Source organism: Notothenia rossii (assembly GCF_949606895.1).
Source record: "Notothenia rossii genome assembly, chromosome: 4".
NCBI classification, from domain to species: domain Eukaryota; kingdom Metazoa; phylum Chordata; class Actinopteri; order Perciformes; family Nototheniidae; genus Notothenia; species Notothenia rossii.
Window position 1 is genome coordinate 81,120,020 of NC_136902.1, and position 108,563 is coordinate 81,228,582.

A 108,563-nucleotide genomic window follows, 5' to 3' on the forward strand; every position below is an offset into this window, starting at 1 on the left:
GCCTTTCCAGTTGGACATTCGACATCTCAAAGGTTCCCAACATGTGATGGCTGATGCTTTGTCGAGAGCAGTACCTTAAGGGTGTTTTGTTCCTGGTTTCACTTCTTTTTTCCAGTGTATTCCTGCTCTTGTTGCTTCCAGGGTGCCAGGGTTGCTGAGTTGGTGAATGTGGAATGTAGGCAGTGGTAAAATAGGGTATCATCTATGTTTCATGTATAAGCTCTGTTATTGGGTTGGATGTTTCAGTGTCTTGGGGACACTTCTTTTATGGGGGGGTGTGACCTGTGACCTGTAACCTGTGTGTTTCTTGTAATCAGCAGTGATGGGACTCACCTGTGGCCCTTGATTCCAGGATATAAGAGGGCTGCAGAACAGGCTCTCGCTCTCTCTCAGCTGCCCTGCTCGTTGCAGCAGGACACCACTCTTCTGTTTGTTTTTGTTGTTGGTTGTAGACACTGTTAGTTAAAAATAAATGATTGTTTTGGGCAACTCCTGTGTGGAACTGTTGTCCTTATGTTACAAGCAGAGCCAGCTTGATGATTATTAGCAGAGCGGAAACAGCTGTAAAGAATATACTTTAATGTCCACAGACTAAGATGTGCTCAGGTCCAAAAGGTGGCAATGATGGCAAACAATGCCTCCCTATTGCAAGGGATCTGACTCTTGGTAAAAGGCCTCTGTCTCTGGTCTAAAGCCACATTTGGGCCTAATACCTTAAAAGCATGTCTGACATTCACCTGGGTGTTTGAGGATTTTAAAAACAGTGTATGGACCTCAGAGTTGATCTTAGGTCTTTGTGAGCAGAATTGCCCTTTCTACCAGTGGAGAAAAATGAGAGAAATACAGATGCCTCGTATGTATTTTGCAAAAACTAAAATACTGGACGTGTGACATGGTTAACATGGACGCGTGCTTGTGGTGTTGAACATCACCAATCCAAGTAGTGATAATATATTGATGATGCTTAGATCAGTGAGTGGCACTTAAACATACAGTAGCTCTGTTATGACTGAAAGTACACACAGTTGTCTCCTATTCTCGGTAGGCTACATGTAGTATAATATATTGTCCTTTTGTTGATTAAAACTTGTACCACATTGTTACTCGAGTCTAGTGGTTAATGTAAAATAAAAAACGTTTTGAAATATACTAGGTGATCTGATACATAGTAGTATACCTTTTTATAAGAGTACATTTTTCGTTATCTAAATGTTGTTCATGTCAACGATTTTTAAGTTGTTTTTGTTTTAAATTTTCAACCGCCATATGTGCTATGGGAAATTTGTAGGAAAATGATACTATGTCATTGTCCATACATTTTAGATAGATGATTGGATCATCTCAAATCAATTTTATGGTAATCTTACTATCATGCTTTTTTTTTTTTGTCTGAGGGCAATTTATTTTTCTCCCTTTTCCTTGCAAGTCTTCCAGGTAAACCCTGAATAGCTTGGGGCTAGAATATAACTTGTCCATACAGTATGTGATAGCCTGTGCCAAGGTAACGTGGTTGCAAAAGGGACATCACAACATCAGGCCATGCTGAGAGGGGATGTTGCATTTGCTTGTGTAAACTGAAAAGTCCACTGTGTATATTAATTCTTTAAACCATCCATGGCAAACAGCTTGATTCCTCAGCTGTAATATACTGGGTCGCCCCAGTTTTAGCCTTGGAGGCGACCAGTATTTCATCTACAGCCAGGTTTCTGTGAGAGGATGATAAAACAACTTGCATGCCTTTATTGATGGTGTCGATTATGGCTTTCAGTCAGATGGTTTGTCATGGTGGGCTGCGCCATTTTTTTGAGTGCGACCAGCAGCTCTATTGGTTGCGCTGTTGGTCTTTCAATGGATTAGGGCTAGGAGGTATGAAGTATTGAGGTCAATAGTTACCCTACGCTCAAGTCAGCCGTTTGGACTTCCTTCCATGTGATATCTGCTTAGCTGCCTGCAGGGGCAGATGGTAATGGAAGCAAGGGAGGACTAAGCTTTCACTAAGTTATTGGGCCTTATATTAAAGGGTTGCTATGTGATTATTCACACTCAGATGCAAATTGACCCGTCACACGTTTAAATTGTTTTAAAAATGTTAATCAAACATATGAGGTCCACTTTGTACACCAGTTCCAGGTCAGTCACATTGGGCCATATCTGGGCAGGATATGTCTTTCAACAAATTGTTTTTATAACGCAGTGTTCTTGGACAATAGACTGCGTGAGAAAAAGGGGCCCAGGTCTTTGAAAGATTCAGCAGACTCATAACATTTAGGGGAGAACATTATACTGTTGTTGTGGCCATTGGGGATTGGTTTAAAGAGACTGTCAGGAGTTTCAAAAGCACTTTGGGGATTTGCTGCATTTTGCGCCCAGCTTCAAAGTCTTGATGTGGCATTCCTTTCCAAAGCATTTCATTTTCTTTCACACATGAACAGAAGGCGACTCACACTACAAATCCAAGTCTACATTTTAATTTCTAATATAATTATTTAAGGAGGAGAGAATACTTTGTAGCCAAGCAGCACATATTTAATTTTCACTGACTGAAAATATCTATGATAATCATCTTGAAACAAATCCTTACTTTTCTTCTTCTAATTTTATTTGTAATCAGTTCCATTTCAATCACTCTTTAACTTATTTTCTTCAGTCTTTTCTCATGGCATTTAAAATGAACATGTGTTTCATCCAGACAATCATAGTCTTATTGAGCCTACCAGATAGAATCACAGCTTTCTGTGTTTATTTGTTGTCATCCTATGTCTTGTCTGAATAGGTAAGTGTGCAATATATCTGCAGTAAACATGCATTTCATCAGTCCATCAACAAAAGCAAGGACAAGACATGGGGAATAGCTGCTTGTGTGTGCTGATGGAATTCAATTTTCTATCCAATCATGAGACACCTCAAATAGAAAGTCAGAGCAGTGGAGCTGGTCATGATGGGAGAGAGCCATGGATGGGAAATGAGGGTTTCAGATGGATTCCACCCGAGAGAGGGATGCAACAAAATGGAATAATTAAGTATGACAGGGGGGTGGGGGATAAGGAGAATAGGAGTAGAGTGAAAACAGGAGAGATGAGCAGGAGCTGAACAGGATGAGGGATAATGCAGAACTGAGAGAGGGGAAAGACTGCGACTGAGAAGCTGAGATGAAATGAGCCAATCAAAATGAAAAAGGTGAAAAGCTACTGTCGCTCGACAGTGACAATAAAGGGGCATTGATTGAAGGTGTGCATGTGCATTTGCACGTGAAGGTGCAAGGTTAAAAGGGTCGTGGAACCACTTCAAAATGGTTATTTTGCTTCATATTGGGGTAAATGGGAAATACTTGTCAGTAATAACCCAGTGTGTGTGTGTGTGTAATAATGGGAAATGCCTGTCAGCGATGGCTCTGCATTAGGAGTGTAAGGTCCCCATGGATTGAAAGAAAATGGAGCCTCAATGACAACATTGCAGTATGGAATTTAACCCCATAACATCTGGTCTAAATCATCCCAAACTGCGCCATGTGAGGCTTCACATACCCAACAGAAACACATACAAACTCTGGTTATTATTAAAGTTCCAGCTGTTCTTTAAACATTTAAAGCCACTGACTAATTGAGTTCTAGCTATTATTTGAAGGTTACATCGTCCACTAGGGCTTCGTTTGATTAAGACCATGATTGGCACATATTCATAAAAACTTTTTTAAGTGTACCACTTTAGTCCAGGTGGAAATAATTCAAATGCTATTAAATGGATTGGCACAACATTTATCCCCAGATCCAAAATACTGACACTGACTTGGTGATCCCCTGACATTTTATGGTTTTACTTTTATGATTTTTAATGAAATGTCTCAACAACAATTGGATGGATTACAATGAAATGTGGTACACACATGAATATCTGTACATCTCTTTTGGTGGACCTCGTAGCTTTGTCAAGCATTTCAACACTTAAAAAAAAAGGTAAAACAAATACTCGACCAAACAAATCATGTTTTTGTTCACATTTGACTATTATTGATTAATCTTGATATCTGCTAATCCTGTTTTAGTGCCAGTTATGAGTTCAATGTCTAATTTTAGTATGTTGAATACAATCACTTCTACAGTATGATTTGGGTGTAAAACAAGGCCCACAGGCCGGTGACGGTATATTGTACAGGGACAGGATCAGTGGATAAATAACCACGCAGAGAAAGCAGGTTTAGCATTGATGTTTTACTAGAAAAGAACCCAAATGGAAGGACAAGAAACAAATGAAGAAAGAAACAGTGTTAAAGCCAGAGTGTGGACAGACTAGCAGTCTGCTTTTGCTGTCGACGCATGAAATCTTATGTGCTGGAGGTGGCAAAGAAATAAACACAACAGTATGTACAGTCTGCTTGGTGCGGTGATAACTCCTTGTTAAATGTCTCTTCACAAATGTATCCTCTGGATAACTATTTCCTTTTTCCTCTCAAGTTTGATTGCTGCAGTGCTGCTGTACTGATCCCCGGGCAGAGTAGAGGTTATTAGAAACTGTCTAACTATCTTTTCTGCCAGAAGCTTGTGGTTTTAAGATAGTATTTTCAACGTTTTATTTTGTGTTTTACATTGGATATAGGATTCATGTCCAGTGTAAGTAAAACAAAACATGTGTGAGTTAAACAAATAAGTGACTTTTTTGTGTAAAATGTTAGAGGTTATGACTTTAGAGGTATACCAGGTTCAACTCAGATTTTCCATGATGTCTCAAGTTCTCTATCCCATTATTTTTGCAGTGTGTCAAAGCAGAAAATAAAGTCATTTTTCATTTCTGAGATGTTCCTTGTAGAGAGAGTTGTGTCACACTGTAGGACAGGAGTGGGAGACCAAAGCAGAAAGAGAGGAAGGGAGAGACTAAACAAGAGGGAGGTATGATTTGAGGGATGGGCGGTAGGGCACAGGATAAATGGGAGAAAAAACCCAAAGAGGTCAAGGGAGAAAAGGAAAAAGCAGCAGGGCAGAAAACACAATTTCATTCCCACATACAGTACTGTTGTATTATGACACTATCTCGCACTTCCACCATACCGAGTAGTAGTAGTAGTAACAAAAAGTAGAACTGCACTGACAATCCTTTAAAAATAATTTATCCTAATTGAGCCTCAGATATTAATTTTTTTTTAAATATTTTCCTCTCACCAAGGCTTGAATTAAGTGGATGTCCCAAAGCAGACTGCCAGTGCCATATGGTATATAGCAGATTTGTTATGTTGATTGATTGCTCTTACCAAGTATGATAGACCAAAACATGTCCCCAGAAATAACAAACCCTGCTCAGCTTGAACTCAATTTCAATCTGAAGCTGAACTCACATTTGGTGAGAAGACAAATAACAAAAAGCACTGAGGCATTATGAAATACAACACAAATGCTACACCCTCCAGAAGTCAGACAGCATTGTTTCCCTACAGTACAGTGATCGCAGTGGCCCATCCTCTCCAGCAACCTGCCTAAATGAGCGTTCTCGTTGTATCGGCTCCAGTGCTGAATACTGGCATCTCCATGCTGTTTCAGGGGCCTTTGCAGCTCGCTATCAGAAGGTTTAGTGATAACAAAACAAACATCGTTAGACAATGAAGAACAGTGATAAACTACTGGTCAAATAGACAGACAGGCAAAAATAAAGGGGTGATCACTCTGAGCTGACCCTGTGTATGGAACAATGTATGTGCGTGCGATTCCATGTGTGTGTCCGTATGAGTGTCAGATGGACATTCAGTGTTGAGCAGGACACACAAAGACTGTGGCATAATAATATTCTCAAGTTATCAAAAAAACAGCCATGTAACAGAATGTATGCCATGGCCTCTGACAATCTGTGATCAATGTTTTCTATAGCTCTCTATAGACGTATAGATATATATTTATTTGTATTATATATATATGTAGATTTATAAAAAAGATTTGATTTTAATTACAAGTATTGGCATTTTCTTTTATATTCATTATTGCAATGAATTGTTATCTAAGATGATTAAAAAAGACAGGTGAGTTCTGTTTTGCTACGCAGTTATTTACAACAGTTTTAAAACGCAAGCTTTCTGATATGGTACCTTTACCCGGCCAGTGGAAAAGACTGAAAATCTCAAATGACAACCTAACTGCCAATTACAGTCATTTACCTTTAGAGACAATTGAAAATGATACCTATACTGTAGGTCAAGTTAAATGAAGTGCCCACATTATAGAATCGTGGTTCTCAACCTTATTATAGCACTTGAAACAAATGGTTTACTACTCTAGCCGTGAGTAGGAAACATGCAAAGAATGATGAACTTTTATTTGCCTTATCCATTGCCTGGATTAATTATTCAAGAAGACATGGAGGCAGAATTGGTTTCCATAATTAAACACAATATTCATTCCCATTTATTCTGTACATTTGTAATAAGGTCCCTGCATTCAGGTTGAGAAGCACTTTGTTAGGTAGCCATTTGAGATCTGCCCATGTGTTTTATTTTTTCTTTCCATCACTGAATATACAGTTTAAACCTCACCTTTTGCCCCTAGGCAAAAAGTAATGGACAATTTGCTATTTAGCAATTCTACTGTCATGACGATGCTATTGATGAAGGACTTCATTAATTACTACTGTTTTTTTTCTTTACAAACCCCTGTGAATAATGTGGTTGAGATTAGCCACATGTGTGTGTTTCGAGGTTACTTCTGTTTTGTATTGGCTGATTATCTCGCTGGTTTTGGGGGCGAGAAACTATTCTATATGCGTAGTAAGAAAGCATTTTCATTCAGTTTGAACAGTCAATGGCAAAGAAGGGGGGTTTGTACAGTCCAAACGTTCAAGCTTACAGTTTTCTGGTCTTCTAAGGGTGATAATACCTGGCACTCTTTGCAGGCAAGTTAAGAGGACGTTGACCATGATGATGATGATGATGAAAACAATGTTTGTAGTCTTAGTAAGGCGTTGTCAAGGTGTGGGGCTCATTGGCCAACACTGTCCAACGAAGAAAGACCAGGAACAGAGTTGTTTGGTAGTCTTTTTTTCTTTTTTTACAGTCAGCTGCGATCACCATATTTGTCTCATCATCATCATGATCAGTTTTGCGGTCAGGTTCGAAGCTCATAGTTCATTTCACAAAAGTCTTCGCTGGCTTTCCTGTCATGTGTCCTCCCAAAAAACAATAGAATGAATGCTGCAGGCAAGTGTGAACGTCATTGTTGTCCTTTGCTTTTTTCTCCGCTGCTCACTCCATAGTTGAATTTCACTTATCTCTTGTAAAATAAGTCAATGGCAGCAGGAAAGTGAGATGATGATGCGCAGTCTGTGATTCTGTTTTCAAGTGTGTATAAATGTGAGCTTTGAGTATCTGTTATTAAATGCATGTATTTGTGTGTGTGTGTGTGTGTGTGTGTGTGTTATGCAGGATATTGGTAAGTGTGTGATTGCATGTGGTTGTGTGTATATCCTTGTCCAAGTCTCTATGTTTGTGTGTCGTTAAGGCACGGCAGGTGTTTTTGGTTTTCAGGGCAGTCCGGAGGAGATCACTGCAAGGCCGGGGTGTCGGAGGGAGGCGTGGCCAGCATGCACAGCTTTGGGGCAGTCTGGCGTCAGGACGCGGCCATTCTCCCCCACACTTCCTGTGATGGACAGACGGGCCTTATTCCGCATAGCTTCAGAAAAAGAAAGCTACATGAAGATAGGTGAAGGAAAGAGAAGAGGTTGGAGATAGCAGAGTAGAGATTTAGTTTGAAAAAAATCACGTCATTAGCACAAAAGACTGCAATTACAAACTTGCGTAAAGACAGATAAATACAGGAACACATGCACACAGAACACTTATTCATGCATGTGCACACACTGAACACACAAGTATGCTAACAGTTAGAAAGGTCTGAGGGTGCAATCACACAGATAGTCAAAACAAGTTTTGACTATATGCATTCCAGTCGCTTTTTGGGTTGAGCCCCAGAAAAAAGAAAGCACATATGTTCAATCTGACTCAATCTGAAGCAAAAAAAGGCCATGTAATGTCTGAAAACTTTCTGAAAATTGTGTTGAGTCAGCTCTCCTTAAAGCCATGGTAGACACTTTTTTTTATCTGGGACCATAGAGAGCCCAGGGAGGTGAGTACTACATGAAATGTATATTGTTTCGGGGTGAACAGTCTCTTTATGCCTTGTGTTATTAAAGACATTTCCCCCAAAACAGCCTGAAAAAGTATTTTCAGATATTTTGCACTACTTTGTTGCACTCTTCAAACTAAAATAATTACTGGGAGAAATGCATGTGACTTCTTGAGTGAATGCACCCCAAACCACACATTCAAATCTCACTAAAACACAGTGCAAGTGCTGTGGTAAATAACTTTCACTTAAGGCAAAATGAAAAGTAAAAGCAGGCAACAATCGACAAACATGTTCACAGTAGACGAGAGGATTTGGGTTGTAGACATCTGCATTTCATAGGTGACCATGCATTTCTTGGTTTCAGTTATCCAAAAAATAAGGGTGAGGATTTGAAAGGATTTGGAAGGTGAGGAATTTGAAAAGATTTGGAAGGTGAGGAATTTGAAAGGATTTGGAAGGTGAGGAATTTGAAAGGATTTGGAAAGTGACAACTTTGGGAAGACAAAAGGGAAACATTGAGGAGTGTCAGATTTATAGAGAGGGATTGAATGATTTTACAGCTCAGAGTAGGGCAACACTTCAAACAGACCGGCAACTCTGTGATGATTCCCATTCATATCTACAACAGCCAAAAAGCTTTTTTTTAATGATTTAAATGGCTTTTGCTTGTGCTTTGATTGGGACACATCTTAAAATGTCTCCTCTTGAAGCGATTTCCATAGAAATCATTGACAAAGTAGAGAGAATGATCTATGTTAGGAAATAAAACATGGTTTTAGTTTAATATCTTTTCATTTTTACAAAGAAGACAATATCTGAGAAAAGACATCTAGATGTAGTATTTTTTATCTAAATGTCTTTTTGCTGTTTGGTAATTCATTGCCAGAAACAGCCAAACGTTTGCCCTCTTTCTCTTTTTATGACTGCTGTCATGCTGATGTACTTCACCTTAATAGAAAAAAGACAAAACATGATACGGACTGCTCGAAAGAAACTTTACAGTCCATTCTCAAAAATGGTTTATCCGTGGTTAACATTAAACTCCATGTAAATATATGGTTTCGGACAGATATTAGCTCATATTTAGAGTCATGTCTTGCTGTCTTTATTTGTGCTTACTCTGTAATTATCAATGACCTTACAATGCCTCTGAATGGTTTGTAGAGCAGGTTTTTTTCACTCTAGTTAAGTGCTCTTTTACACCAATAAACATGTTTGTACAACACCATAACTAGGTAGCCGTTCTATATGAAGTGTTTGCTTCATCAATTATTCCTCTGCGTTAAAACTAAGTAAGTGGGCTGTTTAGAAGTTGTCAGGGGTTGAATAAGTCAGAGTGGCTGTTTGGACCTTCTATAACAGGGCTGCACAACTCCACTTTATGGACGACACTTTGAAGATGCAGTTTATGGAAAGGAAATAGTGCCAGCTCCACTTGAGCTGGGAAAGATCAGTTCAGCTGGGGAAACTGAAGCTATTATGTATGGAGTAAGGTTTTTGCACTTGGGTTTGCCATAATTAATTTAGATTCACATGTATATTTCTAATACTTTCTGCCTAATAAACATTTGAATTAAAACACAGATTAAATGTCAATCTATGAGTGCATATGAGGTAATCAAAACAAATCCACTCCTAGTATTTTGATTAGCTTCCAGAAGTCAAGATAAGTAGGTTGTACTTTTTCGTAATTTGGGTTTGACTAATAATTAGAAGTATATTAGACAAGATTCTGGGATTTCAAACTCACTAACACAATCATCGCACAATAAAAGTAATAAAAAAACTGCCTGAGTATGAATTTTATCATAATGGATAAGATTAAATCAGTATTTCAGGGGGAATGTTTGAAACGTTGCTTAAGCTGTCACAAATGCTGTCTCATCCTAAATTGGTATAAATTGGTCCAGATTAATTTTTCCCTTGAAAAACAAGTCAATGCACGTAAGCTCATGCCTATATGTTTTTCTGACTCACAGTGGTGCTGCAAGTCTAGTTATAGTAATTATAGTGGACAAACACTATTTTATTATTCCTGGGATATCTATCAGATTATGAACTGAAAAGTTTTATTCAGACCCAAATCTGTGCTAATTGGCGTCCACACTTTAATTTATTAATTTCTAGCCAGAAGCATTTAGAAGATTTTAATGAGGAACACTCAGTAACTTTAGCTCTGAGGGAAGTACCGAGACCAACACTGCAATCTATAAATAGTTTAGCCAAGATGAAATTGAAATATGTGTTTCAGGTCTATTATTAAAACACTAGAAACTTTTATAACGTCACGTTTTTTAATTTATTTTGTCTCAATGTGAGGATTTTCTGCTTTTTCTTTGACTAATGTGATGGTACAATGAGTTGTATTTGGTTTTAACTTTTGTTGAAAAAAACAAGCAAGTAAGTTAGGTATTGCAGCCCTATAGAGTATATAAACATTTATTTACTTCTACACTAGCCCCTGAGAATGGAGTTATGCATCCCTGCTTTTTCAATAATTTGTAAGCTATAAGGTAAAGAAACAATGCAGGTGCCTAGTTAAGTAATGAGCCATGAGCATGACCAGCAATGTCACCATCACCACCATCTTCATCATCATCATATTCATCATCATCATCACATGCAGCCAAAGATGATGGAACCAAATTTGTAGTCACATAAATCAAACCCCAATATACTCAGGGGAGAACTGCTATAGAATGAAGACAATACAAATTTGAACCCGAAAAATATCTAAATATTAGCTAAAATAAGCTTTGGTAAAAACATAAAAAGCTACATTGGTTCCACAATGCTTGACCACATCCTCATCACCACATGAAGAACAACACGGTTGCGTGGGGCTGCTGCGTCAGCCTCTACATCCACAATACAGTAATCTACAGCACCACCACCATGATCAACACCACCATTACCCCACCTATATGGGAGCCTCTAAATCCTACCCCTATATCTTGACCCCCTCGGAGCCGTACACGTTGTACCCCTCCCTATAAGTGGCTAGATTCTGGGTGCTGGGGGAGGGGCTTGGGCAGTGGGGGGGGCTAAGGTCCACCTTCATGCGCTTGGCTTCGGCCCGTGACTTGTAGCAGAACTCGACCAGGGCCACCAGCATGGCCAAGCCCAGGCCGCCCACCAGGATGTAGAAGACCCCCGCCACGTTGGACAGGCTCAGGGCCTGGGACGACTTGTCCTGGAGAGAGCGAGTGTGAGGAAGTTTTGGGTAGAGAGGGGGATGAAGAAATAGGAAGGTTGAGGTAAATGAGGCAAAAGAGAGGTGAAGTTTAGAAGAAGGGGGAAAGAAAAAAGAGAAGGAGGAGACCAGAGCAGGATCATGATAGAGTATGTCGTTTAGGTAGATGCATGAAATAGATGACGTATGATAAAGGAGAGAAAAAATGCAAGGGGGATAAGAGAAGAGAGGGAACATTTGAGAGATAGGAGAATAGGAGAAAGAATGGGAGTGAGAAAGCAGGAGGGAAGTTAAGGAGGTGTTTGGAGTGACAGAAAAGAGGTGGGAAAAAGCAGACAGAGACAAAAAGGTACAGTGGGTTAGACACAAGCTGAAATTATTAGGAGAAAAATCATTTAGTGACAAAATCTGATACAGTTATGTTATACAGTATTAATCTACTATTATACACTACTGACATTACATTTTGTTTTAATGCTTACTGTAACTATGAATGATCATACAATTACATATATTACAACTACAATTAATACTACTATCAACACAACAGATACTACATACTACACATCTTTAACAATCAATACAACTACAGTACATTTTACATTACTACTACTTCAACAGAGTTACATGATATCAAAGCAGCTTGAATCAACAGCTAATATAAATCAAAAAGAGCGGGATTTAATCTGAACGGTGATGACATTTTACTAAAGTTTGAATGGGATTTAAGGGCTCTAATTTCTTGTTTGTTTCTGTATGGGGTATACATTAGCTGTAGCACTTTAATAGAAAATGCTTATTAATAGTAATGCTTTATGTCACAGGTCCATTCTTTTTTCTTTTTTTTAGGAGACCTAATAGAGAAAACTACATTTTATATTTGTTTTTAAAAACAAGGAATATGGAGTAATGCAGTTAATAGTCAACATTGAGTCAGCTGTGTCAAGCCTATGAGCAGCTTTGGAGTTCCAGAAGAAAGGACTGCTCAACTTAAACCTATGCAATTATTAATTCAGTATTCATTTATTATTAAAAAAGTAGTATGTTCTCCATATACTGTATGTTAAATTGAAAGCTTGTTCGTTGAAACAATTCACATGAATGTTCAGCTGGCCGGCTGTTCACTGAAGTCTTTACACATTTATTCAATCGCATTAGCTTAACAATAAGAACGTTCTTCCACAAAAAGGATATTGAAAAAATTGGAACCTGAAACATGAAGCTTTACCATGTTTTCCTCCAACTGATGGAGATAAACAAATAGCCTTGTCCTGATTAAATCTTTAAGAAGTTGTAAAAGCTAAATGAACAGTGGTATTATTTCCCCTCAAAATGCTTGCGTATGAAAATAAAAAGAGTGAAAATTCGCTATCGATCTTCTTCATTTACATTGTATTGTATAAAGCTAACTGTAATAAATATGGGATTGCCACAGATTGCTACATAAATTGAGAATTTTAGTTTATTCCATGCATATTTAGGTAAATGTGTCAGAATCAAAATAGGGAAGGGAACATGTTGTAGGGAATCCCTTAATGGGTAGTTAAGTCTACTATGGAGCATATTCAACATGTGTTTCAGGCTAGCATATTAAAGGTGAGAGTTTCAGGCTAGCGTTCTGAGGGCCGCAGCAGCGTGAGACTGACCTTACTTCCAGAGTCCTTGGGTCCACACTCTCCCTTGTCATACCACCATTTGTTTTTCAGTTTGTCTAAGACGCCTGCTTCGCTCAGTTTCAAAACTGCAAGGTTTACCGGGGTTCTTCGCGTGTAAAAATAACATAAATAACATCATAGGACATGTTATTTTATGTTATTAGAGTATTTCACATTTGCATTGCACAGCTCAGTTACACAGATAAGCACTGTTATTCACATCAAGTGACCTAGCATGGATCCCACTGAGTACATGTGTGTATGCTCGTTGAGGAGGGGCTGGGGGGAGCGAGGAGCTAATGCGAGATACAGACATATGAGTGGGACCAACCTTTGTCACGACAGGTAACACACCCATGCTGCCCCAGCTGATCCTACACTGAGCCAGAGGCAAGTACTGTTAAGCCAGGACTAATGGCGCCAGGCTCGCTCTGTGCTACAACCGGGAGAGAGACAGACCCTTGAATGTGTAGCTGAGGAATCCCTAAACTCTACGGACTTTGAAGGCAAAAGGAAGCTGTCTTGTTACGCGTCTGATCCTTTTTTATAGATAGCAGATAGCATGTTGCTTCCGTAAATACAAATTACTTTGTAGCGCCGATATATTATCCTATATTGTGTTATCCTAATTCTAGTAAGGCCTTGGAATTGTACCTCTTAGGGGATTTTATATATTTCAAACAATACGGGTCTACTTGACTCTAAGTGTTCCACTTTTATAAAAACACTAGATGTAAAATGTTAACAAGAACAATCATTAAATTACAACTCTGCCAAGACGTAACAAGAGGTAACAGCAAATGTTTCAGTACTTTAAAGTTACAAAAGAGTGATATAAATATTTGAATATTTTACACAATAGGGAAAGCTTAAATGAAAAAGACTACATAGAGTTGTTTAAACCTAACAAACGAACAAGAGATGTAGGAAACTTATTTCATACAGTAATTTCATTCTGCTCCTATCAATTATTCAGCGTCCCCTCCGCCTCAAGTCAACTTGAGCCTAAAAGAATCTGAGAGCTACAATTACACTTAGATCTCGTTTTTCCATTAAACGTTTTAGAACCTATTTCATCTGCCATGTACCCGACAACAGACCCTCAGCTGAAGGAGTCATAACGTTCAGTTTGGTGTGTCTCCTTCTCCACACTCTTCTCCCCAGAGCTGCCACTAGGGGGCGAGTATTCCTGCCTTGACAGTAATTGCTCTCTTTATCTTTCCACCTTCACTCTCTGTACTTTCAAAGGACCATTACCAGATCAGTGCCAAACACATTTAGAAAATGGTGATCATGAGGTTTGCTTGATTTATCTTGGCAGGCACTAACCCACAAATGGGACCTATTTCCCTGCATGATATTGAAAATGCAATGTTTTTCCTGCTAATGATTCAACAACAAATTATATTGGTTCACTTTTGGGTTCACCAATTTGTTTCTTTAAAAAATTGAAATATTACTTTTTCTGTGTTTCAGCAAGCTCAAGTGTTGTACCTTTGTCACTGGGTCTGAACTTTTTTTATAAAAAGGCATACACCACTGACAGCAGATGCAACATTGTGGCTGTTTTTTAAGCTGCAGGGTGTCCCAGGAGAATTAGGGTGTCATTTGATGCTCTTTGCTGCTCGACTCCTCGCCAGGGCAGATGCATGCGTTACACTCTTGGGACAGGGGCCGTCGCGGGCTACATAGCCGGTGAGCGGCCCCTGTCCCCCCAGTGGTGGGGTGGTCAGACAGAGAGGGCTAACCTTGGAATCCCCTCCCCCGCTGCCACATTCTCCTTTGTCATACCACCACTTGTTTTTCAATTTGTCCAACAGGCCCTGCTCGTTGAGCTTTAGCACGGCCAGGTTAACCGCGTTTCTTTAAGTAAAAAAGGAGGGGACAGATAAGATTGGTCAGAGCAGAGGATGGAGGGTCAAACAAACAATATGGACGTGTACCACAGCCAGGAGGAAGAAGGGGAGGGAGACAAGGAGGAGAGGGAGCAGAGGGGGGAGAACTCAGAAGGGAGGATGGGACAAAGGTGGGTTATTGGGGAAGAATGCACCCCAGACAACGCTCTCTCTTACTCTTACCCTTTTTTTGGCTACAGTTACTTTCTTAAATGTTTAACAGTTTTAACTCTTTTGCTTTTGTTAAAAATAAGTTGTACGGTATCTTTCCTCTGTTGCTCTCTTGTACTGGGCTGCTGGCTGTACTACACAGGATGCTCTACGCTGAGCGTGAGATTGCTGGTACAAAGTGGTGTTAACCAGATCTTTGCAGCCTGCTGATGGTGCTCTTGTCCCCTCCTGTCCTGATGCTCTCCTGCCTGCCAGTGTGTGTGTGTGTGTGTGTGTGTGTGTGTGTGTGTGTGTGTGTGTGTGTGTGTGTGTGTGTGTGTGTGTGTGTGTGTGTGTGTGTGTGTGTGTGTGTGTGTGTGTGTGTGTGTGTGTGTGTGTGTGTGTGTGCTTGAGTTTCCTACAACACCCCTGAAGGAATTGACCTCTAATCAAAATGCAGGGACACAGGGCTAAACATCATGCGGCATTCATGCTCTGCGTGCACAGGTGTTCAGCCAAGCTCTTGATAACAGGCATTTCGTATAAAGCTCTTAACAATTATACTATATTTAGCTGACACACACAATGACAATGCCCTTTATAAGACCAACAATGCAACAGCATGAGACATAGAGAACCAGCAGTTTTAATTTGCCTAACATTTCCCTATATCCTGCAAATATATCTCGTTTGCTGCTCAATATGTGGCCTGTTCCCTTACTGTGATTTCCGAAGGAGTGTGTACAAAATAGCTGCAGGGGCTTAATGATTTTGTAAATTTGTTTCCTGAATGCCCTTTATTCATTTTGTCCTACGTCTCCTGCTTTGGTACCTTTATGCTTTTTACAGCCACCTGTAAAAGACCTTCCTGTCAGTCTTTTCTACTGCAACCACCGACCGCTGACTATCCTTCTGTTTGTGAGATGCTGTAATCAGCTGGAAAATCTCTTCCAAAAAGGTCACTGCAGTCGCTGCCTGGTTGTTTGTTAGTATGCCCCTCTGTCTGTACACCTGCCTATCTGGAGGTATCTCAACGCAGCATGTTTGGAGACTGCGGGTAACAGATGGCTTTTGACTGGAAGGTTCTCAGTTCAGGACAAATTAGGAAATCAATAGTAATAGTAAGCTAAGTAAAGATTGTCAAGAGATTCAGAGAGAGACAGTGTTATCTGGGGGGATCTTATATACAAGCCATGACTAATCTCATCAACGTAAAAGGTATGGATGAAAACAGTTCAAACATCTTTGCCAGTCATGAAAACAACAGTCAAATACCAATAATTACATCAAAAGCAGCTATACCTTCATACATTTCTAATTATCAGGGTATTCATTATCCTCATCAATTGAAATTAGCGCTGTAATTATAGTACACCGAGAGGAGGGGCAGGCTCACCTGATGTGCACACTTTCCTGCCACATGTGCGCTCCTGGTAGGTCGGGTTTTCCGCTGATTGAGAGAAGCCAGAGACAACCGTGGATAGTCCCAGAAATGTTGTCTGGAGGGGGCTTAAAAAAGGGACCTATCCACCCGCTGTCTGTCACTTTTCCCTCATAAACGGAAAAACCTTTGTTTAAATAACAAGGGATAGACTACAGTGACTGGGGTTTGTGAGACTTGTTTGCACCACACACAGGGGAAAAGTTATAGGACAGGATGTGAGGCTGATGTGCTGTTTTTTTTTGCCTTTCATAAGGCAAATCTGAAATGCTGACGGAGAGAGAAGGAGGGAGAGAAGAGACAGCAAGTGGCCCAGCTTTGCTGAATTTAGTCAATTATTTTACCTCAGCAGGCATTTGTAACATCGTGCTGTCAGAGTCACCTGAAAATGAATTATTTGCATTGACAGAATACCTCAGTGAAACCTACTGGGACTGTTACTGTCGAATCAAGTTAACAGGCCCGATAAACAAATGTCTGCTGAGAGAGAATCACAATAAAAGGACCAACTATTGAACTCAAACTTTCTCATTCATTCCCTCCAGCTTATGCTCTCTTTATTAGGATTTATTTGTGTGCAGTTTTAACAAATTAACTAAGGATTACTCCATGATCAGAGTTTAATTTGGTGTCTTTCCAATTACCATTCATATTTGTTTCATTTAGTTTGTTTAAAATTGGCTGTGGGATCCTGCATTATGTTTAGTTTCTAGTCCCCCCATTGGCCGTGCCCCTCTACTTCCTGTTTCTCACTTTTTGTCTCCTGATGTCTATAAATTCCCCCTCACGGCTCTGGATGTAGCGGCATCAGTCTGAGGTTCTGACCCCCCTCGCGGTCATATTCATTTAATAAACCTTTGCTATAATAATCATAATCATCATTGTCATCATTATCATCATCATCATCTCCATCATCATAACTATCATGACTACCATCTCTGGGGATGAAAGGAACAAAGAGACAGGACAACAGACGGATGGACAAAGTTACCTGTAAGGTGGCCCTGGGGAGAAATAGAGTAGTTAAAAGAGGATAGAAAGAAGGGATGCAAGCAGGAAGGGACAGACAAAGGACAGAGGACACAGAAATGGAGCTAACAGGCCCTAAATTAACAGAGGTGGCAGAAGAAGGTGAAGGAAAAAAAAAACAGACGGACAGATAAACATGTGCAAAGTAGAGGCCAGAATGAGAAAGATAAAGAAATCAAGCAAACCATGATGAAACAAATGATTAGCATATTCAACATTCTCTTCTATATCGCTGCTGCTAGGTGAAAACAGTTGCTTTAACTTGGGATTTTATAAAAGATAAATATATAAATTGTACTGATGCCATATTCTTTAGTAATTTTGATAAGAAATATCCAAATCGCTGGTTAACTCATTTGACATTTTGTGGGTGATTTTCACCTGACAGCAGTGACAGGCAGTACTAGGTGAAGTATAAAAGGCACAGCAGGGTAGGTGGAATATTGCAGCAATAGAACAGTGTCAGATTTGTTACTGTCTTCTATTGTTACACTATTCCACCCACCTTAACTGTGAGCCTTTCGGTGTAGCAATCCCATATCCTTTGGAGTCCAGGTTCCCCCCGACTTTCATGGTGTCACAAGGCTTCCGCTGCTCCGTGTATTCGTTCATTGTTGACTCCAGGAGGAAAGCGTACTTTCCCTTGGACTTGCGGACCCTCGCCACGCCCTCTGCTGTGGTTTTGGCAAAGACTGACGGCTCGGCAGACTTCATAAACGACCACATCTTCTCGTACACGGCTATTTTGGACCTCTAGGGTGGAGGAAGGATAACAAAGGTGTATATTAGGAATTAATTGGCATCGTTTTAATAACATTGCGGTCCAAAACAGATTGTATAACACAGAGGAGAATTTTCCAAAGGGAAGACCATGTAAGTTGGAACACTTACAAATGAACTAATTAGATTAAAAAAAAAAAGTGTCCCCCTTCAATTGTCTGTCTTTTTAGATAAAAAGAATACTGTGGATCGGTAAGGTCTCAAAATCAAAGAACATAGAGTAAGATGTCAGGCTATTTGTGCATTTACACAAAATTAAAGCATGCATTTAAGTGACTCTGTGAAACACAATTAAGGACACTTGAAAGCTGTCTCATTGAAGGTAGAACATTCTATTGTTGGGCTGTGATTTAATCCTGCGAACAAGTATGTGAAAACAGACAGCCCATTCCTCTGGGCCATAGACACCTATTGTTGTATACATAGCTAGTGGAAATACATCAGTAAGCAACACATCCACAGTGGGTGTCATGTTCTTTCATTAACATAAACATCAATTTTGTATTTTGGTGAGTCAATCAAACAAAGTCCAGGAGTGGCAAATACTCGATAGCAAAATGTGTATTAATCCACCACCAGAATTAGTCAAATTGTAATAATGTATTCATTATTAAATACAGTTAGCTAGAAACTACAATGTCAAGTGCTTTAAAACTATTATAAAAATGTAAACTGTTTGAAATAATTTGCGTCTTGAATAGGGATTCATAGGATTGGTAAGGAGATCAACCGACAGGGTAGATACACTCAAAGTACTTGAAACATGCATTTTTGTTTTTTTGATGACGATAAGAACAATACATAACGAGGCAGCCTCATTATTTAGGAATGCGTTGTTATTGTTTACGCATCCATACTCTGTGTCTACTTCTTGGTCTCCATTCACACCTCACTGAAGTGTTATCAGCTCCTCCAACCACAGATTTGATTATTCAAATCAACTTGCCATGCTCACTGAGACAGATAGGACAAATATGAGATGTTAATATGAGAGCTGAGGAGGGGAAAACAATGCTACTCATTATGGTAACACAGTGACACTTAATGCTGTTTATTGATTATCCACAAGTTCTTCTTCTACAATAGACACAATACGGTTCGGATATTGAACTGCAAACTGCACTATTTGTTTTAGAAATGTTAGTGCATTTCATTTTTTTCTCTCTTTTGATGTAGAGCTAACCGCTGACGCTGATTTTCCATCTTAAAGACCTTGAATAAAATTACAATGCTGATGGACTGCTGTGTCTTGCATCTTACATTTTGATCCTCTGGCGCATAATGACATTTATAACTACATTTCAAATGTAACACTACATCTCTCTTGACAAGTCGAACATTTGTCTTACTTAAAATGGGCTTATGACTGGCAGAGTGGCATAATGATCCGGTTGTGGCGTTATGAATGTGGTCACTGGCTCTAACAGAACAGCTATTCCGAGGACATCTGTCTGGTATGAGGCAATAGATTGCATTCTTTTGTGTATATCCCATGCATATGTGTGTGTGTGAAGTTCTTTGCACCAGTCTATGTAAGTATGAATTTATGTGTTGTAATGTGTGTGTGGACTGTGTGTACTCGAGAGTGAAAATAACAAGCAGAGGAGTCAAACTGTCATCCTCCACCAGCGAGCTGCTTCTTTCTCCTCTTTCTCTCCTGGTGATTAAGTGTGATTTTGTTGCTCTGCAAGAGACAAGCCACGGCCTCATACTGAAACCAGCGCCCTGAGGGTGGTGTGTACGTGTGTGTAAGCGTGTTACTAGTGCATGACGGACACCTTTCCTATAATAATGTCACTCTCATCTATGAGGACCAGCCGGCCCGTCTTCTCTCCACCTTGTCTCTTTCCCCATTCTTTATCTTTTCATATATTACTTATAAAAAATAAAAAAAACTCCATGCTGTCCCTTCAGCCCTTCTATCATTCTCATTCAATAAGTGTAAGATATCTGCTCATCTTTCATTTAGTTTGCTATCGGCCGTTGCTTTTGTGCATTGTGTGTATGCATTTGTATCTGCCCGTGTGTGTGTTTGTGTGTCAGAGAGAGTGAGACAGAGAGAGGGAGAGACAGTGATGATGATGACTGTGCACATATAAAGCAGCGCCTGGCCTCGGAGGGATGGATGTGTGACAATGCGGTGTGACTCTTTCCAGATTCTTTAACAATGAGTGAGGTTGAAGGAGGAAATGGATGCTGCAAGTCACCTTCAGGCGTCCACACTATGGAGAACACTATAGTATATTTAACACACACACACAAATCTGTTCTTTGTGAGAATCGCCACACACACACACACACACACACACACACACACACACACACACACACACACACACACACACACACACACACTAATATGCACATTTACACGCTTACATATGTGGCTGGATATGCATACATGGATGCTTACGTACACACAAAAATACACACACACACACACATACACACAGATAATTAATGGTGGTGGCGTATCCCCCTCAGCTGTGGTAGAGTAAATTGCTTTTTCACCCTCCGCAGATTTCAGCCCGCTCGTTATGTTGATGATGCCAGAGCCGCTCACAGAAGCACAAACTGTCTGTTACAACCCCCCCAACCCCAACCCCCCCTCCACATCCCCAAATACACACTCTAGCGCACACATCTTTACAAAGCATAACTGTAAATTGGTATATGCACACACACACACACACACACACACACACACACACACACACACACACACACACACACACACACACACACACACACACACACACACACACACACACACACACACACACACACACACACACACACACACACACACACACACACACACACACACACACACACACACACACACACACACACACACACACACACACACAATGCTTGAGCACACAAACAATTCTGAATATTCCTACAGAGCATGATTATGTGACAGAGCAGATCTGTTTTTGTACATGCGGTGACGCTGGTGTTTTGCGCGTGTCTTCATCAGCACTGTTTGAATGTGTGTGTTTCTATGTTTGAGTGTGTTTACGAGTTCTTTTGTAATTGAAATCCACATGGGTGCAGAGGTCAATGGGTGAAGCCACTACAAGATTCATCTGGGCCGCTTCACTCTACTCAGCTTTAATTTCCTGCTAACTATCTTACAGTTATATCTCCCTAAGGAACACAGCTCTATCCACCTTCACCACTTTTTATTGTTTGCATTATGATTATTATTATTATTGCTTTGTTTTACAGAGTAAGGAAGTGATTCAATGCAGGGGTTGATAGACAAAAAATGCCCCTTTGTATTTGTGTGAATCTTACTTAAAAATGTATGAATTAAAATCCCACGCTGCACCTCCAAAACCTAGTTTTATATAACGCTTGAAAAGTTAAAGCCATGAATTTCAGCTAAGCGTCACTTCCAAAATGTAAGCCTCTCTCAATTCAAGTTCAGGAGAAAGCCATCCATTCAATCTCCTCCTCCCACCTGGACTATTGTAAATTGGTTTACACCGTCATTAGTCACTCGTCCTTGTCCCACCTACACACAGAGCAGATTTCTACTGTTTAGCTTTTGTCAGCTTCAACAAATGAGCGACAGAACCTCTCTCGCCGTTTCTTTCTCTTAGTGACTGCCCTTTCATTTCAGAAGTGCCCTAGAGATTGTTTGGCTTGTTTTTAAAGCTTTTAAAGTTCTACATGATCCAACCTCCTGAACCGCCACTGAACATTTCCCCCTTGTACCCTGTTTACATCCAATTTCTATGCTGTAAAGTGAGCAATATTGCAATAATGGTTGGAGTGGGGGTGATGAATGATGCAAGGCACAGTGGTATGGCATTGTTCCCCTCCGAGGTACACAACGACATGCATCAACACATTTATATAACAGTCATTTACAAATAAATAAAGACCATAAGCAATTTGAAAATTGACATCCACTTCCCTAAAGGCACCCCGTGGAATTTACGCTCAATACTACCTACATTCAGTGTTTCTTACATCCACCCATGTGTGTGTCCTTGAGGTCTAGAGAATGCATTTGTTCATCAGGAAACCATTTATTTGAAAAATGAAACCAAAGGTCCGTAAACCCGAATGGTTTACGTCTATGTTTGTCAGATTGCTGCCTTCTTCTTCTACACGAGGTATTTTAACACACTTCTTCCAGCAAATGTCAATGAAGTGCGATATTGAGAAACCAGTGGGACAGAGGAATGTTGAATCTTTGTTTGCTAAACGGGAGAAACTCATAAATAATTTTGTCTTCTATGCAATACTGGTCAAACAGTATTTTTTGGTATCTCCTACATTTTTTGGTATCCTTGAAACTGGAGTTGAAATCGGTTGTGCACACTGCTTTGGTTTTTAAAAAGGTTACATTATTATCTGCAAGACCAGTAGGTCGTCTGATCCTGATGTCTCCTAAATATTTAAGTCAATGAGTGTGAGAAGTCCTTACCCTGAAAAACTCCTTAGTAGAACCTGAGTCCAGTGTCCCGTAGGCTATCTCGGTCTGTTTGGCCAAGTCCTCCGCGCTCTCTATGGGGGAGACCATCCTCTCCACTGTGAGGAAAGCAGCTAGGTTGGCTGTGTAAGAGGAGATGATGATGAGGGTGAAGAACCACCACACACCTCCAACAATACGCCCAGACAGGGACCTGGAGAGAAGAGAGACAAAGGCGACAAGGGAAGAGAAGAAGTAAAAGGGGAGTTCGAATTTGAGGAAAGCAGGAGAGATGAAAGGTTTTGGGAGATACATAAAAAGAGTAGAGGATGATAAAGCAAAAGATGAAGGTTGATGTTAAATGGGTGAAAGGAAAATTACAGAAACACAGAGGGGAAAACAGAGAAGGAAACATAATTAAGGTTATTTCCTGAGTCAGAGTTATGCAACACAACACACTGTCATTTTACAAAGCATTTTTCAAAACTCTGCATGACTGAAAATGACAGTACTGCCAAAGCAATTTTCTCTCAACCCTCGAACCAATTCAGCACAAAGAATAACAAAGGCTACATTAAACAGATTGTAATCTGGGCGGCCCTTCATCTCTCTCATCCTCATTCTCTCTTTTCTCTTTCTCCATGTTTACTCTCTTTATCTACCAATTGTGAGCTAAAGCATCAGAGTAAGTGGCAATTCATTTTGTTTGCACAAACTTGTTTTCATCGAGTAAATGGGAAGAGAGCAAGTGAGAGTGAGAACATTAAACAAAAGGAGAGGGATCTGGGATAAGGTAGCAACATGTTTTATTTTAAGCATTGCAGTTAATGAAAGACCTTGAAGATCTAATGGGCGCACAAAGCTACATCAAATATCCACGCTTTAGAAAGAGCAAGAGAGGAAGTGGATTGGGTTTTCTGGGGAAGTATACTGTGAACGTATAACAATTCAGTTATTCTGTTATTCACAGAGAATAAAAGGAAAAATGTTTCATAGCAATTCCTTTTCAGATCGTACCTTATCTTGGCATCTTTTTTATATTTGCAAGTCATTTCACAAAAAAAAAAACGAACCAGTTAGGGTCTTGAACACAAAAGTGAATCTCATGAAACTTTGTAAGTTGATATTCAAATCAAATCAAATCAAAGTTTATTTATAAAGCACATTTAAAAGCGATTTTTGGTCGGGCCAAAGTGCTGTACATGTAATAAATACTACAATCACTTAAAAACACATTACTACAATCACAATAAAAGACAATAAATTACAACAGATATATAAAAAACACAGGGAAAAGTCAGGAGTCGTGCTCCGCTCTGACTAAAAGGCCAGGGAGAAGAAGTGTGTTTTAAGAGTAGATTTAAAAACCCCTAGGGTCTGGGCCGACCTCACATGGAGGGGCAGAGTGTTCCAGAGCCTGGGGCCAGCTGCTGCGAAGGCTCGGTGCCCTCAGGTTTTGAGCCTGGTCTTGGGCAATACCAGCAACAGCTGGTCAGCAGAACTTAAAGCTCTGGCTGGGGTGTAGTGATGGAGGAGTTTGGCTATATAGGCCGGAGCCAGCCCCTTTAGTGCTTTAAAAACAAATAAAAGGAGTTTAAAATCAATTCTGAACCGAATTGGAAGCCAGTGCAGTGAGGCCAGAATTGGGGTGATGTGGTCACGCTTTCTGTGGCCAGTGAGGAGACGTGCAGCTGCGTTCTGCACTAGCTGCAGGCGTTTCATTGATATTGAGTCATGTTACCAAACTGTTGCTTTTCTCAGAAATCCAACAGCATTAATCATTTTGAGTCCAGTTTCTGGTCACCTGATCCAACATGTTCTCCTTAAGGGCCAAGAGCTGCTCTTTGCTCATCAACGAGTCTCTTACGTTTGGCTGTTTTTGGTGTTGGGCTTGTAGAGAGAATTTTTCAAGCTTTTTCGCTTTTAATGATGCTGAGAGCAGTGAGGGTGAACCAAAGCATGTGAGCTGCAAAACAAAATAATGAGGTGAGGGATGACAAAACGCTAGAGCTGAGGTAAAAAGCAGAATTGAGGAATAATTATTCAAAGGTTTACCTACAAGTGAACCCTTCCACATTCACAAACCATTAACAATGGCTTTAATTTAAATACACACATATTGACTTTCATCCTCTTCAACAGCATTTGGTATATCCTCTTATGTGCATCATAAAAATAGCGCCCAGCATCGGACAGGAAGCAATTAGTTGATAGCACTGTGAGGTGAAAGCAGCGATAAATTAGATAGTGGACCGCGCTGGAGAGAGAGAAGACGAGTGAGAGGAGTGAGAGGAGTGAGAGGAGTGAGAGTCCTGAGGTGCATTGACGCCTGACTCGGCATAAATTGTCACCTTTTGGAGCAACTCCGCATTCTGCTGCTGTTCAAAAGCCAGCAAACCTCTTAATCCTCTCAAGCACTCACACACACACTCAGGTGCGCACACACACACACGCGGATATGAATTGATAGCATGTGTCCTTGAGGCATTGATCTTTTTACCTGAATTAATGAACCTGGCATACACTGTGATGGATTCTCCGAAAAAGAGCTGTAAGGTTTTGTTTTATACTTATTAGGAGACAGCAATTACTTTTTTTTCTCCCAACCAGGTAAGACCTCACAGCAATCAAATGGACGGATATCCAATATTGCGAACCAATATACACTTGCACTAACAATACAAATCTTAGTGTCAACATATGGAGTTATACAAACTTCAAAAAACTGTGTTAAATGCCTTTAAAATGTCTTTTTTTAAAGAGGCATTGATCGTCCTATGCGTACACCTTCCTGTATTGCAGAATTCCCTGCCTAGGGTTGGTTAAGTGTAATACTCCCATACTGTGCTTGTTGACAATTTCTTATCCAAAACTTGCCAAAATGATTCATCTTTTTGTTTTAGTTCAAATAGGATTTAGCTGGTATTAAGTAATGGGTTGTTTTTGTTGTATGTATGTGTATGTACAGTATATGGTTTTTGAAGTAGTTTATATTTGTACAGTTCATTGAAAATAATGTAAGGCATTATGGTCATATGGATAAAGCCATTGGAATTCAAGAGAGAGAGAGAGAGAGAGAGAGAGAGAGAGAGAGAGAGAGAGAGAGAGAGAAGAAAGGGAGGGGATGGGGGGCGATAACTGGCCAATCCCTAGTGGGCGACCGCAGTGGAGTGTTAAGGGACCATCTCTATTTCTGTAGCCTGTTCTTTAGATACATTGAGTATTCCGGTAAAACTTCACTTTAAATTACTCCTATTTAGCATTCATAAGCTAGTGTGTGGAGTATTCTGTCTACTTAAATGCACGAGTTATGAGGAAATGTGAAAATGAGCTCATTCTGAGTTGGCAGAGTGAGGTCACATTTTTAACTGGAGTTTGTCTGCAGAAAGACAAAGCTACAAACACATCTTTTTATGTGTGAAGATAAATGTCTGTTGTCATCTCATAGAAATGAACTCATCAACATAAAAGTGCTTATCTAGCTGTTTGAAGTTATTTGTTTGACAGATGAGTTTCCTGAGCGCCATAAATTCACCTGCAGCAGGTGAATGCATACGGAGCACTTTTATATCAAATTTATTTAGCACAGCGACAACAACATTAGACTCAAGGTTTCCTGAAATGTAGCTTGCTCAACAGACACCGTCCTCTTATCTTCTAAACTTAAGTTCAGGTAAAGGGTAAAACAGACGCTGATCAAATAAATCCCGGTGTAAACTAATCCATTAATGTTGCTATATCACATGATTAGAGGAGGCAATTTAGTATATGGCTTTTATGAGTTTGTAATAAAAAAAAATGGTTCTTATGAAAGAAAACAGCCGACAGAGGAAATAATAAAAGTATTGGGTGAGGACATGATTAACTACAGGACTCTTTCTATGTTTCGCACTAGAGTTATGTGTGTGTGTGTGCGCCTGTACAGAATGTGAATGAAAAAAGGGAGAAGGAGGAAGTATTCACCAGTGTTTGGCCTTGGATCGAAGTTGGAAAACATGTTTACCATCTGGAAAGGGACGGCGCATGCTTGAATCAATCAGGCCGCGTGTGCACCTTGGTGTACGTGGGTGAGCTTGGAGAGTGACGTCCTTGGTTCTTGTGGCAGTGTGAATGTGTGTGTAGCCTGTGTGGTGCTGTCATTTGTGTTGGTATGCAACAGTCGAATCATTCTATAGCGGGTCATGTATCATCTATGATAGCCAACAGATTGCCTCCCCAATCCTCTGTGTGAAAGATTAATGGCAAGCTGTTCCTCTACCTCTCTCACACACACACACACACACACACACACACACACACACACACACACACACACACACACACACACACACACACACACACACACACACACACACACACACACACACACACACACACACACACACACACACACACACACACACACACACACACACACACACACACACAGTTCTCAGTTATATTGTTTATTTTCATCAAATGTATCTGATTGTTGATCACCTAACAGATTGTAGGTGGATAGTGGATTGCTTTTCATTGGGTGACATGGCAGGCTGAACACGACATGGCAACACAAAACAAACCAAAAGGAGCAAATGTTAACTTTTTTGGTGTGGGGTGATGTTTTTTTGCATGCAAGCCAGAAATGTTACCCTGTAGTTCAATCATCAACTTCCTCAGATTATGCTTTTTGGCTGCTTACGAGAATGCCAGTAATCACAATAACAAGGGCACACAAACACACACATGCACACATGGCAATGCACAAACACATACAAGCACTTAAGTAGATTGATGCTGACACATCCAAACACAAAAATACAAGCAGACTCAAACAACTATAAACTGAGACAGCACTGGATAGCTGTTGTCTATGTAATGCAAGGACGTTTTTGAAACAGGTTTCTGTCTTTTTATAGAAAATTCTCTCTCTGAGTTTTTTACACAGAAAGTCTTTCTGTGCTGAGCTGCAATAAAGGGGCAATAACATAAAGAGAACATTTTGTACTCTAAATTTGGAAGATACACGTTTGTTTTTCAAAACCCAGACTACTTGTATTGAAATATTGCTTTTTAAAAGCACTAGAATTTGTCCCACTTGCATTGGGAGCATTTTAGGAAAGTATCTTTTTAGGGCCAGTATAAAAAGGAGCAATGATTCCAGCAATCAAAAACTGCACATAACCTACTTGAAATTGTGAAACTTATAAACCTATAAACAAGTTGTTCAGATATTATAACACAATTCACAAGGCAGTTTTACCTGTTGTGTAACATCTCACAAAACAAGGTAGTATTTTCCTTTATGTCTTTATTTCTGATCCAAGAAAAAATTCAGAAATGAAATTCGAAAAATACTTAGGTCACGGGCGACATCCTTTTCATTCGATAATGCAAATAGTGAGCTTATAAAAATCACATTTTGCTTGTTTTTTAAGACATGCCGAGAGGGGAAATGCAATACTTTTTGCTGTTATTTGATTTGGGGTGCAACCAAAACATAATTTCTCAAGGGATGGTGACAGACATGTTAACAAATGTTGAGACTGACAGTTGTTGGTAGTGTGTCGGATGTATTAGAACATTGTGCATCTTTGATAAGCACACAATAAAGAAAAGAAAGACAGACAAACAGATGTTTTTCTTCTTGTCTCTTATCCTACTCTAACATGGACTACAGGTGTGAAATAAAGTGAATCGACTGTGTGATTGATCCTGGCAGAATACAATACAGTATATGGAGGCAGAAATAAGGGCGTAAAGAAAAACAGACACACATGAAGGAAAATCTGATTAAAAGATGAAAGATTAGGTGCAGCAGGCAGATAATGAAAGCCATGTTAAAATGATAATATTGTCTCAGTGAAGCAGAAAAGAGACACCTAGGGGGCAAATCATTTACAAGATAAATATATATATAACAAAATATGACTTCTGAAATAAGAAAACACCAGCAGGAAGTGGTGATGTGTTCTTATCGGTGACCTTGAGATCATAAATTAGTGCTCCACTGTAGTTAGTTTGTCGAACCATTAGCTGGATCTGTTGCTATCATTAATTATTCAACACAACAATGGCCATATACTCAATACTTATACATGACACTCACAAACACACAATGACACACACACTCAGAGTCAGAAGCCCTAACCCAGAAGCAGACACACACACACACACACACACACACACACACACACACACACACACACACACACACACACACACACACACACACACACACACACACACACACACACACACACACACACACACACACACACACACACACACACACACACACACACACACACACACACACACACACACACACACACACACACACAAAAGATAGCTGTAATTTCAGATGTTTATTGACAGAGACAGATCCAAACCCTGAGAGATGTTCACTGGCGATCAGCTTACATCTCTCCTTCTCCTGCACTGACTCTGGGTCTTCCTCAATGTACATCCTGTCACTATGTTCTGCAATGTATTCATTTCCACTTTGGAATATCTCCAGTCCCATCACCTGACTGTCCATCACTTTGTTGCCACCCTTTTCCGAGCTGACAGGTCCAATCACAGCCATTACAAACCCAGAAGAGATGACAGGTGTGTGTGGTGCAAATGCCATCTCAAGGTCACACTAACGATGCGTGTGAGTGTGTGAATGCATTCATGTCTGCTGCCAGCCATTACCTTCTGCTTGATGGGAAAGGTGAAGAAAAAAAACTGAGTGCAAAAGCCAGAGCATGTATGAGTCTCATAGAAAAAAGGTGTTTTCTTTCCTATGCATGCTGACCACCACACACACATGCTGTAATTTCTAGCTGTAAAATATCATCACCTTAGCCGTTTCATTAACTAATGTGATGATAAGACAGCAAAGAGTCCAAAACAGGAAATACATTTGAGCTAACAAGAGGAGATAGTCTGTGGGAATGAAGGGAACAAGTGAAAATGGTAGTTGGATCAGGAAAGAAAGGAGGAAGTGGGAGAGTTGAATAGGAGTGTGTGTTACTGTGTCTCCCAGACTGCAGAGATGACTGCAGCGGCAGAGGGACCCACACTGAATACCAATGGGCCAACTATGGCAGCTCAATACACAATTCACAATCCTCAGTCTTTCTCTCTCACACACACACACACACACACACACACACACACACACACACACACGCACGCACGCACGCACGCACGCACGCACGCACACGCACACACACACACACACACACACACACACACACACACACACACACACACACACACACACACACACCAATTTGACTCTATACTCTCTCAGTATAGAGTCAAAAACACACAGTTAATCACAGAGCAGGCTGACTGCAAAGCATACATACAGTATATATACACACAAAAAATAGAAAAGGCATTCAACCTTCGATAAAAAACGTCTTCCTGAGCCTCCTTCCCTTTATTCCCAGCTGCACAGTAAATGTCAACCTCAATCCGCTGATCCCTGCTGACCAGCCGGAGCCAATACAGTGGCAGCATGGATAAAATGGATAACTCCATGAATGAGCATCCTATTGTCGGGGCAGAAGTATGGAAGATGGAAAAAGGAAACGATCTGAAGAAAAATATTGTTTAGCAAAGAAGTAGTTTGACGTCATGGTCACATTCTATCAGAGGAGTTATGTAAAGTCAATACAGACTCAAAACGTATTAGCTTCACAACCCAACAAACTGTCCTACTTTTTACACGTTCAAATCTTAAAAATGGCCACCTTATATATCGTTCCTTGATCATTGAAGCATACAGAAACTAAAGCACATTTCTGTGTAAAATGACACCTGCCTTATTGAGTGTTAATCTCTGTAATTGAGAGCCTGTGGATTTGATCTGTTCGTGAAACTCTGGCCGAGTCTAATGTTTCAAATTGCTTTATATATTCTCCTTTATGAGTAATTGGCTCGCAGTGTTTGTAGAAATTGCGATGCAGCTCATACAGGGGCACAGAGTGAATAAGTGAGCATGTCATGCTATATTCTTAAAATAGTAATGAAAGTCAATGTTGGATATTTCTGTTGGAAGGCAATTTGCATGCAGGAAGGTTTCTCTTGTTGAAGCTTTATCCCCTTTCTGCTGTGAGTCATGACTGAAGTTAGCCTATGACTTTGTCTGCCTGCAACGGTGAACAAGAGAATGGGAGATTAAAGGAAATGTGAAGAGATAGAAAAATGATATTAAATGATAATATGCATGACACGTCTCCTTTTTGTAAGGACATGATGTCTCTGCAGAGCACGGCGTCACAGTGAAGTCTTGTTCATCACATGGGGCGAAGCCTGCAAGCTAGGTCAGGCAGTCAACTCGAGCACCAATCAGACATTAACACGTGACGCACCTCGTCCCTCTTACAACCAACCAAACACATTCTGCTAAACATGCCGCTCTATTTAAGCTGCCAGGTCTTCCTGCCTCCGCCTCGCTATGCTGCTGCTGCCACTGCTGTGTTCACTTGCTATTGCTATGTTCATGTTGCTGCTGCTGTGTTTCATGTTGCTGCTGCTTGCCTGCCCCACCTCCACCCCAGCTCCCACCTGTAGGCTAGGGGGATAGTTATCTAATCATCACTCAATGTTCTTTGTAAATCTTTGGAGTGATGAGGCCCGAGCCTAGACGCCAAACTCAAACTATATGCTGCTTATAAAAAACATATTAAGAAACACGTGAGTTGTCTGACTGAAATGGTTTTATGGTAGAAAGCCTGGCCTGCAGGCTTCTATCATTCACATCTAATAACATATAATGAACGAGTTAATCTCACTCTTTTGTCAGAATGGCTTTATATTTTTCTAAATTGTCATCATGACTTTGTCACTATATTCAACTAAGATCACATGGAAGGGTTATATGTGTTAAAGTACCTGTTTGATGCATATAAGTGAGTCAAATGTCTTCACTCCCTGCTGTATGAATTTAAGCCCACGCGTTGAGGGATTAAGTAGTAACGCACTATAATCATCAGCTACAGGTGAATGCAGCTGATGATGATGATGCTGCAGTGACGCTCACTGTGAGCGGCGTAGCAGGAGTAGCTTAAGCAGAACAAAAGAGTGAGCCTAGCGTGACAGATTAAATCGAATTTTGCAAAGAGAGGTGTGTGTGGAAGCGTGACTCAAATGCAGTGAAACCTCCCTCGGCTCTAATGTTATGTTGACATTTACCTTTAAGAAACACTGAGAAGAAGCTTTGGGTCCTGTATGTTAATCTTGATGCTTTTTTGATTGTCTAACATCTCCCTCCCCCACACCTTTTCTGCATCCAACACCATTTGCAACATTTAGAACCGACAATCCAGCTTCAAAAGAAACATTTCCATCTAGCCTAACTATATGATTAATTGTAGCTGTTAACCCAATATTAACATGTCATCACCTTTTAAGTAAATATAGCAGACTTATTAACCAACAGTTGCACATACACACCGAGCAATCACGGCGTTACACTTGTTTGTGGCAGACTTAGAAATGTATGTCCAATTTTGTTGTAAGTTGTACGCCGGACAGCAACACAATGGTGTGAAACCCAGAAAGAAACCCAAGAGCTGCAGACACAGGTGATCATTCTCTGCAGGTTCATTAATACAACCAACATTTTCTGTTGTCACATTTTTTCTCACATTGTCATTATAAATGTTGTTTTAATAGCAATATTGATTATAGCCGTAGGTACAAGGCTTTTTGGAAACAGCATGTCACAAAATAATGGCCTCGGACCGACTCGCAGAGTTTGAATGAATGTGCGGGTTAGAGTCGCTGCAGTGCCAATATTCCTTTTTCATGTTCTGCTGCTAGCTTTGCCATGTGATGTTCTTTCCTTGCTTTCACCGCCTGCTAGTCCCCCGTCCTAATCGAGAAACCGGTTTTCAGATAATGTTTGCTCAAATGTCCTCTGGACGTATCAAGACGTTGCATACCCTGTTCAAAATGTACAGCGGGTCTCCATCAGTTTCCTGATCCTCATAGGAGCAGAACCACACCAATAAATACAGCCGTAGCACTTCTATGGTTAATGTCATGGCATTGTGCTTCATGCATAACAACTCCTTATTATAAGCTGCTTTTATGAGAAAGATTCAAGGGTGCTTTGAAACCTTCAAGAAACTATGAACAAAAGTACACAAGTGACATGTTAGTCATTCTACGAGTATAATCAGGCATGTAGTACTGCAGTAATCTTGCCCTATAGAGGGACTGTGCTGTATTGGAAGTGACAGGGTCGGGTGGTTTGTATGACGAACAGTGGCCTCATGTTAAGTATCACATTATCGCTATGACAGCTGCAGCTTATGCACACACATCTATAACAAGTCCTGCAAGTGATGGAGAGGTCTGCATGTTTGTGTAAGCAATGTCAGAATGAGAAGAGATGTGTATGCATTTGCACATCCTGTGTGTCTCGGTGTGTGTGCGCTTGCAGCTGGTGAGTGTTTTCCATTTTGTGTGTTGGGGCTAGAATTGGCCTGTCAGTCACAGTATAGAGGGGAGGAGTGGGAGACGACAGGTGTCGGGGAGCGGGGGAGGAAGGAAAAGAGAGAGCATGAAAGAGATGGATGAAAGAGCGAAGGAGAAGGGCAGAATAGCAAAAGAGGAGGAGGAGGAAGAAAGTGAAGTTCGGGAAACAATGTAGAACTTTTGTCCAAGATGTTGATTGCCAGTTGTATCGCAGTAGAAGTGATTGAGACTTTATAGGTTTGAAGATATGTTTAAAAAGCAGAAGCGATGTATGTTGAGATGTATGAGAAATATAGGTAAATATTTAACCTATGTCAGTGAGACTGCACATGAACTAAAGTTATCAAGAGTAGAGCAAATCAGAACAGCAGGGACTATTTTTCCTCCAAGACAAGCAAGCTTCTTGCACACGATCATGTTAGGTATACAGAATCTCTCTGTAACATCTTTGTGTACTGAAGACATTTCTGAATGTCTAACCATTTGATTTGAGTACAATACGAACTGCTGACCACTTTTTCTTCATGTCTCTTCAACCAGTTCTTACTATTCTCTCAACCACACACATTTTGCTCAGCATGTCACACCTCTTCCTTCTTTCCACTGTTTGTCTATCACTCCTTCCAACCTGTTTTCTCTTTAGATTTGCTCCCAAAAGCTCTTGAGTATGATGGCCATGAATATTTAAATAAACTGCATTCTCAGGTTATCAATAATAAAATGCCATATTCTTATAAATATTCTAAAAATAAGGCCGGACTCTGCCTCTTCAGTGGTGTATTAAATATTCATACACATCTAGCAAAATGCTAGACCTCTCATCAGAGCACACCCATACGGACAAGACCACTGGATAATGTTCAGGTGTTTTCTTCCCACTTGTCACCATGTTTTTGTGAGTGTGCGTATCTTTGTTTGTGTGCACATACACGCTATCCCCAGCCCACACATCCTGCATACAAACACAAAAAAAACGATCTCTTACTCTCTCAGTTGGGCGCACACACAAATGTACTTAGTTTGTCTCACACACGCCATTTCCCTCACTCACCGCGGTGAGATGTCGCAGCCCTGTTGCATGAAAGCTCCCAGTGAGAACCAGAGGGAGTTGAAGATGCCAAACTCATTGGGAGGTTGGTCGGTGGGGCCAAGCTCTGTTGTTCCCTCCTCTGGTTCCTCTGCATGCCACTCATACGGACTGAAGCGACTCACCTGAGACAGAGGAGGAAGAAATAAATGTCATAGATCACTACGAGGTTTAGAAAGTAAGAACGGTGCAGGTACAAAACACATCTAGTTTCTTGTTATACAGAATGAGGCAGAGAGAGAATTGTATTCAGCTAAATACCACACACTAGGCCTAGAGGGTACGCTTCTTGTGACTTTTGTGGAAGAGGCATCCTTGAATATTGAGTTACTCCGGTGTCTCTTGAATATGTGAACTCGCATGTATCAAATGTATATATATGTATAGAGCAGTTTGTGATGCTATTTCTGCATAGGACATCTTTATGTATGTAATTATTTTTCAGCATAGAAGAAGACTGTAAAAATACATTACAGCTTAGGAGAGTTTTAATACTACTTAAAACCTACACATGGTTTACCCAGAAGATTCAATAATTAAGTTAACGTATCATCAGTAAAGTGCATCCAGCTGTACATGAAATCCTCCATGAAAAGAAGACTCATCTCCTCTTTTCTTTATTTAGTAAAAATAACCAAACTGACTTCTGATTGAAATGTGTTCTGTAAGAGTCTACAAGCTCAATCAGAAGCATGTCGAGTTGAGATTATTTTAGTCTGTGAGCCAAATAAGACATCTGCTCTATCATCCCTAAAGCTTTCAAAACTCTTCAAATTGCTAAAATGCTGCAATCCAACTCTAAGTGTTCAACAATCACTCACCAAAAACAGCACAACACTGACTCCAATGTATGCGAACACTATGCACATCCAGATCTCATAGGCCAGAGGGTCCAGGAAAGAGAAAACACCGGGTTTAGACTTCTGGGGCTTTTTGATCATGATGGAGATTCCCAGAGACATGAAGGGCTTCGAGAAGTCGATCACCTCTTCTCTCACCAGAGTGATGGTCAGCGGGGCCACAGCAATGGCTGCTTTCTGCAAAGAGTGGATGGGAAAAACAGGGTGTGTTTAGATGATTTTGGATATAAAGTGGAAATGGTAATGCGCAGCAACTTGACATAAAGCAGAACAGTGATACCGAGGAGGAATTATCTGTGAACTCCTCGACATGCAGGATGGAAGGGTAAGAATGACGATAACAGGAAGGAGATATGATACATAAAAAAACAGGGGAAAGGAAGGGCAGTGGCGAAGCGGAGGAGGGAGAAGGGTGGAAAAAGAAAGAGGGGGTAGAAGGAATAACAGTAGGATGACAGAGAAGTTATTCATACTTGGGCATGAAACATATAATATAAATAATATATATATACATATAAATGAGCCTGCAAGGACTCATACACATTTGTGTGCACACACACACTCAAAATCTTTAGAAGAGTCAAAAACGTCATTCACTCAGCACACTAAGTATTTGTTTCTGAGTAGCTGCTTGTCTGCAGTCTCAACTGAACAAGAGGCTCGTATTAACTGACAAGTGTTCCTCAAGGCGGGAGGATTTGACAATGCCAGGAGAATAAACTGCAAAATGGAAGCTTTGTGGAAAAGTAACAAGGGTGCAACGAAATGCCCACAACCCATTAAATGTAATAGATAAGAGACAGAAATCAGGCAAAAAAGGAACTCACGATAATAGAAAAGTAGATGAAGGTTACAGATACTCAGAAAAAACATGACATACAAATATAATATTTAAAGGAGGCAGAGAAGTGTTGCCATTGTTCAGTAGTTCCTCTATGTGAAAGGAGAGTCATCATATATGGCTGCAAGTGTTTGGAACAAATAAACCTGATAGGTCAAAGCAGTGGTTTTATGCTGTGTCACCTTCCACTAGACGACTTCTAGAGGCTAATTCATTCTGATGTGTTCTGCTAGTAACGTCTCCAGTTCCACTCTACCGCATAGTGAAGAGTGACATTGTCTCCCGCATGTTACGTTTGCATTGAGACGGTAGTGTGAAATCTCAAACAGCTCATGGGCAACGGCATTATTAGACAACTTATATACGTGAACCCTCTGAAACAAAGCATCTCTGCACGACAAGTTCCTCTACTGCGACAGAGTTATTTTGAGCATTTTTCTGCCGTTGCTCGATGGCCCGTGGTGGGGTCACAACATCAGAAGAACAAATAAAGCAACGTTTAAGCCCTGCAGTATTTCATTACGAAATTACAGAAGTTCGGTTGACTCTGAGCCAGAGAAGTTTTGTTTTAACACATTTTTTTCTGAGGCTATAATTTGCAATTTTGTGTACTGGATTGCATTACAGTATATTGGAAAGTTGAACATGTTATAATGTCCTACACTTTGTAGAAAGTACATTTAGAAATGTTTGAACAGTTGCCTCAGTGGTTTATCTTGTTTAAACCTTCGAGAAAAAGTGCAGAATTATTCTATTTTTATCTGGGGCCATGAATTGGCATCACTTAGAATCTCTATCCGACCCGTCCCAAGGTCTGATTCACTAAAGACATTAACCTAAGCTAATGACATTGCAACACAAACACCTCTAATGACTCGGTAATAAACAATTAGCAGTAAACAGTCAAATCCAAATATTTCCCATCCAAACTTACCCCATAAACAAGCTCTCCCACCATGCCGTTCCATATCTTGGTCTCTGGATCTCTGGCTCCATACTTCCCATCCGGTACGATGGAGATCTTGTATTTGATTCCGATGTGTTTTGCGATCTCTGAGGCCAAGTCCACACAGTATCCCTCAAACTGGTCGTTCCCTTCATAGAGTTCATGGTTCTTCTTCAGCATCACATAGGGACCCTCCTACAAAGCCAGCATAAGGGGAGAAAGACAAAAGTGTTTGGAGGAACATGACAGCAACGATTATTAAAGCAGGAATAAAAATGTACAAGGAGTTTAGTTGTGAACATTGTACAGAGGGAAAACACATACAGCGCAAAGAAAAATCAAGGTACATACAGTTTGAAAATACACTTATATTACTTTTTCGAACTGAACAGAAAGGGCCATGGCTATGTAATATACACCAACGCAATGTCGACAGATTTAACTGAAGAACAGACATTTGACTATAACATTAATATTCTAAAATCACACCTTTTACTATCTCCCAGATATCTTGTCAGAAAAACACAGCAGCCACCCAAACATGTATAGAAATAGATGCATACCTGATAGATATGTAGCTGTTTTCCTTATTTTTTTACAAGGCCATGTCTAAGAAAGATGTTTTATATCTTGTGTTTCTGACTTCTAGTGCCTTGTTTAATGCACCTGACTCAGTGCAACACTTGTGTTTAGAGGTAAGTAATGTACAAGAGATTGGGGGGAAACAAAACAGGAAGAGAGGAGAAAAAGAGGGAAACTGCAGCTTTGGTAATGTAACGTAAGAGATAGAGAAATGTCTATGCATGCAGTAAACAAAAAGATGAAAGCAGAGAGGAGGTTTAATGTTGTCTAGTGAGATTGTGGGTGTATTAGGGATGACACAGAAACATGGTCACAGCATGCACACACATTACCACACCTGCGTAGGATATTCATAGGAAAAGTAAACACACAAACACTTTTGAGTGACAGCGCATCCATCAGGCGCAGTGAGTTATGGTATTATGCCTGAGGCTGCTCACCCTGTAATCCAACTGAAACTAAGCCTATTAAAATGCTATCAAAGCCTTTTTAATCAAAGACTAATCTCATCTAATTAATCAAACAGGCTTTTACTGTATCCAACACTCCCTTGGAATGAAAAGGTTTATGAAGTTCATAAAACACAATAAAAGATAACATATTTTGGATTGAATTCTTCATTCAGGAAATTGATTAACATTGAAAACAATTACAGTTCAAACAATGGGGATTTTAGGACATTTTTAAACAGGAGCAAATGAGTAATACAACTCCTCTGCCACAGATTTGGAGTTAACGATCTTCAATACGAGAAGTTGAATTACATTGAAAGTAAGTCTATATCACAAGAAAGCAGGCAGGGGAATACAGGAATCCCACAATGGAAATTAAACTGTATAAACACAACCTGCAAAAAGAAGCTGGATTTAAAGCCATAACTCTAGCACTTGTCAAAAAAACAAAAAACTGGGATATGCATATTTTCTTTTGCGCATTAAAAAATAACAAATGAAATAATAATAGTCAGTAATTTACATATGAAAGGTTGGGATACAAACTCACATTTTAAAACAAACAAATACCGCCTGGAGCAATGCATTACCACATTTCTAATGAACCATTATTCAGTCGTCAGTATAATTTGTTAAAACAAAATACATTGCTTCCAAAACCAACCACACACATGAGACAAATAACACTTTTGTCACCAACATCATCATCAAATACAAACATTTCCCCATTGGGTTGAATGTCAAAACATACAAAAACATTTCTTCTAAAAATGACATTATCAGGGACATTAGCAGGTCCCAGGGCTCATTCCATTGACTCAACATGAATCATAATGTTAATGAACAGCAAACAGCAGTTCCTAGTCAATTATTTCTTATATTTGAACATCCTGTAGCAATGACTACTGTTCAGAACTGCCGCAGGAAAAGGAACAAAGTAAAACATATGTGAGCTTTAAAGGACAACACCAGCTTGTTTCAAGGTTGTGGTCTACTTACTGTGAAGCTCTAAATCAAACACTTCTTACACTCATATTGCTTTGCGCGTTTGCTTTGATTTGTAAGATTTGCATCAAACGTTTTAATTGTTTTCAACTTGTTGTGATATTAAGGCTAGAGACCCTAATTGTATTAACAAAAATGAGACGGTGCATTTTATGAGGTTTTTTTTGTGAATTATTCTCACATGCCTGTAATGTTTTGAGCAACTTTTGGACTCAAAGACAATAATACAACTGAAACGTTCTACAACATGTAATGTATACAATCAATGTATCCCATTCTGAATTTAACTCTCGGCGAAGAAGCAACCATATTTTCCAGATTGTTGAACCAATCATTTAGGTTCATTTATATTTACTGGAGGGCAATCGTTTGTACATTGTGTCCCATATCAGGATTGCGCCTTAGTAATGACCCTCCCTTGAAAGATGAGAAAAGGCTATTATCTCAAGGCGAATCGTTTACCTAATTCGTGACAACAAAGTCGACGCAACCATCTCAGTTGCCTTCTTCATAAAATAACCCCAATAACAATGTTAGAAGTGAAGTATTTGAAACTAGAGCAAGCTACTCTGTTGAGCTAATTTAGCTTCATGTACAAACAGACACACGCACAAAGACACACATCAGTGGGAGCTCTGCCAACACTGGCACTGTTTCACTTTAAAGCCTCCTTAAGGTTTGTTATCAGTTTGCCCCAGACGCCTTTGTCTTGGTGTGAAGGTAATGCCAATGATGTGTGTGAGTGTAAGTGCGTGTACTGAATAATAATATAACTTTTTTTATGCATTTGGTTTTGGTGTTGCAGGAAGCATCATGAGTCAGGATATGGCAATTCATGGTAGGTAAGGAGAGAGGACGGAAACAGGCCCAACGATTAAGTGGTTGAAAGGGAGAAAAAGGGAGGGAAAGGTAGATGGAAATTCAATAGAGAGAAGGATGTGATGCATACTGGCTGCAAAAAACTAAAGAGAGATGAAGGAGCAGATCAGAATACAAATAGAAATAACTACAGGCAGAATAGAAGACAGATAGAAACAGAACAAAGGGAAAGTGTGAAGTTGAGATAAAGAAAAAGAGAAGTCGAGAAGTAAAGAGGGAAAAGGCTGAAAAGACAGACACAAGGAGGAAAAACGGGTGGGTGAAAGAGGGAGAACGGCTTTGTAGAAGCAAATGGTTTGGGCTGATAAGACATGAAACACTTCGCACTGGAGCCAAAAAGGCAGACAGGACATGGTATGTAAGCCAGTTAGCCAGTCAGTGAGAAGACAGGCACCCACATGGACAGTCACCTATCTGTCAAGTAATTAATTCAGGCTGCCAACCAGATGCTCAATCAGTTCAGCATGTATAAAGCCAGACTCTCACGTTACGGGGTATAGCCAACCACTGAGACATTTAATAAGCCTGCGAGCCATCCATTCAGATGGCCAGAGAAGCAAGCCAGGCCGTCGCAGCCTGTTTCAGTCAGCAAAATTGGTCAATCAGTTCACTCATTTATTCATTATAGAAATTATAGTACATAATCATCTATCTATCTCATATTTGGCCAGTAAGTCACTATGATTATCGTGCAGCTATTTAGCAATAAAGAGAGCAAGGCAGTTCAGCAGTCAGTCGGTCAGTCATTCTAACAGTAAACTATTTAGCAGACGAAAGTCATTCAGTACCCATAGTCTTAGTCACAATGACAGTCTGTAGGCTGCAGTTAAAAGGCTTTTCCAATTAAGTCCTCCAGCCACAATGACTGTCAGCTGCAGAGTAAGTCATTCTTGTAGGTAACTAAACAGCAAATAAGCCTTGCTTTCTGTCCAGCCAATGATTCAACCACCACACTCTTTGTCCATCAAATAAACTTTAAGTTTGGGTTGATCGTGTTACATATTTTTCCACATCTTTAGACGCTTGCATACTTTCTTCTATCTTTGTAATTTGACCTACTTAATAGGATTTCATAAATAATGTAACTCTCTTGATTTTCTATCTACAGCTCTATGAATGAGTGTCCTGCATTCTGATGAAGAGCTGTGTGGAAGAAGGTATATTGACCTCTCCTTTATAGACATACTTTTTTGAAAAGTTGAACAGTTATTGGACTGTGCAGATTATTTTAAAGGTGGGGTAGGTAATTTTGGAGAAGCCAGCTCGAGTGCGCTAGAATTTGAAAATACACATCCGGAAAAAATCTGCCACTTCCTTACAGAGCCCCTCCTCCAACACACACGAACGCGCACATGACCAATGAGGGCACAAGATAAGTTTGTGCACAAGATGGAAGGCTGACAGGCAGGTAGGCCATCCAGTTATTTTAGCCGAACCGGCTCAGATGATTGGTCGTGCTTTTTACAGTACTACGGTTTCCACAGATTACATTTTTGTATGGATTTGTTATCAAAGCACTTAAGATATTCATTGCTATCGGGATGTTAAGAGCATTCCATGGAATATAACAGAAAGTGTATCTCGAGCCGGTTTCTCAAACTTACCTACCCCACCTTTAAGCTCTTTGTTTGATAATCCAGCTATTGAAATCATATGTAAATGAGAATTACATTTGCTTTGAGTAAAAATATCGTTTTTTATGCTAACATCATATTTAAGACAATTAAACATACAAAATCACTTCACAAGCATTCTGTAGGCTCTAATTAACTACTGTATGGGCAAAGCAAATGCAACAATATATTCTCACATGCTGACAGGCTTAACAATCAGTCCTCTTCAATGCACTTTGCTTCAATGCTTATGTAAAAGTGAATAAGACAAGACACACATAATGGTGCCATTACAATGTGAAGTGTGTTCATCTTTTGTGCGACAAACGCCCATAGTGATTCAAATCTTTCTTTTTAGGGCACTCGCTGGAACTAAAATACAGCCGAGAAAAGGTGATCGAGTGAGCATGACTAAGTCGATTTACAGAGTGACGAAGCAGAAAGATGATGATTGAGGGCGGGTAGTATCAAATAGTGTGGTATGAAAAATGCAGGAATGACGCCGAAACATTTCCACATAGTTCTCTCCTTACCAAAAATCGAACTAATCATATTTAGAAAAAATATGCATCTGTGGATGGTAATTTTTCTTGTGGGTTCGCTGTAGTGTAGCAGGGGAGTTAGTCATTATTATGGGGAGGGAAAATAGTCTGAATAAAAAGGGCCTCATGGTCTGGAGATTTTTCTATCTAGCCAAATGTCAAATCTTGACAGAATCCACAGAATTCCTTGCAGAGCTCCAGTCCAGCTGTGGCTTTTGTCGTGACAAAAAGATAGGAGCATCCCAGTGACTCATAGGTTCAACACAGGGTGGCTGTGAATCTCCTTCTCATCCGTTCAATCACTCTTTGCCCTTTATTTTTGTGCTAATGCATTGCAGACCCTTTCCTAACAAAGAAATAACTTAAAAATCACATTTGTAAACCAAAAATAAAGAGAAGCCATTACAAGAAAGAAAAAAAGCGCACACTGAGTATTTGTACAGAGCTTTAGAAACACTCAGTCTATCAGTCTGTCCTCTTCGAGGGTTTTGGAGCCTGTCGCTCTGTCTGCAGACCCGGCATCAGTGTCGCAGCAGAGGCTTCCTCATCATCAGAGGCTGCAAAGAGGAGGAGGTGGCTGAGCTAACGTTAGCCAAGGCCTGCTGAGGTCACCATCCACATAAAAATATGCAGGTGGGGGAGGCATGGAGGCAAGAACGTGGGAAGACAGACATGGGTGGGAAGATATAGGGGAGGAACAAACACCAAAAATACGTATGCCGTAATACCAAAGTCTAATTTGCATATCTTTTTCAACCACATAAAATGAATGTAATAAGAGACACAAGCCACAGGAACAACAAATGAGTGCGATATGTTCCTACAGTAATGCTATATTAACATATTCAAAATAGGACTTTGACGTAGAAAAACAACTTGCCCTTTCATTTTTTTGACCGTGCTCATGTGTTTGTATTTTCTTGTCTTAGGCCAGGCTGTAGGCACCACTCTGCACACTGCACTGATGTTTAACACATTGCTAGTTGGAGTGTGCAGGCCTGCAGGCGGGACATTCACTGGGGACATTTAGTCCAACTGAATTCGTATTTCTGAACTCTTTCCTGTGTAACCTTTTCCTCTGTGCAGAACAGACTGGGGACTACCACCTTCGGCCACCAGAGGCACTGAAGACTTTCAACATATTATAGTCTTTGAACACGTTATAGGTATAAGCATTGCAGTACAAATACAGATATTTTGGTCATACTTAGAAGTTTGCAGGATAAAGCAACGTAACTAGAAACAAAATGCTGAATTGCTGTAGCTGAAGCATCTTTGGCTTGTTTTATATCTGGGCTCAAATTAGTCTTTTGAGTTGCTTTCACTTGCATCATTTTGCATGCCCAATTGAATTAGTGTGATTGCATTAACAGGAAGGGGATGGCCACCATAAAAAGACTGCAGATGGGTGAAGTGAAATCAAATGTAAGCAGAGGATGTGCACAAATCCACCGATTAGCCCTCCTTTATCCATGTTTGTAGAAGAAATAGAAGTAATTACACTGAACTGTAGACTGGTGTCTATGTGGAAGCCATTAGAGGACGCTGGACTAAGGTCACTTCTAAATGGTGATGTGAGGCCAGTTTTAGATTTGCCTACTAATGAGACATTAGTGAAATCTTCCAGCTGGACGAGTGCCACTCCTTCATGGCTGTGCTCTGAGAGCTCTCTTCAACTCACACAGCTCATCTTTGACATTAATAAAAACTCTGACGCATCACATCTTAAAGTTTAACGTTTTGCCATGACTTTCTGTGAGCAAAACTCCAGCTTCCAGCCTGTGGCTCAACCTTAAATTATATTTGTATGTCTTGTACAGTGACTTTCTCACCTTTGCTATATGTGACCAATTAAAACAAAGCAATGCCTACTGAAAACTTGAATGTTTACTGATTATAACTAATAATGAATGTTTTTCTTTGCCTTAATTGATTGAGCAAAATGCAAGCAGTGGAACATTTGAAAGATATATGCTTACAGTAAGTAGAATATCTCCTTCTCTTATAGCTTCTAAATCATCCTGTGAGCCCTAAGATGTGTTTTCTAACCCATTGGTTCCCAAACCCAAAATTGTCAAACACCATACGACAGCAGCAAAGGCCTACCTGTAACACCTTCTTTGTTAAGGCTTCACCCATTGTTACTTTTCAATCCGTCTATATTTCATGTCAAACTAATTAGAATTGAAATCTTGGCATACCCTCTTCCCTCTCTTTCTCATTGCATGCACCTAATTTTGGAAAATGTCAGATTCTTTTTAATCAAGCACCAATGTAACATTAATTATTAACAGAATTCATATTAATCACCTTTTGGGCACCAGATTTGTATTCCCATTTGCATCTCCATGAACTTCAATAATCTATATGAGGCAACTGTGAGTTTTGAAGCAAGGTTTGGGTGAAATGAAGTGGTGGATTTGAACGGACTGATGTTGAAGGACAGCTTCACCCAAATGAATGAAGAAATTAAAGCAGTCTGAGGGTACATTACCATGATAGTTGTCACGACTACTGTTCGGTTCTCCATCGACGTGCTGTCATTGGACAGAACGTTTTCATTCTGGACCAACACAAGTTTGTCTATGTCATTCCAGTAGCCAATCTGAGGGAAACAGAGTGATAAAAAGAAATATCAAATATATCAGTCTTTGTAGTGAAAATCATTTGAATATGAAATGTAAGAAGTGTAAAGTGAAATCAAGTTGGTCCTCAAACAGATACATAAAAAGGAAAATTAGAAATTATGAAGAAGGGATAAAAAGTTAAAAAAGAAATGAAAAGATTCATCAGAATGATCTCACTCCGACATATTTCCCATTGGAACTGTAGAAGATACTGAGACATATTGAATGTGAGCGAAGAACCTTCAATAAACAAACATCGCTATCAAAGGAACACTTGAGAAGCTGGAACATGGTGTTATTTCTTTATTATCGGCGCTATATGTATACTTTTCTTCCAGTAAAGAGAAATGATGAGTACTTCCAACCGGAGCCTTATCCTCCTACTTTTTGCTATTCCGAAGAAGGATTAAGCTCAAACTTTTGCTATTTGTGTCGGTGCAGAGCTTTTTGTAGCCCCAGGTTGACTTGTACCTGCTCCCCAATGAGTACTTGAGAAAAGCTATTAAAAGTCAAGCTGTGTTGGTCCAATAGAAGCTATATAAACATATAGGCATATAAAGGCCTTAGGACAGTTATCAATTAAGAATCAAGGAGATAACTCTGAAGTTAATTATTTTCTTTTAACAATAAATATTGATTGAATAGAATAGGTTGGCTGTGGTAGGGGTTTCAAGTTGTTCAAACCACACAATCAATGTGTTTTTGAATTGTTTTTAAGTCGTGAGAAGTGCCTACCTTGCGTGGTCCGTTGCTCTTCAGTTCAAACATATCCATGGTGTAGTTCACCCTCCGACCGTAGTGATCAAACTGAATGTTCCCAGTCAGGCCCTGAATGCGCACCTGCATTTACAACAAGGAAAGTAAGGACTGGAGGAATATAAAAAAAGAATACACTAGTAATGTTGAGTATTCTTTCTAGGGTTGATTTGGCAATGCTTTTATATTATATATTGTAACATAAATAAAAGTGTTGTTTGAAACTCTTTAAACAAAGGTTATATACGTGTAAAGTGCAGTCAAACAAACAGTGGTTTTACAATTCATATTATTTTAAACGTGAAGCAGCATCAGAGTGAAATACTCAGTAACTTGGCGAAGAGTCAGCATTAAGGTTCATATCATAATATTTAAATTAATTATACACTACAGTACCTTATTACATGTATCATTACATGCATTAATAGGTTCCTGCAGATCCTTTGTTAAGGCAGGCAATCTAAATCCAGGGCAGGAATGGTAGACACTGATAACTACTATATGTGTTTTTAGATTATCACTGAATGTAAAAAATGCATACAAAATTGAAACCGTAAAAAGGAATAGAAATAGTTTGATTTGATGAAAACCTTAGACCCTGTCAATGTACCCGAAAGTATAGCCATACAAGTTTGTGTGTCAAGTGTGTGTATGTGTTTGGACTTTGGTGGGTACTCTATCAAAGTCCAAACAAGAAAACACATAAATGTCGAAATAGATTTCTGGTATACGTTCCCCTTTTCCATGCCAGCTGTTTTTCTGATTGCTTTTTGTGTGTGTGTATGTGTAATGTGTATGTGTGTCTGAGTGCAACATCTGTCTAAGCACTTTGCAACCTGTCTATCCTAAACTATACAACCTTAATCCTGTGCTAACCTGTTTGAGTGCACGCTCCATATCTATTCCCTGGTTCCAGGGAGCAGCTGGGTTAGCTAGGCAGTCACCAGCGTTGCCACGGCGACTGATATCAATTTTCTGACGGCGAAGGGTGCGGAAGGCCTCGGACATCACAAGGACGCCATCATAAGTCAGAGATGAGGTATACTGAAGAATGGAAGACGAAAGAGAAAAAAAACAAGAGAAATATTATCATTTTTTCAACTTTTTTATAGGAAAATAAATACTTCTGTCCGTACACAGTATGACAGAAAGTTATCCTGTCACACAGTTTTTCAGGTAATTCAAACAACCCGAAACACAAATACATTTTAAAGGTATGTTTGGTGCTCATTGGCTTTTTACAAAAGCATCCACATTTTCTTTACAGTGATCATAGATTTTGCTACTCAGCTATCTCGATGAGAAACACAGCAATGAATATATGTTCCTGTGATTTAAAAACCCAAATGAGAATATGCTAATGTTGCTTTACCATGTCTACTGTAAATGATTTATTCCGTAAATGAGACGTAACTTAATCCAAGCTGTATAACATTTGACCATCTTAACTCCATATGAATACCCTTACCGGTGTTTAAAAATGCTGAGCCTGCTAACAGTCTGACTTTTATTTGACATCAACACTTAACACCGGTGAACATCAATCAACATCACTGTAAATGTAACATCACTGTAAAGGTGCCACTTCTAGACAGGCTTATATTTTTTCTAAAACAGTAACTGGGGCATTAAAGTTACATTAAAACAGGTTTAAATTATATTGCATTGCCCTTATGTCAATCCACTTTGTTAAGTTACTTCTTTTGAAAGTGGAACTTTCCTTTCCAATATGTATAAATGCAAATTTTATTACATTCAATCATTGAATAAGATGTGGCACTTCAAATGTGAGTTAAACCGGGGACCTTTTCAATGTTACATTAAGTAAGAAAAAGGGAAAGGGTAAGAGATTACAAGATGTATTCTTTAATGAAACTCTTAAATGTAGTGGTGATCTTGACAGATTGTTTGACGAATTCATTATAAGGAAGAGAGAGCGCAGCGAGGAAGAGCACCACACTCAGCAGCAACAAACCCATCCAGCCCCCACACACTGAAGCACAGCGCCTGGCAGACAGACAGAGGCAGTCAAACACACAGCGGGCGCCTTCACATCACAGCAGTGAAGAGTGGTGAGATAAAAATGGGAGGAAAGAGGGAAGTCGGCTGAGACTCTGCCGATGCTCTCCACGCCTCTGCAGGTCTCTTACTGACATCCCTTGATTTGAATCCCATGAGGTGTGTTTTGGAAGGCTGCAAAACCATGTCATCCTCCTTTCATCGCTCCCTGCTGAAACCAAAGGAGCCTTTAGGCGTGCGACTGACACATGACGACTATGGGATCAGATTCAAGGAGGAAGCAACAACAAACCTGAGCCAAACATTTTGTGTCTTTTTCTGCAACAGGAGAGACATAAACACCTCTGGTACTTTTGGGAAACAGTAATGGCTTTTAAAAAGAACATCTCTTTATTATAGATATTTCTTGGATTGCTTTAAATCTCCAAATTCAGCTAAAATCCAACAAGTCAATACAGATTTTCTCTGTCTCTATCATCATCTAAAATGAATCCAGTGCAAAGACTGCGTACACTACGTGCTTGTGAAGTACTTACTTACCTCACCATAGACCTACGTGCCTAAGAGAACATAATATAGCAAAGGCTGTGTTAATCAAAGTAAGAAAAAACAACACAAAACGAATTCATTATTGCTGTTGTGAACACGCATATTCAATTAATACAATTAGCTCTGTGCTGGTGTCTGGCAAACATTTCATGTTTTACACATGGGCAAATATTGATAAAGGGAGCCCATAAGCTGTTGTATATGCTAACACAGACGTTGAAGACCTATTCATATTCTGATTACGCAATTAGGGGACATGTGTGAAATAATTGGATATTTGAATAGAAAGCAAAAAGGCTGTACAGTACCTTATATATATATGTGTGTGATGATCCCAAGCAGTTTGCCTCACTTTTGATGAAGTTAATATATTTCTTTGCCAGGTCACTGATCATTTTCATTAAACTTCAACAAAATCTCCAGACACTCCAGAGCTCATTTCGGGGCACAGCAGCTGAGAATCACTGGGTTAAGAGATTTTGATTGATGGCCAAAAGCACAGAGCTAGCTCCAAATGCAGTCTCCAGTGTGCCGGGGACATGTCCCTGTTGGGTTTTTCACACCGCACATTATTAGACCAGAGTTCTACTTGGCCTGAGGCTACGAGTTGGCCCAAGGCTAACTGAGCTCAGCTTTTACACAGCACAAATTAGCCTAGAGCCATTTGGAAGCATCTGTTGTCACTAGAGATATCTGGCTTTGTTTCATTTCCTTAAATCATTAACATTAAAACCGAGTTTCCTTGTTTGCAAAAAGCAGGAAAAATATTATTTGGAAGATAACATTTGAGTGCACTTTAGATATGTTCAGGAAGTTCAAAAAGTGGACAATAACTAAGCATGTTCACTGTGAAAATCTTTCACAATCACGTGTAAATAATTGTATCCCCATTAACAGCTCTCGTGTAAATGTGTGGATTTATGCAGCCGTCATGCACTAATGCAAAATCATCAGGTGCATCTAAGAAGGATGACTGGCTTGGGTGAAAGAGGACATTCCAATAATAAAACATTATTACCGTCAACTTATAGTTACAGCGTTGAACATGTTTGTGTGTGTGTGTGTGTGTGTGTGTGTGTGTGTGTGTGTGTGTGTGTGTGTGTGTGTGTGTGTGTGTGTGTGTGTGTGTGTGTGTGTGTGTGTGTGTGTGTGTGTGTGTGTGTGTGTGTGTGTGTGTGTGTGTGTGTGTGTGTGTGTGTGTGTGTGTGTGTGTGTATTTGTGTGTGTCTTTCTGAGAGGGACTGCAAGTTGGGTGTGAGCCAGAGAGGAAACTACAGATAGCTGCTGTACGATGTCTTTTTAATGGGTAGGTGGACACATTTGATTTAATATTATGCACAAATCAAGCGCAATTGGCAGCAGGTCAGTGTCCGGTCAAAGGAGGTGTGCTAAACGAAGAGAAGGGGATGAAAACAGCGACAGAAAGAAAGGGGGATTGGATAGAAATAGAGGTGCGCTAATGTGACAGAAAAAGGGACATTTGCAGTGAGAGGAAATGCACACTCAAGTTGGTGAATAGAGAGGGTTATAAGGACAGTAAGGGCAGTAAGAGAGACTATTGAAGCAATGAAGGGGAAAGTGTTCAATGTAGTGAGTCCCTGTGACCTACAGCAGGTCATTTGACTGGATCTAAATGAAATTGAATAGCAGCCAATCAAATGTGTTTATTTTGATGCATTTTCGAATCAGATGTTTGATGGTTATAATTTTGTTTATATTCATAAATACTGAAAATCAAACAAATATAATTCCTAAATGAAATAAATAGATACAAATTAAACATGTTTAAATGTAAACGTTAACATAATAAGAAATTATGCTAAATGTAGCTTATATAAAAAGTTGCCCCCTAATAGTCTGGTGGTACAATAAGATCAGAGAAATATGGTGCAGGAAGGAGATTTAGTCTTGTTGCCCATCTCAGTTTACTCCCCTGCCCTGCATTAAGTATGAGTTTATATACTATAAAGAAACAACTTGCAAAATGCCATGCGCAAGCTTTTAAGATTGCAGTCTAACCGTGTGAAAAAGCACCAAAGCCAGGCGCAATTGCAACCACAAGTTAGTCTTTTATCTAGCTGGTATAAGAGCATATGGCCTGAGTGAGTGTGTGGATGAGCGACAGAGAGAGGGGGACTGACGGTTAATGCGTTCAGAGAGGAAATAGAGTTTGAATCTGCATGCATCACGTTAATCATAGAACAGTTGATGTATTCAATGATAGTAGGTTCAGCCAATTCACCTCTCCAACAGCCTGAGGTCACACTCTGATTGGCTTAGAAGCTGTACCAAATGCACCATATCACACTCTGAATGGTTCAAATGCAGCATATCACCCTGTGATGGGTTACCTTTGTAAAGAGGCTGCACATTTGGTTTCCATAGTGAATTTCATGCATGAAGAAGAATTTCCACAGTAATGTCACGACGACTCAATGTGTATGTGTGTGTGTGTGCGTTCACTGCAAATATCTTCGTGTTTTGTATGGTACCAATGTGTTATATCATGGAAAAAGGCTTAATTGAGTACTGTTCTGCATTTTTGTTTCCTGAAAGAGAAGTGGCCTAAGGTAGAACATTTCCATAACATAACCCGCTATTGCACCAATTAAAAATGATATTTGTTAAGGTAGTGGCAGCTTGTTCCTCTCCTTATGTTTAAGGATGAGACAGCATATTTTATCACCTTAGGTGGGCTTTCAGATCCTGGGTACTCTCTCTGATCCAGTTTGTTCCAGCGCTGCATCAGTTTAATAACGATAGGCCTGCTGAAGTCCACCAGCTGGAAACCAGTCACATTGGCACCGCCATGCATGAACCTCTCCAGAGATATGTCCTTAAATCCCTGTGAAGGAGAGATAGTGAGAGAGGGAGAGAGAGAGACAGAGAGATGTAGAGGTGAAACATGGGATGTTGCAATCACAGAGTGGAAGTGTACTACAAAATCCTCTGACATTGTGTGGACCTCTGCTGACAAAAATCATATTTCCTAAAACTGCAAACGTTTATTTGATTATTTGTACCCCCACTGAATATGGAGTGACTTCTCCAGCTGAGAGAGTGAGCTCATGATGAGTGACACTTCGTAGTTAAGTGCTCCTGAAGAGGGATCCATTTGGGAACAGGCCAAGGCAGAGGTGGAGACATGTGAGGGTGATCTTTGGGTGATGGATGCTAATTGCTGAAAGCCTATCCTTGACCTGAGCTTAATGGACCCTTTTTCACAGTTTCAAAGAGAATTGTGGTGGAACAGATTGTAAAGATTAAGGTTAAAGCGATACTTCATGTCGTGAAAGACAATTCCAGCTGCTACATGCAGCTCTGACTTTGTTGAGGAGAGATAATGTGAAAGGGACAATGGAGGTAATTTTAAAAAGATCAATATGGAACCAAGAAACATGGTTTATTTTATTGCTAATAACTGCAAAAAAAATCTACTTTGGGATGAGTAAAACACTTTTTTATGATAATAGCTTAACAGCAGGGATTGTATTTTTATTGCTTATTCCAATTTTTAAGACTTCATATTGGTCCTGTTTGTTTGCCTTTTTGTTAGACATCTTGAAAAATAAAACAAACACAGCAAAGGAATGTTATCAAAGGTTCTTACCAGGTTGGCTACGATGTAATGGTAACCTTTCACATGTTTCCCCACACTGACAGCCTGGAAAGAAAAACAGAGAAAGATTATAAATGTCTTTGCTATCAAATGATAATGCATGTTTAGGATTCACTTTAAACGATGCACCATTGAATTACCATGCTTGATAACATAAAGTTGGTTTCAATTTAGTTTAAGAGCATGGGAGGGGGAGTCCATCTAAAAATAATAAAGAGACTCCCTCCAATGTGTGGCTTTGGTTATAGTCAAACTGATTAAAAGCAGAGTGATGAGCTTGTGAGGACCGTGGTACCACACTGGCTCTGCCTCTTGGAACGTTTAGAGAGCTGCTGCAATGTGTTGGCTCCGTTAGGGCTGTGTTAATCCCTCCAGCCTGCTATAAAGTTGTTATTGTAAGAAAAATGGAAATAACATTGCTTTTATTCACCAATGTAGACTGTTTTCAAGCATAACCTCCAATAAAAGTATTCTATAAAGAACACACACACAAAAACCTGTGTATTCCAACTTCATGTAAAAACCCCAAGTCGTGCAGGAAGAATGATTTAACTTGCTTGGGGATAACTGATGATTGCTTTATAGAAAATAAAATAAAAAGACAAAGCCTTTCCTTTTTGTACACAAAATAGTATTTTGTAGATATAATAAGTGGGAACATATAAAAACACCTTTTTAACGCTTTTCAGCTATCCCAACAACAAACCCACGTCCAAGATGATCCACTCCATCTACTGAAATTGCATGGCTAACAGTATGGCATAGTAGGGAAGTCAAGTTTAATGTTACTCAACTTAGAAATCTGTGTTACATCTGGACATTGGGATGTAGAATAAGATATGAAGCATTGTTAGAGTTTTGACAAAAGAGGAAAAAGGCTCTCCAAATTAGCGGGGTGCCTTAACTTAATTAAGTTGATATTTTTAATTCTGTTTCTCTCGCCAAATATCAATAGCAAAGTACTAACACATACAGATGCTCCCATGAACACGCACACAGAAACACACACACACACACACACACACACACACACACACACACACACACACACACACACACACACACACACACACACACACACACACACACACACACACACACACACACACACACACACACACACACACACACACACACACACACACACACACACACACCCCCACACACACACACACACACACACCCCCACACACACACACACACACACACACACACACACACACACACACACACACACACACCCCCACACACACCCCCACACACACACACACACACACACACACACACACACACACACACACACACACACACACACACACACACACACACACACACACACACACACACACACAGATCGCAGCTGGCAGGAGCAGTCAAACAGAGCAGTCTCTGTCTAAGAGCATGGGCGCTTGCCAATGCCAGCACTGCAGAACAACACTTTGTTGGGAGTGTGTGTTTGAGTACGAGTGTCTGTCTCATTATGTATGTATACGTGTGTGTGTGTGTGTGTGTGTGTGTGTGTGTGTGTGTGTGTGTGTGTGTGTGTGTGTGTGTGTGTGTGTGTGTCTGTGTCTGTGTCTCTCTGTTCACTTACAACAGCAGCCAATTAAGGAAATGTCTTGTCTTTCTATCAGTCTGGGATACTGTGATAAGTGTGTGTGTGTGTGTGTGTGTGTGTGTGTGTGTGTGTGTGTGTGTGTGTGTGTGTGTGTGTGTGTGTGTGTGTGTGTGTGTGTGTGTGTGTGTGTGTGTGTGTGTGTGTGTGTGTGTGTGTGTGTTGTATGAGTAAGTGTACTCGAAAGCTGGTGTGTATATTATTTTTGCGTATATTGTGCACTGGTATATACTGCATTATTAGCAATATGAGAGTTGTGTATGTGTGGGAGGTATAGCCAATTATATGTTAGCACTAGTGTTTAGCTGTTACACTGAGTTTGCCATATATGCAGACAGAGGATCAGTTGATGACAGGTGACTCACTCACTCACTCACTCACTCACTCACTGTATCTGAGTGGACAGTATGGTGTGTTTACTGCAATCATACACTGAAGTAGCTGTTGGAGAAGACACATTGTTCACTCCCTGTTATGAACTCCAGGGATAAACTAAAACCTTGTTTTCTCTCCAGATGTCAGAAAGCATAAGGAGTGCTGTGGCAACTGGCTGAGTGAAGTAGTCAGCAGGCAGACAGACACCAGCAATGCAGTGAAAAAAAACAATATGGGGTGCTATAATTAGTAGTGCAAGATAACTTGAATTTCTTAAAAAGGTTCTGCTTTTAATTACTTCCCAAAACAGCGTTCTCTGTTGTCTGTGGCTTATTGTGGTGTGTTTGCAGCTCATTATTCAGTGTTAAGGGCTGTTAAGTTCAGTTCAATGATGTAATCTCTGCCCTGTCTGTTAGAATCTGAGCGATAGTAAGAGTGCATCTTTAACCATAGTGTGGTCTCAATATAAAGCAGTATCTCATGATCTAAAATGCTTCAGGGTCTTTCAGGTTCCAGATCATTTTCAAATATCATCCTGTGCCTGCAGTAAGCTAGCAGGGTTTTTCTTTTTTTCTTTTGTGTGCTCTAGCTGGGCACTACAGTGTTTAGTAAGGCACTATGTAATGTACAGCAATAATCACAGCAAAAGCCGTCAATAACCACAACATTAATACGTTTAATTTAAACTCAACTTATAAGTACATTCTCGAGTTAATCAGTACATTTTTCATCCTACCATTTATGCGGCACACAAGCCCAAGAATACTATTTCTTCTCATAAATGGTTGCATTTTGATATAGGTGCTTTTCCCGCCAGATTACTTCTCTCATGTATAGCAGCTTCATATTTGCTGTCCGGTGCAAAGTAACTTTGGCTTGAAGTATTATGATATTACCTGTTCTAGGATGCTCTGTAGTCTCTCAGGCTCCAGGTCAAGAACATATTTTCTCTCCTGACGTCGGTCCAGGTCCTCTAAGAGTCGGCGGTATGCAGCCTCATTGAAGCTCTCCACACAGATAGCACTCACCTGGGTTAAAATATATAAATACATACAGGAAGTGTGTGTAAGCATAACAAAGACAACAGTATCGGATAAATGTCATGAACACACGCCAACATTTTTTTAAGAATTGTGTTTGAGGAATGAAGTACAAAAACATTGATGTAATTAAGTGTGGTGGCTTAACATGAGATGATGAGTGTCCTTGCACATTCCTGCCTGTTTCCAGGAATCTGTGTGTCTGTGTGTGTCTGTCCTGACCTGCCATCCATTCTGCCCCGCTCTCTCCATAATTGCCTGCAGTATTGCATAACCTAGACAACAGAGAGTAAAGGGAGGAAAAGGGAGAAAGAGAGAATTAATACTGTTTTCTTGGCATGTGGGGTTGTAATATATTGCATTTTTGTGCAAGTTATGCTTTTCTTGATTTTCCGTTTCCTGTAGTGCATGTAAATGGTCTGGTCTCCCACACACTCCCCTCTGCCTGACACGCCTCAATTGTAGTCCTTTTTTTTACTTCAAGGACGTAGTGACATCACTATGTAACACTCATGCTTCTTTTGGCTAGCGCTCAAACACATTGTACATGATAGGCTAAGGGGTGGAACATGTCGAAGCGGTTGACCAATCATAACAGAGCCGGCTAGCTATCAGAGCAGACTGGGCTCTGGTTTCAGACAGAGAGTGACAAAAGATGCTGCAGCACAGGCAGTATGAGAATAATAAAGCACTTTATGAACATTAAAGCATGTTCCCATGTCACAGAAGAGGCACAAAATACAATGAAACCCAAAAATGAGCATAATAGGGCCCCTTCACACTAGTATTTCCCAAATCTTTGATGTGAAATTATCCAGCAGATGTATCAGCACATCTTATTTGACAAAGCAACACAGTAATGTTTTCTCTTCAAAAGGGGCCAAAGCACTTAGCACTCAAGCAACACTCCTTCTTGTACGTCACTTTATCAAACACCTCAGAAAGCGTATCAGAACAAAGAGTTATGTGGCGACACAATGGAGACTGTTGATAGTGACATTTCATTGACATAACACTTCTCATGCCTCTTGTTCTGAAGTTAACTTTGATTAAAATGCACTTGATCTGATAACACGCTTCCACTTCAATCAACTCATCATTTTGATATTCTGGAACCAAACACAGTAAGGACATTTTTTTCCCTATACAGTAATGGAGGATTAAATCAGGTGAATGTGACTCTCAACGTGATATAGGGTACGTTTCACATTTATGACCCCATGTGCAGCTGGTGGCCACGCAAGCAATAATGAATTAAGATAAATGATACGGGGAAGTGGAAGAAAGAACATAAATGGGAGACAACCCAGGATCACATTATTGGCACACAGCTACTGAATCTTACCATGAGGATAGTTGTAATCTCTATCAAATCTCCAAGTATTTGGTTGAATCTGCTTTGAGCTAGAATGGATTGTGTTGGGAAAAAAACGGAATAATTTCACACTTGACTCAAAGTCACATTTATACACACAGCGTATGTCTTTATGACACTGACACACACAGACACTCACAACAAGACAAAATGAAACACACACACTGCAGCGCAACAGTTCCAACTGTTATCCGTTTTATTTTTCTGCTTATGTGGAGGTAGCAATTTACTGCTTGACTTGAAACAGAAAGCACAGCTGAAGCCTCGGTAATCAAGGCGTGTATGTGGGAATGTGAGTGTATTTCTGTGTGGAGTATATTCATGTGTTCAGCTTGTTCTTTCACCATTCCTGCCACAGAGAGATTTTGTGAAAAGGTTTGTCTGAGCCCTAAATTATTGTATTTTTGTTCAGTGACACACTAGTCTTAGAGTAGTTTATGTGTACATGTTCGTTTGAACTGTTGAATTTACATTATAATTCATTTCACTCAGCTGACCCTTTTATCTAGATCCCTTATGGGGTTAAGAATATTGCCCAAGGACACTACGATATGTTGACTGCAGAACTGGATTCAAATCAGTGACTCTCTGATATACTGTATACACTTATTTTACCCCCTGTGCCACAGTTGCCTTATTTATCCATTAAGGCACATTCAGATGTTTATTACATACATCTACTGCATGTCGTATAAACATTGCATTTGTATGCTCATGTGCAGGTTTCTGGACATACTCAATTTGTGTTTGTGAGTGTGTGTCTGCAGGCTGTCTGTGGAGCAGAGCAGTGAGCATAAAACAGATATCAGTGTTACTGCCCATTTTCCAGCACATTACCGGCAGCAGGGCCTGATGGGAGCCTATAATGAAGGACCCTGCCTTGGCCAAGTCAAGGGCGAGCAAAGTCTAGACTCTAGGCATCCATCCTCCGTTCCATTTCTCCCTCCTTTATCTCCATCTTTACCCCCTTTCCTGTAATATGCTACTGTATATCCCCAAAGGCTTGTGGTCATGTCTGTCCTCTTACGACTTCTTCCTGTCCCTAATGCAATCTCCCCCCTGCCTCCCTCAGGTGCCTCTCATCTTCTTCAACTTTGTCCTCTTATTATTATTATTTCTCGCACCTGTCTTTCCTTCTTTCTCTCTTTTAGGCTCTCTCACAGGCTTGAATCACCTAACTTAACCCTCCTGCTTCCCCTTGTCTCTCCTTTTTATTCCTATGCTCCTAGTTGTCTGGGTTAGTACCCGGGGGGTGCAGAGCAAGAAAAAAAGGCTGGCAGAAGCACACACACACACACACACACACACACACACACACACACACACACACACACACACACACACACACACACACACACACACACACACACACACACACACACACACACACACACACACACACACACACACACACACACACACACACACACACACACACACACACACACACACACACACACACACACACACACACACACACACACACACACACACACACACTGTGCAGCTCACTGCTTTTCTAATACGCCACTATACCATGGTCTGGGGATTCTGTGTCATGTTTGACCTGTGTTTCTCTCCCTGTGGCGGGGACTTAGTTTGAGCGTGTGTGTGTGTGTGTGTGTGTGTGTGTGTGTGTGTGTGTCTGTGTGTGTGTGTGTGTGTGTGTGTGTGTGTGTGTGTGTGTGTGTGTGTGTGTGTGTGTGTGTGTGTGTGTGTGTGTGTGTGTGTGTGTGTGTGTGTGTGTGTGTGTGAGAGAGAGAGAGAGGGAGAGAGATAACGTGCCAGGCATTCCCATGACAGTGGTTAGGCGCCGAGGGCGTCAGCTGTGCCTGGCCCCTAACTTACGTGCAGTGTATGATAGGATGGTTAAATTAAAGCCAGGTGAATGCTGCAGAAGTTGAGGCCAAACCCGACTTTCTGGCTCAAAGTTACCAAATTACACTCCTGTTTCTGCGGCTGGATCCTTACATAAGGAGAGCAAATATCCAAAAGAACAACCTTTGTACTTTTTCAACAAGAAAACAAAGCTTCATTTGGGAGTTAAATTCAGGCCAAATAATCCCAGGCAAACAGGATATTATAATTTTGTTGCGTCACCCACATTTATGGATAATTATTCATGCGTAGAAAGTTATTTGGAACCAGGCTAATTTGGAAATCTGTTTTAAAGTCCTTTAACTGTTTAATTTAAGCCCAGCAATAGAAGACAGTATATATACTCAGTTAGGTCTTGTTATCAGACTTGACTAATCTCTGGGGGTACCATAAGGACACATCTTCACAGCAGTCACATTCATTTGGACAGCTCTGGTATACAGTAAATGCAGACTATAATACTGAGTAGCAGCCCCTTTTGCGTACTACCCTATAATCCCCCAAGATGCCTCTGACCCTTTTCTTTTGAATCATACAGGGTTTAAAATAAACTGCTACTGCACTTTGATGTTAAAACTGGTGGAGTACTTTGACTCACTAAATTCGAGCAATTTCTTCCTTCAATCCCTGAACCCAGAGAGAAAAAATAACTAATGTATTTGCTCTTTTGTACTCTTCACACCCTCACTTGAGATAGTCATTATTCCATTATTAGCTTATGAACAACACCGGTTGTGAGTACTCATATAAACTGCTTGCCTTGTAGTTCGGGGATTAATTGCTCTTGAATAGTTTCTGTTTGACTTATTTTCTAACTTTTATTTTATAAGCGTATAATTATTTGTTGTCCCTTGTGCTGCAGAAATAACGCTTTATAGTGCTTTATATTGTATTGGATAATAAAAGGAACAATCTGTTAAGGCTCCAACAATATTACTGGACAAATTGATGATTTCCCTGGAGGATTATTCCTGTTTATATGGAAACCCATTCTAAATCCTATACAAAATCCAAAGAACTTTCGCAAAAAATACATTTAAAGATATCCAATATTTTGACATTTGTTATTTTATTTGGAACACCAACTCTGGAATGTAACTTGTTAATGTATTCTTTATAGTGCTTTTACCTCTGTCTGTGTCGTAGAGGAAGACAAATCGGCTCCAGTCATAATGATCCAGAAGTGACAGCAAAGCCCCTCTGATGGAGGGCCGGAGCTGCAGGGTGAACTGAGCCTCTCCCTCGGTGGGGAAGCTGGGAGTCACCAGGCTGATGTGCAGGGCCCCGCAGAACGACGTCAGCGTGTTCACCGAGCGCTTATCGTAAAGGCCAAAGATGGCGAAGACCCCTCTTGAATACTGAGAACAGACTGATGAGGAAGGAAGAGAAAATGAGGGCGGGTTGTTGGGGAGAGATTTCAAATGAAGGAAGTAAAAAAAGAGGAGAGGCATTAGAAAACACAAATGCACAGAATAAGAAAAATGTGCAAATAAGAGGAAGGAAGGGAAAAGACACATGTTGCTTAATTAAAATTCACAATGTGGAATATGGTTCAACATTTAAACAGTTTTAGTGACTCTCAGTTAATCAGGCTCAGTGGTAGAGTATGTAAGTGGTTTACCAAAACAAAGTCTCATCAAACTCACATAAATCTTGAAATACTGTAGTCATCAATCAGTTTTTTAAAAGCCTGAAAAATCTTAATTTTATCCAAAACTAAAAGCGACATATTTATGGATTCAAATAAAAGATCTCGCTGTTTTAGTACAAGCAAAACCATCCACACATACATGGGCGAAAAGTAGACAACCCTACTAGCCCCTGGCAAGCAATTTAACACTTTTTGTCACCAAATCGTTCCCACTAGCAAAACTGGCACGGTTGCTTCCACAGTTGTTAAGGAAATTACAGTCAAATAATCCCACCTGCTTGGAGCCTCACATCCTTAAAAGTCATCCATGCCCACACACACACATATACACACACCGGCAGATAAAAAACCCTTGACCAAGCTGCTTCAAATGTGAAGTAATTTTCTCCTACAACGCTGGGACTCAGTCTTCAAACACCCCGCAGCTTTCAACCATGACAGAGCTGAGTGAAAAGCACCGACGCCCCCCTGCTATCGCGCTTATTCAAAAATCGTTCCTCTGCTACGGTTTGTCGTTCATCAGTGCGGCCTCATCACAACTATGTTTTAACACAAAAAAAGAAACGTGCACACAAACACGTGTTTCGCTTTCTTACGACTCAGCAAATGAAGTGACTACTCATTTTTCTTTTTACACTCTTTAATGGTTGTTTTTCTTTCATCCTCTTATTTCCTCCGCTCTCTCCTTTCTATTTCAGCCCCATTCATCCTTTCAGGCTAGATTCTTTCAGGCAAGCATGTTTTGAGCTTGAGCTCTATCCTGCGTCATAATTCACTCTCCACCCCGTAACACGTCACACTGAAGTAAACAGAAAGCCAGGGGGACTGCAGACTTTGCTTTTGGCAACAGCCGGCCATCACTGTAACCTTTTCTCCCTTTCTTGATCCCCTTCAGCATCACTACATCCCATACCTTTCCCCCCCCTCGCGGACACCGCATCCATCCTCTTTCTTTCAGATTCAAACATCCACTTTCCTTCATCGCTTCCCCCCCTCTCCCTTTGCGACTGCCACCTCTTTTCTGTTCCTCCCTCTCTCCCTCCTCCTGGGACTCAGATTAATTCCATTATCAGCTATAAGCCTCGTGGGGGTATATACTGAGGGAGATGCAGCTTTGACGCTTTCGGCTCGTGGCAATTAAACAAAGCCAAGGCCCCTGCACCCAGGAGGCGATAAGGCAGGGGTTTAGCCTAAGATTATGACAGGAGCTAAATGTCTTCAATTCAGAGAACTAGCATACGTACGTAGCATGCGTCATTCAGTAGGAGCTGAGTCATTGCGTCCTCAAAGTCAACAAACTTAGTGCTTTCCAGGATGATTTTTATTGCACATCCAGGTTTAATTTGATAGCTTAGATCATAGCAACATGACTTGAGAGATGGCGATGGAGATGAGACTGTGTGTGATGAACTATGACAGGTGCTATATTTTACAGTTCAGTACCTGGAATGCACAAAGATGTTCTCACTAAATCATTGAGTTCGACATTATAATGAGGTGCTCAGAAAACTAATCTCAAATCTAAATAACAGCGAAATGACAAGGATTGAGGCAAAAAGAAAGCAGAGACAGTTAAGATGTTTCCTCATATTTAGTTTGATTGATTATACCTTCCATTTATTCGTGATGGCGGAGAAATGCTGTCTTTATCCTGTCTATGAATCACATCTGAATTTATTTGACAGCATCGTCAAGGCAAATGGTATTCCCTTGTTTCTGAATTAAATTGTGTTTCTGGGACCAGCTGTTTTAGGGCACAGAGCAAAAACTGAAGGAAGGCAGCAAAACAAAAGCAAGTATTGAAGTGACATGGAGTGTATTGCGTCTCCCATGTCGAATGATGAATTTCTTTTTAAACTTGACTGAAACAAATGGCCTAGATGCAGTTTGTGACAACACTGTCTGCACATTTTATGTTCCACCCACCTCCTGGGTCCCCATCGAAACTATAAGGAAATATTGATAGTGTTAATCCCAAACCATTCTATTTTTAAACACCAATACCTCTGCAACCATACACACAGAGGCCCAGAGCACATAACAAACATCTCTATGTACATCTCACTCTCTACTCATCTACTTTCCCTGTTTTCCTCGCCTATCATTCACCTCCTCAAATACCCTTAGTTTCCACCTTGTGATTCTGGCTTTGCCTCTCTGACTCTCCATATCTGTTCTTTTCCCCATGTTTCCCTTTCTGATGTACGTCTCCATGGGCTTGTTTCCTTGCTACCCCCCCGCCACCACCACCACCAACAGCCGCAAGGCAGGAATGTGCCAGACAGTGGCGTCATTGTAATAAAGTGTGTGCAAAGCTCGCCTCATAAAGCTTTAATGAGAGGAGGGGAATAGCGACAGGGTGCATCATCACCACAGTAAAAGCATCGGACACAATAGGTCTCCTGGGACTTCCTCTACCTCTCTCCTTGCCTCCCCCTCACTTCTCTCAGGTTCTGCATATGTGCGTTTTTTCTGTGTACAGTTTCCTGTGTTTTTCGGGTTCTTAATGATTCCCTCTGTCTGTCAAACCGTGCTTTTTCTGTGTGCAGTCTTCTCCATAAATCTCTTTAAAACGACCCTCCTTTACCAGCATTACTATACAGTATATCAAGCCTAAGCATCCTTGTATCCTCCACTGCAGCGATCCCTGTCTCTGTGATTCATTTCATTTGTGTCTCTGCGCGTGTAGTGAGACCTCTCAATCATCCGCACACTCGGCACATCACTATATTTCTTCTTTTTCAGATGATATTTGTCCAATTTGCATAACAGGGAAGAAAATATGTTGCTCAAGCAGTATAATATTACACAGACAAATATCTAAGTCTCTTTACTTCTCTGGAATTGTTTCCCATGTGTCTCCCCTTCCTCTCTCTCTACTTCTCCCCCCCCCCCCCTTCACCTCCCCCTTCACCTCCCTCAGCATCGTGTTCCTGTCTTCAGTCCGGCTGCTTGTTTGTATTTCACATGACAGCAAGAACAGATGCTCACATATAAACTTGCTCTTGCTTTTACTGTCACTGCACAACATCAGAAATAAAACACACACTACACACATAGTCACCTATATGCACTTTGTACACACACAACCATAGCCGCCCCCTCCTCCATCACTCAACTTTCTGATTTCTAGTCCTGATGCTGCAGGGGTTTCTCACCCATTAGAGTGAACAATAACTCTCTTGCTGCAGACACACATTCTCCAGATCATCACAGAAACACCACGAGGATGCAGTGAGCGCTCATTACATGCAGGTAAAGGCCAAGATAAAAGAAGCACCTGAGTGAAAGAAGAATACAAACTAGTTCAAAAGCCGTACTTTTCCTGGCAATGCCCAGGGCTACCTACAGTGCAGCATACTACACCAAGAGGAAGGAAGGTAAATGTCAATAATACGCTTTTATGAGCCACATAATTAGGGAGCACCTAGTGGCTTACACTGACATTTAATATTTAGACATTTACAGTTGTAAGCTCTAGGGGTGTAGGCTCTAAAAGTGAGATGAATGATGTCGCGTTCAGGTTCCTTTTTCTTTTACTTAGGTTCCGTTTATTCCAGGTCCAAAAAATATATTTCAGTGAATCGTTGAACTTATTTACCCAAACAGAAAACAGCAACTGTTTAGATTCTACTATTAATTTCTTTGACATGTTACTTTATGCTGAGAGACAATCACTGCCTGGATTCTGACTTCAGAACCATTTAAGGTTGAAGTTAGACTACATTAGCGAGGAAATGCCTGGCCATACTCACAGGGGTCCTTTGACCTCTCACCTCGAGATATCTAAATTAAAATGAATGTTCCCGCAAGTCAACCCTTTACATACATGCCCACTTAATGCTAATCCCATGCAGCCTTGGGAAAAAATACGTTTTTTGCATGAATTATACAGTAAATGTCTTTTAAGGTAGTGCTGGGCTGAATCTCAAAATAATCGCCGGGGTTTCTGCATTCAGATAATGTGCACCACGTTTATGAGGCATCAACTGTTGAGCTGCTTTTTCCACATAAACGTCCCCTGTCCCTCTCAAACAACGACAAAAAGGGGTCTTTAAAGGTTAAATATTCAATGAAGGAAAATGGGGAGATCTCTGTGCCTCACTGTTCTCAATCACATAGATCTCACCAGGGGAATGGTAGGTGCATGCTGGGTAAAACTGCCTATTTATCTCCAATGTTTGATAGCTGCTCTCAGGGGTAAAGACAGACACAAGATCATGTTTGTACAACAGAAATACAGGATAATGCTTTACAACACAATCCATAATTGCGATGTTTCCTTTATTTCATCAAAAACATATACAGATTATTATTTTACAAAAATGGTTGTATTCATATCTTTGTTGGGACTATTTGAAAAAACACATTAACAAGATGTTACTTCTTAAAATGTAAATAAGTCATCTATAATCTTATGATTTAACTGTTGTATTGACACCCTGTACCCTCGCCTTGTAATATTACTTGAGTTATAATTAATTACATGATATAATAATGCCATATTTAGTTGTTATTCAATGCTAAGTTATTGTCTTTTTTTCTCCTTATAATGATGATTGTATATGAGGGGGACTGTGTGTTCTGTGTAGTGTTTCCAGATACCAGGGCAGAGATTTGTGTGCCAGTCACAGCTGCCCCTGCAGTCCGCAGCAGCCAGAGCTGAGCAGAATAGTTAAATCCTTCATAAAACACCATCAGGATCATCACACCCAGCCCTGCATTACAGGTGAACTGGCAAACCTGTAGATAACATGAAACAATTTAAAACACACAATGCACAAAATGCAAGAAAAGCCTCTCCTCCTTTCGCATGTTGTCAGTAATATAACAGCAAAACAACATATGTGGTCAAAAATAATGGAAAGTAAGTTGTAAACTATAGACTAGCTCATCCAGAATGCAGCAGCCTGTCTGGTCTTTACCTACTGAAGTTCTCCCACATTACACCACTCCTCCCCTCCATTTAATGTCTGCCAAAATCTGCCTCAAGACACTGTTACTGGGCTACCATTCTGCAAAATGATCTGGCCATTCCTACATCCAGGACATGGTGAAATCTGTTCCTTTCTCATGCGAGTGCGCTCTCGGCCAATTTGCTCACGTCTCCATCACTGTGAGTCAAACCCAGGTCCTCCTCAACATAAGCATGTCTGTTTGCTATACTGGCTGCAAAATGGTGGAACAAGCCCCCCATTGATATAACGACAGCAGAGATTCTACGCATCTTCCGTCTCAGACAAAAAACAAACCTGTTTCAACTGCTGCTTGGTAAATACAAAATAAATAAATTAGCACTTAGAAAATGGGGTGTTATTTGAAACTAGCATTTATAAGGTTTGACTTTGTGATAACTCATGTACCAGCATGATTCTGGCTTCTTTTAGTTTGTGTATTGGTTTAATGCACTTATTGTAAGTTGCTTCAGATAAAATGGTTCATTTAGTACTTGGTGTGCTACAATTTAAAACACATTCTGCACCAAGTATTTGTGCAAAAGTACTCAGATCATCTTGCTCTTAATGCTTCTACTGTAGTTCAAAGTCTCTATTCACTGTTATCGTTACTGTGGCTCCTTTTCAGGCAACTAAGAATCCTCTGGCTGATGATCATTGTGAAAAAATCAATGGCACACAGATAGATAGTAACCATTATAGATAATACAAAGCAAAGGGCCAATTGTATGAGATAGTATGACAATGGCGGTTAGAGGTGTGATATGTTGTTATGATTTTGATGTCATTTAAAAGCAGGGAGTGTTGTTCTGATAACGCTTAGAGGAAGTGTTCCCCAGTGCCCTGGCAGCACTCTTCTGCCAGTGAAAAAATGCTATATGGACACAAAGGGGAAAGTGTTCTTCTGTAGAGATATTAAAACACTTCTTTTATAATGACAATGGCACCACAGCTCTGTTTGAGTGTAGCATAAAGACAAGACAGAAGACACTGGGTGGAGATCCATTTTTGGCGGAGAAGGCAGACCCTGTATGGATTTTCAACTTGTTCCTCTAGACTACAACATTCTGTAGTTTATGACACAATAGAGGAACGTCTTAGAAAAATACACCAATGCAACCTCAGAGGTTAGAATTGTGTAAAATGTGACGCTTTAGTGTTTTTTTTTTACAGTGGATTTACGAACAAAAAAATACTGTAGAGATAAGAACAAGCCATACAAATGACATCATCACAAAAACTATAAAAGAATAGAATATATATGAGCAGCCTTTGCATTTCGTTAGACTTGAAACAATTACTCCTCGTTCGAAGATAAACATGATTTATTCTACATTTTAGCCCAGACACAACAACTCATCCGTCCTAAGCAGCAATGTTATGCTGACAAGATAAAAGCCTGAGGATCGATATTGTGCAAGAAGGCATGCTCACTATTTCATAACACAACATTGAGAAGGCCTATGGGTGAAGTTTTTAAGCACTGACTGTTTTCGGCCAATTACATCTTTGGTGAATCAAATAGAACTGTAAAGTCCTTCCCAGAGACATGTGCTTAGTTTAAGCTATTTTTCATAGATATGTTATTATTTTGTTCATTAAAATAAATCTATAATATAGAGGTTGCCAATATGCCATGTTCAGTTAATACAGTCCTCAAGTGTGCTCATCAGCAGCATCATAAAGACAAGATAAAACATAAAGCTTTACAATCAATAGTCTGGCAGGGGAGATCAGCCACCTTATGGATTTCATATCTGATCCGCTCCACCAGAACATAGTTTACAAGATAACTGAGCCGCAATAGCTTCATAAACAGGGCAGTGATTATTGAGAGTGATAGTGTAATGTGCGCTGTGTGTGTGTGTTGCTTGTGAATGATGCCATTCATCCCTCTGTGTGCCTCCTTCTGCTGTCTGCCTATTGTCCCTCTTTCACATAACTGCCTCAAGCAGAGAGGAAAAGAGGACTTCAGTGGCACTCATTGAGGGGAAGAAAGGACAAACAGAGAGAGAAAAAAAGAGCAAAGGAGGGAGAGAGTAGTTTTCAAAACCCACAAGGGGCTCAGACAGGGATGAGGGAGAGAGTACGTGTGCCAAGTAGTCACTGCAGAGAAAACATAGAGGTAGGAAAAGAAGCAGAAGAAATTGGATGTTGAAGTTATATACTGAATGTACACAAAGGGGGAGAACGAGAGAGTAAGAGAGAGAGAGTAAATGGGATGGAAATTGTCCTTAAATGCTCTTACATCGCTTCGTGTGTGTGTGTGTGTGTGTGTGTGTGTGTGTGTGTGTGTGTGTGTGTGTGTGTGTGTGTGTGTGTGTGTGTGTGTGTTTCTTCTTTGGATTTCAATTAACGCAGAAAATACAAACATACTCAGGTTCAAACTCAGACATGCACAGAGCTGCCTCAAAGGCCATCCAGAATACACAGTTTTGTTTTGTTTTTTCGGTCACCCGTGAATGAATACAGGGCTGAATATGGGATCAGAGGTCAGGGGCAGAAGGAGAAAAAGGCTCCTGGGTAGAACAGCCACACTCCACTGTCACTTCTTTATTCTCTTTGATTACATTCTTCCATTTCCTTGCACCTTGCACTTTCTCCCCCCCCCCCCCACGACTTCTCCTCGAGGTCCTTTCCTTAAGGCTGCACGAATGAAGGGTCTAAGAATAAGAGCACTGATTGGGGGAAATGAGGGCCTAAGAGTGGGGTCAGCTATCTCTATGGCCTTTGGTGGCCTGTTAGTGAATATGCTAATTGTTGCTGAAACATGGCTTACTCCCTTGTGCAGTCTAATAAGCAGAAAAAGAGATAATCATTAATCAGCCACACAACTGCAATGATTTAGTTTTCACTTGAGTATCATTTTGAACACTTGCATTTTCACTCTTGGCATATGAAGTGCTTTCTTTTATTAAAAAATCGCAAGGTAAAATATACAAGGTACGTTTTGGGAACGTAACTGGCTTTCACATTCTGACGCTCACAAGGGTAAATGTTCAGGATACAAAAGGGACGATGCTGGCATCGATCTGCGCTCGAGTTTCCAACCAGCTTACACATTGTCTTGTTTCTCTTTCGCGTAGTGTTCTTTGAAAGCTTATTAACTTGTTTCTCTAATTGGTTTTCCTCTATTGATTTATCTACTGCAAGAGAGAGCCTTCAGAAATGTGTGTATTTGGTGCCCCCACAATACTAGCTTTATTTGTTTTCTTCAAAATGAACATTTACATTTGTATTCTATCGTTCTAAAGTGTGTCCTCTGACTGTTCAGTAACCATGTGCATGCCCTGGGCTTCGCCTCCAATTACATACAAGCTTACCTTGTTAGAGTTTGTTGTTGTAGCTGTACACATCCTGATATAAAGACTTGTGTACACTACTGAGGGCAAAAACAAGTATGTATGTCTTTGGTCTGTATTTGTATTTTATAATATACAACATGCTCATAAAAATATGCTAAAATGTAACTTCAGTTAATCTTTTTTTTGTTTACATTATTTATTGTTTTTGGATTTACCTTTTATTTTTGCATGATCCCAATTAACACAGGCAGTTAAATTAATACTTTGAAAGACAGATGTAAGATTTGCTGTTTCAAAAACCTGATATTTAGTGTTTATATTATTTTTGGGGTGGAAATAAATGCTCTCTACTTTCTGAATACCAAATGGCATGCAGGACTGAGATATTGACATTTTATAAATAGCCAATTTTTGAGTTTGCTAATTTTTAATACCCTGTTGTGATGTGTGGCGAAGCCTTGGACTTTAAAAGTAATCATGGACACACATAATGACTGACCATTAAGTTTGTGGCATTTCTGCGATTCAGTCAAACGTGAAAAAAGACAGTGACAAGAAAATTGGGAGTGAGGCAATTACATGCGAATGCGATTGAACACTGAGGGTTTGTTCGTATGTATTATCTGATACTATCTCTGTCCAATGAGCCATGGACAAGACTGATCCTCCATCGGTTCCTCTTCTGTGAAGTCAGGAGGAAATTAACATATTTTTGTGACATCCAATTAGTGTTTTAAGTTCATATTTCGTAGCTCAGCATATTACTTGGAAGATCAGGCTTGTGGTGCAAAAACAGACACACACATCACACACAGTGACAGAGTTGGCCTGGGTTGTTGCTCTCCTGTCAAAACGAGGCATTACCCACACAATTGATTAAGGCAAATATTGTACATATTTTGTCATGCAAAAACATACAGTAGACAATTGCCTTGAGCAGCAAGTGAGTTATGATGAAGTATCGACATCATGCATCATACTATAACCAGAAAAAGATAGAGACTCTTTAGACTAATGCTGTAACAAAGCACCTAAGGAAACACAGCTGAAACTATTTGCTTTATTGGCCAGATGACATGCAAATGCCTACAACATGTACTTAATGTAGGACCTATGTTAGTTTAGGTGAAGTTAGGGCAATGGTTTTGTCTAATACTCGATGTTGTATGCAATAGAAATGCACTCGACCACAGCCTAAAAGCAGGAGGATTATTTGTTGCATTTAAAGCATATTCAAACCAGAGCAGATAAGACAGGGTGTATAATCAGGGTCCTTAAATGCAGTATTGCTTGCTAGGCTAACACAGCTGCACATTGTAACGACATCAGTATGGAAATAATGCAGTTTGGTTGCTGAAATACATAAAACTGATGTAAATTCATGGCAAATTATAATTTGTGTGCTTAATGCGGCATTCAGGGATAGCCAGCACACGGCTCGCATCTTTAATGTGAAGAACAATCATAGAGGTAGCTTAGATGGTGGCGGCTAGCTGTGATGTCCGTGCTAACAATGTTAAAGTGCAAACAACCACAGGAGGCTGGGCGCTCCTGATGCAAGTCAGATGGCGTTATAAGAGGTAACCTCTGTGGGAGTGTGGTTCAGAGCGGGGGCGATTAGCCAGAAATCGGGACATACAAGGAGGGATTTGCAACCTCGGCCGGCTTAGGTTAGATAGCAAAGAAAAGTGAAGGATAATAACACAAACAGAAGATGTGTAACTTCATTTTCTACTCGTGACGCCATTATTTCACAAGCAGTTATTTTCAGAATGTTGTATAAAGAACCTTTAAACATTCAATCAGTAATTGGAATAAGCTTTCCAACCTTCTACAGTAAATATCATGCTCTTTAAGGTATGAAACTATTCTTGTTATCATGGCAACAATAAAAAAATATCCCTAGGACCTGTGTTCACTGAAGCAAGCTATACATCTTGTTAAACTAAACCTAGCAAAAAAACAGGCCCAAGGCAAAACAGTGGCTCAGAGCATATCTGCTCACAGCATGACACAGCAGCCACACACACACGCACACACACACACACACACGCACACACACACACACACACACACACACACACACACACACACACACACACACACACACACACACACACACACACACACACACACACACACACACACACACACACACACACACACACACACACACACACACACACACACACACACACACACACACACACACAGCGGTATATACTAGTAGAATGACAATGTGTAAACTTTGCCTTGACAATGAGGTCTGCGGCCAGAGATAAAAATATATAAGGAGGGGGGGATGGAGGCAGGGAGAAGATAAGGGAGAAAAAGGAAACTACATGTCACCTGTCATAGCGCTGCACAGTGTACCCTTAGGACACACTCTTTTAAGCAGGGCTAATCTGTGTGTGCATGTGTGTGTGTGTGTGTGTGTGTGTGTGTGTGTGTGTGTGTGTGTGTGTGTGTGTGTGTGTGTGTGTGTGTGTGTGTGTGTGTGTGTGTGTGTGTGTGTGTGTGTGTGTGTGTGTGTGTGTGTGTGTGTGTGTGTGTGTGTGCGTGTGTGTGTGTGGGAGAGAGAGAGATAGAGAGAGAGATAGATGTGTGACAGAGAGCCTTTTTACTCCAGTCATTTTTAAGCACTACTAACAGTAGCTAAAGCCCTGCGGGCCTGTCCGGTATGAACACAGTCGTTCATCACACACACGCACTAGCTCACACACATGCACACCCACACACACACATAAACACACGGCTGATATCAAAACCATTCATCACAGCAGACAGGTAGAGAAGGGGAAGAAAGAGAGGAGGGGAGGAGAATCCCACTCGCTATGCAAGGCCCATACTGAATAAGTACGGTCCTTTTATCTCTTTCTGAAGGAGCCATCACACAGGCAAACCTGCAGAAACCGATGATTTCCTACGTTGGCATGCCACACTTGTTGTGATGTGCTTTTATATTTCCCATGCAGTTTTGTAGCAATGCATAAACCTTCAAATATCCTCATCTTGTCAATTTCACATGCAGGCCTGACAGCCCCAGGTGGATGCATCTCAGTGCAGAACATGAGGAGTTTACTGAGATAACTAGGGCAAATGTAGATACATTATTACAGAAGTGTGCTTGTACAGGGGACTGCTGGGACTATACAACTGTTAATTAGCACCTAATGGTCTCTTTATTTGCTGTTTTGTATCAAACTGATGAATATAGAATGAAGTCAATGGAATCTCTTTAAAACAACCAATAAGACTTTCCAATTAAATATCAAATGATATCATTTGTAGCTGCCCTTAAGAACGACACATGACGTTTTCTTAAGTGGCAGGATGACACCATTGGCCTATGCCTTATAAATCTGTTAACAATGACTGTTGGAAAAATGTAACCATGATATGATCTGTTAATGTCATGCAGAACATTTGGTTAGGCTTAGGATGGGATAAAGGTTAGAGGGCTACTTTGAGAAGGACTTTCTCCCTGCGTGGTTTTGTCTTCCTTTTCAGTTTTGGCTGGGGAATAGTTTCATGACAAAGTTGCCCATATTAACTTAAACGTTTTCCTTGCATAATTTTCTCTAGAACAAGCACTGATCACTAACTGATGCATAATGATGCAGACAGTGCAACACATTAAGAAGCTTTTAGGGATGCATTTAGGTAGCCTGCTCCTATGCTGCAACTCCTTCTGCCTTCTGTTCCCTGTAAACATGCAACATCTCTATCACGATCATTTTATGATTGTCCTTGTCTCTTCTGCTTTGATTGAAATGTGTATGGGTAAACAATGGGAGAGGGACATGAGAGAGTGGGAGAGAGAGATAGTGAGTGTGTTTATATATCTGGTTTCACATGGGGACAGGTCAAGATAAAACAGAAATACATTTCAGACAAAACGTTTGGGTAACATAGTGTGTATCTATCTTTGTTGTGTGTATGTGTGTTTTCACCCTTTTCCATCCCTACAATATAACCACAACGATAGGCAGAATATCAGAATATTACTCAATGTAATGTCCCAAAAAGTAATACAAATATAACCACACACACACACACACACACACACACACACACACACACACACACACACACACACACACACACACACACACACACACACACACACACACACACACACACACACACACACACACACACACACACACACACACACACACACACACACACACACACACTAACACACACACACACACATACACACACACACACACACAGACATTTCCATCCCCTTATGTTTGTTCCCAGGTCCACAGTGATCGAGTGTGCTCACAAAATAAACAGAGTAGTAATTGAATGGAGGAAATGACATCCCACCAGCTATTTCTCCTGCTCTCACTCCTCACCTGCCATTCCATATTTGTCATTCATTCCATCCATCTCACTCTCTTGCTTGTCCCCTCTGTCTTCTTCTCCATCTCCGTTGATCTCCTTCCCTCGCATCTCTACTTGTCTTTACTGTAGCATTACATTGAATTTGACTTGTTTTGATACAATTTGGTCAATTCAATTCAATCCAATTCGAGGCAATTTAGAGCATGTCAAAGTCAACTGGCTCGTCTTATCCCAACGCAGGACATGCTTGGATGGCTGTGGCTCAGGAGGTAGAACCAGTTGTCTATTGGCAGCATGATTGTTGGTCGATTCCCAATTCAACCTGTTAAATGTCTTAATCAAGGAACCCTAACTGTAATCTAGCTCATTGGGGAATGGTTAAAAAAACAAATTACTTTCTCTGCAGTAGAACTAAGGAATATAGCTTTTGCATATACAATGTGTTAAGATGGCTGTTAAGATGTGTAAGATGGCCTCTCAATCACTGAGGTCTAAAATGATGTTTTGAAGAGTTTCTGATCATATACTATTCTATAGTATATGCATGTATAGTGCGGATACTATACATCAGTTTAAAATGAGAAAAAAAACATGTATTGAAAATAAAAAGGGAGAATTGTGTGTATTCACAGTTTTCTGTTGGCACAGTCAGGCTGTGTGTTTGGAAGCATCCTTCACTGGCCTCACTGAGCTGAGGGTATCTTTACTTAGTTTGCTAGTATGATTAAAGTTAAGCACAATATTACCCAAAGAGCCTTGTGCTTCCAGTAGTCTCATATCATCGCATAGCAACTAGCACTTCCCCCAAGCATCTGTTGAATGCTGCTGCTATCTTGAAAATAAATAAGTGCTTGGTGGAATCAACCCCTAAGTGCCTTGTGTCTCTCTGTGAATGAGCAAAGGCAGCTATTTAATTAGGAGTACCAAATCGTAAATTTGTTTGTATTTATTCCAACTCTGTGATATGCCTTCTGCTCGTAAGGACTCTGAATCTCTGCTGACCCTGGATCTTTTTATATAAACAAGCTCCTTTAAGGTTTCTTACCCAATTTTATGTGATAACAATATTGACCCCCATACATTATGTTAATTTAATTGCACAATATTTCAATACACAGTCCTACTTGAGCTGTTTAACTGTATTATGTATGCAATGTGGACATGAGCTGCATATATTGCATTGTCAACACCAGCAAAAGTGGGTTTTACTTTGCAATTTCAAGAATTGTACTCTTTAACTCACCACCTATTCTATGGTAAAAACAATAAAACAACAAAACAGCAAGGAGTATATACAGCCTTTAACATACCAAGTTGTTCTGCACAGTATATGCACTTTTTAGTTTTCTCGCAGAATCAGCTATATCTTTGTACATCTCTCTGTATAACAGCCAGGGTTCATGTAGAGTTTAACCAGCCAACTGTGGTTCAAATCAAAAATCAAAAGCCTCACATTTTGTATTTAATTAGCACATGTACTGGCAGAAATTGTGAAGAGAACTTGGCAACCACGGTGGGTAAAGTTAAACTCTGTGTAACTGTGTCATGTACCAGCGGGATGAAGATAATTCAAAGCAAAAACGTTGTTTGCATGTGACTTAGAAGTCTACAATCAAAATGTAAAAAAATGACTCCATTCTCTCCAAACCAACCACCAGACTGTGGCGACTGTTTGTGTGTCTGCTGAGCTCCCAGCCTGGGTAAACACAGATTGTCGTAGACAGAAGGTTTGGGAATCCAAAACAAACACATTAATCATTTAAGAACATTTGTGAACAAACTTGTCTGGTAATGACATGTTTCTTCCAATGCTAATTTAGTTGTCAAGGACTAAACTCAGCCCTACACAAGGGGGAATAATTAGGAACGGTTGTTCTAAAAAACACTGATAAACTTGACAGATGAAGCTATTAAGCGAGTGAACACATAACAATACCATGTAACAAAAACACAATCTTGCTTAATCTGCTGAATTTAGATGAGAGCTATTTGCTACATGGTCAATAGCCCTGGAAAAAAGAAGGTAAGGTTATTTCTACGAGTGCATTAAAGATAAATGAATAAGGTTTTATGTCATATTATGTCCTGTCATTTATGTATGTTTATGGTGTTTTTTTTTTAAATACTTTTGTTGCAGTTTGTGCAATGCAAATTACCCTAGGGGTTATAAAGGTTTCAATCGTATTTATGATTGGTGGCCTTTCCCTCCATAATGTTTACCTAGATTGGCCTGTCATGGTGCTGATATTTGAAATCTCAAACTTAGAGGCTTTGAATTACTTTAAAGGGAAATAGCAAATCATGTATGGTAATTGTGTTTAGACTTTGACATTTCATCTTAGTCCTCTCTGTTTACCAAACATGGTGATTGTCTTGATTTTGTAATTGGTATACGCCTCCACAAAACACTCAGAAGTATTAATAGTTAGCATTAACTCAGTAATCAGCCATATCCCCTAATCACAGCTGCCAGGTGCGTCTGTTGCTGCAATTATCTCTTGGAATTCTGGTTAAAAAACACACATGAATATGAAAAAGTTAAATAATTCGATGAAGGGACAGAGGTGGTTGTGTAAAAAAAAAACAAGACCTTTTCTTATCCTTTCTGTTCCTTTGAGTGCCACAGTAGCTACACTTCCATTCCCCCAGGGAGTCTACACACAGACAGACTGCAGGGTAGCAGCAGTGAACAGTACCCGTCCCCAGGCAAGAAGTCAACCTCTGCTGATGAAAGCTAAACAGACACGCACATGCACCCACACACTTCGCCAACACTGTATGCTCATACATTTCCCTTGAGACAGTCCACCTTAACCCTATATGAACTTACTCACACTTTAAAGCATCAATGATATGTACAATATCCACACACGCAAACATACGAGAATCACAATAATACTGAGGAATTCTCTCGAGACTTAATTACTGATGGTCATGGTTGAACAAGTTATACAAGATTTAAAGCCTCCCCGCACCAAACCACACACGAAGGATAAACACAGCTTTCATTGTCCTACAGAAACCTTTTTATAATATACCTTAATCATTTAATGAACCTTGTCTATGTTGCAGTCTTTCCTTAGTTTGAGGGCAGTTTTAGGTTGCCCTCTATCAGTGAGGGGATAATGAATGTTCTGTAAATGTTCTTAAAGGTTGGTAAATGCTTTTCAATGCCAATTTCTTTACAAAATATCTCTATTTACTTTTTTGTTATGTTCAGGTATTATATACAGGTGGAGTTTCAATATGCTGTTCAAGCCATTCAACATCAAGAGAGCAGAACCTAAGGCTGTTATTACAGAATAACCTGTCAACATGCTTGGGTAACTTTTGTGAATTGACAAAGCAAAACATGTTTAAATGTCAAAGTAAATCCAGTTAGAGTGATGGCAGATTGTAATAGAGAGAGACAGGGATGTGGCCAGAGGATGTCAGGTTCAGGTGTTGTTAGAGAAAGGAAATGAGTAGTGCTCTAAAACTTTTCTCAAAAAACTGTGTTGAGGTGCCCTTGAACAAGGCACTCGATATTTAGTTATTCAGTGAAGCTGTTCAGTGGTTTGTAAAAAAGGACAGAGGTTGAACAAAAATGTATCTAAAGTATGAATAGATAGGGGCACATCATTGAAAAATAAGGGCAGCTGAGAGCTCGGTAACAATAGCTAATACTCTACAAGTTTGAGCTGATGGCAAAGTGGATATGAATAAAGAAAATGAGGAGGAAATGGACAAAAATAACCCTCCCATGACGGATACAGCATTGATCCAGTGTTCATGAACTTAGCGTGAGAAAAACGGTTGTCTTATTAATGGCTTTACTAGTTCGATCCATACCAGAGAAATACAAAACCTAAGCCCTGAAGATCCATACCATTTCAAATGACAATAGTCAGGTCACCTAGAATGCCATGTAAACACTAGTAGCAAGACGTACAAATACACTGCAGCTATTGTGCAGATGTTTTTTTCTCTTTTGATTTGTCTTCACACTGCATTTCATAGTGATTTATTTATTTGTTCCTTGGGTAGGGAATTCAATGATGAGGATTTGCCAATTGAATACAGTGAAAACACTTTATCAAAGAGACGCAGCACCAGAATGTCCTAGTTAAAAACCAGATTATTTCTTGACAGAGAAAGTGTGCAAAACATTGATTTTAGCCCTGTGAGTTCAGTCAACATAATCCATTAACAAGTATGGCTCTGAAACCACGGACAAGGACAAATGGAAGAATACAGTACGTCAGCAGAAAGCTATTCGTCATTGACCAAGTCTGTTGAATGCGGGCTTAGTCTTTATTATTCTTGCTTACAAAGCTTGGGGTTACTCCTCAGCTATACATAACAAGTCAAACTTGAACCAGCACTAACAACCTTCATTTTTTTTTCTAATTTCCGTATACAGTACTCCTATCTCGCATTTTTATTGGAGAGTTAAGATTAATGAATTGGTCATTTCTTTTTTTTAGGTTCAGCAATACACATTCAAGAAGTGACTTAGGTCATCCACACACATTTCCTTGTAACAGTAACCATGCTACTTACATACACCACCAGGCTTATATGCTATACACGTATCATAAACATTCGGAGCCTTATCTGAACATCAAGCTTCCAGGGGCTTTGCTTGATAATGACTGATTCTTTCTCTATCGTCAGGCTAAGCTGTTTGCATGCAGATAACCACACACAAACAGTGCAGATAATTGCACACACAAAAAGAAAAATGACGGGAAATGTGCAAAGACGTGCGCAGGATATGAACAACATCTAAGATGAATGGTTGGATGAGCACGAACACGCATTTATAGAGTCAGTTTGCCGCCTATACACTGCCTGAGAAAAAATATGCATTCTTGTTCCAATTTGTAATGAAAAACATGTTTCCAAGCTTAATATGTAGTAAGTGTCATATGTGACTATTCTTTATCTCTTTCTCCTATCTCTCATTTACCCTCGGTTGGCAGCAATCCACAGCAGACAAACACTCAGAAGGTCCTGGGAGATCAGAATGCAGAAACCTTCTCATAAAAAATAGATCTGCTCTATAAAAAGAAGCTACAATCTATACACTGTAGTCTTTTAGAGTTGTTTCTAGAACACTGGAAGCGATCTAGAGCAGAGTAATGTCATTTAGTATCTCTTTTCAGGGTAACTATATTTGTAATTAACTTTTTTGCCGCTAGTTGTTTTGGCGGGTAAACGTAAAACCATATCGTCGTCTCTGGGATTGTCACACATTGCATAGTATTTCTCTTTTTTTACTCTAGATTAATTAAATAAGCAATCATGATTGTCAAACACACACAAGGTGGTGAAGGAACTCTGATTTTAAATATTGAGGCAGCTCCCTAGCAAGTATGTGTTTAAGGCGTCCATATTTATTAGTTTTAAAAGCCACATCCAATAGGGAACGCAGCGGTGTTGTCACAGGTGTTTCTGCAAATCGGTAACACAGTTTAACTAAACCCAATAACCAGAAACACTAAAGTGATCTGCCTTACCCTGTCCGCCTGTGTACAAGTTACCAGAGAGGTGGAGTCAGTCTCTCCAAAGTTTTCACAATCAACATAGGTATAACGGCAATAATTAATATATCTTTTACTATTTAAAACAACATATAAATATTCAGCTACCTCCTATCTTACAAGAGAGAAATTAAAATATGATCCGATACGGATTCAAAACTTTATGTAAAAGAAAAAGCCCTATGGAGCTACAATTAAAAGTATTTTTTTACGACGATATAAACAGAAATTATGACACATAACCAAATTCTGTCTTTTACAGTCCTATGGCCATGTACGACAGAAACACAGCCTCTCACTCTGAGATATAATCTGCCTCTCCTTCTCCCCAGCCGACTGCTCTGACAATATTACCTTCCCATATGGAGAATATTACTCTTGTATGCCATCTGTACTATCATCCACCCCCTCGGGCGTGTGACCGTTTGTGTGTGTCTGTGTGTGAGGAATAGAGCCTTTGGGAGAATGAGCGCAGCGAGATAAAGGACATGTGTGAGTGTGCATGACTACAGTCATGTGGATGAGTGAGATGGAGATAGAAGAGTAAGTGCATGTTCAATGGTTCCAATACTTCACAGTCTGCATAACCATGCCATGATAAGACACTGTAATAATCCCCACATAGCTGATTGTTATAGTTGATGCTCGTTGTCGGTGCTTTAATGACTCTTTCACTGACAAACACCATTTTAATTTTCCATGCAAACACTACAGCCAACAAGAACATTATTTTCTAGAGCATCAAGCAGAAACAATATACTGTATGTATATATATATATATATACAACTGGCTTGCCTTGCACTAACACATATGTGTTTCGATAAAAATGGAAACATATTCATAAATAGAGAGCTGTTGATACATTGATGTACAATTCTGAAGTGTCACTTCTATACATCTCCTTCCTCTATCTTGCCCCTCTTGTTCTATCCTACAGCAGACACCAAACAGATTCATGACCCCAATCTTTCTTTTCAAGTCTCACCTACTGCCTTACAAATACCATAACCTGTCTGATGCAATATTCCTTTTGCCTCCATATGTTAGTTATGCTTTACCACAAGCAGAGAAACAGAGAAAAAAGAAAAAAAGAATCACATAGTTGGCACCGCTGCGCTTCGAACTGAATGCTAATGTTTGCATACTTAAAACAATTATGCTAACCTGCTGATGCTTTGCCATTATAGTGTTTACCATATTCACCATTTCAGTTGTGTGTTAGCATGCTCATATGTGCAAATTGAGAATGCATATAAAGTTGAACATGTGTACTTAATTTCAAGGCAACCCTTTTCAGAATTGTCAGAACATTTCTATCAAAACCAAACCATAACTCACATGGGTGCTAGAGGACCAATCTGAGGGGATCACAAAGACAAAAGATGGAAGCGACAGAGCTTTATTTATAAGAAACATAAAAGTATACTTTTTCAGCATAAAAACACTCCCACACACAGTTTAACATTAAGCTATGGGAAATCTATCACTGTATATGTGTAATTACTTACTGTGCAATGACAACTATTGCAATCCAGGGTCTCAGAGTTGTGTGTTTCCATCCAGCTGCTCAGTCAACAGACAATAATAACTACTAATGAATAGTATTTAGATACTAGAAAAATGGACGAATGGATGAATTAAAACCTCAAATTAAAAACATAACTCGAAAAAATATATATATATCTTGTACGAATTGCTTATGTACTTACAGTCAAGAACATGCTAAATAACTCTGGAGCAGACCATGTGCAGTGCCCTCTACTTTGAGAAAAATGTGAGGGTAAAAAAATAACAGCAGTGTGGTCCTCCAGGCAGTTGGTGATCCCATTTAGCAAGCACCCTCCGGTGACTCCTCCAACTAAAAGGGCCCCAGATGGGAAGGCTCTGACCTTGTTTTGAACTTTTTCTGCACTGCCAAGAGGTATTGTTGATGCTCAGATTTTCACACAGAGCATGTATGACACACTTGGGATTAAGTATGTTATTATAATTTAAAATATTAGTCATTTTTAATTCAAGCGGTAATTATTCACTTACATGATTATCCTACATGTAAGGGAAAATAAATGACCTGTTATGGTCCCATATGGCGTATCTCTAAATAACATTGAATGACTACTCTCTCGCTAGCTAGTTTTTGCCAAGAGTTCTTAGTTCTTCCTGTGATACCGTTTATCAGAAGGCTCAGAAATTAGCAAAACATAATGCCCTTTAAGGAACTTAAAGAGAGAATGTAGGAGAGCTGCGCAAAATATAAATGAAAGAAAGACCAACTAAAAGTGTCTTTTAATATCCTTAAAAGTAATTGAATTGGTAATAGCTGCCACAACCCTGGGGTATAATTTCAGTCAATCAACTCAGTGCTTAACCTTCCCACCAGCCAGCATATAAAGGATCCCCTGAGAGATGTGAGCAGTTTCTTAAACAGAATAGATGACATTAGGGTCCATATCACACCTGGCTGTGACCATAACACTTCTCATCTGACAAGGAAGTCTCTGCCAGTCAACTTACTTCAAACTAAGTTTAATGCCAGAAGATTACACCACCAACCTTTTTGAAAGCTATAATTCAAGCTGTTGGCCCACAACGCAATGGGCACTCTAATATCAAGTGCTCATTGTCAACTGGCTCTGTCCCACACAGCTTTATAAAATCCAGTACTGCAACCTCTCCTGGAAGCACACTCTACCCTTTTTAAGTTCATTTTAAAACCTAACTTTAAAAATAAAAGGCTTTTGCTTCTCAATTAATCTTACAGAAGTTAAATCAATGCAAATGACCTGCCCAGAAACAGCTCGAGTAAGGGATGATCTTTTGCTTGTCACTAATTTTGGGCTTGTTTTATTTTAGTTAAGCCTAATATGAGTTTTGCATTTGATACAGTTGACCACAGTATACCTATGAATGATCTTGAGAACTTTGTTGGTATTATAAACATTACGTCTTCCTGGTTTTGCTTCTCCAACAGATCCTTCTCTATTGTAATGAAGAAATTACCCTCATCCTGTGCCATCCTTCCATGTGGACAGTTCTTGGCTTTTAACTACTTTCTATTGATAGGCTTCCTTGTGGACATATAATCCATATAATATACATTTCTACTGTTATGTATACTGTATTATGTAACAAAGACACATGTTCTCATGTTATGGGTTATCTCCATGTTATCAAATACTCAATGTCACAAGACGTGTGCCCTTTGACTGTGAGCACCCAAGCCATTAGATGGGTGACCAAAACTAGAGATGGAAGAAGTATGTATGTAGAATAAGCAATATTTAAAGTCAAAAGATTAAGTACAACCCTAATAAGACATATCTTGGTGACTTTAGATTGCATATCCAAGCACAAGAGGAGTCTGCAACTTGATTCCAATGTGCCTGGTCTTCCAAACCCGCTCACTGGGTTTTGTTTTGCTTTTCTTTGCATGTTTCTCTTTGATGAGAGAAGGACAACTCCTCAGGAACCTCCTTGTGAGGCAGCAAGTGGTTGTATGCAGGTTGCCTCACTGCTGCCTCAGAAGAAGGAGTTTCAGGAGGCTGAATGAAAGAACATGCTAGTCCAAAATGCAGACAATCACCAGTATCCTCCCAGTACGAACACAGACCAGTTTCTATTGTGATGATACAGGGATCTCTTCATGTTTATATCCCTGCAAAGATAAGAAGGCAGACACACAGAGAGCTCTGGGGTAAAAATAGAAGCAAGGGAGGGTCCATCCATCACTGGGAATGTCTGAAGGGCCAAATCAATTGTGTGTGTGTTTGTGTGTGTGTGTGTGTGTGTGTGTGTGTGTGTGTGTGTGTGTGTGTGTGTGTGTGTGTGTGTGTGTGTGTGTGTGTGTGTGTGTGTGTGTGTGTGTGTGTGTGTGTGTGTGTGTGTGTGTGTGTGTGTGTGTGTGTGTGTGTGTGTGTGTGTGCGTGTGCATGTGCATGTGCCTGCGCATGCCAAGTGTTTGTGTGTTATTTGATGCACTCAACTACCACAGCAAGAAGAGCCAGAATGTGAGTGGGCAAACCGTGATGTGAGTTTTGAAACATGCACGCACGCACGCACGCACACACCGACACACACAGGAAACCAGTGAGCTTAAGGAGATAAATACCAAGGCTGTCAGAAAGAAATTGACCTCTACAGCCAGTAAACACACAAACGACAAGAACATGTCCAAACATACACAGCAGCCATCTCTCGGGCTAGCTTAAAGGTTAGATGTCTTGCTTCAACTGCATGGTAGTTTGAGATTGTGTGAGTGTGTGTGCATACATGTGCATGCCTCTTTATGTGAATCTGCCTCTTTGATAATCGCCACGCAGTGCATCATTAATTATGTTCCTATTTCCATGAGAGCCTTTCTCTCTCTTCCTGTTGCTGCTCTGATCAGTTTAATAGCTTGTTGCTTTATACTCTGTTTCTTACTATTTCAAAGTGTGATGAATTACTTGCTGGTTACATAGGAATCTATTACCCTTGCTGAATACAAATGGGCCATGGAATGGATGAATGGGTCCAAGGCTGTGTAACTGGCTTTGAGGTTTAGGAAAATCTCTCAATGTTCTAGGTATGCCACCAGAGTTTCCACAAATGTAGACCAACACACACGTGTATGCACACAAATGCAGACGCTTGGCAACTCCAGAGAATTGGAGAAGAAAGTAAATCGTCATTGGGCTTTTTTGTGTGTTTTTAAGTGCAATTGTGGTGTGTGTGTGTGTGTGTGTGTGTGTGTGTGTGTGTGTGTGTGTGTGTGTGTGTGTGTGTGTGTGTGTGTGGGGGGGTGTGTGTGTGTGTGTGTGTGTGTGTGTGTGTGTGTGTGTGTGTGTGTGTGTGTGTGTGTGTGTGTGTGTGTGTGTGTGTGTGTGTGTGTGTGTGTGTGTGTGTGTGTGTGTGTTTGTGTGTGTGTGTGTGTGTGTGTGTGTGTGTGTGTGTGTAAAGGTCATGCCTCTCATCTCTAAGTGAGCCTCGGTGAGAGGACCGAGTGGCAGCCACTCATCAATATTAACTAACGCCCTTCCTTTCATCCACATCATAAATCCATGGAAACAAACACACATGCATGAGGGTTTGTGTTTGAGAGGGCCAGACTTAGATTGCACGGTGAGCCATATGATTACAAATAAATGTCCTAATAAACTGTACAGCATTAAAACAGTGCTATTTACAATATATCATTGATTGAAATGAATACAATTTCCAGCTTGTGAGAATGGCGGACAGAGATAGGTCGAGCAAAACAAACATAGGGACATAAATGTACTGTAAGTGACAGATGTGATGATGTAGGTGTAGGTACACTGTGTGCTTCAGCAGCTGATGTGTCAGTTTGAGTTTAAATAAATTAACTAAGCACACAGCTTTTGTCCTACACCAAAAGCCACTTAACAGCTAATGAGTAATGAGACAGTGACAGACAGAGGTGGGTGTTCAACAGAGACCTGGAGAGAAAAAGAGAGGAAGGAAATACTCTAAATAAGGTGAAAACAAAGGGAAATGGTGAACATGACTCCAGGAAATTGAAGGTGAGAATTGAAGCAGTAGAAGCAGAAAAGTGAGACCGGCAAAGCAGCAAAGCACCATGTTTGTTTGTGATTATTCACGAGTGCATGCTTGTGCTTATAAGCGTAACCAAAATAAAATGAGAGGAATGAAAGGGAAGAGAAGAAAGACTGCGAACGGAAATCCTTTGATCATGAACATGAGAACAACAGCAGCTAAGCCAAAGAGTGAAGAACAACAAAAAGACTTGAGAGACAATTACTGGGAACATGTCTCCATTCAGTATAAACACCCCTGTGTTTTGCTTAAGCGATGGGCAACACTTAAAATCCGCTGTCATCTCTTCTCATGCGTTTCATCTTACAACTACAGAGTGGAAAACAAACAGAGAATAAAGACTTTTGTTTCTGTATCAGATATCATGCCCACTGGGAAAATAGAGGTCTTAATGAAACACATTAGACGAAGGCACCTGAGGCTTTGTCTGTGTATATACAAGTCTGTAGGTGTGGTTCACCATGTGGGTTAAGAGACACAGCCTCCAGGGAATGTGGTGATTCATTGAGACACAGTGAATGGTCTTACAATATTAATAACTGTTCATTAAAGAGGAAAGTAAATAGGTTGCTGACAAAGGATTCATATCCAATTGGAGAAAGAAACCTCTCCATCCTTCTGATTGACGTGTTACTTTAATATCACTCGGCTGGCGCAGACAAAACACTGCAGCATGTTGTGGGAGGATCTTACTTAACCAGCTTTAGGCTTGCTACTCTATAAAACCTGCAACACGACTGTCTCACTGTGTCTCATCTTGCCTCAAGGAGCTACAGATCCACAAAAAAGAATTTCATTAACACGGTATCATTGCGGGCGGCTCAGTTTGACTCCATACGTAGATGTCTTTTCATCTTCATCCTAATAACTAAAACCCTTTGTTCCTATACCACAAGATTATGCACTGCAACATATTTCAAACTAACACCTTTATCTCCAAAATAGTTATGCTGTCTTTAAAAAGTCATAACATTAATATGTTATAACCATAGCTGCCTGTGTTGGATTAACTACATAGACAGCGTTCAATACTTCTAGATAGGGTAATCTTGTACACTGCATTGAACTGTATTGAATTACTGCTGATGCGAATGGCATGTTGTCAAAACAAGATGATCATTTTCAACATTGTTTTGTCAGCGGATCACTTTGTCAAGGGAGTAATGTAAAAATGATAAACAGTCATAGTAAGCCTCTGAATAACAAAAGAGCTGGGGATGACATGCTGAAGACCATCAACTCTTTAACAAGGTAATACAATGTACTGTGCCCTGCTCTTGTGTGGTAAACTACTCACACCATGTGCAGCATTAACTCAAATTAAACTTGAAATTACAAATGAGTGTTTTTTGTATTATTATTATGAGTTTGTGTGGCTGCTCTTTAAACAGATACAGTAGCTGTGTTTCATTACCAAGAAAGTTGCTGCTCAAGGAGCGCTTGCCGTATTGAACTCCACTTGCTGTCACGATATAAAGGATTACAACTTTAAGATGACAACTAGAACATTGTTCCCAGCTTGGTCCTGTTCTTAGAAATTGAAAAAAGTGACCCCATGTGTATTTGCCCGACAGGCAATAAAGAAAAAACAAATTACTGAAAATAGAGTTTGTCAAAATTCTTGAGCTTAATGCAGCCCGGGCACCATTGCCTTCAGCAATATCTGTGGAAAACAAGAACATTTACTGCTTTTAAAAAACTCTTTCCCTTTTGCAAGTGCCTTAAGACGTCAGTTTTATTCCACGGCGATAGACTTTTTAATGAAAGAAGTGAGACACAATGAGAAACAGTCGGTTTTATTGTACAACTAAATGAAATCAAATTACCCGGAGCAAATGAGTGGATTCACTGCGACATGCTGCATGGTCCAATAATATTGCTTGCTGTTTGGTCATTACTGCTGATGTTAGAATAAAAAGATGCAACAGAGCGATTCTTTAGGGAGCACTCAGCACTCCATAGGAGCCACCATGCACGGAGGCGCACACACACAAACACACAGACACACATATACACTCCTAAATACAGCATCTGATCATTAATGGATCAGAAAATGAAAAGGTTTGCAATCGCCATGACCCCAATGATGCTGAAGTATACATAAAATGTCAATGAATTACTTTAAATATATATGACTATAGACTTCCCTTACATACCTAAGAGCCATACGTAATCAGATTGTGCATGTTTTACTTCATCATGTTTCAAACATATGTTTTATTAGTATTTATGTATTCTAAGAACATCATATTTGCAATAACTATGTCTGTTTTAGATTTGTAGTCTAAAAGTAATTTACAAGAGAGGAACTCCAGCTGTTCTTTCCTCCATACCTTCTAAATGTTATTTTTTCCTGTCTTAGCAATTGTTACCAAACTCATAACTATGTATGTCTGGGGAAATTTAAATAACCTTCTTTGTGAAACTAGTGTTTTTCAAATTGTTAGTCTGGAAATAAAAACATATATGCAAACTCTGTATGTGATAAACGCATTGCAAGAACAAATAAATACTAGGCTGCAATGCATCTCTAAATGTGTTGTTGTTCTTACCACTGTTCATTAAAACTGTACCAAAAAATAACTTCAACTAATGACTGAAAAAGAATATAAAAGCATTTAAATGACAGCGTTAATGCCTACTGGTGACTGTAAAAATGACTGCTCCACTAAAGGCACCTGTAAATGTGAGTTTAAATGAAATCCATTATTCCCATCCAATTAACACTCAACCATATAATTTGTCTTAATGCCATGAAAAGCATTTAGGTTGCAGTGAGAGGCAGCCAGACTTTCAGTTTGCCAGTAACATGAATAAACGAAGGCTTGCTGCAAAAATAAATCTCCTTGCCCTGCCAAGGTTTCAGATATCATTTCACTCTATTTTCCCCAGTGTGGCCATTAAGAAGACATATAACCGTGCAAAACATCACCAATAAAGATGATGGTACAGTGCCATTATTGAACTTCTCAAATCATCTACAAGACGACTGAGCCATTTAATGAAAGAAGTGAGCAAGCAAAAGGCAACGAGAAATGCTGTATGTGAGGAAGTTGGGAATATATACGGACAGGGTGGCAAATCAATGTGTACTCGTGTCAGAGAGAGGGAGACTATAAAAAATGGTATTTGCACTTGAGTGTGTAGGTGGGTGGTGCTGAGTTGTAGCTGTGTGTGACAAGAATCAATTTAATCAAAGCTCCAAGCCTGGACATGTAGAGTGAATGTGAAACACTGATGATGAACTCTTTGAAAGTGTGTGTGGGTATACATGTGTGTCCTAATGGTCATTATTGAATAAACACCCTTTCAGCTAGCTAAACCAATGATGTTGTCATTTTCTTGTCAACAGGGGAATACAGACTGAAGGGTGTGTTCTCAGCTAAAGTCTTTAATAAGCAGGTGCTAAGAAAGGGTGGAAACAAGCCACTTAAAATCAGCAGAGAGCTATTAAACTGTGATTGGTCAGTTGTAACAAGCAACAAAAAGGTGTGTTAGGTAGAGCACTTACAAATGATATATGATGCAAGGGGTTTATGGGAGTCCTACATTCCTATGGTATATGAGATTATTTAAAATGTAATTTATAGCATCAGATCTGCTCATTTAGAGCACTACCAAAACACTGTACTGTATGCAGAGTTTGTGATCTGGCCATATTGGCTTTAATTCCCACATTATCTTTGTAAACACTTTATGTATTAGCTATTTGATATTATAAGTAGACTCACCATATACTAATGTATCAGGAGTTACATCCAGGTATGTTTTAATAGTATTTTATTACACATATTAGTTGAATACTCAATTTTGATTTAACATTTCTGAGGTCTGCTCTTTTTTGTAAGCAGACCGTTGCTAAGGCTAGTGTCAGAGATGGGCAAAAAGAACATTAGTTTTCCTACATCACAAAACATTTTGAATATGTATTTCTATATTTGTAGAGAGCACGAAACTTTGGATTAATGATTTCTAAACTGTACCCAGTAAAGAAACGAAAAAGAGCAAGAGAGAAGGAAAGAGTTTAAAAGACTCGCTAGACCACATACTGTACATTTGCAGAAGAAGACAGAAGGAAAGTAAATAAAGGGAACATGGTAAGTGCTTTTACAGTGTTTAAAGACTGGTTAATTGAAAAGTAAATGTGAACAGACAATTAGAGAACATTTTGATCAGTGTTGACGTCATGTTAGGTCACGTTGCCGTCGCAGCAGTCAATGGTACGCAGTGGAACAGACCATTTTTTCTAGACAGAAGCAATACGATGAATTTCAAATGAATATTGTGAGTCAAGCCATTGATTTATTTAGAACCTAGCCGTGTGATAAGCTGCTCACCCGTAGGTGTTCTTTTCTCATTAAAGACTGGCACGCTGCACATTACTCTTTACTTGTGTGTTCTTTTTACCTAAAAAGGAAAAACGACTGCCCTTACAAATGTCGAGTTTACAGTCATTCAACAACCGAGTCTTTCATTAACTTTCTTTATATTGTCTTCTGATATGAACAGTCTTTAGGGGCATAAGAAACATGAAAACATGAGACACAAGAAGCGCTAGCTGAGAAATCCCCTCGAGGTATCTCCTGGTAACCCCAGTAACCAACATGCCAGGCAAGGTTACATTGAGGTGAAGTGTAAATATTTCATTACACCTTAATATAAATGAAAATACAGTAATTGATGAAATGAGTGCAGATCTAACTACCATTCCGAATTCAGAAGCCTTATCGTTTCCACATATCTGAATTAATTAATTGAGTCCTTAATTGATAATGGAGGGACAAAACAAGACTGACACCTCAAGGAGATTCTGACTGACCGTTTAAATCAGTCAGGCTGCAAAGATAATCAGGTGCAGCCTGCATGTAAATGCAATCTGTAGCCGTCAATAATACATAAACAGTATTGATTTGTGAATGATTCACTATAAGTGCAATCTATATTAACTCTAGATGACAAATGAGGTTATGCATCACTGCAATAATCAACCACCAAAACCAAGACACCACACTACACATCATAATCATTATTACAACTGCTGTACAATAGGTACTGTCTGAAATCATGTCATTTGTCTTAGTGTTGGACATGAAACTGATTAGAAAAGGACTATCATCCCACATATCAAGAATCATATTCAGCCATGGCGGCACATCGTTGAGCCTTTTAAGCTCTGGCACCACAAAGCTGGCATAACCACGTCTTTGTTACAAATCCTTTCTTCTCCATTTCTTTCTCCTCCGTCCCTAATTCACCTTATCACTTTCTGTCTATCTTCATCACGCTCTGTCTCAGCGGATGATCCTTTGCACCTCAGTGACACACAAGTTTTCACACATGCCTTCGGGTTTGACAGAAATGTCACCACTCATGCGTACACACACACACACACATACACATACACACACACACACACATCCGCTGCAGCTTTTGGTCATGCTAATCCATGTACATTGTTTTTCTAGAAGCCAGTGAATGGAGATGCATCGGTGAGCCCAGGAGAATAGTGTGCTTCTCTGGCAGAGACACACACAACAACACAGATGCCAACACATCGAGAAGAACGTCAGACACAAACACACACCAACACAGATATAAGCATATATATACTACAAAAGACACAGACTCAAATGTATACGCTTGCAAGCAGGGTACAACAAAGAGAGATTGACAGCCAAAGAGGATATATGAATGTGTGACCCTGGGACAAGGCATTGGGTTGTATTCCTCTGTGAATATGGAAAACGATGGGGACCAGGGATTTTTATGATCCGTTCAGGCCTCCTGAATAATAGAATAAAGAGGAACTAGCCAAGGTCAGAGGCAGAATTCCCAATTCTAATTCTGAGCATTGCTCACCACCCCGAGCAAGAGTCAGGGATTAATTTAGAGATCCATTCACCACGCCTGTGGAGAGGGGAGAGACGGAAAAACATGATGAAGAATAGAGGAGCTGAGGAAGATGGGGACTCAAGGTGGAGAGTGACAGGGAGCCAAATGAAGTGAGATTGACAAGTGTGATGGCAAGTGGAAAAGAAAGAGTTGTAGAGAGGGACAGAGAAAGAGAAAAAGTTAGAGAGAAAGAGAGACCGGGAAGAGGTTACACTTGTTATGTGAAGCCTGCAGAGAGACAGCAGAGGGTTCTCCAATACGAGCTTCATTTCCCTAACAATCCTCCCTCAAGCCCCAATGCCTGCAAGAGTAATCAACCCCAGTGGCTGATTATCACGCTGCATCAAGATGTCACAGCACTGACAGCCAGAGGTGTCCATTGGTTATCCAAAGTGCTTTTAACAAGAATATGTGGAACCAGAAAGAAATAAATACCCGATCGCTTAAGGACACTTTTAATGATTAATTATATTATTTGTGTGTATGTGTGTGTGTGTGTGTGTGTGTGTGTGTGTGTGTGTGTGTGTGTGTGTGTGTGTGTGTGTGTGTGTGTGTGTGCGTGTGTGTGTGTGTGTGTGTGTGTGTGTGTGTGTGTGTGTGTGTGTGTGTGTGTGTGTGTGTGTGTGTGTGTGTGTGTGTGTTTGTGTGTTACTGTAAAACAGCATAACATACAGTAGTTAACAAAAGATTTAACCGATTTTATATGAATAATCTTCAGAAATAATTGATCATATACAGGATTTATGGTTCCCTCGGTTTATGTTTGACTGCACATCGTGAACTTTGTTGTTACTGAACCTCTGAAAGGTTATTGTTGTTTAATGAATACTGTTTTTAGTGAATATAGCATAATTAGTAAAGGTAAAAATAGAAAGGAGGGTTTCTGATGCTCAGTGTAAAACATCTATTAGCCATGCTTTTTGGAACATACATACATTGTTTTGAACATTTCAAACTGATTGTGCCTATCAGAGCATAACCATTTGCTCATCACTAATACAGTCATACTCCTCCCTTTACATTATACCAAACCTACTTAATGAGTAGTCAATGTGTAGCTTCCCACTCAAGCAACTTAAGAGTCAACAGAAATAGATGCAGCATGTGATCATATTGTAGGTGGGAGGTATTAAATGGTCTATTAATTTTCCAATCACTGTAAGTGTTAACTAGTCAGTTCATTCAAGTGTGGCTACGTTACAGGGGGCAGGAGACAAACACACTGATTTTTAATTCTATGTAATACAATATTACCGTCCAGGAATGTAAAATATAAAATTGTATTTTACTCAGGCATAACACAACACATATTGATTGCTAGATTGTATTCACGTTCCTTCCGACTTTGAAGCACTTTGAGAACCACTTCTTTGGGATTTTCACTAGGAGCAGCTTGTGAGCTTTCATTTACAAACAGAAAATACCGAAGGATTATTTTTTAAATACAATGATATTACGTCAAAAGGACCCTTCTGTATTCCTGTATTGATTTAGTTCACCCTGCCTTGTTAGTGGCCGCAGTGGTTGATTTATTAAAGTTTTAATAACATGAGAAGATGAAACATTACAGTACAATCACTTGAAAACGTGCCTAAAATAAGATTGACGCACAAAAGGGCATTGTAAATGAGAGGATATGATATGATATCCCTGAGGGACATTCAACTTGTAAGGGAAGTGCACAAAACATTGCCCTGTCTGAACACCTTAAGAAAGGGAACTGATTGAATAAACTGTTCTCAACATAACATCCATACACAGCTCAGTCCCACTACTATAACTTTTAACTTTGTGTTGTGTCAAAGTACAGACAACTAAAAACCTAATACTACTTTACCCAAGGCAAAGCAAGAAAATTACACAACCAATATCTTTTAGAGATTTCTTCTCATCTGAGAAACAGTCACGATCCCGAAACAAACCTACCAATCTAAAAGGAAATAGGATGAGTGTGGCATACACCAGTGTCACTAATGTGGTCCAGCAACTAAATGTTGCGGCGTAGTGAAGAGAGGGAAAACAATAACGTAAAAGTGTAGGACGACGTGAACTGGCGAGCATTTGGTTAATACTATTCTTTCTCTGATATATGCAAAAGACATGCCCCAAGAGAAAGGGGATAAAGTCAAACACTTAATATAAGAGATAGTCGGGAGTCACTCGGGCATACACCTATTCCAATGTTTGCTCACAACCCTACAGAGTATCAGGATTTCACTGATTTCATAGAATTGATAGATAAGACAATGGCGAATCATTTGGTGTCAAAACTTGATTCAAAAGCCGCTAATGCCAATATTTTGAATATGAACTCAATATAAATAGGGAACCTGATGTCATTGATAAGCTTTATGAAGATCTTGCTATAATCTTGGTATGAAGCTGTGCAGAGGACGGAGCGGCACCAAGTGGAAACCTGCAGGGGTCCCACAGCAAAATCTGGACCAGAGAGGCCAATGTTAATACCAACGCTAACAAAAAACACTTACTGTCTGGCACATTATATCAGGTCAACAGGATGTATGAATAAAAGATCTAGGTTCCCAGAGAACAGCAATGTACACTGAACGACTAGCTGTCAATCTTTCAAGAGATTACATTACCTTACATGTCACTTGTTAGACACTTTTATCCAAAGCGACTTACATACTCAGTCCTGTGGACAATCCCCACAGGAGCAATTTGGGGTGAAGTGTCTTGCCCAGGAACACAACGACATGCTGATTGCAGTGGGGTTTGAACCTGTGCTCCCCTGATCCGAACACCAACGCTCAACCCACTGCACCACACGCCGAACCGAGAGATCATTGATGACTAAAGTACCAACTGTTCTGAACACAAATTACTCATTTTGAGCGCTGTCTGCTGCAGTTCCAAGACTAACGTTATATCTATAAGCTAAAATAGCGATGGGTAATATTTGCTCTTTTTGCAGATGGGATGGATACTGCCAAGACGGTAATAATATATAAAGGAGCAGAGGTATGATATAAAGAACAGTATCAGCCAGAATATGGGATAAATACACCACTAACATTGCCTCTAAATACATTTGCAGTGAGAAATGTGTTTATAAGAATGGTTCAAACGCATTTATTCAAAATTGCAATTTGTATAGCAACTGTTGCAGAAAAGTGTGTTTTCACATGATGTCCACCAAAGAAGGCTACAACAATAAATGTTCAGTTTGATCCTTTAACAACTTGAGTTGCTAATTAATCAATCTGAACCCAACACACATTTAGAAACATAGATAGTGTAGGCTTTTAGTTTAAGCCTCATTTTCAGTGATACATATTCATGTACTTACATGCATTGGTGACGGCGAAGCTGTTGGCCGTCTCTATGTTGTCGACATGCGGGACCAGGTTGAATGGAGCCTCCGTAGCATTAGGGCTGGTGTTGTGGAGGAAGATAGCTAGTCGAAACGCTGTATACTCCTGATCAGTATTCCTAATGAACAACCCACCTAGAGAGAGGGATAAGGGTACAGGGCAAAGAGGAGGAAAAGGACGATGGTGGGAAAAAGGAAATTAGTCATTGTAGGGGGGAGAGGGGTCAGATGGGAGCGGGTGAGAGACAGCGAGAAGAAGAGTAATGTGGGAAAAGAAAGATAGATAGGGAGGGAAGGAAAAAACATAGAAGAGAGAAGAATGCAAAGATCTTCGTTAGCTTGGTCACAAAAGGTAATTTGTGTTTTAGCACATCCTCACCCACACAAACATAAACATGAACACAAAGATGGATACCGACACTGCACATTCAAAGAGATAATGAGTTGGAGAGGACATAAAAGAAAACAGAGGAGTAGGGTCGAAATAGACGGTGTAGGCTAAATAAAGGAGGAGCACGGGCCATTCAATAAGAGAGGAAGAGGAAATTGAGGTCTATGTGTCAGTCGCCCTTTAATATGGAGAGTATCCCTTAATAGGGCCCATCTGACATATTAAGAATTAGAGAGAAGAGATGATAAGAAGAAATAAAGCGAAGGTATTATTTAAAAGAGAAGAGTTAAGTTAAGAAGGAGAAGAGGCATATTACCTCAGCTGCTTAAAATACTTTTACTCTTCTATTAATTTAGATGTCATGAGATCCTTTCAAATGTGTTCCCTTACCTGAGAGTAACCACTGATATTGACACTTTAATTGAATGCCAATAACCACTCACATACACTGAAAATGTATCAAACATACTACTGATATAGATACTTCCCATTGACAACTGTCAAAGTCACCATGTAACTTAATCCACACCTCTTAACCATGACCTGCCCAGAGAGGAAAAGTGTTGTAGGTCAGGCCATTAGGGGAAGATAGGGTAACCTTAACCAAGCCATAATCAATGTATTGACAAAAAATTCACGGCAATGCTAAAAGCGTAAATTGCTGGGAATATTTGTAGGTGAAGTCAAAGTCAGTATAAACAATTTCAATTTTGGGAAAGGAATGATAAACTGTCAATTTATAAATGTACGCTTGTCTCTTGAAAAAGGGTAATCTTCTGTGTCTCATTTGTGTCACATAAATAGAACATGATGTTGTGTTATATTGCTTTGGGTTTCACTGATATACATTTGTTTGATACTAATCCTATATATTAGTTCTACATTGCTCCACATGGTAGGTTAAACTGAGCGGAAACAAACTGACTTGACTTAAGTTTAACTGAATCAGACTCAACCCAACTGAATTGGATTACAATGGCAGACTGTGAAGCTTTGGCATCGCATTGGGATAAACAGAAAGTGGAGAGAGGAAGGGAGGGTGGGAAAAAAATGACGGAAGGCAGATCATATTGAACAAAGCAACCATCCCATAAAATATCACTTGTGTGTGTAACTTCCAGTGTCTCGTTCATGCTAAAAGTTTGTATCACCTTCATGTATTCTTTATCTGCGTTTCTTATTATGTGCCTTAATAGATCAGTCATCAAAGAGATACATAACTCATGCATTTTTGCATACAAAGGATCATTCACTAGGATTAATCTAGATTTTCCTGGGAATGATCAGAAATCTAAAGTGAATTTGCCTATATAAAATATGATTTGTTTTTTTATTAGAATTCTACCTTGGAACACATACTTTCAAACACATACATGTAAAAAGCATAAAGACTTTATAAATATTTCCCAACATGACACGTAAATGCAGCAGTTTCTGCAGGAAATCTGACTAATGCTCTCGTCTGTGTCAGTCTCTGTCTCTTTCTCACACACACACACTTGCAAAAAGAAACTGTCTGCGCTTCAACTGAAATTATACTTGTGTGCAATGCAGAGATATGCAAATGACTCTTTAAGAGAGAGCCGAGTGCATGATCATGTGAGTATATAGTGCTTAAGGAGGACGATCAGTGGGAGAGAAGGAAAGAGTGCATGTGTATGCTTCTGTACGATCACATGTGTTTTATACTGTGTATACATGTATGCTTTCCAGTACAAAAACTGTGTGCCGCATGCTGTACATTTATTAAAATGCATGTTTGCAGCACAGTATCCAGCATGTGTGCATTTGTATGACTGCATTTGCATTATGTACGTTTGCACATGCATGCTTGAAAACCTGTGCAAATAGGTGTGTGTGTGCCAAGCTGAAAATATTTAGCGTATTAAGTTTATTGGCAGCTGTAGGGAGAAGGAGTCAAGGAGCTGAATCTCATTATAGGACCTCCCAGCTGCCCCCCACAAGGAGTGATGCAGTGCATTCATTATCACACACATGCCTATACTAAGTGTGCGTGCGTTAGTGTGTGTGCAAGAGAGAGAGGAACAGCTCCATGCATGTGGAGTCCCATTGCACTGAGCAAACCAACGATGATCAAGAATCAGTTAACTTTATCTCTGATCTAAAAGGCAGGTTGAAAAGACAGGTTTCCTCTGCACTGGCATGAGGGTAACTGGAAAAGGGCAGAGAGGTATAGGTAGAGGTAGAGGTAAAGAGAGAGAGAGAGAGAGAGAGAGAGAGAGAGAGAGAGAGAGAGAGAGAGAGAGAGAGAGAGAGAGAGAGAGAGAGAGAGACAGAGAGAGAAAGAGAGAGAGAGAATACCGCAGTGTCTAAACAGTGAAGAAGACTAGAAGGGTACAAAGATTGCCAAAACATTCATGAGCCCCGAACAGTCTTTAAAATACACAAACATTCAAAAAAGAGACAGATGGAGTGACAGTGTTCCTTTAAAAACACACAGCAGAGATAACACACCAATCCCCCCCTAACAACTAAAATGTATTGTATAAAAGACAAGAACGATAAGATGCACCAGAAGGTAAATATGTTTTATATACTAGTATGTGCTCTTGTTCCTTCATTCATGCGCACATTTCTCATTTTACATTGATTTTGTGTGTTGGAGCGTCCCGGTGCATCCCCGTTCCCTGGTGACTGCTGTCCGCTAAAATCCTCTCCCATTCAGTGTAGTGTGTCAGCTCTGAGTGCCCGTGCGTAAATTCAGTAATCCTCCAACTCACCTAACTGCACTGAGCTGGGGAAAGCCCCCGTCACCAGCCCCATTAGGGCGGAATACACCCCGAGAAAGTGCCAAGACAAAATAATAATCCTCATTTTTCTTTCCTTCAATTCCTTTTGAAACTGTTGAGAGACATCGAGAGGGAGAGCGCGGGGGAGAGGTGAGCGAGAGAGAGAGAAAAGGGCGTCAGAAAAAGGGGGGAAAAGGAAGAAAGATGAGAGAGAGGTTTTTCCCCCGTTTTGTCCAGCAGTATTCCTATTCCATGGTGGGCTCGTTCCTTGCTTCCCCCGCAGTGTCCGCTCAGGAGAGAGTTGCGTGTCCGGTGCACATGTACAGACGGAGGCAGAGGAAGAGTGGGGAAACTCGCTTGAATGACTGGCTCGGAGAACAGCCTGCATGGAAGAACCGGACATGCGCGCCCCGTCTCTCTCTCTCTCTCTCTCTTACCCACTCAGCCTCCTTCCCTCTTCCCTCCTCTCTATCCAACACTTTTCCCTCCCCTGTCTGCCGTCCTTAACTTGCTGTAACACCGAGCCTTATTGCTGCCAATTGATAAGGCTTTATGGAGTTTCATGTAGGGAAAGCAGTAAAAAAAAAAAGAGGAAACAAATCTGCGTAAGTGCGTGTGTGTTTTAGCACTACGTGTTCGTGGTCCCCTAAGCTTGACAGTGGAAATCTTAAGACGACTCCTATCCATCACCACTCGTCCAGATATTTCATGAAAACAGAAATGATTTTGCGCAATAACGTCATCAAGTAGGAAATAAAACAGAGAAAGTGTGTAAGTGAACATGGGAAACGGAGATAGTTAATCTGTTGTACTTTGACAGTTTGGATTGCTGGAGCACAGGGTTAGGGTTGAGGATTGAGAAGGTGCTCTTATTAGTTGCATTACAAAGCCAATTCATCCATTCCTGACGCAATGGGCCACTCCGCGATCAACCCAGACTTGGTGCTTCCCACCAATGCCAGCTTACAGAGAAGAAACTTCAGGCCGCCTACAGCTGCAGGAAGCAGACGCCACGGGATCCCGCTGAAATCATCGGTTTTTTCACCGTCACGACCTCATGAGCATTAACATCTGGGCAATGAAAGAGAAAAAAAACATTCATGCGCGATCACTCCGCGACTATAGTATGAAAGCTGGAATTAATGTGGTGTGTACCTTAACATAAGAAAATGAAACGGTGAAAAGGAATCATAGCCTGGAGTAAATTCTGTTAGAGTGCATTATGTTATAGCCATATCCCACTCACAGTCGTTTTATATAGCCTGCCGGTAGCAGGTCGGTAAAACTGACAGACGGTCTGGGATCGCGTAGTTACACGGTGGAGAGCACAGTTTCATTTTTCCAGATGGCAAAACGAAAGGGATGCTTCACGGCTTGTCCCAGTGAAAGATGCGGTCTGCCCAACTCTGAGGGGTTTTCCCGGTCTGCTGCTGAGCATACGAGTAAATCAAATAGCCTGGAAAAATGCAAGTTCTTACATTTCACAGTACATGTTCCTACACAGGCAGCATGCTCATTTACTTTAAATGAGGACTTGGAGCCAGCCAGCTAGATAACCCTCAGGGATAGCCCTAAACTTGAATTAAAAGTTTTGTTTTGAACTTATTGTAGACAACTAAGCTGCCTCAATTAGCTCTGTACAACTTATTTGAAAATATGCCCACATGTCTTAGAAAATGTTTGGTTGTTTCGCTAGTGTAATGTAGGCTACAAAAGAATAAGCACAGCGCCAAGCTGTTTTCATGCGGCTGGAGTCCAGTTCCTCTGTCCGACTGACGGGCTCTTTCCATGGTGCTGAAATCAAACTGCTAAACTGTATGCAGGCAGTGAGATAAAGCGGGGACCTGGCTCTTCTCTGCTCCCACACCATGTGCCACAGAGAGCCCAGAGTTTGCATGCAGTACTGAAACAAAAACACCACGCCAGGAGATGACAGTGATTTGTTGCTGCCCTCTGAAGTTGTGCTAATTAGTAAAAAAAAAACTCATGCTGCTGCCAGTGACTTTTTAACCTAGCCGACTGATCAAGGTATGTTAAGTTTATATTAAATATCATAATAACAATTGTGAAGCAATGATGCTGAGCCATATGCAGACATTTACACCAAGCTTTAACTGCTCTGTGTGAAAGCTTTTTAGAACACCAGCAATACAAAAATCACTGGCTGTGCGGTTGTATGTTTTCGCTATTACACCTAGGGAGAGCCATGCTTACTCACTAGTTAATGTCTCTTGATGGTTGCTACTTCTATGATTCTTTTTTCTTGTCTTGTTGCGAATAGAAATAATAGGCCACATCAGCATTGATGCAAAATAATGCTGTAATACAACCAGTGTATTTTCTGCTGGCATTATACAACTGCCAGCTTACCAGAGTGTGCATGATGCAGTGCAGGCAAACACATCTGAATCCCCAAACTTGTCTTGGTTGACCAGGGTTAAGCCATCTGTACAATAATGTGTTTGAATGTTCGTTTGATGGTTATAATGATTCACTGCAGTTTATTTTTAGCTGCTAAGCCACTGCTGCAGATGTCAAATTCAGAAGAAAATGTGTCATCAAGGGAGTTAATTGACTCAGGTCTGTTATTAATGTATGAACACTTACTAGCTGTGATAACTACTTCTCTTACCAGAGTGTTTTCATGGTTGTACAGTCCAACTTGGGACCTGATGTTTTACTGTAAGTGGGCTGTACAGTACATAGACATATTGACAAAGATTGTGGCTAATATGATGGAAACATGACATTATATTTTGGTTTCCATTTCTGTATTCTTAATGGCACCCTTCCTAATGAACACATGCAGAGACTTACACCTTTGCAAGGTCTACCCCGTGGGAATTTTCCCTTTTAAAGGAGGCTGGATTGCTCTGGGTGTTTAAAGCGATATGTCTTGTTGAACTCCAAATGACACCAATAATGGTGAACCTCGTACATTGATGGCTCTTGGAAAACATTAATTATGAGCATTCCTCTATTTTCTTCATCACTAATCCATATATGTAATCTTAAAAAATGCTTTAATAAAAACAAAACAAGGCACTCATTCTCAAATGTCTAACCCAGACATATCAATAACCTGAACAACATTTTGTATAACCAGATCATGTGAATCCTAGCTGATTAACAGGTGTAGAGGATCAAAGATTAATTAAAGAAAACAAGCTTGGGGAATATTTTGGCTTGTGAAGGATTACACAAAGGCAAGAAAACGACACTGTCTTTGCCAGCACAGTTGATGCACATGAAGGGAAAATGATTGCATATGTGCCTCATGTTGGAACCCTGTACCTCTTGTAGCGCTGCTGACATGTTCAGAAAAGGCATAAAATGGGTCATAATCCTGCAACACATTATTAATGCATTGCATTGAAAAACCCAACAAACATTTTCCTGAAAAGTATTTTGTAGGATTCAGTGCGGGCATCAGCTCAACACACTCCATGGTGCATGCCAAAAACATGACTACTAATGAATGACCTACATCTTCTGGTTACTACCGATGCCCTTCCCTGCCAATCTGCCACTCCTCTACTCCTGAGGTACCTGGTGGCAGGGCATCATTAGTCCCAACTAGGCTGGGTTTTCCTAGTCTATAAAGCCCTGGCTGCTGCTAACAGTCTCCTTCTCTCCTTCCCTGCAGCTGGTTACATGCAGCTTTATTCACTCTTAGGTGTTTTCCTTTCCTCTGCACTGCACAACATTTACACACACCCCAGTGTCATACAACCCCACACATACTACTAACCTCAACTCTCCATTGGCATGTTGTACATTGTGTTGTGTGTTTATTTCATCTCAGTACATATACAACACATACAGTATATGGTCATAACCACCTTTTTAGTTTTGCACGTAGCACGTCAATGAGGATTGTGTCACAAGAGAAATATTGCCAAGTCTCCATTGCGTCTGATCTATGTACCACTTTCAAATATATCTAAATCAATTAATCCATATATATCTATTGCCTAGGATTACTTGAACAAATTGAACAAAGACAATAACTTAGGTCGGAGTCAATTCAACCTTGGTAACAAAGACCCATCAACAGACTCCTATGGGATTTGGTATCTGACTCTATGATGGTGATTAAAGGTAGACAATTAACATATTATTTAGATATTTTGTGACAGACCAGAAACCTAATTTTGTTCACCATGTCCACCCATTCCTAAGGTTCGGAACCGAAACTCGGTTCCAGATGAGAACCGATAAGAAAAGGCCCGGTACCAGGCAGGTACCCATACAAAATAAAAAATGTTGGGTCTGCTTAACGGTTCCTAAACGCGGTAGACCCTGTATTCCACCGGGTCCGTCTGCGCCGCGGTGACCCGGTGGAATACAGGATAAGGGCAGACTGGCCATCTGTGTGTTCTGGAGAATCACAGAACGGCTTGTCGTCAGTGGGCCGTTGACGGCCTGCTCGGTACGCTGACGGCCGGCAGGGCCCTTCATTTTTTTAAACGGCATCATGTAAATTGCGCTGACAGGCGACAGAGGTCCACAGTTGCCCCGCAGAGAGGCTCCCCCGCCCTCCCGTAGACAGTTCACGAGCTCAGTCACTTCATAACACCAAAGATGGATTGCGGTAAACGCTCTAAAGTGAGGCTCCACTACACTAAAAAAGAAAAAGACAAGGCACAGTGTAATGCCTGATAATAGCTAGCCACAGGCATAGCTCAGTTAAAAATAAATTACAGCTATTGTACAATACATTTGTATTGCATGTATATTTTTTATTTGTAAAAATGTCAGTTAAAGCTTAAAAGAATAAAGATATTTTTACATGGCCTATCTTGCCCAACGCCAGCAGCTCAACTTCCTCTAAGACTCTGCCAAATATGGCTGGATAATGGATGAGACAACCATGTTTGACTACCAAATCAGACCAATTGGAAAGACAAATGGTGATTGAGCCCAAAACCCAACAATCCTTTTCGTTATAATGAAGACTACTTTGGAGGCATTAGTGTAGCAATGACAATGTCTGCTTGCATGAAAATGTTGTACTAATATTCATGGTCCAAACAACATGTACATGATTGTTTGGACCATGATTATTTGATCCAGAATCAATCAAGAAAGACAGACAAATGACAGCAGACAACTATACAAAGTGCTGGCCCAACTATCAGAAGTCCTCATCAGGATGAATTTGAGGTTCAGACTCTTGCTCAAGGATATCAACATTGCTACCATCAGTGGACCGGGCACTCTACCTACTGAGCTACAGCTGCTGATATTAATTAGCAATTGGCTTGCTTGCTAACATTGTATTTTGCTCAAAGCACAACTGTGCAATTACAGCGTCAACAGCCACAAGCGTGGCTGTATACTCTTATAGTCTCCCTTTAGAAACAGCTATACATGGCTGCCACCCAGTTCAAACAGTACCAAAAACTGTCCCCCCCCCCATCATCTTACTACGACCCTTTAGCTCCTTGGCTCTTCCACCACCTAATGCCCCCTTGCCAGTCCATATGTGGTGATTTGTTTGTATAGTAATGTATAATGAGAAGGTGTGAGCCACATTCCATCCACAATCATATTCCACTAGCTATGTGGTCATTAAAATAAAGAGTAAAAGAGAACTGAATATTTTATCCTTTTTAAATTTGTTTTCCTATTTTATTAGACTTCCAGGAGACATAATGCAATATCTAATTGGCCCCAAAAGGAACTTGGACAGTATTTTAACAGATTTGTTTTCTCGCGTGTTCTTAAAAGTAATTACATTTACAAAAACATCTTTGATATTAGCTTTCAAATAACATTATTTTATTCTTTTTTTCTTCTTTCATCTAAATGTGCCCTTGCACTATGACCACTAATGTAACCACTTAACACTGACATTCAGATCTAATACGTCAATACAGAAAGTTATTACTGCTTATCTGTATCTGTCATTGTGATGTAACTTTGCAATAGACCTTGTGACACCAACAGCCTATCTGCAGTCAAGGTAAATGTTAACTGCCGGTGTATTAATGTTTTAAAAAGTTTACATTTCTGTATGACGGTATTTGATCTTTGCGTTTTCTGTGAGAGATAAAGCCGTATGTGTCAGTGTGAGTGTGTGTAAATGTGTTTGTATAGCCCACCCCCCCCCCCCCCCTTTTTCCCTTGACCTAACTCCATCTATTTTTGCTATCATCATGCAGAGCGAGCAGTCATTACGGATAGACCTCCCATAGATTGTGCATTACACGCTAATGGACTCCATGCTAGTAGCTACCTTTAAAATCATTCTCCTGACACAGCGACATATGGTTGCGATGTTTATCTTCCTATCCATCCATCGATTCGTCTATCCACCCATTCATCCATATATACATATAACCATCATCATTGAGTCATGAGGGTTCTGTTTTGTCGCTGCAAGCCTTCGTCCAGTCAACTTATCACCACTCCTACTTAAAGGTTACAAGTATAACCTCCTCCCTTCCACTTTTATCGCTGCTTATTCATGCATCATTCTTCTCCTTCTCTTTCCCTTGCTTGTGGTGAATCATCAGTCTAAATGCATTTCTCCTCCCCACCATCACCTCCTCCTTCCCAGCCCTCCCTATACTCCTCCTTAGACGGCTCTTATCTTTCACCTTAGCCAGCCATGTGCCCTATGAGTCACCCCTTAAACTATATTCCTCCAAATTTCCATCCTTCCTTTAACCCTTATGAATTTCTTTCAGCAAACCTTTAGGGTAATATCAGTATCCACCAGTCTTCTCTGTATCTTTTCTTCACTTGTATCTTTCTTCTCCTTTTCGCCCCGAAGCCTTTCTTTACTCCAACTCAACCTACTGTGCCAACACGCTTATTTTCTCCTTATTTCTGCTGCAGAACATCTCTTTTTACTATACTCTTTCTCTCTCATGCCCCCCATGACCCTAGCAGATCTCTTGTATCAGCAGATACAAATCAATTGATGGTGTTATATTGTGAGGTTGCAGCAGGGGACTCATCACATTACTCTAAGTAAGGGGAGGATCAATGCGAGTCAATGGCAGCAGATGAACAGTGCATTTATAACATGGAACAGCGATTGTTCAGCCTCTGTGACTTTTGGCTGATTTCTTCATTCAAAGGATGAATGGAACATTTCAACAGCAGTGAACAGAAGGCAGTGGGCATGCAAAGTAGTCATGAGTGTTGTTTTCTCATTGTTATGGCAAACAACGCTTTTCATTGTTGAGAACCTATTTTTAACTTATGGAATAGGTTAAAATACTTTATTTTCAAGAAACCATCTCGGTTAAAAGGTAGGCATTGATGGCACTTGGGTTTTCGACTAGCAGTGTAAGAAAGGCTGAGGCAACATCCCACGCATCTTGTAGTTTTGGCAACCTTTGAAGATCTTTGCACAAGACAGTGATGATTGACTGAACTAGTTTGCTCATTACTGTTTTCAGACTCTACTCAGTCTCTCCCCGACCTGCCAAATGACAGCCCTGCCTGCAGATTAACTGTGACTTGTAAATAAATGGTATTATGTTTTGATTCAGTGACAGACTGGCAGTGTGCTGCATCAATATGACTACCGGCAAGAATTAACGTCAGACTAAATTAAAGGATGCTGGAACTATGAGGTAGCTAGTAATTTACAGATTAAGCCAGCACAGTTCTGCTCATGGTTGTCTCATCAAGAAACAAGCTATTGTTTTTGTTTCTTTCTAGATTGACAGTTTCTAATGTGTCAAGAATGTATACTCAAATTAGCAACTTTGTCCCAAAATTGAAAGAAAAGTTGAGTGGTCCGAACATGTTTTGAAATTGCCCAAACATTTTCAGTAAAACTATGTTATCAACCCATAAAATACAGTATACATTCAGCGTACCCCCCAGCAAGTTGCACTCAGGCCATTATGCTGCTAAACTATTGATTGACATACAAAGTGGATAGATTGTCTGACTTTGTGTAGGTTATACATAATGTTGACAATTTACATCAAATCCCAGAATCCTCTTTTGTTTATAAGAAGAAACCTGCAGCATTTCTTAAGTTAACTAAACATTTTTTTCTCCAATTCTATTGGGGCTGAATCTGAACTTAGTGTTCTTGAATCAAGATTTAAGTTGTCTTCATCACCTTTTCTTTACAGAGCCGGCAGGCGAATGACTTTGCCGGGCTGGATGCCAAAACCATTAAATGCCATCCCTGGGTGCCTGTCAGATAATGATTACCCTCTTGTGCGATGGTCCTGGATCTTCACACACCTTGTCTAAACGCTCGGCCCTGGTTCTGGCAAGGCAGACTAAACGCAGACTGTTTGACAGATAATAGACAGCGCTGTCCCCACAGGCTGGCAGATGGCTATAAACAGCCTAGATAATATGTGTGCATGAGCACACACACTCACACACAAATATGCACTGATTCAACTGCATGCATACCTAAAAATACAAGTATATTAAACACATGAATATACATTTGTGCAGATGTGATATGTGAAGATGGACAGACTTTGGCATGTGTTGTTGGGTCTGCAGGCCCATCGTTAAATAGTTTGAACCTGAATATGCTTTTACTGAATGGATGCACACAGAACATCTCTGTGAATCTCACTATCAGATCTCTCAGTCAGATCAGTGCCAGCTCCTCTCTCCTCTTCTCTGATCCTGCCACAGGCCAACGTAAAACATCTGGGAGTTGAACACACACTGTGTGTGTGCTCAAATTGAGAGTGCACTAGATATGCAGTGAGCCTGTTTGTGCCATGCTTTACTGTGTGTTGGCTTCTCAGCAAGCCTGCCAGGCTAAGAGACTAACATCTGTGAGTTCAGATGTTTTCTAATGATATGCTAATGGGGCTGGAGGGAGCCAAGCACAGAGGCTAATGTAGCGGTCACAAACCTCTGCCATTTTCCTATCTCTCTTCTCCCGAGTAGTCCGAAGATCTTGTCTTTCACTCTGTCTGAATCTGGCTTTCCTTTTATCAATTTTATCCACATAAAAACAAAAGAAAGTATACATATAAAAAATTATAATTTCATGCCATCTGCGGTTTATGTGCTGCTTTGCAGTGTTGTTTCTAAGTAGCAACTTGCTCCCTTTCTGATTCACAGTGCCTATAAATGCCATTTAAATCAATCATCCCACATAAATGTAAGATAAGATATTCACTATGGATACTATGCCTAGGTACTGAAGTTTGAAGATCAATTCAAGTGTCTCTCTCCACTGTTGGCACCAACAAGGTGAGGAAAGTTACATACTCAGCTGTGAGTAACTCTCACTTATCTGTAGGCTTTAATTAGAGCCAGCGTGCTAATAAGATCCAAAAGCTTTATAACATAATAAACACTGTATAATCTAAAATGAGTAAGGGTAGATACTATCACTTTAGCTTTTATATCAAACAATATTAAACAAATGTAGTGCAAGATTTTAACATGGTAACTGCAATATGCAATTGTCTGTGATTAACCTAAAAAGCAGACTACCAAAATGTAGAAGAAGTTACAAAACCATGCATTGTATTAAATTCTCAGGTCAACGAAAGCATTTTCAATGACATACCAGACATTTGCTACAGATTCTACAAATACACATATTGAATGTTCAGCCCCAAAACAGTCATATCATAGACTTGAAGGTCTGTATTAAAACAAAAAATAAAACACAAAAAGATCGTCAGAATCCAACATTCTTTTAACAATGACAGGAAAAAAAATATATACAATTTTTTTTATAGAACAGCAGAACATTCAGTGGAGAGTGTTGTTCAATGCTGTGGCCGTTATAATGATCATAATAACTGCATGCATGCTAAGCACATTTGTTCCTAAAACAATCCCTGACCTTTTCAGCAGCAAATTTAAATGCAGAGCAGATTAAAACAAAAAAAAAGTCCTCAACTCTCTATCACACACGTAAACACACAAACAATCTATCTGACCATCACCTAGATCTACTCACTCTTCCAACCATGCACCCACCTTCCCGAACAATAACATGAGGCTTAACCCCAATCATGGTATATATGTGTGTGTGTGTGTGTGTGTGTGTGTGTGTGTGTGTGTGTGTGTGTGTGTGTGTGTGTGTGTGTGTGTGTGTGTGTGTGTGTGTGTGTGTGTGTGTGTGTGTGTGTGTGTGTGTGTGTGTGTGTGTGTGTGTGTGTGTGTGTGATAAAGAGAGAGAGAGAGATGAAATATGTCTGTGTGATGTGAATGTGCCTGCAGAGAATTGGCCTCAGAGAAATTATTGGATTGGAAGAGGAAGGTGGTGGTCTACATCAAGGCTTTTATGACTTATGGTATGTGTGTGATTGTGCGTGTGTGTGTGTGTGTGTGTGTGTGTGTGTGTGTGTGTGTGTGTGTGTGTGTGTGTGTGTGTGTGTGTGTGTGTGTGTGTGTGTGTGTGTGTGTGTGTGTGCGTGTGCGTGTGTGTGTGTGTGTGTGTGTGTATGTCCTCACTACATGGTTGTTGGTTGTTAAGTCCTAACCCTAAATAGGACATACCGTGTGTGAGTTTCATATTTAGGGGATTATAACATATGTTGACCTTTCATGTAAACACCAATGAGCTGAACTGTGCTAAAATCAATTTCCTGGGACTGTTCATCAGTACGATCAATCTTCATCGTTCCCAAAAGTCAACATCCAGGTCTCTCTTAATGATACAAAATATAGCTTCAATCCCAAACAAAGACAGCTTTAAAGATAATAATTATGTCATCTGAAATACTCATACAGCAGAGCTCATGAAGTCTTGTCTAATATGTCATGATAATGTTGATAGATAGAGCCTCTGAGAATTAAATCATTGCACAAATGAGTATGTGTAATGGCCCCTTCAAGCGATGTTGCCAATATTTTGGGATTTCGAAAGAACGTGCCTTGTAAGCAAACCGTTGCTTTAAAAGAGGCCAAGTGGCATCTGAATCCCAATGACTGACACAGGCAGAGTTTATGTCTTCTGAGAACAACTTGAGTATATCAAGGAGTATAACAATTTTAAGAGATAATGTCACATAAAAAGGGAAAGGACATGCCTGTTCACAACTCTGAGTATGTTGTTCAAATATTGGTAATTTCATTGATTTTACAAAGGACAATAGAAGTAGATGTTACAGACATCATACAGCAATAAAAAGAAGTCCATCGTTTACACACGTGCTCCATTAACCTAAAGCTTAAAGTATGAAAGAACATACAATTCTATCATTTACATGAACAAGATTGAAAAAAAGGAAAAAGAAAGAAATAAAGGAGGAAAGAATTTAGAATAAGAATGTTTGGATTAAGCAATTGCACAGCCACCTGTAATGCAATTCTATATTTCACAATATTATTGTGGATTTGTTTATAGAGTGGATAGTGGATAATCACTCCCTATCCACTGCATCTGACACACAAACATCTCCCCCAACACCCACCGCCACAATTTCTCCCTCCATCTCCCTGGACCTCCCGAGCCCTCCTCCCCACAGCCGCCTTTCCCAGTTCTCTCTGGTTACCCCCCCTGAAATACTCAAACTGATCAGCTCCTCCAAACCCACAACATGCTCGCTTGACCCTCTACCCACCCCTCTACTGAAGTCCTGCCTCCCCGTCCTCTGGCCTAACCTATTCAACACCTCCCTGTCCCAAGAAACCGTTCCCTCTGCCTTCAAAACTGCTGCTGTCACTCCCATCCTCAAGAAACCCTGTCTGGATCCCTCCTCCCTCAGTAATTACCGCCCGATCTCCAACCTCCCCTTTCTCTCAAAAACAATAGATCGCATCATCTCCAAACAACTCCACCGCCATCTCCAAACAAATCACCTTTTTGAACCCCTTCAGTCTGGTTTTCGTCCTCACCACAGCACAGAAACGGCACTCATCAAAGTCCTCAATTCCCTCCTCAGCTCTGCTGACACCGGTTCCCTCAACATCCTCATCCTACTCGACCTGAGTGCAGCCTTCGATACCGTGAGCCACACCATCCTGCTTACCCAAATCTAGGATATCGGTATCGAAGGTACTGCACTCAGGTGGCTCCAGTCCTAACTCTCCGACAGATCCCACTTCATCTCCCTCAACAACCACTCCTCGCCACAGCTTCAGTCACCCAAGGTGTTCCCCAAGGTTCAGTACTCGGCCCCCTCCTCTTCATCATCTACATCCTCCCCCTTGGTCAGATTCTCCACCACTACAACCTGGACTTTCACTGTTACGCTGACGACACACAGATTTACCTCAGCACCAACCCCCCCCCCCCCACAACACCCCCTCACCCACATAGAATCCTGTCTGACTGCAATAAAATCCTGGATGCAAGATAACTTCCTCAAACTCAACAACAATAAAACTGAACTCCTCCTCATCGGCTCCAAATCAACCCTCAGCAAAAACCCCACCCTCTAACTCACCATTGATGGCACCCCTGTTTCCCCCTCCACCCAGGCACGCAACCTTGGCGTTATATTTGACCCCACCCTCTCCCTCGAGCCCCACATCCGCCAAGTTGTAAAAACCTCATTTTTCCACCTCCGCAATATTGCCAAACTCCATCCCTCTCTCACCCGCCCCGCAGCCAAACGACTCATTCACGCCTTCATCTCCTCCTGCCTTGACTATTGCAACTCACTCCTCTACGGAATCAGCACTACATCCATCAATAGACTCTAGCGTGTCCAGAACACAGCCGCCAGACTCCTCACCCACACCAAATCATGGCATCACATCACCCGGGTCCTCAAAGAACTCCACTGGCTCCCCGTTTCACACCGCATCCATTACAAACTCCTTGTCCTCACTTACAAAGCCCTCCACCATCTGCCCCCCCCCCCCCCTACCTCGCTGACCTCCTCATCCTCTACCAAGCACCCCGGTCCCTCAGATCCACATCAGCCGGTTTGCTTTCCATCCCAAGGCCAAACTCCGGAGCTTCGGGGATAGAGCCTTCTCTGTGGCAGCCCCTAAGCTCTGGAACTCCCTCCCCCCAAGACCTCCGTGAGTCTGAGTCCCTCACCCTGTTCCAGTCCCGCCTCAAAACCACCTCTTCAACTCTGTATATCCATAAGACCCCCCCCTCTCAACCAACTTCCTCCTGACTGCTTTTCTGTTTT

The 108,563-nt window shown here is 40.3% G+C and overlaps 1 protein-coding gene and 1 long non-coding RNA gene across 7 annotated transcripts; one reads left to right on the forward strand and one right to left on the reverse strand.

The window, feature by feature from the left end:
* Positions 1-4,193: 4,193 nt before the first annotated feature.
* On the reverse strand, positions 4,194-95,866 carry gria4a (glutamate receptor, ionotropic, AMPA 4a). 6 transcript variants are annotated; one of them, XM_079679551.1, is made up of 18 exons: positions 95,500-95,866; positions 92,344-92,502; positions 58,922-59,161; positions 54,762-54,814; positions 54,396-54,527; positions 51,501-51,554; positions 50,577-50,735; positions 46,199-46,366; positions 45,302-45,406; positions 44,434-44,544; positions 36,855-37,061; positions 35,041-35,256; positions 34,184-34,344; positions 22,687-22,885; positions 17,968-18,215; positions 14,696-14,810; positions 11,155-11,292; positions 4,194-7,659 (listed from the first exon to the last, which is right to left on the reverse strand). In XM_079679551.1, the coding sequence occupies exons 1-18, from the start codon at positions 95,591-95,593 to the stop codon at positions 7,495-7,497; spliced, it is 2,724 nt and encodes a 907-aa protein (XP_079535677.1). In that variant the 5' UTR covers positions 95,594-95,866; the 3' UTR covers positions 4,194-7,494. The 6 variants fall into 6 exon arrangements, with proteins under 6 accessions (XP_079535677.1, XP_079535673.1, XP_079535675.1 ...); XM_079679547.1 differs by lacking the exon at positions 14,696-14,810 and adding an exon at positions 12,939-13,053 and having other exon boundaries at positions 95,500-95,730; XM_079679549.1 differs by lacking the exon at positions 14,696-14,810 and adding an exon at positions 12,939-13,053 and having other exon boundaries at positions 7,521-7,659; positions 11,045-11,292; positions 95,500-95,730.
* Positions 7,666-9,101, forward strand: LOC307038224. The gene is made up of 2 exons (XR_013807929.1): positions 7,666-8,480; positions 8,532-9,101. It is a non-coding gene; the product is annotated as an uncharacterized lncRNA (long non-coding RNA).
* Positions 95,867-108,563: the final 12,697 nt, after the last annotated feature.

Coding starts and splice junctions, on each gene's coding strand:
- gria4a (XM_079679551.1), bottom strand. CDS start 95,593: ATGAGGATTATTATTTTGTCTTGGCACTTTCTCGGGGTGTATTCCGCC. Junction 54,528..54,761: donor CGGGGCAGAATGGATGGCAG/GTCAGGACAGAC, acceptor ATTTTAACCCAG/GTGAGTGCTATCTGTGTGGA. Junction 22,886..34,183: donor GGCTGCGACATCTCACCGCG/GTGAGTGAGGGA, acceptor TCTTCTCTCCAG/GTCCCTGTCTGGGCGTATTG.